Below are 118,481 nucleotides of genomic sequence, written 5' to 3'. Positions count from 1 at the left end.
ATTTCCTAATCACACCTGCAAAATCTACACAAAATCCTACCACTATTGAGGATGTCCAAGAGTATATTATATTTACTCAAAAATATTTTAAATGTTTACTTATTTTAAAAATTTCTTGCTTACACAGTTACACCAAGCACTTTTTTTTTTTTTTTTTTAACCACTAGTTACCACAGGTGCATTGTGCAAATAGACCAATGCTTAATGTGTATTTTTAAATTAGTATTTCAGAATTAATAATTATAGACCATTCGAATTTTGATGGTAGAGTTTAGATTCTTTTGGGTCGACATTGCTTAAGAGCATCCACATCAATTTAGTTTTTGCACAATTTTTAAGAGCCAAATAGGAGAGAGAGGAAGTAAAGAGAAAATGAGAAAATAAAAATAAAAATTTGTCAAGCAAAAAAAAAAAGTGAAAAAAAGATATTTAGCGGTACACGCGCCATCTGGGCGCGTAGTGTACGCTCAATGCGTAGAGCTGCAATGTTTAAAACAATTTCTCTCTTCCCTGGGTCCCACAAAAAATCAATTCCTCCCACAAATTAAATTTCTTATCTCTCATTTCTCCTCTCTCTTTCAAATCATCATCTCTCATGTTCAAGTCGTCCAAAAAACCAAGAAAAATCTACTACTATGAATGCTCTAAGTGTTAATTAGCATTATGGCAGTGTACCATCATCAAATCCCCAAAATTTTGCATTCTTTACATCCTCGTGGGTCATCAACTATGAAATTAAAATTCTTCATGATCATATTTTAAAGTGGTTTTTTTTTTTTTTTTCATGACCTCCATACTATCTTTTGATTATTTGGATACACGAACTTTATCTTCTGGAATGTTTTTGGATCCACAAAGTACTTTACAACTGTTGCGATGATTTGTGTGGTTTGTGTCTATGTTTGTGAAATATTCCACTAATGAGGGTGGAACCTCCAGAAAAGAAATATAGAGGGGGAGCAGAGTATTAAGAATTCAGACAGAGAAGATTGCAAAATTCAGGGTGATGCCCTTACTTTTATTAACGACAATATATATAGTGATTCTCATACAACTGATCCCTTAAAAGTCTACTATTTATTTGGCACTTCCTATACTAACTACAACAGAAATAAAATGGCAAAGAATTAGTTTGCATGGCCTGAAAATTAGGAGACTTAGCTGCACACATAGTCACGAAGTTTAACTGGAATTGAGACTTGTCTCTTGGCCCTCTCGCCACCTGTAGCATGTTGCGTAACATTACCCGCCCCATCGAAAGAAGCCTTGTCCTCAAGGCGAAAGGTCGGGAAGGATGCATGGAAGATGTCCCAAAATTCCCAAGTGGCTTCCGCAGGCGACGTACGATCCCACTGAACAAGAACTTGTAGCCGCTTCTTTTTATCCTCCTTAACAACCCGTTGATCCAGTATGCGTAGCGGAACAGGAAACTGATCCGCAGATGGTGGGGGAAGCGCTGGTGTGACTATAGATGGATTTGGACAGAACTTTAACAATGAGACATGGAACACTGGATGGATACGTGAGGTTGCCGGTAATGATAATTTGTAAGCGACCTTCCCGATGCGTGCAATGATGGGAAAAGGACCATAATAACGCTTAGCAAGTTTGTGACTATGGCATTGGGCTGCAGACCCCTGTCTGTAGGGTTGTAATTTGACATAAACCCAATCGTCAACATTAAACTCCTTGTCACGACGGTGCCGATTAGCTTGAACCTGCATTCTTTCCTGAGCTCGTTGTAGATTTGTCTTGAGCGTAGCCATAAGATCAGTACGAGCCAAAAGCGCATCGTCTAGTCGTGCAACAGCGGTGGCACCTTCGGAGTAGCCCACTAATGGAGGAGGTGGTCTGCCATACACAACTTGAAAAGGGGAGAATCCGGTCGAGGTGTGAACACTAGTATTGTACCAGAATTCAGCCCATGGGAGCGCTCGTGACCACTTGGTTGGGTAATCTCCAGAAAAGGCTCTGAGATACATCTCGAGGCTACGATTTACCACCTCTGATTGCCCATCCGTTTGCGGATGATATGCAATGCTAGGCTTGAGTTCGGTCCCCTGTAAGCGAAAAAGTTCCTTCCAAAATGAACTCATGAATAGGGGATCCCGATCAGACACGATGGACCGAGGGAAACCATGGAGTCTCACATACTCCTGAACAAAATACTCAGCCAATTTTGGAGCAGTCAATCCGTCAGGAAGAGCACAAAAATGACTATATTTAGACAGTCGATCAACGATAACCCAGATCACCGTTTTACCATTTGATTGAGGTAAAGCCGTGATGAAATCCATTGTGATATGCTCCCACACCTGCGTAGGAATCGGCAAGGGTTGTAATAAGCCTTTGGGGGCAGAATTTTCTGGCTTAATTTGCTGACAAATGGAGCATTCACGAATGTATAACTTAGTGTCCTTATGCATCCCCGGCCAGTAGAAGGATGCAACCAATCGAGCATACGTTTTCTGTTCGCCTGAGTGTCCCCCGAGTTTGGAGCAATGGAATAGGGCCAACAAACGTCGCCGTAAATCCTTCCCCTCTGGAACATATATTTTCCCGTTGAAATATAGTACGTCATTTGTCCATGCAAAACCATTATCTGTCGGGTTGCCAAGTTTGATAGCAGCAATGAGACGTTTAGCTGTGGGGTCCTCAAATAATGACGCCTTAATTTCGGAGAGTAAACTAGTTGTGGCGACTGAGAGGGCCAAATAACCCCCTTGAGCCTCACTAGTCCATCGAGATAAAGCATCTGGCCCCTTATTCTCCAAACCAGCTTTATGTTCGATAATAAAGTCAAAGCCCAAAAGTTTAGTTAGCCACCTCTGTTGTTCCGGAGTCTGTATGGTCTAAGAAAGCAGCTGCTTGAGGCTTTTATGATCTGTAATGATTGTGAATGGGCGGCCTAACAAATAAGGACGCCAACGCCGAACTGCGGCCGTAATGGCATACATTTCTCTACTATATGCTAAGGCATTTTTGTAGTGGGGTGGAAGTTTCTTACTGAAATAAGAGATCGGGTGTTTATTTTGGGATAAAATGGCTCCTATGGCACAACCTGAAGCATCTGTTTCAACAGTAAAGGATAATTGAAAATTAGGAAAATGAAGTACCGGAGTGGTTGTCATAGCTGCCTTCAAGTCAGCGAAAGACTGGTCTGCATCAACATTCCAAGTGAACCCATTCTTCTTGAGGAGCTCTGTTAAAGGGCCGGCTATCCTGGCGTACCCTTGAACAAACCGGCAATAATATCCAATTAGGCCGAGGAAACCTCGCACCTCAGTCACCGTTTTGGGTTTAGGCCATTCTAATACTGCCTGTATCTTTGCCGGATCAACACTCACGCCATATGCTGAAACTAGGTGCCCCAAATACTCCAGTTTTTGTTGTGCAAAACTACATTTGGAGAATTTTGCATATAGCTCATGTTGCAAGAGCAACTCCAAAACAGTTTGAAGGTGACGAACATGGTCAGATGTGGAGCGACTATAAACAAGGATATCGTCAATAAAAACCAATACAAACCGTCGTAGGCAAGGCTTGAAAACCGCATGCATGGTCGCTTGAAATGTAGATGGGGCATTAGAGAGCCCGAAAGGCATTACCAAAAACTCGTAGTGACCCTCATGTGTCCGGAACGCAGTCTTGTGAACGTCTGGTGGATGAACCCGAATCTGGAAATACCCACTTCGCAAATCAAGTTTGGAAAATATGGTGGCGCCATGTAACTCATCAAGAAGTTCGTCGACGGTTGGAATAAGAAAATGGTCCTTGATGGTGATTGCATTTAGGGCCCTATAATCAACGCAAAATCTCCATGTTCCATCTTTTTTCCGTACTAAGAGCACTGGGGATGAAAACGGGCTAGTGGAGGGTCGAATAATTTGATTTTGAAGCATTTCCTGGACTTGGCGTTCGATCTCATTTTTTTGGAAATGAGGATATCGATACGGTTTAACATTCACGGGACTCGATTGTGGCAGGAGATTGATATGGTGGTTCAGATTCCTACTTGGAGGTAGGCCCTTTGGAGTGTCAAAAACTTTGGAATATTTGGTTAGCAGACTCTGGACGGCTAGTTGGACTTGTGCAGTTGGAGAAGGATGAGGTTGTAACATCAACAGGAAACATTCAGATACTTCATCAACTTGCTGCAGCCGCATTAGTTGATGGTGAGTCATAGGTTGGATGGATGCCGATTGGTTCCCTGTAAGCACAATTGGCTGACCTTTGTGTTCAAACTCCATTGTCAACTTTTTATGATCTGTCACGATTTTCCCTAGTCCTTCCAACCATTGTACTCCCAAAACAGCGTCTGCTCCAGAAAATTCTAAAATATGGAAATCTGCTTCGAAGTGTGCTCCCTGCATATCAAAAGAGATATTCCTGCACGTACCCTCACTTTGGATTTTCTCGCCATTTCCTACCGCAACTGTGAAACGAGTAGTTTGATCAATTGGGAGGTGAAGGAAGTTTGCGACCCGCGGTTGGAGGTAGTTGTGAGAACTACCGGTATCTATGAGCACTGTGAAAGGCTGGTGGTGGATGCTAGCAGGCAAACGGAAACAGCGGGGCCCTGTAGACCCAACCAAGGCATGGAACGATATCTCGGGTTCTGGCTCCTCGATTAAATTAGTAGCAACAGTTGCTGACGTCTCATTTATATCCTCTTTGTTTCCTACTTCGTCAGGTTCGCCCAAGGGATCATCCGTCAAGAGGATTAAAAATTGTTTCGTGCGACACCGATGCCCAAGCCTGTATCGCTCATCGCAATTGTAACATAACCCTTGGGCTCTTCGCTCTTGAGCTTCAGCCGCCGTGAGGCGCCTAATTGGCAATTGTGTTTTATGGTTCGTGGGCGCAGGAAGTGGTAACAAGGGTGGTAGAGTGTTTGGCGATGGGTTCGGTTGATTTCCCATGGTGACACCGGAAGGCCGCCAAGGTGCTGAGAATTTAGACTGCATCGGTCGAGTGTCCCGAAGCTTGTCCTCGACTAGCTTAGCCAACGCGATTGCATCTGATAAAGTGTTGGGTTTCAGAATAGCCATTTCAGCTTGTATGTCTGATTTCAGCCCAGAAACAAAACAGTCCAATATTGCGCCTGGGGGTAAGTCTTGGACCCGGTTGCTAACAGCCTCAAATTCGGTCTGGTATGCAGCGACCGTTGTTTTCTGGGTCAGCTTGAAGAGGGCTGCCCGGTGGTTCACGTATGAGGAAGGTCCGAATCGTTGTTCAAGTGCGACAGTGAATGCCCGCTAAGACGACAACTGTTGGTTTTTGTGCATCCATTGGAACCAAGACAAAGCTTGCCCCACCATGTAGAAGCTGGCAATGTCAATTTTCTGCTCTTCCATAGTCTCCCACAAACTGAAATATTTCTCAGCTTGGAAGATCCAATCCAACGGGTTGCTGCCGTCGAAAGTGGTCATGTCACACCGAATATGACGTGGTTGAGGCGTTGAGTGCAATGGGGAATTTGGATGGCTTGTAACGGCTTGTAATGAAGAGGTAGTGGCTGGGACGACGTTGAGGGAGGTGATTCTCACGGAAAGCTCTGTTATGGCATTGTTGAGGGCTTCATTAAAAGCTTGATTCTGGGTTGCCAAAGCTTGTCGGAGTTCCTCTGTGGTTTTCCGCTGGGCTTCTCGCATTTGTTGTAGTTGTTCTTCGAGAGCCCGTTGACGGGTTTGTACGCCTTCATTTGCCATTTGTTCTCAACAAGAGCACCAGATGTTGCGATGATTTGTGTGGTTTGTGTCTATGTTTGTGAAATATTCCACTAATGAGGGTGGAACCTCCAGAAAAGAAATATAGAGGAGGAGCAGAGTATTAAGAATTCAGACAGAGAAGATTGCAAAATTTAGGGTGATGCCCTTACTTTTATTAACGACAATATATATAGTGATTCTCATACAACTGATCCCTTAAAAGTCTACTATTTATTTGGCACTTCCTATACTAACTACAACAGAAATAAAATGGCAAAGAATTAGTCTGCATGGCCTGAAAATTAAGAGACTTAGCTGCACACATAGTCACGAAGTTTAACTGGAATTGAGACTTGTCTCTTGGCCCTCTCGCCACCTGTAGCATGTTGCGTAACAACAACCTACAGAAATGAATGTAAAATCATTTGTCAATGAATTTGGCACAGTACCAAAACTGGGATAGCACAATTGACCAAAGCAGTACTTTAATTACTTATTTTAATTTATTATCAGTTTTCTATCCTCCCAAATGCTGTCGAGTCGGGGTGTGGGGAGCCCTTAGGGTTGGGGTTCAGCCTTTTGGAAGAATTTATTATCAGTTTTCTGTAAAGTGGGTGCCGCGGATACAATTAATTAAAAAATAAAAAAAAAATGATTTCCGCGGCATCCACCTGTACGTGGGTGTCGCGGATAGTATTTAATAATAAAATATTAAATGACTTTATGAGGCACCTGTGACGCAACAGATGTCTCGAAAAGTCTCTATTATAAAAATAAAAAATCCTTATTCAGTTTTCCGCAACACTATACGGGTGTCTCGAAAAACTAAACACTTTCAGAGTTATTGGGATCCGAGTCACTTGTACAATTCAAAAGTGTTTTATAAATCATTCTGAAAGTGTTTTTTGTACTAGTGGACACTAGAAGACGAGCACTACCTTCTGCAGATAATGATGTGTTAGGATCTGTCCCAAACATGCGAACAACATAAATAAAAGTAAAGAAAAAGTCTACATCGACTGATCGACACTAGTGTTTTTGGGTCGTTGTATTTGTGTGTTGTGGGGACAAAAGTTAACAATACTTAATACAACCTTAAAAGCACATATGATTATACTTAGTGAGTTAGTGAAATAGGCACGTAATAATGTTGATGAACATTTTAAAATTTGTCTCCCTAAGATAGATGTGCACTTACTTCCCTAGCCTCATTATCCGTTCGTTGACTAAAAATCTTTTATCATTTAAATGGTAAATTGTACTAAAAAAATCTCGTACAATGAACATAAATTAAATTCGTAATTTTTAAATATAAGAATCATGCTTCACATACTTGCCACCTAATTCAGAAATTTGACTTTAACTTTGACTAATTACTACTTTAGTCCTTAATTTATTTTTTCTTAACATATACTGAGTATATAACATTATCTCTACCATTGCGGCACACAGACACTTACAATTATTTATTCATTTTTCTTTTCCTTTCACCTAATTGATACATATCATGTGATAAAGTAAAATTGATTACTCCTTATCATTTATTTTAAAACTTTTAGGGTAATTTACTTTTAAAACTTTTAATTGTATTAATGGATGTTATATTTAGTATTTAAAATGTTGTATTCGCTTTCAAAAATTAATTTCTTCCGTAGACGATTTCGAATGTGAATTTTAATTTATGAAATTATATTTTGATTAATTAGTTAATAAAATTATATTTTATAATTAAAAATTTATTTTATTTTATTATTTAAATTTAAAGTTATTTAAAATTATAATTATAACGTTGATATTATTAATAATTATATAAAAGCGAATAAAATAATAGATTATGTATATGATGTAAGACCCACAAAAAGGGAAGGAAAATGAAGAAAGATTGGAGAAGAGATTATATAGTGAAGTGAAAGAGATAGACTCACAAAATTAAGTGATAAGGGGAGAAGGGTTGGAGATGAGTCATTATATTATTGTGTAGACTATGGTTTACACATACATGTGGACCATAAATAAAATATATATATATATATATATATATATATATATTATTTGTGTACATAAAATACATTATTTGAAAGTACATTATTTGAGTACTGAAAATATATTATTTTTTATATTATTAAATAATGTACATTCAATACACAAATAATGTAATTTTAGTATATTTAAAATGTACATTGTATTTAAGGGAAGTACATTATATTATTTGAGTACTAAAAGTACATTATTTTGTATAATATACATTTTTTTTTTTGAACATAAACTGGAAAGCTTCATTAAACACGTAATAAACCGGAAATACAACTAGGCGGGATTTGACTCCACACCTCCGAGTCAGCTGAAGAACCTGTCGCCCGAGCAAGCTCGTGAGCTACACGATTCGCTGATCTCCTGACATGGGCTATACAACATTCCCAATGTCACTAGCAAACACCCGACATTGCTTTACAATCAGACCAACATAAGAAAAATCAACAGACTGGGAATTAAAAGCGTTACAGAAATTTAAACAATCAGATTCTAGGATTAAATTATTCAATCTTTGTTCCTTCAACCAAGATAGTGCTTCTCTAACCGCAAGAGCTTCAGCCACATATGGGTCACGTTCATCGACCAAGCGGCCCTTCTTCGCCGCCACGAAACAACCCAGGTGGTCGCGGATAATCAGGCCAAAGCTAGCCCCACCCTCGACCATGGCTGCGTCTACGTTGCACTTCAACATCCCTGCTGGTGGTGGCGTCCATTGCGCACGAGTCTTGGCTCTCTCCAGTGCGTTCCCCGTCTGACAATACGCTGTTCTCCAAGAGTCCCGAAGCTGGTTCATCATATGTTGCGATGTGGTGATAGATAGCTTCGTGTCATGCCAAACAACGTCGTTGCGTGCTCGCCATATCGTCCATAAAACCGAGGCCATCTTCATCGCTGCATCCGCCCCTTGAGTGCCCAAGACGTGATCCATGAATGCAATGAATCCCCTGCCCTGTAGCACATCATTGGTCTCCCAAAGCTGCTTCGCAAAATCGCACTCACAGAAAAGATGATCCATAGATTCCGTAGCAAAGCCACAGATTGGGCAACCTCCTCCAATCCACACCCTTTTCAAGCGCAAGTTGTCACGCACCGGGAGCACGTCGCGAGCACAGCGCCACAGGAAATTTCGCACTTTGGGTGGAGCCGGAGCAGCCCATAATGCCTTCCATGCATGAAAGACCACCTCCACTGTTGGTTGCATTCTTTCGCGAGCCAGGAGACAATAGCCACTCTGCACAGTGTACTGACCCCGTAAATCACCAGGCCATCTCCAGCAATCCTTAACATGAACACTCACTGGGGTAGCAAGAATCCTGGGGATGTCATCAAAATGAAAAATATCTCGTAAGATGTGTTCATCCCATCGCCCATGCTCATCAAGCAGCCCATGAACCATTGCATGTCTCAGCTCGTCCACACACGGCGTTATAAGGGGTGTGTTTGATGCATCAGCGAGCCAATTCCACCCCCAAACCCTTGTCTCCGTTCCATCACCAATTCTTCTGGCCAAACCCTGTTCAAGAATAGCCCTCCCGGCCATTATGCTCCGCCAAGTAAAGCTGGGATTCCCTCCTATCTGAGCCTCCATGAAACCCACTGTTGCAAAGTATCTAGCCTTCAAGAGGCGGCTTACCAAAGAATCAGGTTGAGTCAATAAGCGCCACCCCTATTTGGCCAATAAAGCAATGTTAAAGTCATGTAGTTTCTTGAATCCTAACCCACCCATAGTTTTTGGCTTGCAAAGCCTGTCCCAGGATAACCAATGTATCCCCCGACCCCCATTACCACCACCCCCCCACCAAAAGCGGTTGAACATCATCTCCAACGTGTCACAGACACGCAACGGCAACACAAACATAGACATAGTAAAAATTGGGAGAGATTGTGCAATACTTTTCAGCAGTACCTCCTTGCCTGCGCGGGATAGAAATCTATGTTGCCACAACCCGATATGCGCCCGGGTATTCTCTTCAATATACTTGAAAACTGCCGTTTTATTTCGCCCAAGGACCGATGGCAGGCCAAGATAGCGACCCAAATCCGGGGCTTCTTGAACCCCCACTATTCCCGTGACTAGGATCCGGGTAGGTCCAGGTGTATTATGGCTATAAACTGCATTGGACTTATCAAAGTTGATAAGTTGTCCCGATGCCGAGCTGTATAGGTCCAAGCAAAGTTTGATATTTACCGCTTCTTGTTGGTTGGCCCTGAAAAAGAGTAAACTATCGTCAGCGAAGAATAGGTGAGAGATGGCCGGTGCACCCCGGGCCACCCTCACCCCATGTATATCACCCCGGGCCTCTGCTTGTTGCAAGAGAATCGACAGGCCCTCAGCACATAGGATGAAAAGGTAAGGTGACAGCGGGTCGCCTTGCCTGATTCCCCGGGTAGGACGAACTTGCCCCGCAGCCACACCGTTAACCAAAATAGAGTAATTAACAGTGGTGACACAGAGCATTACAAGAGCAATCCAATTGCTATCAAAACCGAGGGCTCGTAGCATACCCTCCAGATAGGGCCATTCCATCCTATCATACGCTTTAGCCATATCAAGCTTCAGCGCAGTCCATCCTACTCTTCCTCCTGTTTTCCTACGTAGGAAGTGCCCGATTTCACTGGCTATAATAATATTATCGGTTAGGAGCCGATCCGGCACAAAGGCACTCTGAGATTGGGAAACAACTTGACCCAAACAGACCTTTAACCGGTTAGCAATCATTTTAGCTAGCACTTTGTACACTATGTTACAAAGGTCTATGGGCCGCAAGTCCGATACTCGAATAGGTGTAGACTTCTTTGGAATCAACACGATGTTCGCATCGTTTAACCCCGGGGGAAAGGTTCTGGTTTCTACACACTTGAACAGGAACATGGACATGTCGTGCCCCAGCACAAGCCAAAAGTGTTGGAAGAACGCCGGCGACATGCCGTCTGGCCCGGGCGCCTTATCAGGGGCCATGCCAAACAAAGCCTCTTTCACTTCCAGAATTGTGAAGGGCTATGATAGAGATGTTCTCATCTCATCAGTGACCCTTTCCCGGACATGGTGAAAAAGATCAGCATTACTTGCACCGGAGCAAAAGATAGCTTCACAATACCTGAGAATTTCCGTATTTAGAGCCGTGCCTTCCTGCCAATTGCCCTCCGGATCTTTTAGCCGCGATAGTAGGTTACGTTTGCGCCTAGCCGTTGCAGATTTATGGAAGTACTTTGTGTTTGCGTCCCCGTGCTTAAGCCATAACTGCTTAGACCTCTGCTTCCAGAAGACTTCTTCTGCTGTGAGTAAATTTTCCAACTCAGCCTCCGCATGCATGAACTGCTCCACGCCCTGGACACTGCGATCCTCCTTCAATCGAGCCAGGGTTCGGCGCAATGTTTGGATACGGTTGCCAAACCTCCGGTGATGCTCACCCCCCCATTTCCAGAGACGCTCGCCACACATAGCCAACCGCTCCTGGAAGCCTAATCCCGCCGATAAACGCCAAGCTTCGTCGACAACCCTTGCACAGCCATCTTCCAAGAGCCAAGCAGCTTCAAATTTAAAAGAACGGGAGTTTGCTCGGGCAGTTTCCGGGTCAAAGTTGACCGACAGCGCACAATGATCCGAACATACAGTGTAAACACTTTGAACCACCACTTCTTCATGCATCTCCAACCACTCCGCCGTGGCTACCACCCTATCCAGACGCTCCTCCACCCACGACGCGGTGCCTCGGCTCTTCTCCCATGTGTACCTACCGCCTTCCATTCCTAAATCAATAAGCTGACAGTCACCTAATGCATCATTAAACCCTTCAATAAGCGAGGATGGATGGGAATGTGATCCTCTCTTCTCGGAAAACATGCAATGTCGTTGAAATCGCCCACGACGACCCACGGCAGGGGCGACCTATCCTTGAGTTGCCGTAACAAGTCCCACGTGATGTGACGTCGGGACCGATCCGATTCGCCGTAGAAACCAGTAAGTCTCCAAGCCGGGCGCCCAGGCAAAGATATCTCCATGTCGATGTGATTATTGGAGTAACTCATGAGCGATGCCGTATCCGCGTTCCTCCAGAAGAAAGCAAGACCCCCACCTAATCCCTTACGCTCCACACCAATCTTACAGTCGAAACCCATCTTCACACGCGCCTCCTCCACCTGTACATCAGTAGCCTTCGTTTCCATTAAGAAAACGAACATGGGTCGCTTTTTGGACATGATGCCCAATAATTCGCGAACTGTCCGGGAGCCACCCATTCCCCGGCAGTTCCAGCTCAAACAACTCATTTGTCTTGGCGAGCCTGGTCCTCCAAGCCCGCCTTCTCAAGATTTCTTGGTGTGTCGGTCATTTGCACATCACTACCTGTCGCATTGTCCTCCTCATCGCCCCGTCTACGCTTCAAATCTCCTTGCAAACCCCCAGCCTCCTCCGCAACCACCAATACTGCCGGCGTTGGGCCTGCCGAAGGAATATTGGACACAGTCGACGTGATAGACAAAGCCGGTAGGAGCCACTTTGCACCGACTGGCTTTACCTGCCTCCTTGGACCGGCGCGCAGCCAAGCTCCAAACGGAAACGCTTCCGGTAGAATCCCTTCCTCGTACATCGTTTTACAGAACTTATCCGAATGGCCCAGTATCCCGCAGCAATAACAGAAGGTACCCAAGCGCTCGTATTTGAATGTGATCCATTGCACAGAACCATCACGCCTTGTAAGCTTCATCCACCGTTTCAAAGGGGTGGTTAGATTCATCTTCACCCTGATCCGGTAATAGCTTTTCCAAGTCCCTCCAAAATTGAACGGATCTGCCGTGATGAATTCACCATCGTGATCCCCTATTTTGGCAATGAATTCTTGGGAGGCAAACATGGATGGCAGCCCATGAATCTGGACCCAGAACAGGACAAAAACCAATTCGACATCTTCTGGCCTGATGCCCAACGGAACCTGATCGCATATAAGAAGGTTATTCTCAAAAGACCACGGCCCGTCGTCGAGAACCCGCTGGAGATCCTTCGGATGTGGAAACTAGAACAGAAAAAGATCATCTGCTAATGAAACCGCATACATGCCCATGACTGGACGCCACACAGACGCCATGACCTGTTGCATGTGCTCAAAACGTACCGGTCGATCCGTGAGAAGCCTCCCAACCAGGTTATGATGGATCGTGACATCCGGGATCGGCTGCAAATCAGGAGCCTTCAGACCGCCAGATTCTTCTTCGGCTAGGGATAGGACAGCACACTGCTTCTCGATTTGTTGAATATCCATCGTAGCGTACTGCATCGGAATCAATGATAACAAGAGAATCGTATACCAGGAGAACACAATTGCGAAATCCATCTGACAAAAACCAGCTATAAAAAGAACCCTAGAACACTAGGGAGATCACCCTCTCGACGCACGTTCGAGAGAGAGGGCCACAACACGCCGATGATCGGCGATCACGTACGGGGAGCGATCACGATCGAAAGGCGAACGACTATTGCGGAGCGTTTTTTCTTCTCCTGTCGACGAGAATTCATAAGTATTATATTGTTTAATTGATGTGCGCGTATAATATACATTCCAATACACAAATAATATACTTTTAAAATATTAAAATGTATTTTTTTTATAATCAATACAGCATTGTGTAAATCATGATTTACACAATAATTAGCCTTTACCAAGGTTGCAAAACTCGGCCGCCTAGCCGCCCGCCTAGGCGCTAGGCGGCCCCAAGCCTTGGAGTTTTGGCCAAAACTCGGCCGGCCGCCTAGGCGGCCTGGGCGGCCAAACTCGGCCAACTCGGCCGAGTCGACCGATTTAGTCCGATTTTGACCGTTTTTGACCAATTTTGACTGATTTTGTTCGATTTTGACCGATGTCGTCTTTCATTAATTATTGATTTTAATATTATTATGACATTATGACTTATAAATTATCATTATTTCATTTATTTAGATGTGTTATTTGAGTGAACGTTGAAAACAACCTCATTAAAATTGTCGAACTACAAGTCTGTTACTATTTTTTTAAATTTTTTTGGTGCCCGCCTAGCGCCGCCTAGAATCCTCCTAGGCGCCGCCTAGACCGCCTAGGCGCTAGGCGCTGCCCGGCCACCCGACTAGCGCCTAGCGCCTACTGCAACCATGGCCTTTACAGATACAATAAGGATAAGTGTTAATAAATTTTGGTCAATTTGTAATATTATATTCCAGTAAATCACCCACTGTACATTATCATTTGCGTGCTCAACAATTGACATTGTCATGTACTTCTTCTAGATGAAGAGTGATGATGTGAAACAAGTCTGCATCTACCATATATACATACTTCTTTCACTTACTTTTTAGATTAAGGTGCAGTCTGTTTATGAGTTTTTTGCATTTTTAATCCCATGACTATAGTGGTACTATCAGAATTGATTCACGACTTTCAAACTTTGCAATTTTAGTCTACAACTATTGTTTTTGGTAAAAATGGTTCTTCCGGTCACTTTTTCGTCAAAATTCCACCGGAAGAAAATTTCTTCATTTTTAAGAGGGCTAAATTTGACATTTCGCTAGCAATAACAACATCAATACTCCAGGTTTGCAATACAATTTATATAAAATCATATTCTGCACTTTTCGTACTAGGCAAATTTAGCCATTTTAGCCTTCTTAAAAATGAAAAATTTTTCCTCCGGTGGAATTTTGACGGAAAAGTGACCGGAAGGACCATTTTTGCCAAAAAAACAATAGTCATGAACTAAAATTGCAAGGTTTGAAAGTAGTGGATCAATTCTGATCATGGGACCAAAAGTGCAAAAAACTCGTTTGTTTATTGCCCCCAAAGTTTTGAATATCTTTTAAATAGTTTTTAGTTATTTAACTAAGTGAAATAACTCAAGTCAATGCTTGGTAATTAGTTTTCAATATTTGAATTCAAAAAGTTATTTCTAGCTAGAAGCATTTTGGATTGGCTTTTTTATTAATATATTATTTAGTTTTAATTGATTATAATTATTATTTTTAATAAAAGATAATAATTATAAGTATATTATATTAAAATTATTATAATTTACATAAAAGGATTCAATTAAAATTGGCTTTACAATTTAATGAGATGACACTTCTAGTTCATCACTGTTGTATTGCACCTCTACAACGACGGCGTATCAAATATTTTCTCTAATATTAATTTCATAATTTGGGTTGCATCTCAACCGCTATTCCTTTCAAACCTCAAACTCACTTCATTATACAATACTGCTGCCACCACATCAAATTTCATAATTGCATAATTTTGTTTTTTTTGGTTTTGTTTTATACCTTATGTTTTTGTTTATGCTAAACTAATCCTAAATCCTTAGAATTCCTACCTAAGGGCGCTAAAAGAGTTAAATAACTTAAATCGTGAGTCGTTCAGTCACATACTATTGCTCAATTTATAGGATTTTGTATTGTATTTTTAAATTGTGTTGTAAATTGAAATTAATTGATATTTTTGTTGTTATACTATTATTTAGCCACTTGAATGATTTGCATTTCTTAATAAGCAATTATAATTATTATAACATTCTATATAAAACAAAAAAATAATAATTAAAATACATTAACATCCTTACAAGTTACTCTTTTTACATGTTAACCATTGATCATGAACAATTAATTTTACGAGATAAAATGGCTAACATAATCTTCTCTCAAAAGGTTGACTCTCAAGGGCTAACATAATCTTCTCTCAAAAGGTTGAATTCTCAAGAGCCCCACAGAGCATTTAGGAGGATATTGAATTCTCAAACGCAAACATAATCTTCTCTCAAAAGGCTGAACTTGCATTTGGGAGGATATAAATTAGGGTGAATCAATGTTTCAACAGACACTTACTGAACCATTCAGCTAAACTCGCGCAGGCAAATTGCTAACATATAATCCGCTAACTCTAACGGTGACAAACAAAGTCAATATAATTAATACCACTAATATATGCACAAAAGAGAAATATATATATATATATATATATATATATATATGTTAGGTATTTTACTGAGAAAATTAAAGAACATGCATGTACAGGCAGTAGAGTATTAGCTTCAATTCTCACCCAACTTACAGATCTTCCAGACCATCCAAGAAAACCGATTTTGGCATAGTAGAAAGATCATGAAAAATGCTTACTTATTCGTTTGGGAAGAAAATTAAAGACTGAAAACTTGCTAAGAATGAATCAAAATCATGCACTGGAAATTATATTATTCTTAGCAATGAGAGGTCTGGTAAAGGCAGAGCTCCCTGCAAATAGAGCACAGCCTGCCGCATACTGGGCCGACACTTTGGCTCGTATTGACAGCAAAGAAGACCAAGCTTCAAAACTAGCTCCACTCCTCCTACAACATAATCCGCCCAAATTTGAATCCACAATTTTCAGAATTTCACCTCTACACCAGTAAGAAAACACGCGATCAACGAGGATGAGATCATTGTCTTCTTCGAGTTGGGTATCGAGTGGCCTTCTCCCGCACACAACTTCAAGCAAGAATGCCCCGAAAGCATACACATCCGTGCACGTTGTGGCCTTGCCGGCCCTTGTTTGCTCCGGGGCAAGATACCCTATCGTCCCGACTAAATGAGTGGTTTGAGGGTCGGTTCCATGATCATACAGTCTTGCCAGACCAAAATCGCCTAGTCTCCCATTAAGTTCCCCATCTAGCAACACATTGCTGGCCTTAACGTCTCTGTGGATCACGAGCTTCTCCCACTCCTCGTGGAGGTAGAGCAGCCCCGACGCCACGCCTTTGATCACACCAAACCTTTGGTTCCAACCAAGGGTGACGGGTTTCGGGTTGCAGGCCCGGATTATGGACTGTGCAAGCTGGGCTACCGCACAGGGCCCCAAATTTTAGAGAGACCCCAAATTTTAGAAGCTCAATATTTTATTTTTACCTAGTTAGTTTAGAAATAAAAATTAAAAGTTTTTAATTGAACTTAAAAGGTTTTATAAAGAAATGGTAGGAACATATATTTATTGTATTTTAACTTTGAGGTCTAAGGTTCAAAACTTGTGTACACTATTATTATTATTCCATAATATGTCTATTTTTATCTGTGCGTTGCACGGAAAAGATTTGTTATAATCTTAAAATTATAACAACGAATATTATATAGTGCAATTGATGAAATGAGTTGTATCGATTATGTTTTTTTTTTTTTTTTTTTTTTTAAATGTTATCCGTTCTTGAATTCGAGCAAATAATTGTCCAATTATCCGTGCGATGTGCGTGCAGTGTGCATGCGATGCACGAATAATTTTTTTTGTTATATATTTAGATAATAAAATTACGGTATTAGTTTTATAGATTTTAATTTTGGTAGGGCCTTATTTATTTATCCGAACAGGGCCACAAAAATCTAAAAACCGACCCTGTGGGTTGTCGAACATAACCTTGTCTAGGCTTCCATAAGGCATATACTCGTACACCAAGATGAGCTCACCTTTGCGCCTGCAATACCCTAAAAGTGGCACTAAGTTTCTATGGCGCAATCGGCCAATGCTTACGATCTCCGCCACGAATTCCCTCATCCCCTGCCTGGATCCATGAGACACCTTCTTCACTACGATTTCCACATTAGAAGACTTCAACACCCCTCGGTACACCATCCCAAATCCCACTGATCCCAATAACTCCTTCTCTGAAAACCCCTTGGTAGCATAGTACAAATCCTTGTACTTAAACCTGTGAGGTCCGTGTTAGATCTAAATTATCTAACTATAATAAACCATAGTATACGAGAAACCTGACCTCGTATGATAGCGAAAGCGAAGCAATGTAGATCTCCAGCCATAGTTGATGTTCCTGTTGTATTGCCTCTTAACGGTAGACCGTTAGCCATGTTTTGCCTCAGACCTGACTCAGAACCTTAGATGGTGTATTGGTATCTACTGAGCAGTCTGAGTACCGTCACTGAATGTGCTAACATCAATCATCATGTATCCCATCAATCCAGGATTATATTAGGCACAGAGTTTGGTTGACTAACAACTACTAGTTATTAAGTCGAACCAGACCACTTAATAAGCCTAGTCAACTTGCACCACTTAATTAAGGCCCTAATATATAATATATAATATATATTATTAGAGAAAATCTTACATTCTCCCACTTGGTGCAAGTACTAGCACAACCTTCATCAAAGAACAAAACACACGAATCATAGTGATATGTCCTCTATTTAATCAGAGTAGTATCCATTATGCATGGTCACATGTATTTAAGTATTTTAATTCTCCAACTTAGGTCCTTTATGAACAAACCTTATGTTTATTCTCGGTACCTTAAGGGATGTTTCTCAAAATACATTATGTGCACAACTGAAGGAGAAAACACATCCAAATTGTACAAAAGAGTACACTGTATGATCTCTAAAACTTTATAAGCATGCCTTAAGTAGAGATCTCTTAATGTTAGCATAATGCTAACTATATTCCATGACTTCTTTATAAGTTAACTTTAAGTACTATCTCTAACAGCTAAGAGCTTGGAGTTGACACGTCTGTCACTCCCACTCATCAAAAATAGCCAAAAGATAGTCAAGTCACAGAAGCATTCCAATAACTTAGACAATAAACCAAAGGTCTAAGTCCATAAATTTGGAATCTTAAACATACACCATAACTTCCCAAATAACTTCAATGTTCACTTTAAATGAACTGAACATAACGAGTCTTACTTATATGTCCCACAAAATTGTTTTGAGCCCTACAAACCAAAATGGCCCAGGATTAATTTTGAAGAAACTAAAGACTCTATTAATCACTGAAGCATTTATTAAATTATAGTGCACCACAAGTTAAATGCTTTTGTTCTAATAAATTCCTTAATATTGTTGCAACATTTTCATAAATATGTTGTACAACCAAATGTTCAATAATTTGAACTTATGAATTTATATGAACGAATACAAGATTAATACTTGTAGAATATTTTGGACTTACTGTCTGACATACAATCAAATTTAGGATGTATGAAGCCATTTAAATCCATAAACTTTAGTGGAGTATCTTAATGATCTTTTTCTAAATGATCACTCCCACTGATTAAAACATTCTTCAGCGAAATTAATAAAATGAACTTAATAACATACATATATACTCATAGTTGATTTATTGACCAACTAACAAATGAAGACATAATTCCCCACCATTAGTTTGACATACTAAATAATCAATTTTTGGTTCCAATTAAAGTCCAACTAAATAATGAAGATATAATTCCCCACCATAGTTGGACATACTAAAAAAAAAAACAAAATACATTTTCCAAAACCAAGTTAGAATTTGGCTCAAAAGATACATTTTATTATTAATGGAATCCAAAAGATGTATGTCAATTAATAAAAGTGACTAAATTTTGGGAGTGACTGAAAAATATGTTTTGCCAATGGAAACCATGAAACTTAGAATTATAATTAAGCTAAAGAGTAAATACCACCTATGGTCCCTCGAGTTTGGTGGCATCGCCATCAATGGTCCCTAACTTCCGTAATTACCATCCGTCATCCTCCGAGTTGTGAAAAGTTACCTTCTAGCGTCCTTCCGTTACTTCCTCCCGTCTTAGCCGTCAAAATGGAGGGTAATATTGTCATTTGACTTATACGAAAAGAGTTAATACCAGCCAAGGTCCCTTGAGTTCGGTGGTTTGGCCATCTTTAGTCCCAAACTTGGCCAAACAATATTAAAGAAAGTTGGTGGTTTCTCAACTTCCAACTCGAACTCCCTCTTCTCCTATACAATATTAAAGAAAATTTACAAATGTATAGGGGTCGTTTACTTCATTTATCTGTTTTTCCATTTTCAGTTTTCCATTTCTCCATTTCTCCAGTTTTCTTTCTCCATTTTTCCAGTTTTCCTTCTCCATTTTTTCAATTTTCCATTTTTCCATTCCTCCAGATTTTTATTTCTCTAATTTTATGATTTTATTAAATACACTCATCCTATATAGCATTTGCACATTTCTACAACAACAACAACAACAATAACAACAATAATAATAATTTAATAATTTAATAATAATAATAATAACAATAAATAATAGTAATAATAATAAGAATTTAATAACAATAACAATAACAATAATAATAATAATAATAATAATAATAATTTAAAAAATAATAATAACAATAAATAATAATAATAATAATAATAATAATAATTTAATAATAACAATAACAATAATAATAATAATCTTAATTATAATAAAGTCATATGGTCTTGTGACAATTAAATGTTGATATTAATGGTTAAATGTTGGTATTAACAACATTTAATTTTCACAAGACCATATATATATATATATATATATATATATATATATATATATATATATATATATATATATATATATATATATATATATATATATATATGAATATGAATTGCAACTATGTTGATATTAGGTTATGTATTTTTTAATAAATAATATTATTATAATGTTGTCCAATATTCATTTCGTGCATCACATGGGTAGCATACTAGGAGTAGACATACTCAAGATCAAATATGTATACCGCTAGCTGCGATTAATAATAGTAACTTTTTGTATCATACTATTTTCAATTATTAAATTAAATATTATAAATACAATATCATAATTATTTTGTCATATACCTAATAAAAATGTAATTTTAAAAAATTAAATTATGGTTTATGTTTTCTTCTTCTGTACTTCAAATACCATTATTAAAAACATTTTTTTTACCTATTCTAACATTACAAACAAATCTTTAATATTTAGTCCGTGCATCGCACAGGACAATACTAGTATAATAATAATAACAATAATAATAATAATAATAATAATAATAATAATAATAATAATAATAATTTAATGCTAATAATATAATAATAACAATAACAATAATAATAATAATTTAATAATAACAATAATAACTTTAAATAATAGTAATAATAATAAGAATTTAATAATAACTATAAATAATAGTAATAATAATACATTTGAAGAAGAGAATATGAAAGAAGGAAAATAATGGAATATGATGCAGTGAAACTTGGGACTAAATATGGCCAAATCACCAAACTCGAGGGACCTTGGCTGGTATTAACTCTTTTCATATAAGTCAAATGACAATATTACCCTCCATTTTGACGGCTAAGACGGGAGGAAGTAACGGAAGGACGCTAGAAGGTAACTTTTGACAACTCGGAGGATGACGGATGGTAATTACGGAAGTTAGGGACCATTGATGGCGATGCCACCAAACTCGAGGGACCATAGGTGGTATTTACTCTTAAGCTAAATTTATAATTTCTAAGAATTGTGATAAAATTATTATCTAATGGGTTGAGGGATTTATTGACATAAAACTTGCCTATGGGCTAAAGTTTTAATTCTATTAAATCCAATTAAGAAACCCTTATGATAATATTTTTCACAATTACTAAAGAGCCAGAAGAATCTAGTGACATAAAACTTGCCTGTGGGCTAAAGTTTTACTCAATTAGATCCAACTGAAAAATTTATTTATGATGAAACCATTATCAAATGAGTTGAAGAATCAAATGACCTAAAACTTGCCAGTAGGCTAAAATTTTAGTCAATAAGATTCATTGCTATCATTATGATAACAAACTTAAGAGATCATGTTCCTTTTCTTAATCCCTGTGGGCAAATTAAGAAATATGATCTAAAGTTTACATCATAAAATTAAACTTCATGATAGAACTGAAAATTATTTACAAATAACCATAAAGTAAATAAATAAATTTATTTCTATCATCATTGATAAAACTACTAAACTACATTCCGATACATAATTGCCTGTGAGCTAAATTATGACCGTAGTCCAGTATTTCATCATGATTAATCATACAAATATAACGAAATTGCCTGTGGGCTAAATTTCATCATATTACATACAATTAATCACAAATGATATGTCCAAAACTTTATGTGATCAAAATAAACCGCTTAATATATAATTTTAACAGATTGAGGATGTTGTGGCTACTCCAAAACAAAATTAAAATTATAAGATCACTAGACAATAATCAAATTCTTGCCTAAACTTTATGTGATTAAAACTTAATAATCTTAGGTAGTTGAATATGCTGTAGCTATTCCTTAATTAATCAAGATTGAAAACTTAAAAGACTTCAGTAAATTAAGGATGCTTTGGCTATTCTTTAATGAACCGAAATCAAATCACATTGGCTAGGGGTGTTATTCGGTTAACCGTTCGGTTAACCGAACCGAATTAACCGAAATTATTTTTTGCCTTAACCATTAACCGAACCGAAATGCGCTCTACCGAATTAACCGAACCGAACTTTTTTTCGGTTAATCGGTCGGTTAACCGATTAACCGAAATTTTTAACCCTAAAATTGAAAATCCTAAAAATAACTCCTAAAATAATAAATTCAATTAAAATAAAATACATATCATAATAAATTCATATCAAAACATACAAAAATAATACCATAAGTCCATAATCCATTTGACTATTTGGGATTTTAGTACATATTATATATTTATATTTAATATTTAATATATTATATATATATTCCAAAATTTGGTTAACCGTTCGGTTAATTCGGTTAACCGACACTTTCGAACCGAATTAACCGTTAACCGAATTTTGGGAAAACCTTTAACCATTCTCCGAACCGAAATATTTCGGTTAAAAAATGGTTAACCGAATCATGTCGGTTCGGTCGGTTAATCGAAATTTCTCCGAAATTTGCACACCCCTAACATTGGCAAGAAATACTTCAAATTTTAACAAACAGATTATACCAGATTGTGATGGGAAAATCTAAATATACTCCAAGGAAAGGTGGTTAGAGACTAAGTCTCACTGAAAACCAATTCCTTAAATAGAGTATCAATTTAAGGAGACTAGTGGCTCAAGATGTTCTTAACTCATGGCCATTAAAACTAGTATGTCTCCCCGATTCATATATACTTAATGTATAACTGTTTGGGGATATGAACCTAAAACTGTAGGGTATACACCAGAAAACTGTAGGGTTCACCTATGATCATAGTTGCAATAGGCGCTAGGCGCTAGTCGGGCGGTAGAGTAGCGCCTAGCGCCTAGATGGCCTAGGCGGCTAACTGAAAAAATGGAAAACAATGCACGTGTGTAGGTGCATATATGTCATATTATACATACATACATACATACATACATATATATATATATATATATATATATATATATATATATATATATATATATATATATATATATATATATATATATGTATATATATATATGTATATATATATGTGTATATATATATGTATATATATATATATATGTATATATATGTATCTACATGTATGTATATATATATACATGTATATATGTATATATATACATACATACATCTACATGTATGTATATATATATATACATGTATATATATATATATATATATATATATATATATATATATATGTATATATATATATATATATATATATGTATATATATATATATATATATATATATATATATATATGTCATATAAATGAAAAAAATTAGCAAGGTCGAGTCGGCCGGGTTGACTCGGCTAACTCGATAGAAATTAACGAGTTAACTCGGCGTAATCGGCCGAGTTAGGCGCTAGGCGGGCGCCTAGGCGGCCGGTCTCCTAGGCGGGAGCCTAGGGGGGAAATCGCCTCGGCCAAGGGGCGCCTAGCGCCTAGGCGCCGATTACTCGATGCCTAGGCTGGATTTTTGCAATCCTGCCAATGATTAAAGCTTAAATGGTGAACTAAAAATAGAGGACTAAACGTGCTTAAATTCAGACACTACCGCGACTAAAGTTTATGCATAAGTCCAACTTAAATAGGAACTAATATAATTCCATCCTAAATTTATGCATTGCTAAAGGCATAATAAAATTACATAATTTAAAACAGAATATTATGCTTAGGACAAATATGCATAAAATTAAACATTAAACTCATATATTCCAAATAAATTGCATAACTTAAAGCAAATTTAAAATATGAGATTTCAAAGTATAAACTTAATATTCAAACACCAATGAGTCCAAACCAAAAGAGACCCAACATTTTGAATAATAATGTACTGAATATATACTTTAAAATTTTTTAAACTGTAACTCCATGGTAAAATGTTTTAATGCATAAAGATCAAATTTATGAGAAATAACTGTATTTACAAATTCAAACAATATCAAACCAAAAGGATATGCTAGCATTTGTAAATTAAAATCTCATAAACCCAATTACATAATTAAACTTAATATTATGTACTTAATGTGATCGAATGCATAAAACAATCTAAAGAGTATGAACCAACTAAAAAATATGAATTTAAACCAAATATTCATTTATTCATACTTAACCAAATATGGACAGTCATAATTCAAAGAACTAAATGAATTATGGAATTAATGGCAAAAGTCAATTGCCTAGAAAATATGTTTTTCCAAAATTACTAAATTGATTCAAAATCACTCTCCATAACTCAGTTAATAATAATATTATTATTATTAATGGCAAAATTGCAAACAATCAAAATAGCAATAAATAGCCATAATAATATTATCACATTAAGTAGGAGACTAAATATGGAAAAATAATGGTTAAAACCGCTAACATTTATAACCGTTTCCGGATAAAATTTTGAAAACTTAATAAAATTTGAAGTCCGAAAAATATTAATGTCCAGAAAATTATTTTTTGAACTGGAGTATTGTCACATAAATTTATTTGGAAACAGTTCAAGGTGCATAATTGAATACCATAACAATATTATATTAATGTCATCATTAATTAACTAATTATTAATAGCAATAAGTAACATTATAATCACTATTAACATTAGTAATGACAAACTAAAGTATGGTAATGCACTTTTAATGTTTTCATTTTTCTAAAGATAAAATATGTGACTAGTCCAAATTAGCGGTTAACTGTAACTGTAGCACTAATTATCAATAATAATTATAAAAGATAATTAATGGCTAACCTTAATGATGCAAATTGCATCTCTCCATTGCGCTAACAACGATGATGATCCGAAGAAAAACTCCAGAATTCTCTCATCTTCACTGTCGGTGTCAACAAACTCGATGCAACGTCCAATGGTACGTTAGCAAAGTTATTGGTAGGGCTTAATTACCAACATTCATAGTCATTAAAATGAAGCAGGTAATCATACCAATATACCAAATATAGTAGATTACCATGAAATAATAATTATTATGAAGAGGTAATAAACGGGATTAGCCCCTAAACTTAATAACAGAAATTAATACTGCCAAATTTAACTTAATAAATGGTAAAACTGTAATCAAGGGATGCCAAATACTAATCTCAATTTTACCACATAATAATTAACCATGACTATTATGATACTTAGGGAGACTGAAGTTAAGGTAATAACCAAATTACCATTAAACAAACAATATACCAACTATATTGCTTTTGCCATAAAATTAAAGAGTTAATATTATTATTAAGGCCCCGAAAAACTATTGATAGATTAAAAAATTAATCAACTTAAACAATAGTTTGTAATTCTTAATGGCCAAAATAACAATTAAATCCTTAATCCTTAATGTCTCAAAACAGACCAATACAATAATTATAGCACTTAATAACTCAAATTAGACTCATAGACCTCAATGGCCCAAGTGAATTATAACATGGATGAAAATTGGTCTAATACTGAAGTAGATCCAAAATTTAATATTATTACCAACGATGAATACCAAAATATGGTAGTTAGTAATAATTAAAACTTAATAAACATGTTATAAGGAGCTATAATTATTATTAAAATATCAATCAAAATGGTGGGATCCATACTTTAATGACCCAAGATAGGTCCCAAATAGCTTGTTCAAAATAGGTTGTAAAGTCCCAGAGACACATAAAACTAAAATGAGCTCAAAATTAAGTGGAAACCAAAACAAGCTACCTTAATAGGCCATAATGCTTCAAATTGACCTAAGGATCCAAAATTGAGTGATATTTTAATAATGAATTTATGAGTAAATAATATGCTAAATCCAACTTTAATGCATGCTATTATAGATGTATAATTATAATAATAATTTATGAATATACGTAGCATGCTTGGATTTGCATATTAATATATTATTATTAAGTCATAAATTCTTAATAAATTGCAACACTTGAGGCAATTTAAAATAAACCTCAAAATTAAATTAAAATTCAAACAACAAATTTAAAACTTAATATTTGCCCAAAATTGAATGATAATTTAATAATAAATTAATGAGGAATTAAATTGAACAATTAAGCTAGAAGAAGTCTAAATATGATGATGGAGAAACTGAAGCAAGCCCAATGAAACAAAGCAGGCCGAAGATTTATTTTTTTTAATAGATCCATCGGCTAGACCCGACCCATACAATATAACACATCATCATCATCATCTTTAATCATCCATAAACCCTACTGCGCATCAACATCACCGCCTGATGCTCGAGGAACGGCGACAGACCAGAATTTGCTCGACCTGAAGGAGGGAAGATAGCAGCGAAGGCACCGGCTGAGAATCCAAAACAACAGTGCCGCCACCGCCATCTCTCCTCGTCACAACGCAGGTCCGCCATTCGCGACGCCTCCGCCGGCCGACGACCTTAACAGCAGCACGGAGATGGAGCAGCGGCAGCCCGTTGCCGGCATCCCCTGAAGAAGAAGAACAAGCAGGGACGTCGCCGGGAAAAACCCAGCCTCGTCTCCACCGCCCCTCCTCTGCGCAACGCCAACAACCGCCACCTGCAATTCCAACTCGCGCCGCCGTCGTCGTCACCAGAAGAACTAGCGCCGTCCACCGCCGTTGACAGAGGCCGTCGACACGTCGACGACAACCAAAAGGCACCGACGACTCAATCCGGTGATTTTTCCGGCGAACAAGTAGCAAGGTAGTAGTCAATAGGTGTATTCTTTATTTTTCGAAATTATCTCCTTCATATTTCGAAAAACAATTTATAATATTTTCCAAAATTATTTCATTATTTCTGGAAAAACTGACATGTATATATATACATATATGAAATCCGAATATATATGTACATACATACTGAAAAATCAAAGCACAAATATATGTATGCCTTTAATAGAATAAATATATTCAGGTTGCATACATATTCAAATTAACCAAAAGTATTCATAATTTCGGCATAATCAGTAATTAATTCACCCCAAAACATACACGATAAATTACATAATTATATCCGGACTGAATAGATATATTTTTACGTGTAGAGTTTAACTAATTAAAACATATACGAAAGCTCAATGTATATGAAAAACCTAATGTTGATTCTAGGCAATACAATCAACCAGGCAGAGATTATAATGACTCTGATACCAAATGTTAGATCTAAATAATCTAACTATAATAAACCATAGTATACGAGAAACCTGACCTCGTATGATAGCGGAAGCGTAGCCATGTAGATCTCCAGCCATAGTTGATGTTCCTGTTGTATTGCTTCTTAACGGTAGACCGTTAGCCATGTTTTGCCTCAGACCTGACTCAGAACCCTAGATGGTGTATTGGTATCTACTGAGCAGTCTGAGTACCGTAACTGAATGTGCTAACATCAATCATCATGTATCCCATCAATCCAGGATTATATTAGGCACAGAGTTTGGTTGACTAACAACTACTAGTTATTAAGTCCAACCAGACCACTTAATAAGCCTAGTCAACTAATCCAGTTCCCAATCCTCAAGCAACTCTGCAAACTTCCTCTTCCTTCCGATGTAATAAACAATTCCCAAGAAGATCACCACAAACGAAACCGTTGAAACTATTGGCACCCCAATAACCAAGATTCTTGGTCTCCCCTTAGGCCAGATTCTAGGGAGCTTTGCGAGTTTAGAGGGATCGAGGTCTAAAGCCACACCGTTCATTTTAAAGCTCCAACCAAGAACATATTGGGTTGATACCACTGCACCGGTGGCGGCTGTGAAGCCCACAGACATGGTTTCATGGAAAACCATCGAAAGATCATAGGACAAAGACAAGATGTGCTTTACAGGCCTGCGAGAAACCATCAAGGGAGCCATTGTAACATTCATTTGCTTAACTTTTCCATCATATTCTACCCACACCCGGATCGCCTTGCTTCTAGCAAGTCTCAAGCTACGAAAGGTATTATTATCATCATAATACCCTGCTGATTTTGACACATTAGATATCATCCCGTTGATGTCAATTCCAACGTGGTTGCCATCGATATCACGAAAATCATTGGTCTGCATAGTGTCAAGCTCCACCGCCACGACGAGGTTGGTGGATCTGCCATTGTTGGAGCCATTGAAGAGGCCTAGATATGGGGCATCAAGCGTTCCCGGAAGGCCGCCTACTCGCGAAATAGCAAAGGTCATTCCATGGCCATCCAAAACCGAGAGCCCAGGCACGATAGCGAACACAAAGGTTGTGGAGAAAGAGAAAGATGAACCATTTGATGCCGTACCCTTGAAATTGACAGGCAGAGAGTACAAGGCTCGGCTTGTTTGAGACGTAGTCTCATTTGTTAGCCTCAGGATGCCATTGGGCATCACCCCAGCCGCCCCATTGAGGCTCAGATTGGCCGAATTGAATCCATGATAGGTGAATCCGACATCCTCTGAGCCCACAAAGTCTACCAGTGCTGAAGAAATAACTACCCATATTACAAGCTTGAAAATCATGACTAAGGTTGCTTCCCAAGATTATCTTCTCAGTACTCAGTAAGGAGTAGTGTAATTACTAATGTGTATTGGTAGGGAATATTCCGACCGACATAGCTTTACCCCGACCGAGGTGCCTTCGTCCTTTTCTCTTTGTCTTTGCAGGTAACAAGTCGGGTTTCATGTGAAGAACCCGGTCGGGGTCCGACCGGGAGTTACCCGAGCGGCTATGTCAACCACCAAGCGGTAGCCCTTTGGCGAGAGAGCTGACAAAGAACACGTGGCAGCTCTTTACGACGACAGACAGGGCACCCGGGAGGATGACACGTGTTGGCTACGTGGAGAGCATGCCGGACGACCGGATTTGTGTCTTCGGCGCAGCGGCTATAAATACCCACAGTAGCTACAGTGTAGGGGACTTTTGGACGATCGATAGGTTGTTATTAGAGAATCCCGACCGCAGTCAGTCGGCACTCAGAGCAACTAAGTAGATTGTACTTAGGGCCTTTACCGTGATCAATAAAGATATTTACTTGCTTTAATTGGTCTCGGGTTTATTTAATTATTGCTACGTAGAATTAGCAGTATCATTTTGGCGCCGTCTGTGGGGACCCGTGCAAGAAAGCAACGTCTTGACGAGCACCCGGTCTCTTTGCAACGATGTATCCGTGGGCATACAACAACTTCACTGACGACCAGGCGGATGCAGCGAGCTCATCCGATCACCACGCCACCCAATAGCAAGGTCAGACGGTGGATTTGAATCTAAATCTCTCACCACCGCATTCATCCAACACATACCCGGCCGCCCAACAGCCGGTGAACTACATTCAACCGGGATGCCCAACACCCGGTCAGCCGTATCCGCAGTAGCCGATGATGTATCCCGGCCAATATCCATACCCGGTCCCACCTCCGCCGTATGGGTACTGGCCTGGCCAACCGATGTACTACACTCCCCCGGTTGGCTATCCACCATATACGCCTGCGTACACGGCTCCAGCCGCCGCCCCTCCAGTTTACCCGGCCGCACAGGTAGAGCCGCAGCATCAGTCCGCTTCCCGGGCTTGACGCTCGGCTCATTCACGGTTGGGGTCGGGGGGTGCTGATGCGATGGAGGCGCCATGGCAGGCCCAGCAAGCAGCCGAGGTTCCCGCCCCAGCGGAGGACCCCGAAGAAGTTGCCCGAGCGGCAGCTTTTGATCGTCTTCGACCGGAGATGCGGCAACGTTTGGGGCCCCAAGACCGGAACCGCCAACAGGAAGACGTACAGATGCAGGAAGCCAGCCAGGAGGCTTCATCCGGGCATAGCGGGTCGAGATCTCACCGACGACGACGCGCTCGAGACGCAGCCCAAGCTGCCCAAGCCGCCGAGCTCAACGAGACCCGAGGATTGCTCTACAACCTCCGGGCGGAGTTTGCGCAATTCAGAAACGCGCATCCTGCAACACCCCAGGTCGACCAATCGACCTTGCACCAAACGCCTTTTACAGCGGCGGTGATGGCTCAGCCTTACCTGCTTGATTTAAAGGTCTCTGGAGAGAAAAGTTATGATGGCCGGACGGACCCCGAGGTCCATGTTAATGACTTCTACAGCAATATGATGCTGAAGGGCGTATCAGACGCCGTAATGTGTAGGGCTTTTTATTCCAAGCTTACCGGTCGAGCGGCGGAATGGTTCCAAACCTTGCAGCCGGGCTCGATCGACAAGTTTGACACCTTGGCGATCAAGTTTGTGAGGAAGTTCATCACTTCCAAGGTGGTGAGGAAGCCCTATATGTATCTGGAGAAGGCCAAGCAGCTTGAAGGGGAGAGCTTGACCGACTTCCTCGTCAAGTGGAAGGCGGCGGTCGGGGAGGTCGAGCCCATGGACGATGCGACCGCCACCCATATGCTTCACATCTCCCTCCGGGCGGGTTATTTGTATCAAGACTTCATTCTACACCCCCCGGCCACGTATGAGGAGGCCCTTCGAAGGGTCACAGATTATGCCAACGCCGGTGAAGCGAATGCCGTAAAGCGCTCGCAGGAGGTCGGGTCTTCGTCCCGTAAACCGGCCGGCCGGGCAGAACATCGATCGGGTGATGACCATCCCCGATCCCGCACCAGGCCTGGTGAGTTTACGGCCCTGAACCGATCCGCAGCGGAGGCCATGCAGTACGCCCAGTCCTGCAATCTCATCAAACTCCCCCATCCCGATCGAGACGGCCCCGACAAGAGTAAGCATTGCGCTTACCATCGATGTGCCGGGCATGACACTGAAGAGTGTACCCACTTGCGCCAACTGTTGGAGGATTTGCTCAATCTTCGGAAGTTGGACAAGTGTGTGGGGAGGAGGGAAGACCCTAAGAGGAACACCGATCGGAGAGATCACCGGCATTCCCATCATCGTTCCGATCGCTCTGATCGTGATGGACGCTCCGATCGGTCAGGTTAGGACCGAAGAGACGATCGAAGAGATGATCGTCGCGATGACCGACGGAACCCTGACCCTCCGTCTAGCAGCCGACCAGCAGGAAAGCCGACCATCCACGTCATTTTTGGTGGATTGGAAGACGCTTCCCGACCGAGGAGTAATTGCCCGGTCGCCATAGTGGATTCCCGGGAGACCGGGAAGAGGCAAAAGATGGAGCCCATAACCTTCACCCTCGAAGATCAGCCCAACAGCGGTGACCATGGCATGGAGGCGCTCGTGGTCACGATTGATGTGAAAGGGACGGACGTCCAGAGGGTTATGGTGGACACTGGCAGCAGTGTGAACGTCCTTTATTTGGACGTGTTCGAGAAGCTGGGACTTGACAGGAAGGAGCTGACTCCGGTCGGTGTACCACTGTCTGGTTTTACCAGGGCTCTAGTGTACCCCGAGGGAAAAATAACGCTCCCGGTTGAGATCGGCACATCCCCAAAGTCGATCAAGACGGAGCTAGAGTTTGTTGTGGTCAACCTTCATTGCGTCCACAACATTATCTTAGGCCGACCCGCCATTATGAAGATCGGTGGGATAATTTCTATGCCCCGCCTGTGCATGAAATTCCCCACCCCAAACGGGGTCGGCGTAGTCCGCGGCGACGTCCAATCCGCCCGGAAGTGTTACACCCGAGCGGTCAATAGACGTGACTCCGGTCAGTCTTCCCGGGTGAATACCATAGCCAAAGAGGAGGCTAAGGATCGGAAGGAGCAACCTGAGCCTTCCGAGGAGATAGAAGACGTTCCCCTATCCGAGGACCGACCGGATAGGAAGATTAAGATTGGCCGGGCCCTCACCCCCGATCTCCGAGCGGAAATCTTGGCCATACTCCGGGAGTATGCCGATATCTTTGCATGGGGGCCCGAAGACATGCTCGGGATCGATCGATCGGTAATTTGTCACAAGCTAGCCGTCGATCCCGCAGCAAAGCCGGTCGTGCAAAAAACCCGGCACCTTTCTTCCGATCGCCGCGAGTTTGTTAGAGAAGAAGTCAAGAAGATGGCGACGATCGAGCACATCCGACCGGTGATCTATCCCGAGTGGGTGGCCAACATTGTCCTTGTTCCTAAGCCCCCAGCTTGGAGGATGTGCATTGATTTTACCGACCTCAATAAGGCCTGTCCGCTCGACCCGTATCCTCTACCGAGTATCCACCAGATGGTTGACGAGACGGCCGGGGCCGAGTTAATGAGTTTCATGGATGCATTCAAGGGTTATCATCAAATCATGATGCACCATGAAGATGAGAGCAAGACAGCCTTCGTGACCCCGGACGGGCTGTATTACTACCGAGTGATGCCGTTCGGCCTCCGAAATGCGGGAGCGACCTACCAGAGAATGGTCAATATGCTCTTCGCCGATCTGCTGGGCTGAACGATGGAAGCTTACATTGATGATATGCTGGTCAAGAGTCGGGACCGATCCGACCACACTCGGGACCTTCGGGAGTGTTTCCAGATCATGAGGAAGTACCAGTTGCGGCTGAACCCAACCAAGTGCACATTTGCGGTTCAGACCGGCAAGTTCCTCGGCTACATGATGACCAAGAGAGGAATTGAGCCCAACCCGGCCAAAGTAAAAGCGATTCTGGACATGCAACCACCTTCTACCGTTTGGGAAGTCCAGCAATTGACCGGTCGATTGGCAGCCCTCAGCCGGTTCCTCTCTAAGTTAGCCGAGCGCGCTCTACCTTTCTTCAAGGTATTGCGAAAAGTTAATGGATTCGTCTGGGACGAAGAATGCCGAGCGGCTTTTAATGAGCTGAAGGAGTATCTCATGTCACCAATCGTTCTCTTAAAGCCCGAGCTCAGAGAAGAGCTAGACGTGTACCTCGCCGTCTCCGATCGTGCAGTGAGCGCAGTATTGTGCCGAACCGATCCGGAAGGGGTCCAGCGACCAGTGTATTATGTAAGCCACGCGCTACATGGTCCCGAGCTCCGGTACTCCCGGATAGAGAAGGTCGTCTACGCTTTATACATTGCCGCGAAGAAGTTGGCTCCCTACTTCCAGGGACGAGCAATTCGCGTGTTGACCGATCAGCCGATCGGGCCAGTCCTCCGCACTGCTTCATCATCCGGTCGCCTAGTCAAGTGGGCGTTAACGCTGACCCAGTACGCGATCGAATACCGACCGAGACCAGCTATCAAAGGTCAAGCCCTTGCTGATTTCTTGGTCGAGCGCACCGCCCGGGATACCCGACCCCCTGAGGTTGCGGACCCTGAGGCTGAGTGGTGGTCGTTGGCTACTGACGGGTCGAGTAGCAAGAAAGGAGCAGGAGGAGGAGTGGTGGTCACAAGCCCGGAAGGATTCAAAGTCTATTTTGCTCTTATGTATCAGTTCCATCCGACCAATAATGAAGCTGAGTACGAAGCCTTTGTGAATGGCTTACAATGTGCTCGGGATTTGGGGGCTGAACACATTCGAGCTCAAACAGATTCCGCGCTCGTGGTCGGGCAGGTTCATGAAGTCAAAGGAGAACGTCTGCAGCTATACCGAGACCTGGCCAAGGAGAAGCTCGCTCAGTTCCGGGGTTATACCGTCCGGCATATACCCCGATTGGATAATGCCGACGTGGACATCTTGTCTAAATTGGCTCAAGACGCCCCGGAACATATGTCGAAGATAGCTCGGATTTTGGTGATCCCGAGACATAGCATCTATCGCCTACCGGTCAATCCAATCCAGCCGGTAGAAGACAATTGGATCACCGATCTGAAGGAGTTCCTCGAGCACGGTCGACTTCCGGACGACCCCCAGCGTGCTCGGAAGGCCAAGCTTAGAGCCTCGAGGTTCCAAGTCTTGGATGGTCGTCTCTACAGGCGATTGTACGGAGGCCTTCTTATGCGTTGCTTGACCGCATTTGAGGCCGATTTGGTCATGAAGGAATTGCATTTGGGGATATGTTCTTCACATCAAGGAGGCCGATCGTTAGCCTGTCGTATCATGCTGATCGGGTACTATTGGCCGTCCCTCCAGCTAGACTGTGAAAAGTTAGCTCGGGAATGTGAGACGTGCCAACTGTTTGCCCGGATGCCTGGACGACCGGCAACCTTCTATCAGCCGGTCACGACTGCAATTCCCTTTGCTAGGTGGGGGGTAGATATCCTGGGCCCCTTCCCTTAGCTCTCCGGTCGGAGAAAATTCGTGATTGTCGCCATCGATTACTTCTCCAAGTGGATAGAAGCCGAGCCCTTGGCCACGATCACTTCTCAGCAGTGTGCTCGTTTCCTTTGGCGCAATGTGATTTCCCGCTTTGGTGTGCCCGTGCATCTCATCAGCGACAACGGCCGCCAATTCGTAAGCCAGTATTTCCAAAACTTCTTGGCCACGATCGGGACGACCCACGTCCAGTCGTCGGTGGCTTACCCACAGGGGAATGGACAAGTGGAGAACGCTAACCGGACGATTTTGGAAGGTCTAAAAAAGAAGTTACACTCAGCTGGTCGTAGTTGGGCCGATGAGTTGCCATATGTGTTGTGGACTTATCGGATGACCCCGAGGGAAGCTACTTTGGAGACCCCTTTCGCCCTGGTTTATGGAGCAGAAGCCCGACTCCCGATCGAGGCTTGGATCCCGACCGATCGAGAAAGAACTTACAATGCGGAGGAGAACGAACACGCGATGGTCGTGGATCTCGATGGGGTCGAGGAAAAAATAGAGCTAGCCGCTCGGCGTATGGCCGAGTATCAGAAGCGAGTCAAGAGTTCAAAGGACGTCCGGGTCAACCCTCGTTATTTTCAGGTGGGAGATTACGTTCTACGACGAAGGGAGGCCAGTCAACCTTTGGAGGGCGGAAAGCTAGCTCAAAATTGGGAAGGGCCGTACATCATCAGCGCTATTATACGGCCGGGTACATACCGACTGGAGACGACAACTGGTCGGGCGATCGAGGGGACTTGGAATTCCGAGCACCTCGTTATGTTTAGGCATTAGCCTATTTTTTGTAATCTTTGGACGAAGTGGGGGCTCAACCTGCGAGTTAGTCCCGGTCGTCGTTTGTAATTAAATTTATCATTGCAAATATTTATTTAACCGCTTGCGAGCGGGAAGGTTTAATGTATATACGATCGGTGATTGCTCGACCGTTTGCATACGGCGGCCCGGTCTGTTATTTTCTTTACCTTCATTGCGCGCAGATCGATTCATCGTCAAATTCCATCGACCGGACGAGTCTATCGACCGGTCAAATGCGCTCCTCTTCGGCGGACACTTGGGTCACGCCATTGATCGGGAAATCTAGGAGCTCTCAGCAATTCCCCGATCCGTCAAACTTCTTTCCACTATCGCACTCACTCGTGCCTCGAGAGCACAATACTGTGGGGGCTGGGATGAAGGAAGTGTTTATAGGCCCGTCGCTCGGGAAAAACCCGACCGTGGAGGCTTACCCATTTTCAAAATTTTGACAAGGCCTGAAGATCGGGTAAACACGTTCGGGTAGGCCAGTTTGACGTCGAAATTTTAGATGCACGATCGGGCCTTAAGGCCACAAGGTCGGGTGTCGAACGAACTCGACTAGTGCATGACCGGGCCAAAAGGCCATGAGGTCGAGCATTTAGAATCAGTGCATGCATGTTGAAAATAAAGAATTTAAAGCAAGAAAACGAATGGCACAAGATTGGCAAAAAATAAGTTTCATTTATCAGAAAACGTGCCCGCTACAATTCGGGTCGGGACCGGGCTCCCGATTCTGTGCTTACAAAAGGGGAAAACAAAAGCAGCAGGCTTCATTTCTTCACGGCTTCAGCATCGGCCGGATCGGCAGTTTCGATCCCGGGTGGCTTCTCAACGGCAGCCCCGCTCGGGCCGACGACCTCAATCTCAGGGTCGTATGGATTCAGCCCGGGGTCGGAGACTTCAGTCGGGAGGGTGGTCAAGACTAGCTCGAGGTCTTCGCCGTCGAGCGCCTCCCTCATATTTGCCTCTGTCCTTTCCCTCATGTCCCTTTTACCGCTGTTGTAAGCCCAATGGCCGAAGGACCAGAAGAGCTCGTCCGCAACTGCGTTTTTCCGCATTTGCCGAACGAAGGCCATGCCGGGCTCAACCTCCCGGAAGAAGTAGTCGATCGCTGCGGCCGGGTCTGTGCTTCTCTTGACCGCTTCTTCCCGAGCCTCCTTCTCCTTCTGCAACGCCTTCGACAAGGCACTCCGGTCGGTCCGAGCTTTCTTCAGCGCCTCCTCGGCCTTTTTTAGCTCGGCAGACATCTCCTCCAGCTCCTTAAATCGCCGTTCGGCGACCTTTTTAAGCCTTATGGCCTCAGTGGCCAACAGCGCTTGGCCGTGAAGGGCTGCCCCGACTCGCGATGCCTGCAGAGTTAAGCATGTTAGCCCGGTTGAGGGTCCATTATACAAAAGTGAAAGAAAGAAGAGTTCTTACCTCGGCCAGCTCACGACCGAGCCGTTCAGCCAGTTGGGTCGGGCTTAGTTTGGTCAAGTCTATCTCGACCGACGTCAGATTGCCGATCCGAGATAGTATGGAGGCATCAGCCATGACAGACCCGACCGCCGGGGTCGGGCTCTTCTCTGTTCTCTGCCTCTTGCTCCCGGTCGCTTCCTCGACCGCTTTCTCCACCGCTTGCCCCTTCGACTTGCTGGTCACTCGGGTGACCAATGTGTCCGAGGTATCCAGGACCCCGCCCTCGTCGGTGATGACCAGGGCGGAGCCTAAGGGTCGGGCAACCGGGATGGAGTCCCCTCCCGAAGACCCAGCGGTCGCCTTCTTTCTCCCCAGAGTTATCTTCGTTCGGGGAGGAGATTTTGGAGCTGTGCTGTTGAAGCGTTTCGGCGCCATATCTGCAAAACAGAACAAGTTCGTTAGCTCGGGAATAAGTTCGTTGTTCGGGAAGTTAGGATCGGGAGAGTTAGTTAGGGTTAGACCTTGCTTCTTCCGTTTACCCTCGGACCGGAGAACTCGCCCACTTGTGGAGGTCTCCTCGCTATCACGGCCCGAGCTTCCTGAATCGCTCGAGCCCGATCCTGAAGAGTCGCTTGTGCTCGAGGATTCCTGCTGCACGGGGGCTCGCTCGGGAGCCTTCCCCGGTCGTTGAACGACCTCAGGAGAATAAGACATAATTTCTATCTCCTCTTCGCTGATCTGCTCAAATCCGTGGTCGTAGTCTGCGACCGAGACATTCTGGCTATCCGAATCCGACATGTTTTTCTACCTAAAGGTCGGTCGGGGTTAGTACAGGGTTCGGGAAGTTAGATCGGAGTTAGTTCTACCCTACTCCTACGCAAAGCTAAAAATAAAGCAAAAGATAAGGAGTAGAGAGCTTACCGATTGGAGGTACTTTGGGAAAAGCTTGAAGCCTGGTTTGCTCGACTGGTTCGCTGAACTGCTGCTCGGGACTCTTTGAGGGTACCGATCGCTTCAATGGATTGAGGAAAGTTCAAATGAAGGCCTCAAGGGCGTATTTATAGGAGAGCATTTAGGCGGAAAACGAGTCCACTTGCATGACACGACCCGCGCTGATTCCGAGGCGACCGTTGCAGTCGCAGAGGCCGGCAGTGGCCGACAGGTGGCGAGGGGAGGAATGACAGCTGGCTGGTCGGTTTGATGGCCGACGGTTGGGCTTCTTCATCCCGTCCCGTTTTTTCCCGGACAGTAAAAAAGGCCCGGGCTGGGGGGCTCTTGGTAGGGAATATTCCGACCGACATAGCTTTACCCCGACCGAGGTGCCTTCGTCCTTTTCTCTTTGTCTTTGCAGGTAACAGGTCGGGTTTCATGTGAAGAACCCGGTCGGGGTCCGACCGGGAGTTACCCGAGCGGCTATGTCAACCACCAAGCGGTAGCCCTTTGGCGAGAGAGCTGACAAAGTACACGTGGCGGCTCTTTACGACGACAGACAGGGCACCCGGGAGGATGACACGTGTTGGCTACGTGGAGAGCATGCTGGACGACCGGATTTGTGTCTTCGGCGCAGCGGCTATAAATACCCACAGTAGCTACAGTGTAGGGGACTTTTGGACGATCGATAGGTTGTTATTAGAGAATCCCAACCGCAGTCAGTCGGCACTCAGAGCAACCAAGTAGATTGTACTTAGGGCCTTTACCGTGATCAATAAAGATATTTACTTGCTTTAATTGGTCTCGGGTTTATTTAATTATTGCTACGTAGAATTAGCAGTATCATGTATGTTGTTAAAATGAAATATTCAGAATAGTGAATAGTGAGATGAGGGAGAAAAGATGATTGCTTCTTCATTCATCAGTTGTAAGAATATATATACAAGGTAACGTAACGGAAGCAATAATGGAAATAATTACATAATCCTTACAAACGTTACAATACTATATAATAATGTCCATAATAAGTATAATATTTATAACACTCCCCTTGGACATTATTTGACAACAATCTGTCTCGTCAAAAACTTGCTAGGAAAACCTTGTGGGAAAAAACTAGACAAGAAAAGAGTACAATAGAAAATATATTCATGCCTCATTAAAAACTTCACTAGGAAAACCACATGGGAAAAATCCTAGTTGAAGAAAAGAGTACATGATATATGTAAAAACATATATTGTATTGGTCACCTCATTAAAAACCTTTAACTTAAGAAAACTCTGTGGGAAAAACTTAGTTAAGGGAAAAAGAGTACAACCATAAGCCTTCAGGGCACAATCTGCATAATCTTCGGGATTTTGGAGTTTGTCTAATTAAGCAATTATTTTGCAACTTTTCATCATTGTTATTACTATATCATACTCATGCCTTGTTAAAAACCACACTAGAAAACCCAATGGGAGAAAAACTAGTGAAGAAAAGAACACATGATATTTATGTATTTATGTGTTGCAAATAGTGCGTAACTGTTAGTCTTTTATGACTTAATCTTCAGGATTTTACGTCAAATCTTCCGGATTGATTCGAGTAAATGTACTTCACGTCTCCCCCTGAAGATAACAATCTTCAAGTTCTACATGATAAAATATATATCCAAAATTGTATAAATGGATTAGTCAAATCTTCTAGATTGTCACTAGAGTGAATATCTTGCACAATAATTTTGAGACTCTTCTGGAGCCCGTATTGGTTGAATTGTGACGCTTTATATGCTTTGTCAAATATTCTTTTAACATACTCATATATTATTTGTGCAACTCAGTGTTATTATCCTCATTTGGGACATTGGGGGTAAATATAGTACAACCAGTTTTTGGGACTTGGCATTATGGGGATACAAAAATAATAGCCAGTACCCAAGTAGCCCATTATATATTGATTTGTATAAGTATCTAATCAAAATCAAGTATTGGCTAACTGGTGTATATAAAAAAAAATTTCAAGGAAAAACTCGATCTTCAAGGGGAGATAATACTTATAGCTTACACAAGCTTTTTATTTCAAAAATCTCAATTTTTAAACATGAACTGACATCATCATGCTCTTTATATATTTCATTGATGTTCACACCATCAATATTGACTGAGATAATAATAATAAATAAATCCATTATCAACTCTTTATTGAGCACATAATGGTACATATTATTCCTTCTATATGAGGATAATACTTATAGCTTTCACTATTATTTAGTTTAAATTGATTATAATAATAAGTATTATTTTTAATAAAAGAAAATAATTATAAGTATACTATATTAAAATTATTATAATTTACATAAAAGGGTTCAATCAAAGTTGACTTTTCAATTTAATGAGATGGCGCTTTTGGTTTATAGTTATTGTATTGCACCTATACAACGACGGCGCATTAAATATTTTCTCTAATATTAATTTCATAATTTGGGTTGCATCTCAACCGCTATTCCTTTCAAACCTCAAACTCACTTCAATATACAATACTGCTACCACCACATCAAATTTCATAATTGCATATTTTTTTTTTGGTTTTGTTTTATACCTTAGATTTCCGTTTATGCTAAATTAATCTTAAATCCTTAGAATCCCTACCTAAGTGCACTGAAAGAGTTAAATGACTTAAATCTTGAGTTGTTCAGTCACATACTATTGCTCAACTTATAGGATTTTGTATTTTATTTTAAAATTGTGTTGTAAGTAAATTGAAATTAATTGATATTTTTGTTGTTATACTAATATACTATTATTTAGCCACTTGAATGATTTGCAGTTTTTAATAAGCAATTATAATTATTACGGAGTATAACATTCTATAAAAACCAAAAAAAAATAATAATTAAAATACATTAATATCCTTACAAGTTAATCTTTTTACATGGTAACCATTGATAAATGATCATGAACAATTAATTTTACCAGATAAAATGGCTAATACTCTTCTCTCAAAAAGTTAAATCCTCTCCAAGGTGGGCGCTATATCTGCAAAATTCAATGCCAAAGCAGTAAAAATGAAAATGTTCACTATCCAATTTGGAACGCCAAACCGCTATAACTCCAAACATTTTGGCGTTAATGAACAGTGTAGCGCCATATTTGGCGCTGCACTGTTCATCCGCGGCAAATGAAAAATGAGATGAAAATGACCCTTTTGCCCTTATTATTATTATTTTTTAAATTTCAAATATATCCTTTATTTGTTTTTATATGTAATTTTTTTATTTTGTTAAATACTTATATTTAAAGTTTGTATTATTAAATAAAAATTATATCATTTTAAAGATCTCATTGAGACGATCGAAACAAGACTAATATTGAATATATATTAATTAAAATTTCAAAGACTTGTTTGTACTAGATGTTGTATGCTATATTATTATTGTGGAATAAATTAAATTTTAAAGAATATTGTTAAATTCGATTTTTTAAAATAATTAATTTTATAAAAAAATTAATGTTAATAAAAATTATTATTTACATCACAAGTTATATTTTATATTAAACTAAGTAAGTTCGAATTAAATTATATTAAACTAATTAAATTCGAAATAATAATTGAAAAATAAAATTATTTTAGTGTAAAAGTTTGGTGTTTTGGTGTAAATGGGTTGAGAATGAATAAAATTTGGTTGAGAATATACTGAAAATATTCATTCTGATGTGACATTTGGTGGAAAAATTTAGTGTTTTGGAGTTGGGTGGGTTGGAGATGGTCTAAGGTGCATTTGAGAGGGTGTAAATTAAGGTGATTAAATGATTCAGCAGACATGACCAAATACCGCATAAGGAATTTGTCCACTTTAGATATAAACCCCACACTATAGCTGCCGAGATTCGAAGCTTGGCCTCTCTTCCTAAATACGGCCTACTGATTTCAACTAAGCCCGTGCGGGCAAATGACTAACATAATCTGCTAACTCTAACGGTGACAAACAAAGTCAATAGAACATGCATGTACAGGCTGTATAGTATTAGCTTCAATTCTCACCCAACTTATTACAGATCTTCCAAGACCATCCAAGAAAACCGATTTTGGCATAGTAGAAAGACCATGAAAAATGCTTATAGCTTATTCGTTTGGGAAGAAAATTAAAGACTGAAAACTTGCTAAGACTGCAAATTATATTATTCTTAGCAGTGAGAAGTCTGGTAAAGGCAGAGCTCCCTGCAAATAGAGCACAACCTGCCGCATACTGGGCCGACACTTTGGCTCGTATTGACAGCAAAGAAGACCAAGCTTCAAAACTAGCTCCACTTCTCCTACAACATAATCCGCCCCCAAATTTGAATCCACAGTTTTCACAATTTCACCTCTACACCAATACGAAAACACGCGATCAACGAGGATGAGATCGTTGTCTTCTTCGAATTGTGTATCGAGAGGCCTTCTCCCGCACACAACTTCAAGCAAGAATGCCCCGAAAGCATACACATCCGTGCACGTTGTGGCCTTCCCGGCCCTAGTTTGCTCCGGGGCAAGATACCCTATCGTCCCGACTAAATGAGTGGTCTGAGGGTCGGTCCCATGATCGTATAGTCTTGCCAGACCAAAATCGCCTAGTCTCCCATTAAGTTCCCCGTCTAGCAACACATTGCTGGCCTTAACGTCTCTGTGGATCACGAGCTTCTCCCACTCTTCGTGGAGGTAGAGCAGCCCCGACGCCACGCCTTTGATCACACCAAACCTCTGGCTCCAACCGAGGGTGATGGGTTTCGGGTTGTCGAACAAAACCTTGTCTAGACTTCCATAAGGCATGTACTCGTACACCAACAGGAGCTCACCTTTTCGCCTGCAATACCCTAAAAGTGGCACTAAGTTTCTATGGCGCAATCGGCCAATGCTTACGATCTCCGCCACGAATTCCCTCATTCCCTGCCTGGATCCATGAGAGACCTTCTTCACTGCGATTTCCACATTACAAGACCTCAACACCCCTCGGTACACCATCCCAAATCCCCCTGATCCCAATAACTCCTTCTCTGAAAACCCCTTGGTAGCATAGTACAAATCCTTGTACTTAAACCTATGAGGTCCGAACTCAAGTTCCCAATCCTCAAGCAACTCCGCAAACTTCCTTTTCCTTCCAATATAATAAACAATTCCCAAGAAGATCACCACAAACGTTGAAATTATCGGCACCCCAATAACCAAGATTTTTGGCCTCCCCTTAGGCAAGATTCTAGGGAGCTTTGGGAGTTTAGAGGGATCGAGCTCTAAAGCCACACCGTTCATTTTAAAGCTCCAACCCAGAACGTATTGGGTTGATACAACCGCACCGGTGGCGGCTGTGAAGCCCACAGACATGGTTTCTTGAAAAACCGTTGAAAGATCATAGGACAAAGACAAGATGGGCTTTTTAGGCTTGCGAGAAACCATCAAGGGAGCCATTGTAACATTCATTTGCTTAGCTTTTCCATCATATTCTACCCACACCCGGATCGCCTTGCTCCCAGCAAGTCTCAAGCTACGAAAGGTATCATTATCATCATAATACCCTGCGGATTTTGACACATTAGATATCATCCCGTTGATGTCAATTCCAACGTGGTTGCCATCGATATCACGAAACTCTTTGGTCTGCATAGTGTCAAGCTCCACCGCCACGACGTGGTTGGTGGATTTGCCATTGTTGGAGCCATTGAATAGGCCTAGATACGGGGCATCAAGCCCGCCCAGAAGGCCTCCTACTGGGGAAATAGCAAAGGTCATTCCATGGCCATCCAAAACCGAGAGCCCAGGCACAATAGCGAACACAAAGGTTGTTGAGAAAGAGAAAGATGAACCATTTGGACCCTTGAAATTGACAGGCACAGAATACAAGGCTCGGCTTGTTTGAAACGTAGTCTCATTTGTTAGTCTCAGGATGCCATTGGGCATGACCCCGGCCGCTCCATCGAGGCTCAGATTGGCCGAATTGAATCCATGATAGGTGAATCCGACATCCTCTGAGCCCACAAAGTCTACCAGTGGTGAAGAAATAACTACCCATATTACAAGCTTGAAAATCATGACTAAGCTAAGGTTGCTTCCCAAGATTATCTTCTCAGTACTCAGTATGGAGTAGTGTAATTACTAATGTGTATGTGAATTTCTCCGAGGCTTCTAGTTTTTTCTTGGATGGTTTAATTAGCATTTATGGTAGTGCCAATGGGAAGTTTGATTTTTTGCAGGAAAATTAAATGAGTTGGGAGGGTGCTGGTTTTGACTAGTAAACGGTGCAGAGTCCTGAAAGGGAAATGGGGTGTTCATAGTCAAGATGCAACTGCTTTACAACATGCTTCTTAATTGTGTTGGTCACGGCTAGACAAAATGGCTTGTAAAAGACTCCGTGTTCAAATTGTACAAGTCTATGATCCAATCATTCATCTTTAACATATATGGCGTTTGGCTGAAATATAATGGGATTGTTATGCCGTAGAATAAGGTGGACACGATTCTATGTTCATAATTACTGAACTCTATGTTCATAATTATAAAACTTTATGTTCATAATTTTTGAACTTCATATTCACAATTACAGAACCCTATATTCATAATTACTAAATTCTATGTTCATAATTTTTAAACTTAATATTTACAATTATTGAACTCTATATTCATAATATTGAATTCTATATTCATAATTATAAAACTCTATGTTCATAATTATGAACAGTTTTGAAACCGTGTTCATTTTGCAAGGTGGACACGGGTCCACGGCATAATTTGCCAATATAATGAGGGTGAGGATGGGGATTCGTGTTTAATTACACTTATTTCTAATACCCAATTTATTATCTAAAATGATTTTGCTTCTACCTTGTTTTGTTGGATGGAATATGATGTTTCATTATTAATGAATATTTGACTTTCAAGCATTTTTAAGTAAAATTGACAAAACAAGCACTTTGTGACATGTTAAAAATATTGTAGGGTCTTATATCTCTTATACGAAGTACAATTGAAGTGGTTAAGTATTCATAGAAAGTTAAGGCAAATGGAGCAAATCATTTGGCCAATCTCCTACCACTTAGTGTGTTGACAGTAGGGACGAGGAATTAGTCTTCTGGCTATCGATCAGAGAGATACCTTTGGACTACCAAAAAAAAAAATTTGTTTTCAAAGATTCGAGATGAATAAGGGAAATGTGGACAGATTTCGACAAGTCTAGGGATACGACTTTGCAACATACTGAAGGCATTTTGGCTATATCTCATTCATTTGAAGCCCAATTGAGGTGATTCAAGTTTTCATAGAATGATAAGATGATCCTCTACAACTTTCATGTTCAAAATTTTGAGAGATTTTGACTAAAGCATCGATATCAACCCAGGTATATATCGACACGTCTAGCAAGACAACAGCGTCACAAAAGCGTGTCGTCTGGGCGGTGACTGATTTCGATATCCCTGCGATATGGCTGTATCGCAGAGAATGTCAACAAATCTATTTAAGTAGCATTTTTAACACTTTTGGGACACTTTTCAACCCAAGACCCGAGAGAAACAATCCAAAAGGGACTTCAACCACTCTCTAGAAGGTAACTTTATATCGCAGGAAGGCTTGGAATCAAGATTTTTTCATGGATTAAAGGGATTCTTCTATGCTCTTGATATCCTTTACAATATATTTGATTTCTTTCATTTTTTCTTCCATGTTTGGAGGCTAAAATCTGAGTACTTGAATTTATAATGAAGCCTAGCTAGGATGAGACCTTGTTCTTAATTGTTTTCTTGCTTTAATATAATACATTATTATATCCTTTGATTCAATCGCTTTTTTTAATCATCTTTTAGTCACACAATTGAAAAGAGTGGCATGCAATCTTAGAGATAAGATGACATCGATCTTCTACATTTGAGCTAAATTGTTTAGTGGAATTAAAAAATCTTTAATGCAAGAATATTTAAAAAAAAAAAAAATTGGTTTAGGATTTAGTTCTTTTTTTTTTTTTTTAATTTCTTTTTTATATAGTTTTGTTTAGAAGTTCATTTTTGTTTTTAGTATTTATGGTTTACCTTTAGGGGGCGTTTGGTTCAAGAAATCTTAAATTACCTAGGTAATCTGAGTCTGATAATGTTATATTACCTTATTTGATTCAAGTTATGAGATTACCTTGTAATGTTATATTACCTGAAAGCTGATGTGGCGGTAATGTTTCAAGGTAATGTGATTACCCCATTTTCTTAGGTAATCTTAGATTACCTTGAATTATTCCAACTTTGCCCTTGTTAACTAATCCTTACTTAATAATAATAATAATAATAATAATAATAATAATAATAATAATAATAATAATAATAATAATAATAATGAAATTTACGCTCACTTAACCAACAATTGACGGAAGGACCTCAATTGGAAAAAATTTAATAGACGGGGGGGTTAAATTGTTCAAATTAAAAGTCTAGGACAAAATTTAGAAAATCATCATACTCGGAGGACTATTGCTGAAATTAACTCTATTTTTGATAGAGATATCCTCCATATATTTTGATTGTCACATGATTGAAAGGAGTAACATGCAACCTTAGAGGATGACATCAATCCTCTACCTTTGAGCTAAATTGTTTAGTGGAATTTTTTTTAAAAAAATCTTTAACGCAGGATTTTTTTTTTAAATGGTTTAGGATTTAGTTTTATTTATTTATTTATTTATTTATTTTTATATATAGTTTTGTTTAATATTATTGAATATATTAGAACAACCTTGTTACCTCAAGACGGTGGATCCTTTAATTTATTGAGCGCACATATGTCTCCATACAAAACTAAATTAGGCCACCAAGTATACTTATAGCCCCATAATGGAACAAAAGACATATACTGGCAAACAGTAGTCCAACATATGTACAAGACAATAATGTCGTCTCTAATCAAAGGACTATTGCATACTTGTAATATACAACATTTCGATGACGCGTAGGTAAACACTATGCGGTACGTTGTAGTCAGTCATTGTTTAATGGCTTGTTATCTAACAAGCACCCATATGTTCACTATTTGTATCTCATACGCAATGGCATGAGACTCACCATAAGTAGGACAATGTTCTACTCTTATCAAAATTCTAATGCCAAATTAGAATTCTTATGACTAAGAACATTTTTACAATACTTAATTAACTTCGTCACTCAAATTCTTAACTCTTAAGAATGAAGAATTATGAATATTGTATGGAATAATATCAAATATTAATGAAGCCAAAATAAAATAAATTGTTAAGAACTATTGCATTTTGATTTTGATGATGTTAATATTGCAAAAGGAATTTAGATACCCCAAACTTTTAAGCTATTGTATTAAGCTATGTATCTATTGTATAGGCCAAAAACTTAAGAATTCTTTGTATTTCAGGTTGAGGTTGTTCAAGCTGATCAAGTTTAATGTACTAGTTGGATGTTGGCAAAGAATTAGCTATAGTAAATAAGATGAACTAAAGACAACAGACCAGCAGATTCGATTAGAAGAATGGACCAGTAGAGCGGACTAACATAGCATATCAACAGAAACTCATCAGCTATGCAACTTTAAGCCACTTCATTAGCAGGAGAATATTAGGAAATCATCATCAAGAAAGCTGATTGCATTCTTCATCAAAGGTCTCAATCTTGCCACTTGTCAGCATCCAAGCAAAGGAGCTCAGCAAGTCTGTTATGTTTAGTTGTAACCTACTGTTAGTTAGCCTAGCAGTTTTAGCCTAGCAGTTTCATCTTCTTTTCCCTCCATTGTTTTGTATATAAACAGAGCTTGTATCTCTTTGATCACTAGATGAACAATAAACCTTTTTCTTCCTATCAAAACTCTCTCAATCCTTTTCTGCAATATGGTATCAGAGCCCTCAAGGTAGGAGCTTGATCCATTCGTTTACAATGGAGGCTTGGCCCCCAGTTAATGTCAATCATACGACAAGTACTTCAGGAGCAAATCATACAGGGATTGCAGCTGGACCAGCAAGGAATATGGCCGGACAAGCAACTCCCTCAGCAACACCAACGAACGGATCAAATCTGCCAGAGGTAACCTATGATCCCAACTCACAGTCCAATCCCTATTATCCACACATCAACGAGAATCCAGCTTTGGACCTCGTTTCCATCCCTTTGGATGGATCAAACTACCGCACATGGTCTAGGGCTATGACCATGGCGTTATCTTGTAAGAACAAGGTAGCCTTTGTCAATGGAACCATCAAAAAGCCCTCTCAAGACAATTTGGAAAGGTATTACAATTGGGAAAGGTGCAACAACATTGTGTGCACCTGGATTATCCGGACTTTATCCCCAACAATTGGGCGTAGTGTTCTATGGATAGATACAACATATGGGATATGGGATGATCTAAAGAGAAGATTCAGCCAACAGGACTTGTTTAGGATCTCAGAGATTTTGTGTGAGATCTACCAGACAAAGCAAGGTGATGATTCCTTGAATGAGTATTTCACAAAGCAAAAGTTACTATGGGATGAGTTGTCTATACTCAGACCACCTAAGAGTTGCACCTGTGCTGAGAAATGTGAATGTGGAAAGAAGCTAGATGAGATAACAGAACAAGCAGAAAAGGACAAGTTGTCCATTTTCTTGATTGGTTTACATGAAAGGTATACTGCTGCCAGAAACGAGATCATGATAATGAGACCCTTACCTGATGCTAATGAAGCCTACTCTATGATTTCCCAACAAGAGAGGCAATTTCAGATGGCTGGAGTTAGCTTTTGAAATCAGCTACATCAGGCAGGAGAAAACAGTAGTGTTGCAGGGAACACAGGGACTGTTTTCTTTACCAAGGCAGATGGAGGCTTCCAGCAAGGCTACAAGAAGCAACAATCATTAAACAAGAAGCCTGTGTGCACCTATTGTGGCTATACTGTCCATACTCAAGACAAGTGTTATAAAAAACATGGATATCCTCCTGGTTGGAAGCCAAGGCCAAGAAACCAAAGCTCAGTAAATCAGGTCCAAGGAGCATCCTCATTACAACTATCTAATGAGGATCAAGGGTCATATTTCACTCAGAATGATTTCAAAAGGTTTATGGAGTTCATGCAAATGCAGAAGACTAGTTGCAATACACCCCTTGATCAAGCCCCACAAGTTTCTGCCAATACTGTGGCAATTGAACTCCAAAGTGAAGGTATGGTTTCACTCAACTCTGTTAAGTCTGATAAGACTGAGTGGATTATAGATAGTGGTGCTACTCACCATGTCGTGAGTAATCTGAACTTGTTAAGCAATCAGAAGAAAGTTCAGAATTTGCATGTGACTATGCCTAATGGCCAGCAGGCTGCCATCACACTCACTGGGACTGTTTACATATCTGATGAGTTCATCCTTCATAATGTGCTATATGTGCCTGGCTTCTTATATAACCTGATCTCTGTAGGAGCCTTCATTAAGGACTCCAAAGGTGCTATAGAAATACACTCTAACCAATGCATTATACAGGATGCTATCCATGGGAAAGTGATTGGAAAAGCTGAGCTGCAAGAAGGGTTGTACTATCCGTTTTTTCCTAATATTCCTATATGTAATTCTGTTTCTGTGTATGACAACTGTATTCTGTGGCACAATAGACTAGGACATGCTTCATGTTTTAAGATTCAGTCTCTGAGACAGTTGGAACCTACCATTCAAATCAATAAAAGCTTGGTCTGTGATTGTTGCCACTTTGCTAAACACAAAAGGTTGCCATTCCAGAATATCACTTCTATTGCTGCTAATTGCTTTGATTTACTACACATGGATATTTGGGGACCTTACAAGGTGGCCACCATCCATGGACATCATTTTTTTCTCCCCATAGTAGATGATCACAGCAGATCAGTATGGGTTTACATGATGAAATTGAAGTCTGAAACCAGAAGTCTGATTACTAACTTCTGCAATCTAGTTGAAAACCAGTTTGGGGCTAGAATAAAGTGTATAAGGTCTGACAATGGCCTAGAATTTGACATGAAGGGCTTATTTGCTCAGAAAGGAATCTTACATCAGACTTCCTGCACATATACCCCACAACAGAACAGCAGGGTTGAAAGGAAACATGGCCATCTCTTAGCAACAGCTAGGGCACTCAGATTCCAGGCCAGCTTGCCTGAATGTTTTTGGGGTGAGTGTATACTGCATGCAGCATACTTAATTAATAGACTGCCCTCTATTGCCATTGGTGGTCCGATTCCTTACCAAGTCTTGCTTAAAAAGGCCCCCCAATATCAAGATTTGAAAGTCCTTGGTTGCCTAGCTTATGCAGCTACAATGGGACCTAAAGCAAAGTTTGATACTAGAGCAAGGAAATGTGTGTTTCTTGGTTATGCTTGTGGCACAAAAGGCTATAAACTTTATGATCTAACAACAAAGGAGTTCTTCCTGTCTAGAGATGTAACATTCCATGAGAATGTTTTCCCTTTCCAACAAAACATCAGTCAGATAAGGGAGATTCAACAAATAATATTGCCAACCATGAAAGGTGATACATTACAGATGCTTGAAGTCCCAGCTCCTCCTGTCATTCAAGATGATGCAATACAGATGCCTTCAGATGATTGCCAACAAAATTCCTTTCAGAATGTTCACAATCAGATTCAGGATGATGCTTACTCTCTGAATCATTCTCCTAGTCAGTCACCTGAAAACATACAGGATCTCAATCATCCTCCTCTGAATGTTCAGCAACAAGCTACTAGGAGATCATCTAGACAGAAGCATGCTCCCACTTACCTGAAGGACTATGAGTGCCATAACATTGCAGCAAAAACCTCACCTCACATTATGGATAAAGTCATGGATTACAATAGACTTGGTCCATCCTTTCAGGCCTTTATCATGAACATTTCAAGCCACACTGAACCTAAAACCTACAAGGAAGCAGTGCAGCATGATTGTTGGAAAACAGCTATGGAGGAAGAAATTAAGGCTCTAGAAAGGAATAATACCTGGTAGCTAGTTGACCTGCCACCCTCAAAAAGACCCATTGGATGCAAATGGGTATACAAATTCAAGCACAAAGCTGATGGCACTATCGAAAGGTACAAGGCAAGATTAGTAGCTAAGGGTTACAATCAAACTCTTGGCATAGATTATCTTGACACCTTTAGCCCTGTTGCCAAAATGACAACAATCAGAACTCTTCTGGTTATTGCAGCAGCCAAGAATTGACATCTTCATCAAATGGATGTTAATAATGCTTTTCTTCATGGAGATTTGAAGGAAGAAGTATACATGCAATTGCCACTTGGTTTCACAAAAGGGAAGGCTGGGCAGGTATGCAAACTCATCAAATCTCTATATGGTTTGAAACAGGCTAGTAGACAATGGAATAGCAAGTTGAGCATTGCCCTACAAAACCTGGGATTTAAGCAATCCATACCTGACAACTCTTTGTTCACTAAAGGAGAAGGTGCCTCATTTGTAGCCCTATTGGTGTATGTAGATGACATAGTGGTTACTAGTCCTGATTTGGGAAGCATCACTGAAATAAAGAGACAGCTGAATGCACAGTTCAAAATAAAAGACTTGGGATCTCTAAGGTATTTCCTTGGACTGGAAGTTGCTAGACAGGAAAGTGGTATAGCAGTGTGTCAAAGAAAATATGCTTTGGAATTACTTGCTAACACAGGGTTCACAAATTCCAAACCTGTATATAGCCCTACTGTTCCATCTCATAAGCTGAGCAAAGATAGAGGGAAACCCTTGGAAGACAACACTCAGTACAGGAGAATTGTGGGCAAACTCTTGTATCTAACAATAACAAGACCTGACATCAGCTTTGCTACACAACAACTTTCCCAGTTTTTGGATAAGCCCACTGATCTCCACTTACAGGCTGCTCATAGAGTCCTAAGGTATATAAAAGCTGCTCCAAGCCAAGGGTTGTTGTTTCCATCATCCTCTGATTTACAATTAAAAGCCTTTTCAGATTCTGACTGGGGTGCATGCATTGATACAAGAAGATCTGTCACAGGTTTTTGTGTATTCTTAGGTAATGTTCTTATATCTTGGAAGTCCAAAAAGCAGCCTACCATATCCAAATCATCCTCAGAAGCTGAGTACAGGGCCTTAGCATCAACCTCATGTGAAATACAGTGGCTGATATATCTACTCAAAGATCTTGGAATCACTCATAACTACACTGCTGCAGTCTATTGTGATAGCAAATCAGCTATTGCTATCGCTGAGAACCCAGTCTTTCATGAAAGGACTAAACACATTGAGTTAGATTGTCATCTAATCAGAGAAAAGCTAAGCAAATGAGTCATCAAACTGCTTCATGTTCCCTCTGATATTCAGCTTGCAGACACCTTCACAAAAGCTCATTGTCTTGCCTCTTTCAACTCCTACATATCCAAGCTTGGATTGATCAACTTGTACAGTCCAGCTTGAGGGGGGATATTAGGATATCATCATCAAGAAAGCTGATTGCATTCTTCATCAAAGGTCTCAATCTTGCCACTTGTCAGCATCCAAGCAAAGCAGCTCAGCAAGTCTGTTATGTTTAGTTGTAACCTACTGTTAGTTAGCCTAGAAGTTTTAGCCTAGCAGTTTCATCTTCTTTTCCCTCCATTGTTTTGTATATAAACAGAGATTGTATCTCTTTGATCACTAGATGAACAATAAACCTTTTTCTTCCTATCAAAACTCTCTCAATCCTTTTCTGCAATAGAGAACCAAAGCAAACCTGCTATTTGGCACAAAATCATCAAAGCCACCTGGATTTATCTTAGCCGTTAGATGAAACAAGGACACTGCTGCACCACGTTCTTTTTCAAATTATATAGATTCAGGAAAAGGACAATGAAATGTTTAGAAGAAGACAATAGTACAATGTAGCATTATGGAGCTTGTGACAGATTTGGACACATGTCACATTGTGGGTAAAGGAATTATTCTAATTCATGAAGATTACAAGACTGCACTTATTTCTATTTACTTATAAATAGCTCTAAGCTCAAGAAAAGTTTTTTTTTTTCTTTTTTTCCGGAATTGAACAAGAGAATTATCTAAGTGTTGTGCATTCATATTCAAGAGAGTGATACACTAGAGCTATCAACATCTACAAATCACACTATTTTGGTTCAGGTTTGAAGATCATCTGCTCAATGCGACTTCGTGGCTGACAATTGAAAGTGAGATCAAGTGTTGAAGATCAGAGCGGATATTCAAGTAGAAGGAACACTACTAGAAATCAACAACGCTTTGTGGATACTTTCATGGTTGAAAACATCGCTTGGCGCTTCTCGGCACCCAGGGGGGTTAGCCCCTAGGCAGCGATTAATCAGCGCATAGGCGCCCGTGTAATAATTATAAACTATTTAATACTTTAATAGTTAATACTAAAATATTAAATATTAACTTAAAAAAAATATAGAGTTTGAACAATTTAGGGTTATTTTGCAGAAAACAATATCGTTTTGAGTGAAATAATCCATTTTTTTTTTAAAAAGAAAGAAAGAGAACAATAGCTAATTAGCCGACTAGGCGGCCTAGTCGGTGCCTAGGAGGCCTAGGCGGCTGCCTAACCAGCCGACCGCCTAGACCACTAATTATGGTGATACGCTAGGCGGAATTTTTGCAGCACTGGATACGTTTTGTGTGATCTGTTTCACGTCTATCTGAAATGTAATTTTGCATATTCTCTTAATCTAGGATTACTGGTTTAATTTCTTGCAAACTGAATAGCAGACTGATTAAGAAGACTCTCGATCAGACACTCATTCAGATAGATCAACAGATATAGCGTAATGCGGAAGACTAAGGCAGAAAGTAAATCAACACATAAGTTTGTTTACCTAGTTCGATACAGTGTGTATCTACATCTGGGGGACAATCACCGATGCATCCAATCAACTAATTCAGACCAATGTACAAATGTAGAGAAAAATGATCTCACCCAAGTGCTCCACACAAGGTCAGTACCCAGTCTACAAAGGTTTAGTGGATTGTTGAAGTCGGAGAGCCATGCATTTAGAAGTCCAATGAAATCCCTTCAATGGAGAGCTAACTCTGATGCAGTCCGCGTCACTGACGCAGTCCCACGTTGTTCCCACAACTGAGTGATCTGTGCGTCCAATTGTTTAAGCAGTGTTGATTCTTCTCAAGTTCATCTTCGTAATCACCATGAACTCTTTTTCTTGAGAAGATGCATAAAACCAGAGATGTGTATCTTTTTAGTATAGAGTGTTGCGGCTTTAATCAATGCAACCCTAACTTCCAAGAGTATATGTGCTTATATACTTCTTGATTTGGACACTCTCCAAAAATAACTCTGGTTGTAAAAGGTAGGACTTTGTGAAGTAAAAGATCTTGAATCTTCAAGAAGATTTAGTCCATACCTCAAGAGACGATTCGCTGATATTCTTTCCAAAATAATCATCTCATAAACGCGTCTGCCAACTTTTAGAAACTTCCCTTTATCAGACCTTCGGTGGCTTGATCCAGAGGTGGATCTGTTGACTTTACTGATCAATCAGTCTTCTTCAAGAACGGACAGATACCAAGCTAAACCCTATCTTAATTTGCCATAATAATATTGCCAATTACATGTTGGGTTTTTCTTTAAATAATAAAATACTAACATGAAACAATACTAGTGAAAAGCTCTTTGCGATTACAAGGAGAAGAGTGGAGTAGGCTATTGTCGAACCACTATACAAATCTCTCTCTCACACTGTCCTTATATTTAAGTCATTTACTTATCAGTTGATCAAATCTGAACACACACATTGCACTTATCAAGCTATTTTAACTATCAAAACTGCGCTACAAATTTTAAAAGACGTCCACTGTCTATCGCTTGTTATAAGCTAGTGATACGCTATGTTTGAAAAACGTGTTAAAGAAAAAGTTTATAAAAGTCTATTCAACCTCCCTCCCCCCCTCTTTTACCTCCCCGGGACTAACATACATAAGGGGCACGACATATACACGGTGAAACAAGGATATCAAAAGCTGGTGGATGATTACACTGTTGATTATGTTGGTGAATTTAGCCAATGGTCTCCTTTGTGGCGTTTACAGGTTCCTCACAAAAGTAGATTTTTTCTTTAGCGTTGTGTTAGATTAATTCTTCCTACAAAGGTTGCCTTGTGTGGTAAATGGGTTGATATTGATGTGTTTTGTCCTATGTGTGGTCTTGATGACGAGTCAGTGGACTATTTTTTTCGGTTTTACGGTCGGTTATTGATATTTCAAGAGAAAACCGATAACCAACCGAAAAACTGAAGATTAATTTAAAAGAAAATGTAAGATAGAGGTGAAGGTTGCACTGTGGGCGAGTTAGGAACTGAATTTGGATTACACGACCTACCTCCGTAAACCTCACATAGCTGTAGCATCGCTCCTCCACACTGCCACGGCCTATGAGCAGTGTTACCTTATGCTCCCAGGTATTGGTAGCGTCATTTTTGGCCTCCCAAATGGCTTATAACACAGCAGCAACACATCTAATTAACTTCTTGTTGATTCCAACCACCAAATATCCCCTCCAACCAATCAACAAATGTAGTGTCTCATGTCCAAGACATTCAAATTAAAAAGATTCCAAACTTCTCTTCCACATTAATGTCCATTTGCTATTCACCTTATTAAGCTATGATTAATTGGACCTTGTAATTTAGGCCTAAATAGTTGATAATGAAATAAATATAATAAAATAAATTTAGCAATTTTACTTTAAAAATTCGGTTATATTGAACCGACCGAAAACCGTCTATTTCGGTTATATTGGTTGTGAAGATTGGTCGGTCATGAAGGTTCGGTTAAAATTTCGATTATTAACCGAAAATCGACCGAAACCGACCAATGCTCACCCCTAGGTATTGTGCTTAGTGATTGTAAAGCTTTGGCTTCTTTGTTTATGTCGTGTGACTTTCGATTTATCCATTGCTAACTGAATACGGTGACAGATTTTCTAGCAGCTAGAAGCAGTTATGAGGCCTACTCATCTTGGGATGGGTCGGCTCTTGAGTTTATTGTAAACTTTTGTTCTCTTGTTGATTAATGAATGCTTTGGTCTGGATTTTTTTTTTTTTTTACATTATGCTTAAATTTATTTGTTTTTAACTATTAAAACATCTATCTATATAATTACCATTATACCACTACCTTTTCAACTGAATTTAACACCATTGATTATGATTTTTTTAGACAATTGTGATATGTCCACATGTACACACTTTAAGATGCATGCAATATTATTCTTTCTTTTTTTTTCTCTCTCTCTATTAAATTAGAATATGCGAATACAATTTTACTGTGAAAATGATGAGGATTGGTATTTCTGAATAGAATACATACAATAGTATATAGAGATAATAAAACAGATAAAATAAGAGTCCTAATACAATATAACTAGTCAACACATAATAGACTCCTAACACTCCCAATCAAGCACAAGGTGTATGAGAAAGAACATTGAGCTTGCCACGCAAATAAGTGAAGCGAGGACCCGGGATAGTCTTAGTGAAAATATCTACCAGTTGGCCATTCGTAGAAATAAAATGCACCTACAACTCCTTCTTCACCACCTTGTCACGAACAAAGTGATAGTTGATCTCACATGCTTTATGTGTGCATGAAACACCGGATTAGCACACAAGTATGTGGCGCCCAAATTATCACACCAAAGAGTAGGCGTCGACGGAGGACTTAAACCAAGCTCCTTCAACAGCGACACCAACCAAGTCACTTCTGCAGACACATCGGCAAGTGCCTTGTACTTAGCCTTAGTCGAGGAATGCGCTACAGTGCGTTGTTTACGACATGTCCATGACACCAAATTGCGACCCAAAAATACAGGAAAAACCACTGTAGACTTCCAGTCAGCCGGATCGCCAGCCCAATCCGAATCTGAAAAGTCATGAATGTTAACCGAAGAGGACTTACACACATGCAGACCATAATGAAGCGTACCTTTCACATAACGAAGCACACTCTTGAGCAGACCCCAGTGCGCCGTATTCGGAGCATGCATGTGCACGCACAACTTGTTCACCGCAAAGGATAAACCAGGCCTGGTCACAATGAGATATTTCAGAGCACCAGCCAGGCTACGGTAACACATGGGATCAACATAAGGAACGTTTGTGCCGTCATAAACCCTAGACAGAGATACCGGAGTAACAAGCGCCTTCTAGTCAACCATCCCAGCACGCTTTAAGATGTCGTTCTTATAGCCCTGCTGAGACAATAGCAGACCGCCATGCAAGAAAATAGTCTCAATACTTAGAAAGAAAGACGGGGCACCCATGTCACAAATCTTGAACTCAATCCCCATCTTATGAACAAGAGTAGACACCTGAGTCGAGTCAGACCTCATCACTAGGATATTGTCTACATAAACAAGTAGATATAACCGCATAGAGCCACGAGAATAAATAAATAAAGAGACATTTTTTTAGACGGAGTGAAACCAACCGAAACCAAAAAGGTGTGCAGACGATTAAACCAGGCCCGAGGAGCCTGTTTGGGACTGTACAGCGACCACTGCAACAAACACACATTATCCGACATAGATTTATCTTCGTACCCCGGTGGCTGCCTCATGTAAACTGTTTCAGCAAGATTACTATTGAGAAATGCATTATGAACATCTAATTGTCTAATAGTCTAATCACACGAAACTGCCAAGGCAAGTAGAAGCCGCAAAGTGGTCGGTTTGACTACCAGACGTCTCAAAGAAATCTCGCCCGGCCACTTTATTAAAGCCCTTAGCCACCAGACGGGCCTTATAATGCTCCTTTGTACCCGAAACACCCATTTACACCCGATGACATTCATCCCAAGCGTAAAGGGAACCAACCGCCACGTCTGATTCTGCAGCAATGCATTAAACTCGGCGTCCATCGCTTCACACCACTCAGAGTGCACCAAGGCCTGAGAGTAACACGTCGAGTCCGGAGCACCAACCTGCGCCACCAAGGCAGCAAACTAATCACCAGACCGCGACGTGCTACGAGTATTCATCGTGTGCTTGCGCACTGTCGACCTGCCGCGACACACATGCCCGGAGGCAGCTACCCGTGACTCAACAGCGCCAACACCCTCAAGAGCCGCGTCATAAATAGTTTGTGAGCTAGACACCTACTGGTCAGAGGCACGCACGACTCCGGATGAGGAACTGGACGGGCAGTCAACACCAACACCTTGCATGCATGGAGATGGAGTCGAAACAGTTACACTGCCCATGACCCAAGGAGCAGCTGCAACAGTACCTGAATCCTGTGCATTCACAATAGTAGCAAATAGATACACGGCTTCATCAAACCCCACATTGCGACAAACGAAAACCTTGATATTAGTAAGGTCCAAACACCGATAGCCACGATAAGAAGGCGGATAACCAAAGAAAACACATGGAGTGGACATGTATTGCAACTTCTTACGGTTATATGGATGTAATAGAAGATAGAAAAGACACCCAAATACACACAAGAAAGAATAAGTATGACGAGACTTATGGAGACGGAAGTGCGGACTATCATTATGCAACACACGGGTAGGAGCGCTTGCGTTAATTAAATACATCGCGGTTTCAAATGCATAGTCCAAAATACGAGTGGGAACTGAAGCCTGAAAGCAAGCCCGTTTTTAACAATGTGGCGGTGCCTGCGTTCTACCCGACCATTTTGTTCGTGGGTATAAGCGCAGGACTGCCTATGATTAATACCCAGAGAGGAGAAAGTTTTATATAAATGCTTGTACTCTCCCCCTAAATCAGACTGAACAGAAAGAATCTTACAACCAAAAGAACACTCAACAAGCAAATGAAATTGATCAAAAATTACATATAAATCAGTCTTGGCACGCATAAAAAAGAACCAAATATAGCGAGTGAAATCATCAACGAACAAGAACAAGTATTTGTAACCATTAACTGAAAGCATTGGCGCTGGGCTCCATATATCAGTATACATGCAAAGTAGTGGACACAACACGAGGTAAAGGAAACCGAGACGATTTCCCTAATTGACAAACCTGACACAACGAAACAGCACTAAGACTAGAAGTATTAAACGAACAAGAATCTAAAATTTGCCGTAGAACTCGAAGATGCGGGTGACCCAGCTGATTATGCTGTTGAGTTTGTCTCATATATGGATTAGGAATAAGTGTTTGTCTCATACTAAGAGTAGGAGTGAAACGGGTAGACCTATTGTATAGGGATTAGATGCCTATAAATATATTGGTTGTATCCCTAAGGGGTAGTGTCACCATATACACCATCACAAATAATAAGAGAATACTTTCACTCCCGTGGATGTAGGCACATTGCCGAACCACGTAAATCTTGTCTTCTTTATCTTTTACTGCCATTATTATTTTTCTTGTTCTTATTAATCTCAACAAATTGGTATCAGAGCATAGTTGAGATGGCTAGTTCAAGTACAAAATTCGAGGTATCAAAGTTTGATGGTATAGGGAATTTTGGGTTATAGCGGTCCAGGGTAAAGGATATATCAGGGCCTTCTGAAAACCTTGAGGGTGGAAAATCCAGCAAATATGGAAAAAGCTGATTGGAAGGAGTTGAAGAAGCAGGAAGCTACGGACGTGGTACATGCTGATGAATCTTATTATAGTGAAGGTGATGTTCTAGCGGTAACCTAGTAACAAGTTCGAACATTGTTTGGACTTGTTGGGAGTTTCTAGATGCTAGATGAGAAGTTGGTGAGGGGCGCTGTAGTGTTGGGCAACGCGGATACCAGGAGGGGTCGTGGACCTGGTATTGATATGGGTCAATATTGGCTCGGTATGAGTCGGGCTTGTCATTAGTCTCGGCTGGTATTGGTATGGGCCAGTATGGCACTAGCATGGGTCGGGCTTGGCATAAGTCACGGCTGGTATGGGAGGACTTCTCGGGACGACGAAGAAGTTCGTGAACATGCACTGGGAAATGTTTGATGCTGTGTTGTGCGTGTTGCTGGCCAGTGGTAATTGCTGGTTAGTGGAGCATTGGGCAAGGCACACGTGTTTAGTGTGACTTTGCAGGGGCGCTGTTGTGTTGGGGCAGCGTGGATACCAAGAGGGGATATGGACCTGGTATGGGCCGGATGCAGGAAGTCAACTGAACAGGGCAGTTAGCATGAGTCGCGGCGGTATAACAGGTCGACGGCTGAGGGGCGAACGGCTTGGAACAAAGCTGTTCGTGTACATGTACTGGGTAATGTTTGATGCTGCGTATGCATGTGGCTAGCTAGTTGGGATGAGCATGGTTGTTCCTACCCATGTGTATATGTGAGATAAGTTTTTTCTCCTAAGGGGCATAATTGTGAAGGTGAAGATGGTGAGATAAGTCTTTTCTCCTAAGGGACATATTTGCTAAGGTGGAGATTTGTTGAGTTATTTTTTCTCCTAAAGGACATATTTGCGAAGGTGGAGAAGTCTTTTCTCCTAAATGGCATATATGTGAAGGTGGAGAAGGTGAGATAAGTCTTTTCTCCTAAAGAGCATATTCGTCAAGGTGGAGAATTGTTGAGTTATCTTTTCTCCTAAAGAACATATTCGCCAAGGTGGAGATTGTTGAGTTTGTCTCATATATGGATTAGGAATAAGTGTTTGTCTCATACTAGGAGTAGGAGTGAAACGGGTAGACCTATTGTATAGGGATTAGATGCCTATAAATATATTGGTTGTATCCCTAAGGGGTAGTGTCACCATGTACACCATCACAAATAATAAGAGAATACTTTCACTCCCGTGGATGTAGGCACATTGCCGAACCACGTAAATCTTGTCTTCTTTATCTTTTACTGCCATTATTATTTTTCTTGTTCTTATTAATCTCAACATATGCCAAACAGAAGAAGAGGCACGAACAGCCACAAACACAGCAGGACTCTGACGCGAGACAGGCCAAGAATAGAGACCGCCCGAAGCATGACCCTTAAATAGGACTACCCTGGTTGAAAGGTCCTTCATAAAGAAGCAAGTATGGTGAAACTCAAAAAATACAGAATTATCTTTAGCAAACCGTTGGACAGATAATAAAGACGCAGATAACCCAGGAACATGTAAAACATCAGACAACCTAAAAAACCTATCAGAAGCAGCTACCGAAGTAGAACCAATACTAATAATAGGTAAACCCTTACCGTTGCCAACCCAGAGAGTATCCGAAGTAGTATAACCGGCAGCCGAGGACATCACCGATGAGTCAGGAGTAGCATGGTTAGACGCACCGGTGTCCGGGAACCACTAACGAGACCCAACTGAACTGGCATCATCCACCTGATAGGCCATGTGTGTCTGTGGCCCCGGGGCTTCACTATACTGCATGTAGCACGTCAAAGGCCGAGTGACCACTCCCGGCTCAAATTTGACACCGCACACCAGAGCGGTTTCGACCACGATCGCGACTGCGATTGCGCCCACGACCGCCACCACCTTGCTGTGACTGCTGCCCTCGACCATTGCCGCGCTGAGCCGCCATCGCCACTGGACCTCCAGCCTCAGTGCCATCATCTGCACATATAAATTCCCGTGAGAGGATAAAATCCGAGAGCTCACTCAAAGTCACCGGAGCACCCCTCGTCAATGCCAAATACGACTGGAATTCAGGACGGAGATCACTGAAGACATAGGTTCTAGTCATCCAGCGCCACGTCCTTGTCGGCCAACGCCAAATTTTCCATTATCATCTGCGCACGGCCGAGGTAATCCGAGATCGAAGCTTCACCTTGCCGCAATAACTGGAGCTGCCCTAAGAGACGCGGGGCACGAGCACGGGTGGCCGACCCCAGCGACAACTCAATCGCCCCCCATAATTGACGCGAGGACGACTTCCCAATAGCCAACGACATCATCTTCTCCGACAGCGAGGAGATCAGCAGAGAGATGATCGCCTGATCCTAACGCAACCAAGCAGTCCAAGTCGGTAACGGAGCCACCGCGTCGCCGCCAGCCTGAGCCGCCACCGGCGCCGCATCCTCTGAATAAGACAATGTGTCGTCGACAAAACCGAGCAGTCCTTGGCCGAGAATAAACGGAACCATCTGTGTACGCCAAAAAAGATAATTCCGAGAGGTCAATTTGATTGAAACAAAATGATGGGCGGAGGAGAGGGAATTACTGGGTTGCAATGGGGCAGACACGGCCGCCTCGGAGACGGTCCGTTCAGAAGAGAGTCTGACAGAGCCGTCATCATTAGCACCGATCGTTGCCATGCCAATAACCGTGAAACAACTGCTACCAGATGAGGATTGGTATTTTTGAATAGAATATGTACAATAGTATACAGAGATAATAAAACAGATACAGAGTCCTAATATAATATAACTACTCAACACATAATAAACTCCTAGCAAAAACTACATATTTTATTATCTTTATGCGAAGAAAATTTTACTGTGAAAACCACACATTTTATTGTCTTTATTTATGTATCCCTTGGAACTTTATGCCTACTTGTCATCATTAGTGAATAAGTTAATTTCATGTGAACGCAAATTACGGTAGAAAATTTTGTCTTCAATATTTGAACAAAAGATAACTAAGGTTATATTTGTTTGGGAATATATGATTCTTGTTTGGTTCAGATTATATAATTTTCTTAGAGAATGTCACATAACTTTCACATTAAGTTTTTAATTATTGGAAGAGAATGTGAAATACTCTTCAATTTATTAGATAATCTCACATTACTTTGTCTTATTACTAATTTTGAACTTTTGACATTTTAATTAATTTATTTTATTTACATACCTTAGTTTTAAACCAAACACAAAAATTTAACATTCTCATAAATTAATATTCCCTAAGATAATTTAACATTTCGTGAACCAAACGTTCCATAAAGACGTTCACTTGAACCCTTACCTTACGCAACTTTTCATAATTAAATTCAGCATTCAAATTCCACAATTTTTTTTGAAAAGACAAATAAGAAACATAATGCATGTGCTGTGGAATTCTAGAGTGTCTGCGGCAAGTCTTTTATGCATTACCATTACAAAACTAATTATGAAAAATAAATATTTAACTTCTAATCAGGTTAATTTTGAAGACAATGGAACATTTTAATTAGGGGTGGATAATCCGAACTAACACCCAAAATCCAAACCCAATTTTAAATTTCTGGTGGATGCGAACAGTTATCCGTTCAGACATTTTAAATTTTGGTATTTCTAAATATAAATTCAGTTTGGATATTGGGTTTTAAAATTTTATTCATATTCGACCCGAAACCTGAACTAACCGTAATTTTATTATAAATATAATAATATAAATTTTATATTTAGTTTTAAAATAATTAATAATATATTAATTTTCTAAAGTATCTTAATTTTTTTTTTTTTTTGAATGCTACTAGCTCTATTACATTGTAGTATCTGTTCATATACTTTCTCAACCTACTGAAACACAAAGAGCCAATAACGCCTCCACTGAGGCTCGAAATCACAACCTTCCACTTGGAAGTCCACCCCGGATACCATTAGACCACATAGTCCTAAAGTATTTTAATTAATTATTAGTATTTGTCTTATTTTTAGTTTGATACTATATGAAAAAATATAAATACAAAATAATAAAATCATTTTTTAAAAAATTCAAAATTGATAAAATAAAATTTTGGGTATATCCAAACTAAATCGAAATAAATCTGAAAACATTTCACCCGATTCGAATATCTGGCGTCAAAAACATCACTCAAAATTTGGGAATATTCGAAATAAAATTCGGGTATCACCCGAACTGAACCGACGTTCACCCATAATTTTAAGTAGTTTGAATGTAACACTTTTTGTCTTTTTCTTTTTTTTTTTTAAATACTTATGAGGCACAATTATACTATCTGTTTTGTTATTTAGAGGCCAAATTTTAGCTCTTTTTCCAATCTCTTTTATTATAAAGTTATTTTATAATTTTTTAAAACTTTTAATAGACAATATTTTACTTACTTTTTTTTTGGAATGCTACTATCTCTATTACAATGTAGTATCTGTTCATAACTACTTCTACTTTCTCAACCTACTGAAGCACAATTCAATAACGCCTCCACTAAGACTTAAACTCACAATTTCTCATATGGGAGTCCAACCCGAGTGTCAATACTTTTATTTACTTTGTAGAGAGATCAATATCAATTTAATTTGCTACAAACACAACAATCGGTCAATCAGTATGTCACTTAATATTTCAATCAATCAAATTTAAATATTGATTTTTAAAGAAAAATGATTTATTGACTAAAATGAATATTCACTACTGGAAATTATGGAATTTTCGACCACCTAAAAATGATTTTAAATTAAGTTAATACTAAAAAGTCCAAAAAGTGGTCGGAAATAGCAACAAAGGTTTTTCCGGATACCAAAAGTGGTCGGAACAAGGCTTTCAACTTGATTTAAGATCACTTTCAGGGAGTCGGAAATTCCATAATTTCCAGTAGTGATTAAATGAAAAAAGGAAAAGTTAATATTCATTTTAATTATTAAAAGAATTAAATTTAATTGTTTGAAATATCTAGTGACATAACATTTCGAAAACATATAATCAACCAGGGGACCAGTTATGTTGGTCAACATTGTGCAACTATTCTTGTCCTAAATATTCAATTATTCCAAAGGGGCTCATCATGACTAAGACTTGATGTTTTGTAAGTATTTCAAGTGAATCGCATTATTAATTGAAATGACTTGGGAAAAAGAAAACAATTATGTCAGCCATATAACCAAACAGCATGACGCAACAAATACATGATAAATTATTAACTAATAATAGTTTGTGATTTTATATAAAACTAAAACAGAAAATGAAGTTGAGAAAATTTGAGAATTAATTCTTTTAAAGAAGCTTTTCTTCTTCTCCCAAAAGATTGAATCCCCAACCTCAAGGGCTCACACTTTGGTCTGACAGAATATTTGGGAGAATGTAAATCACGATGACTCAATGACTGAGCAGACAGGGTCAAATGCCAGTGCGTACAAAGAATATGCTAACTTTAGACATAATCCCATATAACCACATTGTTACCACTAAAATTTAAATCTTAGTCTATTCTCTTAAATACTACATACTGAATCATTAAGCTAAACATGTGCGAATTAAATGAAACTTTCCTTATTGTTCAATGAGGAGCGCTAGCGTAACAAGATGCACTTATCACATGCAATGTGGCTAACTGCAACTCGCTGAAATATCAAATCGACACCTATGCACCTTTGATCAATTTTATTTATTTATTTTGAAATTTTTAATAATTTAATTGATTGTAGTCAATTAAATATTTACTTGACTATCATTTTTACTAGTGTTTTACACCGAAAATTAAAGATGACTAGGTGCCAATACAAGTTCTCTTTTATAGAAGGACCCAATGTAACATGGATCTTTGGTTCCAACGCCAAGAGAGAATAGCACCATTAAAATATAACATATATATGTAATTGAAAAATTAATTAAAAAAACATGCACACACACTTGTAGTTATCAATATAAAGTAAATTAGTAAAACTTTTTTAATTAAAAAATATTAAATTTTTATTGAAAAATATTAGTTTTCTTTTTGGGACATAGTAATTTTTATTTAATATATAACACTTTCATTAAAAATATTACATTTTTGCTAAATAAAAAAATATCTTTTTTAAGTATTACATTTTTATTATAAAGTATTTTCTTTTCTTGAAGAGTATTTCATGTTCATTGAAAGCTATGATATTTTCACTGAAAATTTAAATTATCACTTAAAAACATTACTTTTTCCTTCAAAAGTATTAATCTTTGATTCAAAATTATTATATTTTCATAAAAAAAAATATCACATGTTCGGTTAAAAGAATTATATTCTGTTAAAAAGTAATACATTCTTAATTAAAGTACTATTTTTCTATAAAAAGCATTACATTTTTACTTAAAAGTATTAGTCTTATATTAAAAATAGTGTATTTTTACAAATATATATATATATATATATATATATATATATATATATATATATATATATATATATATATATATATATATATATATATATATAGTAGTGTTTGATTGAAAAATATTAATTTTTACTTAAAGTAATACATTTCTCATTTAAAATATTGCATTTTAATAGAAAAATATAATGTATTCTCCCTAAAAAAAATTAGTTTTTTTTTTTTTTAAATAAAAGTATTTCATTTTTATTAAAAAAATATTTTTTTTTTCTTGAGAAGTATTACATTTTCGTTTAAACATTTCACATTTTTACTTAAAAGAATTACTTTTTTCTTCAAAGGTACTAGTCTTTGATTCAAAAGTATCATATTTTCATTAAAAAAATATTACATTTCCGGTTAAAAGTATTATATTACAATTTTATTGAAAGTATTACCTATTTTCCCTATGAAATGTATTGCATTGTGGCTCAAAAGTATTAGTTTTAATTTTGATTAAAAAGTATTATTGATGGATAGTATACTAGGGTCTGAGCCATATGCACCGGTCGAAGAAAGTAACTGGGTCAAAGAAGCCCCCGAAGGATACATAGTACGGAGCAAATTAAGAGTTTAATAAGGATTGACTTAGTACTCATAATGTAGTCGGATTAGGGCTTATTCTTCCTAACAAGTATTTTTTTTTATGCGCGATATACAAAAAATAGGTGCCCAATTTAGTACTTTATATTAAAATTTTTATTTATTTAGATTTTAGATTTTTAAATTATTGTAAATAATAATAATAATATTAATAATAATGTAAAACATTTTTATAAATTTGATATTTATATTTTAGCTAATAATTAACATATAACTCCAATATGTATATATTATTATTAATGAAGAAGATAAGAAAATATATGGTGGATGCATGTGCATGGTAACAATAGTGGAAAAGATAACGGGAGTTATAACTATACGGGTATGTTTGTCCAAAATGTTGTACAGTACAACTTTTATAGCATAATGTATATATATAAAAAAAAAACTTAACAGAAAAAACAAACATAAATGAAGGGTATAACCTTCATTCGCACTTATTATGTTTTTAGATTAGATGTAACAATAACTTCCAATATGAGGCAGTATAGAATTCTTATTCCTTGTAGGGCTCTAGGTCTCTATTGTTAGCCAGCCCATTCTCTGTGGATATCCAAGAATATTGCGCACCAAGAGACATTAAATGCCCAATGATGCCTACATATGATGAGACTGATGATCCCAGTGACCACTTGGTCAGCTTTCAGGCAAAGATGATGGTGATGGGAGCAGATGATCTCATGTACTATCGCACCTTCTTCTCGACACTAGGGAGCAACGCAGTGATGGTTCCTGTCATTGCCACCCTGATCTATCAGCTACTTCGAGACCTTGGCCGAAAAAATCTTGATACACTTCGCGGGAAGCATGAAGGCCAAAAGGCACTTTACGACCTTAGCTACCGTACAACAAGGGGAAACTGAACGTTAAAAGAATTTTGAAGAGATGGCAGAAAGAGGTGTAAACGGTAGAATACATGGATGACCAAACGGCTATGACGTTGTTCATGGAAACTTTAAGATCTGGAGACCGATTCACCAATCTGCGTAGGGAAACTCCCGAGATATACGCCCAAGCCATCCAGCGGGCCAATAAATATGTAGAGACGAAATAAGCCTTACGGCAAAAGCAAAAGCGGGAAACAAAGCGACCACATGATGAGACAGGTCGCGTCCAACGGACCGACCGTCTAAAGGGGAAAGCATAACAAGTACCCACGGATGACCGACCAGCCTCCGTTACGGAGTGGTCCTTATACCTGTGTCTTGGTAAGTGTACGACATACAGCCTCACTAGTGGACTGACCATCCCACTACTCGGTGGTCGACTCATCTTCCCACCACTTAGTGGTCGACTGACCCTCCCACCACTCGGTGGTCGACTCGTCTTCCCACCACTCAGTGGTCGACTAATCCTCCAACCACTCGGTGGTCGACTCGTCTTCCCACCACTCGGTGATCGACTAGTCCTCTCACCACTCGGTGGTCGACTGACCAGCCCACCACTCGATGGTCAACTCGTATTCCCACCACTCGGAGGTCGATTGACTTTTCAACTACTCGGGGTGGTCGACTCGTCGTCCACCACTCGGTGATCGACTGACCAGCCACCACTCGGTGGTCATCTAGCAACTAAGGATCTTCAAGACTCTCGTTTGACAGTTCACACCCGAACATCTACGAGGTAGTAATCAAGTTATGGTGGGACAAATGGAGACGAGTGCTGGAAGTAAAACATGAGAAAGTCAGGTGTTGAGGAGTCCAGAGACGACATGGAGTTATGGGTGAGGGGTCTAGTGTAGAGTCTAAGAGTTATAGGAGAGATGTCTAGTCGGTAAAGGGTTTAGGGCATAGTCTAAGAGTCATTAGAGCAAAGTATGGTCATCATAAAGAGTTTATACTAGTAATTAGGAAGCTACCGGATTGGAGTATTGGATGGATAAATTGAGAACTCAAACGCTCTCAAAATTTTAGCGGAGAGGAGTACTGGATGGGTGAATGGAGGGTTGGATGAAGTATCAGATGATTAATTCGAGAGCTCGAAAGTTCTCAAAAATTTTGTGGGTGAATGGCTAATCTCATAACATGGCAAGCTCCGCGCCGCTACCTATACTACATGACAAGCTCTGCCCTGTCACTTACATTACATGACAAGCTCTGCGCTGTCACTTACATTACGTGACAAAAATCACACTGGAGACATAAAGGAGGCACCACTAGGACCGTAGTGGTTGGCCTAAGGCACCCCCCTTTCCGCGAGGTGACTGACCTTAATTGGAGTACGGGTAGGAGATTCGACCTTTACGGTCGAAGTGGGTGTGCAGGCGTCTTGGTCTGCGTGCAAGGCGATCATGCCGCTCTAAATAATCACTTGGCATATAATAGGGTCAAGAGCCGAATTTTTTGAGATTTCGTGAAGTCGATGTCAAAGCAAAGTCTAATATGTAGATTCATTAAGACAGGACAATATATGAGAATATACCCTGTAAACATCCTAATTATTCTGATATGTAAATTCCAGAGGGGAAGTTAAATGAAGAACTCAAAGACATTATGGTTAAGCGGCATATTCGAACTGCAGTGTGGGGTATCGACTCTTTGTGCTTCATTGGCAGATATTACATTGTAATAGAGTCAATAGTTCTAAAAAAATAAAATTGCCAACACACTAACATTAAGTGTCTACTTTAAAATAGTTGATAAATATATGCTTAACTGAAAATGTCAATTTTACTAAACAATTTTTTTTATTACCTTCAAAATAAACTTATGAAAATAAGAAAAAAGTTTAGATACGAAATCTATTAAAAAAAAAAGGGGAAAAAGGCCCACATTATATATTTGATATGTTCAAATGAGTAATTACATTCCAAAAGCGTCTGTAGCTCAGTGGATAGAGCATCTGTTTCCTAAGCAGAAAGTCGAAGGTTCGACCTTCCTGACGCGAAGTTTGATTTATGGTCTCCAGCTCCTATTGTTATAGGCTTTATGAGATATTAAACTCAGGAAGCGTCTGTAGCTCAGTGGATAGAGCGTCTGTTTCCTAAGCAGAAAGTCGAAGGTTCGACCCCTTCCTGACGCGAAGTTTTATTTACAGTCTCCAGCTCCTATCGTTGTTGGTTTTATGAGATATAACAAAGGTTCGACCCTTTCCTTCACTATTTAACTGAAGCATTTATGTACATTAATGTTTTGTATCAAGGTTTACTATGTAAAGTACCATGATTCTTTTTGTTGGTTGAAAAAGTTGATTTTACACAAAAAATAATATATATATATATATATATATAGATTTTGGATCAGGTGCACACCCCCTTGGCAGATGAGCTCGTGAACCTCTTTTTAGACCATTAATTAGTTTAGATGAATGGTCCAGATCAATAGGGAAAATTCACACGTGTATCAGCTAATTTGTAACATAAGGGTTTTTTTTTGTAAATTCACATTAGCTTTTTATTATACGCTGTATTTAATTCGCCTTGGAATCTGCAATGAGATTTAAACCATTTGTATTCTATGTCTGTCTCTTCCATCTGCTAGAGTACTACTCCCAGCGCATATCTTTTTTCTTAGAGTTACATCAATAGGTGACCTCTATCCTCTCTCCCTCTCCATCCAAAAATCTCGGCGGTGAAGCTCGTCATGGTGGCGTCAATTGTACATCGATCGAAGAGGCAACGACGGGGTAATGGTGGTTCCATCGAAGGTAATCGCAATCCCCTGTAATTTTGTGTTTTTTTTTTTCGTCGGATGTTTGCTCCAATGGCGGTCGAACTGGTTCGCCGTTTTTTTGCCTGGAGTTTGGGGGTTTTTCGTGGGTGCGTGGCTACTGGCCGGACGCTGCATGTCCGGCGTCTGGTCGGCGGCAGACCCGGTATCGCCCTGGGAGGCGGGGTATGGCAAGCTACTTGTTAGGGTTTGGGTTTAGATTTAGGGTTTTTTGTGGTTAATCGTAAGTTATTACAACATTGGGGGTTTTGGAGTTCTGAAGTCAAGTATGGGGTGTCTTGCATGTCTATGGTTGTCTTCTTGTTTTTCCTCGCAGGTTTGTGCTCCAATGGTTGCCACTCTGTGCCCCCGTGTTTTTCTATGGGTTGTGGTTTTTTTTTTTTTTGGTTTGGGGCTCTGGTGTTTGCTGCATTATTTTTTTTTTTTATCCTGTTTCAGAATTTTTTTGGTTGGGCTTATTTTTGTAAATGTGTTAGGGGGATAGGTTTAATTGCCTGCGATTTTGGAATGAAGGAAGATGCATATTAGTGATATAGTCTGTGCGTCAAATATAAATTCTGTGGGATATAGTATGTGCATATAGGGTATATTGTAATTGCGTTAAGTTTGGTCAAACATATTTGTGTAGTTTTAGTAGTTTGGTTTTGTAATTTTAATTTTTGAGCATTTTAAAAATGAATACTATGGGTGGGGTATGGGCGCAGTAGTGACTATGCGTGTGCATTCCATGTTAGCGTAAGTTATGTTCATTGCACCCATGTTACCATCTTTTACAAGCACATTTCGTGCATTTTGCCTTTTTTTTTTTTTTTGGTCTTTTTTATCTGTATATTTGCTTGGGCTTTTTTTGCTATTGTTTTAGGGGGATAGGCAGAATTGCCTGCGATTTGGAATGAAGGTAAATGCATCTTTCGGAGGTGACGCACGTGCCTTGAGTGCCTTACGCACACGATATATATGTATGATATCCTGCTGTTTCAAAACAACACCCATCGCCGAATGAATTTCAACTCTGCCATGAGGACAACTGACTCGTCTCGTTGAACACCTTTATTATATTTAGTATTATTATTCTATCCCCAACTCTACGTTTTTGTTTGTATTTATGTATTGCTTCGGGCTTGGACCAGATGTCATTTCGAGTTTTCTTATTAACAGTGCGATAAAACTTAAATATGAAATATTATTCGTCCATTTTACACTGCCTTTCGCACATGATATCAAGTGCGCAACTATGCACGTACCTTTCGTCTACAACGCATTCCATACATGCACTTTTTTTTAGGTGTACTAATGCATATATTATTATAATTTGTTGTCTATGCATTGGTCCACAACGGTTTGTGCGTATATACATATATATAATATATATAAGTGAATTTGTCCCCGCGATGACCAATTTGGTATTACGCATTATTTCTATGGTCAATTTGCTATTACCGTTCATTACCCAGCTTTTTGGTTAATGCATGGTTATTTAAATTTTGAAATTTGCATAAGTAGATGGAAATGTGCATAACACACATATGTAGTCCGTGCATTTACACTATGTAGTATATTATGTAGTCCGTGCATTTTAAATTATTGTATGTGCATAGGCCCCAAGGTTTGTGCATTTTTACATGTATAATATATATATATATATATATATATATATATATATATATATATATATATATATATATATATATATATATATATATATATATATATATATATATATATATAAAAGATTGAATTATGTACAGACCCGTTTCTTAAAATGCTAACTCCTGTTAATAAAAAAAAAAAACGCAGCGTTCCAATCTCGGACACCCCCCTTCATCGTCCAGTTGATAAGCAATATTCAAAACAACCATACGCACAGACTCGAACCGTTCAAGCACTTATTGGTACAAACCAAAAGAATACCAAAATCACGGACACAGAGCAGGTTTTTTGTAAGGTAGAATGGCGTATATGTTATAAGCATTATACAAAAACCAACATATACACCGACACGAAGTATGTACGGACGAAAACAAAAAACAACCTAATATGCACAGACAAAAAAGTACACATGCACTGAGCAGTACAAGGCAAAGCAAAAACAACACATAAACATCTCGATGGAAGTATATATGTACGCACAGGCAGGTGTACCCAGACGCACACGGGGTGTGAACGCATGCTAATGACCACCCCTAGACCCTTTTCACATCTCAACCATTACCAGAAAAACCAGAAAACGCACAGACTATGCTGTGTATATGCACTTATCGTGACTGCCAATGTCCATTTGTTGAAAGTCCTAACTTGCTGCTCCTACTATCACCAGCTTATTCACGTTAAATATGTTATCTAATCTTTTTATTAATAGAATCTATTAATTTCCATCCTCAAAAGCATCAAAAGATGAATCATATTCCTTTTAAATTAATTCATTAATTAAATCAGCTAACCAAATTACTAATCTAACCTTACCATAGATAATAACTGAAAATATTTCTTTTAATCTCAACCATAGATGGGAATCTAATCAATGGGTATTATTAGGCCTCATGAGCTCATCTAATTAGAGGGGTGCACCAGATCCAAAGCCTATATATATATATATATATATATATACATATAGTTACACTCCCATGTGAATGAAGCGCCTAAGTACGAAATAGGAATGCTTGATATCCGTTCACGTGTCCAGATTTAATAGATGAGAAACACTGATTTTTTTATTAAACAAAAACGTGGTGGCATATTCGTAAATAATTGAACATCGCAATGCAAGTAAAATGTATTATAGGTGCAAGTAAAAATTTACACTGAGCATCAATACAAAGTGCACTTATAGTTATAAGTAGTTGCACCTGTAGCTATAAGAAGTTGCACCCATAGCTATAAGTAGTTGCACCTATAGCTATAAGTAGTTACACTTAGGTTCATGAATGTTTGCGGGTGGTTTTCAGGGGTATTACTACCCGCTGAACTCATATCAATAAATGTTAACAAGGCAAAATTACATGCACTTGCAGGTGAAAGTGGGTGCACTTGTAGGTGAAAGTAGGTGCACCCGATCAATGAATGCAGGCAAAAACTAAATGCACTTGCAGGCGAAAGTAGGTACACTTGTAGGTGAAAGTATGTACACTTGTAGGTGAAAGTATGTACACTTGTAGGTGAAAGTATGTGCACCCGATCAATGAATGCGGACACGTGACACGCGCTGACTGGTTCGCATTTCTTTCCTGGGCACTTATTCGCATCTGAACGCGACCCTATATATATATATATATATATATATATATATATATATATATATATATATATATATATATATATATAATTTTATATTTTCAAAAACTATATATGTATTAATATATAATTTGAACCGCTATATATATATAACGAAAATAATGAAATTTATAATCTTGAAAATTATAATTCCAACCAGCATATATATAAATATATAAACAAGGAATTTAATTTTAGAATAATAATCCCACGTCCCAGAAAAATAGATAATAAACGAAGGATCCAAGTCGAGCGAAACACTCTTTCCTTAAAATCGATTCCTCATCTTCCGGAGGTGTTAGGAGCGTTGTGATGTTAGCCTCCCAGGATAAAATGGATCAACGATAATATGTTCGATCACTCAAACAATAGTACCTTCGGCGAACTAGAATAACAGGCTTGAACACAAGCTATTTTACGGAAGAATGGGTAGAGTTTCGGGAAGAGATATGACAACTTTGGAAGAGAGAAAACTATGTTTTTCTTGCTTCTTGTTTCGTGTTCTTGTAAAATCACTGCCCAGACTATAAGATTATATAGGGGAATGCACATAAATGATAGCATTCATGGCACATAAATCCGAATTAAATAATTGGATTATAACGTTTGAAACGGCCATATTTATTATTACAAAATTGATTATTACTAATGATAAATATTGTAATATTTATAATTGAAATTGTAATACTTATCCACGTCAATTTATATCATGGACCAGAGTTCACATAACATTATGGACCCTGAATAAAAATGATGAGGTACATAATTTCATAATACAAGACAAAAATCACAAAACAAGACATATACACATGTTATATATTTACTTATTTTTCAAATCTGATTTAGGTACATAATTTATATTCATATGCACAAAATTTCACAACACAAGACGCAAAAATTCATAACATAAGACACAATTACTAATATGTTTCAGATACATAATTCATACACTTAAGGCACAAAATTTCATAATACAAGTAATGTTCAAGAATGCGCTAAGCACTTGTCGGGCGCCCAGGGGGCGACTAGCGCCTAGGCGGTCAAGTAATTCAAGTATATTGTCTTCACTTTTCTCACTTAGGGCTAGGAGTTGTTAGATTGTTATAATCCACAAACTAGTCAAGTGCATATGTTAGATGGTTAGTTGAGTATGTACATGGCTGGAAAAATGTAGAAGAGGAGTAGCTGAACATGCAAAAAAAAAAAAAAAAAAAAAAAAAACCACTTGGCCGAATAGGCACTGACTCGGTCGAGCTGGACGTCTGACTCGGCTGAGTTAGGCGCTCAACTCGGCCGAGTTAGGCGCCCGGCCAACTCGGCGCCTAGTCGGTTGGCCGACTAAAACCGCATAAGGTTGACATCGCCTTGGACTTGGGGCACTTAGCGCCTAGTCGGTGCCTAGGCAGCCGCCTAAGCTGATTTTTACAACATTGAATACAAGACACAAAAACTCACCGCATAAGACATATTCATATGCATGCACTAGGATCATTTGTGGTATTAACTCAAATAATAATAAGACCCTATTCTATTTGGGCCTCCCTTTATTATGAGTGTGAAACCAGAAATCTAGGGCAATTTATATTCTGCACCACGACGCGCGTTGCATTGTGCGCCCAGATGCAAAACGATGTCGTTTCAATTTGTTTTTTTTTTGAAACGCTACCCAGCGTTTGGCAGTTAATTTTCCTTAAAAAAAAATCTCATGTTCAAAAATGTACAAAATGTCATATTAGAATACACATAATTGTATACATGAATGTACATAATTATATAACAAAATACACACTCTTTTTTAAAAGATAATACACATAATCTAACATAATGCATAATAAACATAAAGTTTTAACATAATACACATCAACTCTTAACATAATACACAAAAATTTCCTGATTCGGATGTACATAATTGTATAAAAAAAAATGTACATAATTGTATAAAAAATGTACATAATAAAAAATATACATAATTGTATAAACAAATATACATAATCATGTCAACTTCGTACCGTGCTTCCCAAAACGACGTCGTTTTGGGAGGCGCGGGACGCACAGTGCACTGTGCGCTGTGGTGCAGGTATAACTATTGGAAATCTAGAATACAACTTTTAGCCAAAATCTTTAACCTAACCTTCGGACGGTTGGTGTGAAATGTGGACTCCAAGCTTCAGGACAAAAGCAATATGCCGACCACAAAATTCAACAGATAAGCAGAGACTCAGAGAGTTACGTTTTTTCTTACAGAAACGTCTATCCCTAAAATTCCCAAATTCATTGGATTTTTAAGCCCCTTTACCCTGCCATTCACATTCAACAAATTAGACAATCAATGCCGTATAAAGACTCCATTTGTTCAAAATAAGTTGGAAGTCTTGGAAGCATATTCCTATATATAGCGTTTAATAAGAGGTTTTTCTTTCTGGTATAGTGCAATAATGCAATGATGTGCCTCAAGCTTATAGTGCTAGTAGCCATCTTTGCTGCTCAGCTATGCTCTGGAGACCTGGAGTTCACATTCAACGGATTCAGGTCGGCCAATCTGAGCCTCGACGGAATAGCTGAGATCACACCCAATGGCTTACTCAGGCTAACAAATGAAACCATGTTGCAGAAAGGCCGTGCCTTTTACCCCATGCCTATCAATTTCAAGAATTCCCCCAACGCCTCTGCTTTCTCCTTCTCCACCACCTTTGTCTGTGCTATGGTGCCCCAGAATCCTAGTTTGTTCACCCACGGCCTCACCTTCGCCCTCACACCCCCGGGAGGCCTTCCGGGGGCACTTCCCTACCCGTATTTCGGCCTTTTCAACGACACCTCGGATGGCAATTCTTCCAACCATGTGGTGGCAGTAGAGCTTGATACCCTGCAGAATCGAGAATTTGATGATATTGATAACAACCATGTTGGAATCGATATCAACGGGTTGAGATCAGCTTTGGCAAAATCAGCAGGGTACTACAGGGCAACCAGGTTCATAACTTTAGCCTGGGAAGCGGCAAGCCAATTCAGGTTTGGGTGGAATATGATGGCAGGGCTAAGCGAATGAGTGTCACTGTGGCTCCTCTCGGTGTGGGTAAACCAAGTAAGCCTCTCTTGTCTTTTCCCCATGATATTTCACTAGACATACTAGAAACCGTCTCTCTCGGCTTCACATCCGCCACGGGTTCAACAGTGTCAACCCAATATGTTCTTGGGTGGAGCTTCAAACTGAATGGTGTTGCTCAAGAACTGGACCCCTCTAAACTCCCAAAGCTTCCACGAGTTGGGCCTAAGAGAAAATCTAGATTTCTAGTCATTGGTGTGCCTTTGATTTCAATAGTTTCTCTGGTTATTGTCTTGTCTGGAGTGGGTTATTATGTGTTGAGGAAGAGGAAGTTTGCAGAGTTGCTTGAGGACTGGGAACTCGAATATGGACCTCACAGGTTCCATTACAAAGAATTGTACTTAGCAACCAAGGGGTTTTCAGAGAAACAACTATTGGGTGCTGGGGGATTTGGCAGAGTTTATAGAGGTGTGTTGCCCAACTCGCAAGGTGAGATTGCTGTGAAGAAAATTTACCATCAATCAACACAAGGAATGAAAGCCTTCATAGCTGAAGTTGTTAGTATGGGTCGGTTGTGTCATAGGAATTTAGTTCCTCTTCTTGGCTATTGTAGGCGTAAAAGAGAATTGTTCTTGGTTTATGACTACATGCCTAATGGAAGTCTTGACAAATATTTGTTTGAGAAACCAGTAGACACCCTCAGTTGGAACCAAAGGTTTCAAGTAATCAAAGGAGTCGCATCGGCTTTGTTCTATCTACATGAAGGGTGGGAGCAGGTCGTGGTTCATAGAGATATAAAGGCTAGTAATATATTACTGGATAGTGAAGGAAATGGACGAATAGGAGATTTTGGCCTAGCTCGATTGTATGATCATGGCACTGATCCTCAAACTACACATATAGTCGGAACTCTTGGCTATCTTGCACCGGAGTACATCAGAACAGGCAAGGCCACAACAAGCTCCGATGTGTTTGCTTTCGGAGCATTTTTGCTTGAAGTTGCTTGTGGTAGAAGGCCTATAGAGCCAAAAGCGTCAAATGAGGATCTTGTTTTGGTGGAGTGGGTGTTTTCATGGTGGAGTAGAGGTGAACTATTAAAGGCCGTTGATCCTAAACTTGGCAAAGATTACATTATTGAGGAAGTAGATACTGTCTTGAAGCTTGGGTTGTTGTGTTCTCTACTAGATGTAGAATTCAGGCCTAGCATTCGACAAGTTGTTCGGTACTTGGAGGGCTCTGTAGCTCTACCAGAACTATCATTACTTACCCTCTCCACGGCTGGCTTAATTGTTTCTCGAAGTGAAGGCTTTGATGATTTTGTTTTGTCACTTTCCAATTTTGAAGGTAATATAGGCTCGCGTTGTTCTTCCGTCACAGACTCCACTATTTCTGAAGGTCGTTGATTACAAAAATGGGACAACTTAATAGTTACATAGAAGCAATTGAGGAGGATTAATTACAGCCAATAAAATATTTTATTGTAAAAACATATTATTTAGTAATAGTACATACTCATTATAGAGGTGTACTCATTGTAATCTCATCTTAGTTAGTTTCATTACAAAGAATAGTAGGTTTTCTCAATAATATATCATTATGTAAATTTAGTGGTCAAAGTATCATCAATGCTTTTATACTTCAAGATTTTTTAAAAATTTGTTCCTTTATTTAAATTTCAAGTAATTTTGTTTTTATACTTTCAAATTTAACAAAACTAAACAATAAAATAAAATATACTAACCACATGCACCCTAGAGAGTTGTGGTCAATGTTAATATAGCATTGACATGTTTGACTATGATGACTTGGCAGTATAGATATGTCAAATTGATGACTTGGCAGTATAGTCATGTTAATATAGCATTGACATGTTTGACTACCACCACTGCTACCGCAACCACCACCACCACTAACACTCTGCCACCATCACCACCACCACTTATTATTATTATTATTATTATTATTATTATTATTATTATTATTATATAACAAATAACACCACAAACAACATCATAACACCACCGCCATCGCACCACCATACTACCACCACACTACCACCACACTGTCACCACCACCTTCACCTCCACCACCACTACCACTACCACCACTTATATTATTATTATAAATGTCTTTATATTCTAAAAAAACAATTAAAATGTTTAATTTACAATTATGCTCATTTCTGAAAAATGAACCAAACATACCAAGACAGTTTTCTGAAATGCAACCAAACACGGGAAATGAAAATGTTTTCTAGAAGGTATTTAGCTACGGATTTGATTATGAATCAAAATATAACCAATTAATTATGAATCATTTTTATTCATTACATTTTTATGTAAAAGTATTACATTTTTCATCAAAAGTATTACATTTTTCTTTATAAGTGTAACATTACTTATAAGGGAAAATATAATACTTTTGATGAAAAAAATAATACTTTACATCAAAATATAAATGTATTATATTTGTCCTCAAAATTATTATGCTTTTCCTTATAAGTAACAAACATTTTATTCATAATTTAATATTACATTTATTAGTATAAGTATTACATACATTTGTATAATGACCCTACTCGACTCGACTCAACACATCTCATGAACAAGGATCCGTGATTCTTACGCAAGTGTGACTCTCGGCAAAATTGATTATGTTGTGTTAGTATATTACGGAGTATAAAGTTAATATACAGTCCACAGTTGGAAGCATTATTCAAAATTGGATGAGCGTGGAACGGAGTATTTTAAGCGTCACAAATAATAACAACAACAAAAAATAAAAGTAACAATCCGACGCCTGAGAGATTCAAACTCTCACAGGGAAACCCCATGTACTTAGCAGGCACACGCCTTAACCACTCGGCCAAAGCGTCCTATTGACATTTCATTCGTGAATAAAATTACTTAATAGATGCAATATCATTTGATTATTTGAAAAATAAAGGTCAAAGTACCTATGAGGTCCATGTACTATAATGTTTTGTTCAATTTAGTCCTGTACTTTAAAAAGTAAAACAATTAAGGACAATAGCTAATGTAGCGTTGAAATCATATCTGTCGCGTGATCATACTTCAATGCCAACTCATATATTATTTTATAATTATTTAAAATTAATTATATTTACCATCAATATATTACATTAATATATCAAAAATAAATACATAAAGCGCCAGATCCAACCATCCCCTGGTTTACGGGGAGCGGTTGGAGGTTTGTTGCCTATATAAACCCCTCACCTTGTCCTAACAAGGGACACTTGATTTCTATCTTCTACTTTCTATCTATAATTGTATTGTTATTACACGTCCCGAACCCCTGTAAAAGCGTTACACATTTCTATCTCAACCGACCTCTCGAAAATGAGAGGTCTCGGTCGACCTTTCGAGGAGGTCTCGGCCGACATCTCGGGGAAGTCTCAACTGACTTCTCGGGGAGGTCTCGGCCGACCTCTCGAGGAGTTCTCGGCCGACCTCTTGAGGAGGTCTCGATCGACCACTCGAGGAGGTCTCGGCCGACCTCTCGAGGAGGTCCCAATCGCCCTCTTGTTTAACACCACGGAGTCCTTGTAGCTCAACACGGCTGCCTTCAAACCACCTCGAAGTCCTTGTAGCTCGATACGGCTGCCTTCAAAGCCTCCTCAAGCGCCCGACGCTTCCGCGCACAGCTGGAAATCAACTCGGCATACTTTCCCTCCAACGCCGCATGCTTGCTCCCCATGGCCTTGTGCGCCGCCTCCGGCTCTTTGCGACCCCTCATCTCGGCCCCCCTGCTTAGCCCGATGGGTCCCCAACACACTCTCTATGGACGCCGCTCATGCGACAGCTTGCACAACACAAGCATAGGCGAAGAACAAAGCGTTAAAACACGAGGGGGGTCCGTAATTATCAAGCGGCTTTGGTACTCTCTTGGGCTGACGACTTCTCGCAGCCCCGAGAGTGGGGGGACTGATGATGGAATAATTACGGAGCGGACCTGGAGCGAAGAAATATGGAGCAGATCACACCCGGCACCGAGTGGACTACGCACGCGGCCGAACAGGCCATGGAGGGGTCTACCTCCTCGGGGTCCTCGACTACTACCACGGGGTACTCGGCTACTACCACGGGGTCCCCGGCTACTGTGCACACGGAGTGACGAACCACCCCGGGGTCGGCCAACATGGGTTCGGCACCCCGGGGTCGGCCAACATGGGCTCGGCACCCTAGGGTCGGCCTACGTAGGCCCGACCACCACGGGGTCAACCTGCGCACCCCGAGTCGGCCTACGCGGGGTCGGACACCCTTTGGGGTCGGCCCGGCCGAGCTCCGGGCTTGGCCGGGACTGGGTCCCCGTGTTGTCCGAGTCGTGCGGCAGCAGTTGCGACTCCTCCTGCGTACCCCGGGCCGCGCTTTGGACCCGGTCCCGAGCTAGGACGCGGTCAAAGCGCCAGATCCAACCATCCCCCGGTTTAGGAGGAGCGGTTGGAGGTTTTTTACCTATATAAACCCCTCACCTTGTCCTAACAAGGGACACTTGATTTCTATCTTCTACTTTCTATCTACAATTGTATTGTTATTACTCGTCCCGAACCCCTGTAATAGCGTTACACATTTAATTAATATAATATCATTTTCATACACACCCCAATTGTTATCATTTTGTTATTCGTTTATCACGTTCGACATATATTCGGGTTGTATAATCCGGACCCCCGGGTTCATATAATCCATCACTATGTAACCCAATTAAATGAAAGGCTAACAACGTACAGATAAGAAGAATGCATTCAAAGGATAAAATACTATTTGCAACAATGGTCAAAAGGTTACATAAATTGTGTAGTAATGAGACAATATGTTTAAACAACACAAAAGAATAACTATTTGTACACCTCATGTACTAGAATGATTTGCATTAATCTAGGCACCTCCCCACGGGCAAGCAGTTGCAAGGGTCTTGACTGGCAGTGGTTTTTACCAATCCGATCTCCCTAACTCAAGTTGGCCTGCTTTTGTCGATCACGAGGCCGGCGTTGCATTTTCTCTTTCCCGCCACAGGTTAAGTCGGATCCGCTCATTGTCACTACAAACAAAAAAAAGAAAAGAAATAGCGACGAAAAATTCCGTTGCTAAAAAGGAAAAAATTCATCGCTAATCATAGTGACGGAATTCGTCTGTCGCTAAAACTGGTTTCGCTAAATGGTTACGACGAATTTCAAGTTGATCGCTAAATTTAGCGACGAAAATATCTGTCGCTAAACTAAAAAAATCTATCGCTATTTTCATCCCCGCGACGATGTGGAGGACAAAACTTGCAAGGGAATAGTGACGGAATTTCTGTCGGATATTTCCGTCGCTATTTCATTGCCATTCTTTATTGTTGGAAGGTATTTACCTACGAATTTGCTACGATTTTTGTCCATCGCTAATTTTAAAATTTTTGTTTTTAAAATATACCACTAATTATTAAACCTATAATATATTACTTCAATATTATAATTAAAAATATATTATATTAAAAAATTCAAACTAAATAACAATAACAAAAATATAGCAGTTACATTTCTTTGGCGATTGAGTTCATATTGTTCAAGGGCATTAGGGTTAAGACAAAGGCACCTGGAAAGCATTATATAGAAAACATTAAAGTGATAATTGAACATTCAACACACTTAAAACTACTAAATAAATAACACAGTATAAGGACCACACTGCTTGGAAAATCATACTAAACAAGAGTTTGTTGATTATTCCAACTTCAAATATCATCTGGAAAGGTATTACACAATGCCATAATCGGGTTATAAAACTAATAGCATCCAGTGCCAGAAACATGAAATGTTGAATATCCTTACCAATCACTGTCATAAAGTCACAATACTGTCAGTTGCCAGATTGATTCCGAGACCCCCAACCCTAGTTGATAACAAGAAAGCAAATTTCTCACTTAATGAAAAAACTCATCTAAGATGCCAGCTTTCTCCAATGCAACAACTATCTAAAATAAAAGGATATATTCAAGTAATAAACCAACATTTTAATTCATTAGGAAAGTATAGCACAAGGTTATTGTAGTAAGAAAGTTATAAATATGTTTTAAACAAAACCCCCCACCTAAAAAAAAACATAATAAATAAAAGCTACAGACATGGACACTGGATGAATAAATAATCGCGAATTGCATATATGTGAAGTGTAAAAGTAGAGAGCCCAACAATGAAAAATACTTCTTCTGCTAGCTTCTTTATGACCCTAGCCTTGGGATCATAACATGATGTCCAAAGTCAAACATTTTACGCTTCCTAAGGATTAATTATCATGAATCAACAAAAACGAATTCAACAATTAATAAATAACACAGAATAATACTAAATTGTCTAGCTAAACAGCCAAATTGATGGATCTATAAAGTGGCTAGTTTTTACATTTTAGACCTTCGAGTTTTTTTTTTTTTTTTTTTTTTTTTTTTTTTTTTTTGGTTGAAAACTAGACCTTCGAGTTTGATAAGTCGTGACCATGACGGACAAAGAAACGTATGCAAGGGAGTGAAAATATCTGTATTATTTCATATGAACCAAACTTATAACTGGGGAAGAAGAATACAGTATATATATGGAAGAAGACTTAGGCTAAGACAGTTATAACGGACAAGATATGTGCAATGCCTATAATGCCCATTTAGGTAGCTAAGTCTTTTCATCCTTTGTTACCTCCGTAAGCTGGAGCATGCAAATCTTGTATGCCCAGCTTAGAGATGAACAGCTTGAATGGAGCAGTCGGGAGAGGCTTTGTGAAGTCGTCGGCTATTTGATTCGAAGAGGAGATCGACATCAACTTAATCAAACCACGTGACACTTTTACCCAAACAAGGTGGTAGTCTATCTCGATATGTTTGGTTCTTTCAAGGAAAACGTGGTTTTCGGCTATGGAACAGCAAACTTGTTGTCGCATAGGCATAACACGACTGTCAGCTTTCTCAGAGTACTCTGCAAGTCTTTAAGGAGGAAGGTGATCCACTGTACTTCACACATCGTGGCGGCTAGGGCTCGGTATTCCTCTTGGGAAGAGGATCTGGAAACCGTGGCCTGTTTCTTAGACTTCCAAGAGATGAGGGCAGACCCCAGGAAAACACGGTAGCCGGTTATAGATCTTCGTGTTTCCATGCATGAAGCCCAGTCAGAGTCCGAGAAATTATTAAGTTGCAAGTTATCACCTTTGTGGTAGAACAAGTCTTGTCCAGGAACACTCTTAATGTACCGGAGAACTCTGTGAGCAGCGCTTAGATGTTTGTCAGATGGAGCATCAACGAACTGATCACTTAATTGTTGAACGACAATCAGTTCATCGATGGTCGGCAAGTATGATGGTCCTAATGATGATCTTGCATGTATTTCGTGTGTATCTCACCGGCGGATTTAAAAATCCTTGTGAATTGACTTGGGTTACAGGTGTGGTTCTGGCTGTATTGACCGCATCTTTTGGAGTAACTGGTTATTCCTTACCTCGGGACCAAATTGGTTATTGGGCAGTATGTGTTGGGAAACATTTACAAGGCAAAGGCTTTTGGGTGACTTTTGTCCTTATTCATGTGTCCCACATTGGCAAGCTAACCCACTTTTTACCCCCTTTTATTCACCAACCCCTTTGAGAAGGTTTGAAGTGTTATGGAGGGAAATAGGGGAAAACTATGCGTGCGCCGTTGCCTGCCCTGGCTCGCGCGGTGTGGTTAACATTTTGCGCTCCACTACACATTTCTACCCCTATTTTTGTGGGTTTTAGATCACCTTGTCCGCACTTCACTATGAACAAAGGAACGTGCGTGCACTTGGCGTTGGTCTTTCCCACTCCCCATTTTTTCGCTATGTCTTCAAGGTTGAGATGGGACGGGCGGTTTTAACTTTCAGTATATAAATCGCTCGTCCCCAACCCTGCAGAATACAATGAGAAATCACGGTGAATAGAGGTTGCCAGCGTTATATTTTCTGTGTTTGCGAAAGCCTTGTTCGTTAAATGCTTTTAAGGTAGTGTTTAGACAGGACACAAAATCCTTTCTACTCTTAAATCACACAACCAAACAGACTACATCCTGCGCGACATTGTTGTTTTTCTGCGAATTCTCCAACAATTAAAAACATTTAAGTTCGCATTCAGCAATGTATCAGGGATCAGCTACGGGGCCAGATGTCGCTCCGATTCAACCACTGACAGGTGGACTCAATTACAGAAGGTGGTCTGCGAAGGTGGTCATGTTACTAGAGTCGAAAGATGTCGACTATGTTATAGTCGAGGACCCTGCGAAATATATTGTGGCGAATTCGCAGTCACCTGCTTCGTCTGCTCAAAATGACTCTCCAGCCACGCCTTCGGTGGACTCTACGGATCCAAAGGACACATCAGCATCCAAGGATCCCAAGTCGACATCAACACAACCTTCCTCAGTGTCCCAGGCAGCTCGTGCGAAGTATGAGAAGGATAACAAGACTGCTCGCACTGCCATCCTCCAACGTGTTTTAGATCCTTTGTTTGACATGTTTTCCTCATATAAGTCAGCAAAGGTAATCTGGGACTTACTCAAGGAAAAATATGGTGCTGACGATGCTGGAAGAAGGAAATATGCAGTTGGGAGGTGGTTGCACTCATGATGAATGGCACTAAACCAATTGTAGAACAGGTACACGAGTTCGAAAACCTTGTTGCAGACATGAAGGCAGGAGGTGCTGAGATTAACGAGGTTGTACTCTGTGATTCACTGGTTGACAAACTGCCCGATTCATGGGTGGACTTCAAGAACAAGATGAAGCACGATCGACGCACCTACACCTTTCAACAGTTGATCAACAGCCTTAACATTGAGGAAGAAAACCGTCTGGTTCATAGGTCTGTTGTTCCTACTAGTTCTATTAAAGCAAATGTTGTTGAGGCTAATGCAGGCTTTAATAAGCCAAAGCCAGGTAAAAATAATAAAAACTAAGGAAAAAATTATAAACACAACAACAACAACCATGTCAAAAGTGGGCAAATTCAGAAAAAGGGAAAGAATTCTGGTGAGTGTTATGTTTGTGGCAAATGTGGCCACCGTGCTGCCCAATGCTACCACCGCAAAGGGAACACAAACCAGAATGGTCAAAAGACAGATTCTGAAGGTCCAAAAGGCCAAGCACACATAGTGGAAGACATGGAGAACTCTGACATTGTGGCAGCGGTGATAACTGAGGCAAATACAGTTGAAGATTCAAACGAGTGGGTTGTAGACACTAGTGCCTCCCGTCACTTCTGTAATTGCAAGTATCTGTTCAAAGAATTTGAGCCAATCACTGGAGAAGAACAAGTGTTCATGGGGAACTCCAGCGTATCCAAGGTAAGTGGTAGGGGAAAAGTACAAATAATGTTTGGGTTTGAGAAACAGTTAATTTTACAAAATGTGCTCTTTGTTCCCTCCCTCCGTAGAAACTTGATTTCTGCAGGCCTACTTAATAAGGCCGGAATTAAAATGGTTCTTGAGTCTGACCGAATGGTCATGACTCGACGTGGGATGTTTTTGGGAAAGGGATACCTGCATGGAGGGTTTTCTGTGTTAGATGTCACAGTAGTTAGAAAGCATTCTGATGTAGTTGGTACTGAAAACCACACCCCAGCTTGGCATGTTCAAACCAATAATAAAAATGCTTCTTCTTCTGCTTACATTACTGTTTCTTTAGATATCTGGCATGATAGATTAGGACATATTGGCACAAAATGTTTAAATAGAATGAAAAGCATGAATTTGTTGCCAAATCTGTCTAATGATGCATGCACACAATGTGAAATCTGCGCTGAAGCAAAATTTGCTAGAAAATCGTTTTCAACTGTGAATTTGTGTACTACATCTGTATTAGAACTGATTCACATCGATTTAGCTGATTTTAAAACTACTGAAAGTAGAGGTGGAAAACGCTACTATATTACATTCATTGACGATTTCTCCTGGTTTTCTAAAGTGTACTTACTAAGAACAAAAGATGAAGCTGAACAAAAATTTGTGGCTTTTAAAACTGAGGTAGAAAATCAGTTAGACAAAAAGATTAAACGTCTTCGCTCCGATAGAGGGGGAGAATATGAATCAAATACACTGAAAACTCTGATCTGTGTGAATCTTCGGGCATTATTCATGAATTAACTTCCCCTTATACTCCTCAACAGAACGGCATTGCCGAGAGGAAAAATAAAACGTTCAAGGAAATGATCAATGCTATGTTAATCAGTTTGTGCTCTGGATTCCTTGTGGGGGGAAGCTATTTTGTCAGCAAACCAGATCTTAAATAGAGTCCCGCACAAAGGGTTTGAAAAAACCCCCTATGAGCTATGGAAAGGGCATGCCCCAAATCTCAAGTACCTAAAGGTATGGGGCTGCCTGGCTAAGGTAGGACTACCATCTTTCAAAAGGCCCAATTTGGGACCTAAAACCGTAGATGCCGTATTTGTTGGGTATGCCGAAAACAGCGTAGCATACATATTTATGTGTTTGGAAAACCGTGTAATGTGTGAATCTAGAGATGCTATATTCTTTGAACACATTTTTCCATTAAATAATGCTTGTGATACACATGTTGATAGACTTCAACAAAATTCGCATGATGTTTTTCCCAGTTTTCCAATCAACTCTAGAGTTGAAAAGAACTTTGGTTCTGATTTTTTAACATATGCAACTGAGTTGAAAGATTTGAATGAACTTTGTGATCAACTCATATGTCAACTAGTCCTAGAAGAGGAACCAAAAAGCTTCGAAGAAGCCATGCGCTCAGTAGATTCCATTTTGTGGAAAGAAGCAGTCAAAAGTGAGTTAGACTCAATACAGTCTAACCACACTTGGGAATTGGTCAACAGACCAAAGGGTTGCAAACCAATCGGCTGTAAATGGATCTTCAAAAGGAAATTGAGGCCAGATGGGTCAATTGAAAGATTCAAGGCCAGACTAGTAGCCAAAGGCTACACACAAAAATTCGGTGAGGACTATTTTTATACCTATTCACCGGTAACAAAAATTGCAACCATTCGTGTTTTGTTTGCACTGGCTTCTTCACACAGGTTGATAGTTCACCAAATGGATGTAAAGACAGCATTTTTAAATGGTGAACTAGAAGAAGAAATCTACATGGAGCAACCTCCCGGATGTGTTGATCCAGGGCAGGAAGGAAAAATATGCAGACTCAAGAGGTCTCTGTATGGCTTGAAACAAGCCCCTAAACAATGGTACTAACCGATCAGATGCATGCTTGTACACAAAAGAGATAGAGTCTAGCATTGTGATCATATGTCTCTATGTAGATGACATGTTGATTTTTAGCTCAAACCTTGAGGCTATAAATAAAACTAAAAAGACTCTATGTGACAAGTTTGAAATGAAGAACCTAGGGGAAGCCGATTTAATACTGGGAATAAAAGTCACAAAGCCTGATTGTGGCTACCTGTTGTCACAAAGCCACTATACAGAGAAACTTCTAAAGAAGTTTGACAGTTATGAGGTGACTCCGGCTAAAACCCCTTTGATCCAAGTATCAAATTGTCAAAAAACGTAGAAGCTAGTGTGTCTCAAGAAGAGTATGCAAAGATAATTGGAAGTCTAATGTTTTTGATGAATTACACTAGACCTGATATCGCATTTGCAGTGAATAAGCTCAGTCGCTATACTCACAACCCTAGCTCCCTGCATTGGGATGCGTTAAGAAGAGTATTGTGATACCTTAGAGGCACCGTGGACTGGGGTCTTAATTACAAAGGACACCCAGCACTGCTAGAAGGGTTTTGTGATGCGAACTGGGTAAATGACAATCAAGATGTAAGCTCGACTAGTGGATACGTGTTCACTATGTGCGGAGCTGCTATCTCGTAGAAATCAACAAAACAATCGTGTATTGCTAGATCAACTATGGAAGCTGAGTTCATAGAGCTTGATCTGGCAAGTCAGGAAGCCGAGTGGCTGAGAAACCTACTGGCAGACGTGCCATTGTGGGGGTGTCCAGCCCCGGCTGTTCCTATGAATTGTGATTCACAAACTGCCATCTGTGTAGCACAAAATAGTGTCTATAATGGGAAAAGAAGACACATAAGAATCAGACATGAGTCTGTAAGGCAGCTAATATTAAATGGGGTGATCACAATGGAGTTTGTGAGGTCTGAAAGGAATATTGCAGATCCTTTCACAAAAGTCCTAAACCGAAAGGCCGTCCTTGATACATCAAGGGAGATGGGTCTGAAACCCAATGAGGTAAGAAATTCGTGATGGATACCACTTCGGGGTCAAATGAAATCGCGGAAAGACTTACACTAAAGAAAACTGTAATAACAGTGCCTTCTCTGTAACCCGTCATGGGTGGTCTATATTGAGATAGACTTGACAGAGTTGATGTCTAGACTGAGCTAGACTATACAGAGATTCTTAAAGAGTTAATAAAGGGCATTCAAGTTCAAAACTCAATAAACCGATGAGTTCAAGATTCAATTCACTCTCGGGGAACAAGTTACTTGATGTTTTCATGACAATTCAAGTTCCGTACACTGACATGGAAGTTAGCTCTTGTACTGGCTCAGGTAAACTTGGGTATAGCCTTTGTCCCTTTAAATGTGTGGGGGATTGTTGGGAAACATTTACAAGGCAAAGGCTTTTGGGTGACTTTTGTCCTTATTCATGTGTCCCACATTGGCAAGCTAACCCACTTTTTACCCCCTTTATTCACCAACCCCTTTGAGAAGGTTTGAAGTGTTATGGAGGGAAATAGGGGAAAACAACGCGCGCGCCGCCGCCGCCGCCCGCCCGTCGCGGTGTGGTGTGGTCAACGTTTTGCGCTCCACTACACATTTCTACCCCTATTTTTGTGGGTTTTAGATCACATTGTCCACACTTCATTATGAACAAAGGAACGTGCGCGCACTTGGTGTTGGTCTTTCCCACTCCCCATCTTTTTCGCTATGTCTTCAAGGCTGAGATGGGACGGGCGGTTTTAACTTTCAGTATATAAATCGCTCGTCCCCAACCCTGCAAAATACACTGAGAAATCACGGTGAATAGAGGTTGCCAGCGTTATATTTTCTGTGTTAACCTGTCGAAAGCTTGCGAAAGCCCTGTTCGTTAAATGCTTTTAAGGTAGTGTTTAGACACGACACAGAATCCTTTCTACTCTTAAATCACACAGCCAAACAAACTACATCCTGCGCGACATTGTTGTTCTTCTGCAAATTCTCCAACAGTATGCAATGTCCGGCCTTGTGGCTGTTAGATACAATAGGCGCCCAACCAATCCTCTGTAATTGCTAACATCGTTGAGAGCCGTACCATCATTATGTTGTAGTTGATAACCTGGCACCATTGGAGTATTCATGGGTTTGCTTTCAACGAATCCTTCTTCAGCTAGAATATCCAGAGCATATTTCCTCTGGCAAAGATTTAATCCCGAGTCATCCATTTTTGCCTCAATTCCTAGGAAATAGTCAAGCTTATCCAAGCTAAGTCTTTGATTTTAAAGGCATCATCTATAAATATTTTGAGGTCTTTAATCAAAGACATGTCAGGGCTGGTGACTAGAATATGTCTACATAGACAAGCACTGATATGAATTTATCATCCCTCACTCCGGTGAACAATGACGGATCAGACTTTATTGATCAAAGCCTATGTTGAACAAGGCAGTGCTGAGCTTGGCATTCCACTGGCGGTTGGCCTGTTTGAGACCGTAGAGGGAACGAAGCAACCGACAGACATGATTTGGCTATTCAGTTTGAAATCCAGGGGCAAAATCATATACACCTCTTCTGTTAAATCACCGTGCAAGAAAGCATTGTTTATGTCCAGTTGATGAATGTGTCAGGCTTGAGAAGAGGCAACCGCCAAGAATGTCCGGATTGTGGTTATTCTTGCAACCGGTGAGAATGTCTCAATATAATCAATGCCAACTGTTGAGTGTATCCCTTTGTTACGAGACGGGCTTTGTATCTTTTTATGGAGTCATCTGCTTTCAACTTGAGTTTGTACACCCATTTACATCCTATGGGTGTCTTTCTTGCAGGCAAATCTGGCCATTCTCAGGTTTGGTTGTCCTGCAAAGCTTGTATTTCTGTCCACCACCACTACTACCACCACTTATATTATTATTATTATTATTATTATTATTATTATTATTATTATTATTATTATTATTATTATTATTATTATTATTATTATTATTATTATAAATGTCTTTATATTTTAAACAAAATAATTAAAATGTTTAATTATACAATTCTGTTCATTTTCTGGAAAATGAACCAAACATACCAAGACAGTTTTCTGAAATGCAATCAAACACGGAAAATGAAAATCTTTTCTGAAAAATGACTCATTTTGCAAAACATTTTCCATAAGTCATTTTCTAATTTCCAAGCACACCCTTTATAAGAAAAATTAATTACTCAATAAATAATAATGCGGTGTTAAAATTAGAGTTGAATTGAAATTAGTGTTCATCATTTTTAAGGAATGTAACATTAACATTCCTATATTCATTCTTCCCAAACTTCAATCCTATGACCAATTGAGTTGCCCATGCGAGCAACATTCCTACCTTCATTAAAACATGACTGATGTGACTAGATAGGGGGCTTCACATATAATTAACTTAGGGATAGTGTTTAGTTTCTCTAATTATGTGCCATGTACCAAGCTGAGACTTATTAGTTCAGGGCATCCCAATTGAATTGACTGGGATGACAGTTTCTCATTCTGAATTTGTAAAATCAAAATTTCGATCAAATCACACATCGCAGTATACTAAGCCTCTAATTCTTTAAGAGGTTTATCTAAAAGATTCGCAATATAACTAGGAAGACGTTTTAAATACCACACATGGGTTACTGGGCATACGAGTTTGATATAGCCGATTTGATACCTTCGTATCCGAGAATCAATAAATTCGACTCCGCATTGTTCACAAAATTTGGGTTCTTCTTTTTCATCTCCGATTACTCGATAATTTCCAAAAGCGCAAATAGTGCTTGAATAGAGTCTATTGTTGGTGAATTTGGAGAGCAATTATCTTGTACATGATGTCAGTAAGGCGGGAATATGTGAGATCAGACCATATTCCTCATCCTCTTTTATTTAACCCTCATCACTTCTAAAATATGTTTTCTTTTATAAATTTTATACTAATTGTCCCCCAGTGGAGGTATTATTGGTTCTTTGTGTTTCAGTAGGTTGAGAAAGTATATGAACAAATACTACATTGTAATAGAGCCAATAGCATTCAAAAAAATACTAATTGTCCCAACATGTTTCAAGATCCTTTTTTTATTATTACTAGTATTTGTGCCCGTGCGTTGCACGGAATGAATTTGTTAAAATATTTTAAAAATATTTAGATTGATATACAATTGTATAAATTATAACATCGAATATTATATAATATAATTGAAGAATTGAGTTGCACCGATTATGTTTTCTGATGTTATCAATGCTTGAATTCGAGTAAATAATTTCCTAATTAATAGCTAGCGTGTAGATATACGCATTCATTGTTACCACTCTAGAGATTTTATATATCAGTGTTTAGAATTTGTATTAATTGGGCTAATTAGCTCGTTGTCTAGCAACTCGGTTATATAAATTATTTATACGGAAGTTATATTTTATATGTAGATATATATAGCAATTTTGTCATTTTTGTATATATATATATATATATATATATATATATATATATATATATATATATATATATAAACATGATATCAATTGCTTGAATTATACATTATTGAAAATCTCTTTGTAGACAACATTGGTAGTAGTAACGAAATTTTATCCATCATCGTCTAGAGTTAAAACAATTAGACCATCAGGATGGGTGACTCGGAAAAAAGTCACATACAATTAACCGTGATTAAAGATAATTTTTCAATAATAACTCAACTTGAGTTAGTGTTTGACCCTGACTTTTGTTGATAGTCATGGCATATGCGAACATCAACGTGAATTGTTTTTGTTAGAACTTGAAGGGCGATCTCATATCAGAAGGGTGAAAGACATTTTAATTGAAGATTTTACTTTTATTAATACTATAGATATAAATTGGTGTAAATAATAATTAATAAAGTATTATTTCTTCATAAAATTACATAGAATTTCAAATGGATTTTCTCATTTATTACGCAGAATTTGTTTATGTTATTCTCACAATTATAATGGTTTAATTATTCTCAGAATTTGATAACTATTTTCCATTTTTAAGTACACATTAACTTTAATTTGTGATAAAAAATCATTAGATATTAGTTAATTTTTATATAAAATTTTGTTACCAATTAAGCTTTATTGATTTTTTTTTACAAATTAATTAAAACTCATATTAATTTGGGCGGGAATGTTGAAGATGAGGATTTTACTTTTATTAATAGTATAAATTGATGTAAATAATAATTAATAAATTATTATTTCTCTATAAAATTACGTAGAATTTCAAACGAATTTTCTCATTTGTTACGCAGAATTTGTATTCATTATTTTCACAATTATAATAATTTAATTATTCTCAAAATTTGGTAACCATTTTCCATTTTTATGTACATAGTGACTTTAATCTTTGGTAACAATTCATTATATATTAGTTAATTTTCATATAAATTTTTTATGTGTTATTTGTTTAAACTTATTCGTCTCTCCAATATTATTGTTCATGCAACTGATTTAGTAACTTTCACAATAAATTTCACATTGGTATTTAATTGGTATTTAATACCTTAAATTGATGTAATTTCATTTAGGCGGGAAACTGATGTGGCAAAAAACATTTTGCTATTATATAGAGTAATAAGATAAGATAAGATTTGAAATAAAAATAGAAAAAATAAAAAGATGTTAAAAATGTACAATATAATAATATAGTTAGACTTTTATATATTTGGTCAAGTATCTATTTTCATAACATACAAAATTAAAATTAAAATTTTGTATGGTTAATATAATATCTAATCATTTATATATTTAGATAAATTTATAGAAAAAATTCATATAATTAAGTTGATTTATTCCAAATTGTATTTCATATATATTATAATTCTAAAAATATGAATAATAATAACTAAGACAATTGTACTTAGAAATTAATAAAAAATATAAATTCTAAATTTTGTATGAATAAATAAAAACTCTAATCGAATGCATATCCTTATATGATTGTATAATACATTGTATATACACATAATATTTATTAATATGTATATAGGAAAATTCATAATTATATATAATTTCATTAATTATAATTTATATTGATAGATTTATACTTTAAAAATTTATATTTAGAAATTTAAAAAGTGTATGTATGTATGTATGTAGAAATTTATATTTTTTGGCACAATATATATATTTCGTGTTTATATAGTATATTTTTTGGTATCAAACATTTGAATGACATTTTGTAATTTGAATGGTAATATACAGTGGGGAAATGGTAATATACGGGGGAAAATGTCAACATACAAATGGTAATTCTTTAATTACTATACTAATTTTAATGGTAATTTATTAATTAATTACTATATTTCTCGATGAGTCAACCTGGTCATGCCCATCCTTTTTCTAGAAACATACAAATGAAATAGTCAATTATTAAAATTGTTTTTTGATTTCATTTTTAATTTTTGTCTAAATTTAAAGATATATATTTTCGGGGATTATAACATTTTTTGTATTAATTGAAAATTTGAAAGTTTTACCTTTCTTGAGATCTCTTACCATTTTATAATTTCAATATTGTGCCATTTTGAACTCATCCATGGTGTATAAATACACTCTATATGACCATACACAATCCATTGAGGAGACATTTGTATTCAAGAGTAAACTTATCCTTAAACTAAACTCGGTTGTCAAGAAAATCACCATTTTCATTCATAATGATATTCCTATTTATGAGTCTCTCATCACCGTTCGATACATCAATGATGTCTGGATTTCTGGGTCTTCCATTGTTCCCTTTGATCCTTATGATTGTGCCATTGTTAACATTTTTTTATTTGGGTTCAGTACAACGTGGATTTTTTGGGAGGTTTCTTTAATTAAATATATTTTGAATGGCTCCCACACACATCATTTATTTACACAACCTGAAATGGCCCCCAAGGAGAAGTGGACCGCTATGAAACTGCATTACATTCAGAAGGAGCAAGTGCATTTTGGGGTTCAATTACTTTGTGACTAAAAGTAATTTTTGGTTAAAATTTTTTATTTCCTTTGTATTTTATTTTATTACTTTTTTATTTTATTTATACTAATATGTGAATGGAGTAACACAAAATCTAAAATTGTACTTGTTATTTGATTCTTCTTTTAAAAAAATCATTATTTTTTTTTTATTTATTTATACTAATAGCTTCACATTATGTACAAATTTGATCTTGATATACGAAATAACTTCTCGGTAATACACAAAGGAATTAAAATCCAAAAAAAAAATGAAATTTAACCACCATATGTGCTAAACAACGTAGTATTGGCCATGACTCTATGACTTTATTATATAGAAGGATTTTATAATAAGAATAGTAGATAAGTTCACAATAATCATACTGTGAGACTAAACTGTTTTTAATTACTGTATACAGATAGATTTTAGTATCATATCAATACTAAAGCTTCATTACACATTATTTCGTACTAAAGAGCATTACAGGTATGTGATAAAACACCTCAACTCCTTTATGTGTTGACATTTGATTGTCAGTTAGATTATATTCATTGTTTGTAAGTATTTAAGTTGTTTTAATACAATGTAGAAAAATTAAGAGTGGAAAGCTAGGTGAACCGTGCATTAAAAAAATATAATAAGTGTTACAATCAGAATACAAATATCAGTTTACACAAAAAAAAAAATAAAAAAATACAAACATTAGTTCATGGTAAGTGAACTGTGTGCATGCTATGAATTAAAAATAAATATTAAAAACAACACCTAACAAACACAAAATATAAAATGATTCATTAAGTATCTTATGTTTTGGTTCAATAAATTATAAAAATTTGTGTCCTGTACACAGTAGAGAAGGTAATTCATTAAGGGAGATTCTGATAATTTCTTAGTGCTTTCATATCGTCTGAGTGGCTATAAAAAACCACTTTTGCATGCAATTCCCTGCAACAATAATCACACGTATTAATCACAACTGATTGAACAAACAGGTTAGTTTGAAACTATATATATATATATATATATATATATATATATATATATATATATATATATATATATATAAATTATCATTGGTTTGACAATCCTGTTATACTTGAGCGTGGATAAATTCAAAGAACCAATCTATGAAAACAGTTCCTGCATGCACAAAACCAGATTATCTGTATGAATAAATTTGAAATAAGAATTGAAAAAAAAAAAATACATGTGAGAGAATATACAAAGATATCTTTGTTCGAAACTTCATCACCCAAGTTGGATACATAAGCTTTGTCCAACGTTCTAGTGCAGTTTCTATTCGGATTTCAAATTTTTGCACAGGGAAGACGCATTGATAAGAATACACGTGCAGGTGGAAAACTCAAAAATTGAAAAGAAAACTGGAAGAGAATACAGACCAAAGGAAATGTTAACGGCCACCGAGACGCTCTGATCTCTTCAAGATTGGGAACTGCGATCCGTCATTCTTGAGAAAACCTTAAAGAGAGAATATGATTCTTGAATCTCTCGAGTAGTGCGCAGGGTAAGGCAAGCCCAAATTCGGCTATCATTTTATAGTACTGGCGTTGGGATCCTAATGGCTTACACCGAATAGCAATGATATTCATAAATGACGCGGAGCACTCTAATTTAATATTATTATACCATACTAATACAATATTACCATAAGTTAATTATGCAATGCAATCTTCTAATACGAATTGTTTTTCTTATTCTACCGTACTAATGCAATATTACGGTAAGTTAATTATGCCATCTTCTGCTACGAATTGTGTTCTAATTTGACCAAAAATATGGAGATACCATATCATAATTATGTAATATTACCAATTAATAAATTTTACTTAATTTTCATTACACATTTACTTACCAAATAAGATTTATTATTAATTTGACCAATAAGTGTGGGCGGGAAAAACCTATAGGAGGATTTTATTTTTATATATATATAGATTATTTTTTAATAAAAAAGTAAGGAATAAGGAAACATGTTTGATTTTCAAATTTCAAGCTAGGGCCTAATTACAATATTTTTGGAATTTTTTCGCCAACCAATCTTTGGATGAATGGATCTAGAATTCATGTTCTCTGATGCAGATGTTAATGAAATATTGGACAATTAGAAATTACAAACATATTTGTATTTTTTTAAAATATTTATACGTTCCTCAAATTTTTTTATATGTTGTTAAAAATTGTAATTTTATTGTACTTTTGCTTTTCTTTTTTCATTTTCGTACCTGTATAGTTAAGTTTGGAAGACAAGGGTCACCAGCATTGATAATCTTAATCTAAGAGCCAATGCATTATTGTAAGTCAAATTATAGCATGGACTAGGATTTACATTGTATTGCGGACCTGGTTTGTAGCTTTAAATAAATTGATGACTCTAGCATGTACATGTAAATAAATTGAAGGTATATAATATATTAATTATAATATGTACATAATTTATTAATTGAATGTAAATAAAATGTAAACTACATATACATAATACCTTAATTATAATATGTACATAATTCATTAAATACATATATATAATATGTTAAATGTATATTATAGGTTAACTAAATTTCATAATTTGAATAGGGTCTATCATGGGCACGATGGATCGTGATCCACAATATAACAATTGTTATTTTTGTGTAAGCATGGAGCACGTCAATTAAGTGGCCTAGCTACCTAATTGAAGCATGTGCTCAATTATCTCAATTAAAAGCCTAAGCTAAGCATGTGCTAAGCTAATAGTTGACCTTTGGCATAGCTCTGATACCAAGTTGAAGCATGTGCTCCATCTTAACTAAAAACCTAAGTTGATAGTTGGATTGCACATTAATGGCTATATGCTCAACATACTTAAGGAGGGCAAATTACGGTCCACACAGCTGTGTGCTATGTGGACCATAGTCCAAAATATCGTCTTGAATATTATGAGTAAAATAATGTACATTATGTATTAGAATAATGTACACTATATTTTAGAATAATGTACATTACGTGTTAGAATAATGTATATTATGTGTTAAAATAATGTACATTACGTGTTAGAATAATAAAACATCTGGGATATAATATAATATACATTATGTTTTAAAATAATGTACATTATGCTTTAGAATAATGTGCATTTTGTTTTAGAATAATGTACATTATGAGTTATAAAAATATATATTGCAGTTAGGCTCGCGAAAAAAATAAAATTGAGCAAAACCGATAGCTTTTGGACCGTGGTTCACACAGCCCAATAACTATTGCCTTAGGACTTAGTCAGGTTGCAGTCAATTGTCATGATTCATCAATTAATTCCGAATTTAATCTCTCATATATATACAATTCACTGGTTGGTAGAAATCGTATTGGTAATAATGTCAAACATAAATGCTGGGACAGTATGTAGTACGGTTTCTAGCAATTAATGTTATTGGTAGCCAAAGAACACTAGCATTTGTATAGTGTTTGATCGAGAAGTTTTTCTTTGATACTGCAACGTAAAGAAACGATGTTCCTCAAGCTTGTAATGCTGGTAGCCATCGCTGCTGCTCAACTATGCTATGCAACTTCTGGGGAGAACGAATTCACATACAATGGATTTAGGACGGCCAATCTAAGCCTCGACGGTGTAGCCCAGATCACTTCCAATGGCTTACTCAGGTTAACAAATGAAACCAAATTGGTGAAAGGCCGTGCCTTTTACCCCATGCCAATCAATTTCAAGAATTCACCCAACGGCTCAGCTTTCTCCTTCTCCACCACCTTTGTCTATGCTATGGTGCCCCAGTTTCCCACTTTGTACACCCATGGCCTTACCTTTGCGATTACACAACCAGGAGGTCTTCCTGGAGCATTTTCGTACCCTTATTTTGACCTTTTCAATGAAACCAACTCTTATGGCAATGCTACCAACCATGTGGTGGCAGTGGAGTTTGATACCTTCCAGAATCCTCAGTTCGATGATATCAATGACAACCATGTCGGAATTGATATCAACGGCTTGAGATCAGCTTTAGCAAAACCAGCAGGGTACTATCAGGGCAACCAATTTAATAACGTTAGTCTTGGAAGCGGCAAGCCAATACAAGTTTGGGTAGAATATGATGGCAGAGCTAAGCAAATGAATGTCACTGTGGCTCCTCTCAGTGTGGGTAAACCAAGTAAGCCTCTTTTGTCTTTTCGCCATGATATTTCTGTGGACGTACTAGAAACCGTGTCGGTTGGCTTCACATCGGCCACTGGTTCAGCTGTATCATCCCAATATGTTCTAGGGTGGAGCTTCAAAATGAATGGCATTGCTCAAGAACTAGATCCCTCTAAACTTCCAAGGCTTCCACGAGTGGGGCCAAAGAGAAAATCAAAGTTTCAAGAGTTTGGCGTGCCTGTGATTGTAATATTTTTTCTTGTTGGTATTGTGTCTGGAGTGGGCTATTATGTATACAGGAAGAGGAAGTTTGCAGAGTTGGTTGAGGACTGGGAACTCGACTATGGACCTCACAGGTTCACGTACAAAGAATTGTACTTTGCTACCAAGGGGTTTTCAGAGAAAGAAATATTGGGGGCAGGCGGTTTTGGGAGTGTTTATAGAGGCGTGTTGCCTAAGTCCCAAGGTGAGATTGCTGTGAAGAAAATTTACCATCAATCAACCCAAGGAATGAAAGCCTTCATAGCTGAAGTTGTTAGTATGGGTCGGTTGTGTCACAGGAATTTAGTTCCTCTTCTCGGGTATTGCAGACGTAAAAGAGAGTTGCTTTTGGTTTATGAGTACATGCCTAATGGAAGTCTTGACAGATATTTGTTTGACAAACCAATACGCACCCTCAGTTGGGACCAAAGATTTCAAGTAATCAAAGGAGTGGCATCAGCTCTATTCTATATACATGAAGAATGGGAGCAAGTAGTGGTTCACAGAGATATAAAGTCTAGTAATGTTTTACTAGATAGTGAGTGGAATGCAAGACTAGGAGATTTTGGTCTAGCTAGATTGTATGATCATGGAACTGATCCTCAAACTACACATGTAGTAGGAACTCATGGCTACCTTGCCCCGGAACATATTAGAACAGGCAAGGCTACACCAAGTTCTGATATGTTTGCTTTTGGAGCATTCTTACTTGAAGTTGCATGTGGCAGAAGGCCGATAGAGCAAAAAGTTCCAAATGAGGTTTTTATTTTGGTGGAGTGGGTGTTTTCGTCGTGGAGTAGAGGTGAAATATTGCAGACTGTTGATCCTAAACTTGGAGAAGATTATGTTGCTGAAGAAGTAGATATTGTTTTAAAGCTTGGATTGTTGTGTTCTCTGCTAGATACAGAATTCAGGCCAACCATTCGACAAGTTGTTCGATACCTGGAGGGCTCTGTTGCTCTACCAGAGTTGTCAATACTCACTCTCTCCCTAGCTGGCCTCACTATTTCTCGAAGTGAAGGTTTTGATGATTTTGTTTCGTCACTTTCATTTTCCGGAGGGAAGATAGGCTCACGTCGTACTTCAGTTATGAACCCCATTATCTCTGAAGGTCGTTGAATTGATTACAAGATGGGAGTTTAGTACTTACTTTGAATCAATTGAGGATCAATTATATGTGGTCAACAAATATATTTAATTTTCTAATAGTTGTACTTATTATATAGGATGTAGTCTCGTATTCTATTTGATATTATGTAATGCTATTTGCATTTTTGCAATATTATCTCATTTTTAAAAGTGATCTCACTACTATATTATCACGTTTGTAATTCATTGCTATTTTCTCTATACCTTTGCAATTCGAACTTACTATGTTCATTGCTATGTTCTACTTTTCCGGGTGTTTGGACACAAGAAATTAAAGTCTACATTTGGATATTTATTTCTTTGGGGCGAGGGAGCTATCTCTTGGAAAAGTGCGAAGCAGACTGTCATTGTTGCGTCCACTATGGAAGTTGAGTTTTGTGGCATGTTTTGTGGCCACAAATCATGGATTATGGCTGCGAAATTTTATTTTGGGACTTGAAATTGTCGACAGTATTGTCAAGCCACAGAAAATTTATTCTGATAATGTTTCAACCGTCTTCTTTTCTAAGAACAACAAGTATACAAGTGGTGCTAAACATATTGATTTGAAGTATCTTGCCATTAAAGAAGATGTTCAGGAACGAAGAGTATCAATTGAACACATTAGCACTAGATTAATGATTGCAGACCCATTAACTAAAGTCTTGCCACCAAAGGCATTTCATGAGCATGTTGAAATATAATGGCATTATTGAAAACTGTTAACATTATGTTAAGATTTGTGTTCTTGATATATTTGATACTCAGGCTCAATTTAATTTCGTTTTTGTATTAAGTATTATGTTTAGTTTTTGAACTATATATATACATGAATGTTTATGTCAATATAAATAGGATTTGTCTTTGACAAAGACATTATCGTGGACGATCATGGAAAATATCATTATGAATCATATTGAGTTTGAAACTAATAATATTGTGATACATGGAATGGACTATGCTAAATTAGTGACATATTACCGCCATGATTCTTATTAGTTTCTAACTTAATGATGACTTATACTTTGACCAATATAATGGAGGAATTAACTTATACTATGCATATTATGTTTTATGTTTATTGTTAAATTTATGACCATAAACCAAGTCGGAGAATGTTAGAATATTTATTTGGTGGGGCTCATTAATTAATTATGAGTCCCCAATTCCCCATTAAGATAAATATTTTAATATGTAATTTTGCATTTTCTCTCTTTAGACAGATTAACAGGAATAATCAACTGTCAGAGATTACTGATTGATTCAGTTACGAAGTCAGTCAGTAATAATAAATCATGGAGAACATAAACGAGAAAGATAACAACACAAACTCAATGACACAGAATATTTACCCAGTTCGATACAGTGTGTATCTACGTCTGGGGGACGATCACATAGGCGTCCAATCCACTAAATCATAATCCAATGTACAAAGGTAGATATACAACAATCTTACCCAAGTGCCTCACACAAGGTACATACCCAGTCTACACAGGTTTAGTGGATTGTTGAAGATGGAGAGCCATGCATACAGAAGTCCAATGAAATCCCTTCACTTGGAGAGCCCACTCTGATGCAGTCCACTTCAATGACGCTCTTTGCAGTTGTTCCCACAACAGTGTGATCACAGTGTCCTTTCGTTTAAGCAGCAGTGATTCTTCTCAAGTTCATTATCTTAATCACCATGAACATATTTTGTTGAGAAGATGAATGACAATCAAAGATCTCGTCTCACATAGCGTATATGGAGTATTTCTTCTTACTGTTTGGCGTAACCCTAATTCTCTTCGAATAAGAGTACTTATAGATTCTTCAATAAACACTCTTCATAGATGGCTTTGACTGTAGAAGGTAGGACTATATAAGAGGAATGTAATCTCAGAAGATTAGGTCCATACCTTTCTTGAAAGAATACGCTGATATTCTTTCCAAACTGGTCTGATAATACCGTGTACAGACTTTTAGACATCAGCTTCCTAAAACAGATCTTCAGTGTCAGTCCTTCTGTTGTTGCTTCTGATTGATCAGTCATCTGTAGGGCTGGACGGACAAACTCTAAACCTATCTTAGTATGCCATAATAATATTGCCAATTATAATATGGGGTTTTTGTACATTTAAAAACACTAACAAACTCCCCCTTTGGCTATTATTTGGCAAAACAACTCGACTATATAAATAGACAAAACATAAAGAACTAAGATAGGTTATTATAAAGAAGCAACCCATGAGTCCAAATAGATTACATAGAACCTAAACAAAAGCAAAAGATCCAAAACAGTCTAAAACAGAACAAGTAGTGGTTCCATCAAAAACAACGCCCAGCCAGGGCCAGAAGGTACACAAACACAAAAAAAACTCCCCCTGAGTTTATACTACTCCCCCTTTTTGCCAATGATAGCCAAAGGTCAAGCATTGGAGGGAGTGTCACTGTCAGACTTCACAGTATCAACAGCAGCAGCAGACTCAGATAGGCTTAAACGAAGAAGAACGGTTGCCAGCTCAGTACGGGCCCCTGTCAGTTGCTTTGCAACAATGCTGTGAACAGTCTCAAGATCAGCGACCCTTGCCTTCAACTGAATGGAAAGTTGAACATCCTTAGCATGAGGAGAGTCGTTAGGCACAGCATCAGGTTCAGAATTGGATGGGGCAGTCACCGGAACAACATCCCGAATGTGATCTCCAGTCAGCAGACGTTTATCAACAGTATAGAGCAGCGTTGGACTGATCACTTCACTGGGCATAGGCTCAAGTCCCTGAGTTGTAAGAATTCCATAAATCAGATTTGGGAAGGGTAGTCTTACCTTCTGCTCCCGTGGATGAGTTAATGTAAGGATATGATAGTAAATCCATTTTCCCGGATCAATTTGCATCTTCGTTCCAATTCGAAATAAGAAGCCTGCCAGAAGCTTGCCAACCGTGTGGAAATGGGCTGATGGGAGCCAGTTGTGAAGGGCCAGGCGATGTAAAATCACATATCTGGATGTGAGTTGCGAGCTCTGCAGATAGTCCTTGTCACCTGTAGGCCAAGTTTCTGTCTGTCCACCAGTAAGAGTTTTGGCCACCAAGTTCCAGTCAGTGACAGCCTTTTCTTGTACAGCAGCCGAATCATAGTATTCATTGATCATGTCCGGCCCAAAAACGTACCACCTTCCTCTGATGAAGATCTGCATCGGTCGAGGTCCGGTTAAGTTGTCAATCTCGTCATTGAGATTGCAATAGAATTCATACGTGAGAAGCTTAGAGTATGGGCAGATGTCCGTAACAGTCTTCAGCAATCCGACTTCATTCAGCAGAGGTAGAATGTCACATACAGAGTTCAGCTGGTTCTCATCCACAGATCGTTGAACAATAAGGTCCCTTCTGACCATAGTAGACCATTTGGCCTGAGCAGCAGAAGATACAAACTGAGGCCTGTAAACAGATGGGTCAGTTTCTTCAACAGGTTGAACCTCAGGAGTAATGCTTCGACCTCTTGATCGTGTGGATGGCTTCCCTTTTCTGGCAGATGGTGCAGGTACAGAAGTAGCTTGAACAGCAGTAGGGCCCTTTTGCTTAACAGACGATCGTAGTGTCTTGAACACTTGCTGAATAGGCGGATTTCCTTCAGACTTGACAGTCTCACTTGACTTCCTTCTTTTCTCAGGCTAATCCACATCAGCACTGTCATCACCGGTCTCAACAACTACCTTTACTGGAACATTCTTCCTTTTAGACCGTCTTGTTTCTTTGGTTGGGATTGAACAGGAGTCAAAGAGTGACTGGAATCAGAGACATTGGCAGAAGAGTTCCCAATAATATTCGAGATTTCTCGAATTTTGAAGGTCGTGGAGTCAGGATGGGCAGTGGACTCAACAGTTGGAATTTCAGATGGTAGTTCTTGAGATCCATACACTTCAGCCAGAATTTTATCATCTTCGCTGGAGGATTCAAATGGATGAATCACTCGATACGGTTGAGGAATTGAAGCAGATGGTAGGCCAGCAAAGTGTTGCACCTGTTCCAGACTTTCACCTAACGATGTGGCAGTGTAGACTGGGATTCCACCAGTTTTCTCAGACTTATGGGGGCTTGATAGATCGACAGTTTCAAGATTAGCAGGTAGAACAGGAGTGTCATCAGCAGAGCAAACTTTTTTAGGATCATCAGCAATCTTAGCAGGAGGCAGAGCAAGATTATTAGGAGAGTAAACAACTAAACTTAGTTTATTTGGCTCATCAGAGGATTTTTCTTTCTCATCAGACACATCATTTTTCACATCAACAGACTCACTCAACGGCAAGGATGTAGGATCAACATTCACAGGGGGTTTCTCAGAATCCAAAGCAGATAAATTATCAGTATTAACAGGCATACAAGATGGGGTAGCAAAAATATCAGGTTTATCCGGTGAAATTTCAATAGGAGTATCAGAATTGTTTGACCTTTTTCGGAGGATCTCCTGTCTGTGTCTTGCCTCTTTTTGAGCAGCTTCGAGATACAAAGGCTGGGACTCCGCTCGCCGTCGAGAGACCTCAACAGATTCTAGGGCTCGTTGTGCAAAGTATCGAAGGAATGCCCCGGCCCGATTTCCATCCGAGGGTTCTGGAATAGATACTGGAGAAACTTCATCACTGGCTTCGGAAACCATCATCAGCAGTTCAGTCGCATCATCTTCAGACCATTCAGCATAAAATTCTGGGTAGTTCGTCATAACAGTCACAAAAATCTCGCCGCGAAGCAGAGGATCAAGCTTGAGTTTCTTCTTCATAGCAAACTGCAATAATGTCTGAATATGCTTAAGAGCCACCTCTGGAGAATGTGTCTTGCTTCCGAGTTTGATGATGATATTTCTTACAGGGTCCGCCATTGAAAAAAAAATTTTGTGGGAGGAGAAGAACAAATCACGGAAGGCAGGTGTGCTGAGAGAGAGAAGGGTTGAGTGCTGAGATGCTTGAAGAAATTTCTTCTTGGCCCGGTATTAAATAGACTTAAGGGTGATGAACCCTAATCAATGTGGCTTGTCAAATATCATGCAGACGCGATTGATTGATACAACGGTACGGCTTCTTTTTAGGAAGGAAACGGAACCCAAGGAAATTTGAATTTCAAAAAAAAATTAAGATCTTTGAAGATATCTTTAAGATACAGAAGGTTAAATAAACCACATAACAAAAATAGAGAGGAGTCTTTAAAGAAGGTCAAACCATAATACTGACCCGTATAAACCAACATTTGCTCCTCTCTGACTGACCAACTGCTTTAATTAGTCAATTCTGCAAATTCCCAAGGCAGACTTGAGAATTTCAAAACGATTAGCATCCAGTGGCTTAGTCAGAATATCCGCCAGTTGTTTGTCAGTTTGAATGTATTCCAATTCAATTTCCTTGGATTCAACCAGCTCTCTGATGTAATGATGCCTGATGTCAATATGCTTCGTTCTGGAATGTTGAACTGGATTCTTGGAGATATTAATAGCACTGACATTGTCACAATAGAGTGTCATTATCCTCTGAGTAAGACCATAATCCAGAAACATCTGTTTCATCCATACCAACTGAGTACAACATCCACCTGCAGCTATGTATTCTGCCTCTGCGGTGCTTAGTGAGATTGAATTCTGTTTCTTGCTTAGCCATGATAATAAGTTCTTACCAACAAAGAAACATCCTCCAGAAGTACTCTTTCGATCATCAATATTTCCTGCCCAATCAGCATCACAGTATGCAACAAGACTCAGTTCACTGTCCTTGGAGTACCAGAGGTCATACTGCATCGTTCCTTTAACATATTTCAGAATGCGTTTTGCAGCTATCAGGTGTGATTCCTTTGGGTCAGATTGATACCTTGCACAGATTCCAACACTGAACATTATGTCTGGTCGACTGGCTGTTAGATACAACAGACTACCTATCAAGCTGCGATAGACTGTGTTATCCACTGATACACCAGTTTCATCTTTCATTACTTTTGTGGAGGTGGAGATTGGTGTCCTGGATGATTTACATGATTCCAGATCGAACTTTTTAACTAGATTTTTAGCATACTTCTCTTGTGAAATAAAGTATCCTTCAGGACTTTGCTTGACCTGTAGACCTAGGAAATATGTCAGTTGACCAACCATGAACATTTCAAATTCTTCCTTCATCACTTTTACTAACTCGTCAGTGTATTTCTGTAAAGTTGATCCAAACACAATGTCATCCACATAGATTTGGGCTATGGTTATATGACTTCCAGTAGTTTTTACAAACAGGGTTTTGTCAACACTTCCCCGTTTATACCCATGCTGGAGCAGATACTGTGTCAGTCGTTCATACCATGCCCGTGGGGCCTGTTTGAGACCATAGAGAGCTTTTCGAAGCTTATAGACATACGATGGATGATCTGGATCTTCGAAACCTTTAGGTTGAGCCACATAGATATCTTCGTGGAGATAGCCATTCAGGAATGCTGTCTTGACATCCATCTGAAACAGTGTGAATCCCAAAATGCATGCGACAGCCAACAAAATCCTGATTGACTCGAGTCTAGCTACAGGAGCAAAAGTCTCATCATAATCAATCCCTTCAATCTGAGTATACCCTTGATCCACTAACCGAGCTTTGTTCTTTGCTATATTTCCAGCTTCATCAGTTTTATTTTTAAAAATCCACTTAGTTCCAATTACGTTGACACCATTAGGTCTTGAAACTAGATCCCAGATATGATTTCGCTCAAACTGATGTAACTCCTCCTGTATAGCCTTGATCCACAGATAATCCTATAAAGCTTCTTTAACATTCCTGGGTTATATCTTAGAGGTATAGCAAGCAGACCCAGATATTTCTGTCAGATTAATTTTCATTCTACTCCTGGTCTTCATCCCATCTAATGGATCTCCAATGATGTTATCTGATGGATGGTTTTTCTGAGTTCTGGTGGGTTTGTCTTTTCCTGTATCATAAATGAGGTTTGACTCCTGTTCCGAACTTTCTTGATCTTCATCTGACGATTCTTGTGGTTTGGACTGACTGTTGCTATTAGTGGCAGTTGGGTCGCTGAGAGGAAGCTCTGTCACTGAATCTGACACTGTTGTGTCGACCGATTCTTCTGGACTGTCATCTATAACTACATTTACTGACTCCATCACAGATTGAGTCCTCTTGTTGTAGACTCTGTAAGCACGAATGTTTGGAGAGTATCCAAGGAAGATGCTCTCATCACTCTTAGGTTCGAACTTCCCTCTTTGTTCTGTATCAGCCAGCACATAACACTTTGTCCCAAACACATGAAAATACTTCAGATTTGGCTTCTTTCCCTTCCAGATCTCATATGGTGTTTTGGTTGTTCTTGGCCTAAGATAGACCCTATTTATAGTATGACAGGCTGTGTGTACTGCTTCAGCCCAAAAACGCTGCGGAAGATGTGAGGCATGTAGCATAACTCTTGCCATTTCTTGTATGGTTCGATTCTTTCTTTCCACTACTCCATTCTGTTGTGCAGTTCTAGGGGCTGAGAACTCATGTGATATACCGTGCTCGGAGCAGAAATCTGAATATAGTGAGTTCTCAAATTCTTTTCCATGATCACTCCTCAATCTCTGAACTTTTATTATAGACTCATTCTTTTCCTTCTGAACCCTTATACATAGAGTTTTAAAAGCCTTGAAAGCTTCTGTTTTTTCTCTTATAAAGAATACCCAGCTGTATCGAGAGAAATCATCCACACACACAAATATGTATTTCTTTCCCCCAATGCTTTCAGTCTGTGTTGGCCCCATGAGATCTATGTGGACAAGATCTAGGCACTTTTCTGTGATGATGCCTCTTACTGCTTTGTGTGGAGTTCTGATTTGTTTCCCAATTGCATATGCGCCACAGATTTTTTCTGGATCTATTATGATCTTAGGTACACCTTTCACAGCTTCCAGTTTTATCAGTTTATCCATATCTCTGAAGTTTACGTGACCTAGTCGTCTATGCCAGAGTTTTGATTCATCAGATTTGGATAGGCGACAAGCAGTTTCATTTGTCAAAACATAACAATTATCTGAGGACCGGGTTCCTTCCATGACAAGTTGATTTGCTTTGTCACTAACTCTGCAGCAGTTACGATCGAAGCACACATTCCAATTTTGATCACACAACTGACTGATGCTGATCAGATTCGCTTTCAACCCACTGACTAGCAGGACTTCTTCTAATTGAGGTAAACCTGGTACATTCAGGATACCTTTCCCAACTATTTTCCCTTTTTGTCCATCTCCATATGTTACAGCTCCACTGCTAGGTTGAACAGCCATCAGACACTTGACATTTCCTGTCATATGTCTGGAACACCCACTGTCGAAGTACCATCTAGCTTCAGTTGTAGATGCAGTCAGAACTATGGTGGGGTAGCAGATAACTTCTGACTTCCTGACCCAAACTTGTCTAGTGAATGGTGTAATGGTCTTATTCTGATATTTTTCCTTCCTTTGATCTTTGTAGAAAAAATAACACTCAGGCCGAGTATGACCTTTTGTTTGACAGTAGTGACAAATAGGGGTGTAATATTTGACTTTGACAATCTTATTTTTAAACCTTGAATAATGAGATTGATGAGTTATTTTGGCCAGACCAGTATCAGCAGTCTGGTCGTACCTCATCCCCTTGTTCTGCACTGATTGAGATGACTGTCCTTGTTTATAGCTTTGAACCGTTGTGGTCTTAGACATACCTTCTTTGATGAAGATAAGTGCGTTATTCGAAGATTCACCTCATTCAAATCCCAGATCCTTTTTATCATTAGGGTTCCTGCCAGAGTCTAGAATCTTATCTAAGGTTGATGTGGTGTCCATCATCTGGATATTTTTCTTCAAACTCTCCAATTCCTTGATCAGTTTTCCTTCTCTGGATCTTATCTGAGTGATGAGATCTTCTTTTATGACCAGGTCAGTATTTAGTTTCTTTAGAAGATCATCTCTTTACTTCAGCTCATCATTCAGATTTTTATTTACTTTTACAAGTTGTTCCCAGCTAGCAACAAGTTTTGCAAATTCTGTTTCAAGTTGAGTATGTCTCTCTTCAAAATCATCAGTTGATATGTAAGATTCTTCATCTGAGCGGTCTCCGTCTGACTGAATGTCTGTAGCAGTAAAGAAGGCTACAAAGTTTCCCACATTATCATCTGACTGATCATTTGAAGTTTCCTCCTCATCATCGCTTAGAGTAGCTACAGACATAGCCTTTTTCCTCTTGAGATACGTTGCACATTCAGCCTGTATGTGACCATATCCTTCACATTCCCTACACTGTACTGACCGGTTGAGGGATTTACCTGTGTCTGTGGAACTGTTTCTATTTTGTCTTGTTCGACCAGTCTGAGATTGATTGTTCTGTGAGAAAGGTGTTGTTTCAGCCTTTTGATATGTGGAGTTGTTGCCTTTGTATTGTGTCCTGGTAGGCTGACCTTGATCCTTTCTGTTAAACCCTTTTAAGATTTTCTTGAAATTCTTGGTTAAAAGTGACAATGTTTCGTCATCTATGTCGTCTGTGTCAGATTCTCGATCAGCCTCAGCCACAAAGGCCACTGACTTTCCTTTTCTGTTGCTTCCAAGATCATCATCAGCAAGAACTTCTAGTTCATATGTGTGTAAGCTTCCCATAAGTTCTCCGACAGTCTTCTTTTCCCAACCTGTGTGTTCCTGAATAGCAGTTACTTTCATTCGAAAGCGTTTAGGTAAAGATCGAAGGATCTTTTTGACCACTCTCTCATTAGTGAATGGTTCACCAAGAATTGAGGCTCGGTTCATAAGATTCTGAACCCTACTGTGGAAGGTTGAAATGGTTTCTTCTTCATTCATTCTTAGGGCTTCGAATTCTGACAGAACCATTTGTAGTTTTGACTGCTTGACATCACTAGTTCCTTCAAATCTGGTTTCAAGAATGTCTCATACACGTTTAGCCTCTTTTACTCCGGTGACCAAAGTAAACACAGATTCATGTTGAGATCCAACAATTGAATTCAATGCTTTGTTGTTTAGATCTGAGGCATTCATTTCATCTTCTATCCAAGTTTCTATGGGCTTATCTCCAGTAACCCCTTCTGCACTCTGAATAGTTGGACAACTCCACCCAGTTAGGACAGTACGATAAACCCTGGTACCCTGAGCTCGAAGATATATCTCCATGCGAGCTTTCCAGAAGGAGTAATTGTGACCATCTAGTTCTGGTGGTTTCATACTTGCATCCATCCTGAATACAAACAACCAGCCAACGAACACACAGGAAAACTTCCAAAAGACAGAGAGTAATGCAAAACAAAAAACAACCCGTCGGATCAAGTCATTGTGTAGACTTAAAAGCTTTGATACCACATGTAATTTTGCATTTTCTCTCTTTAGACAGATTAGCAGGAATAATCAACTGTCAGAGATTACTGATTCATTCAGTTACGAAGTCAGTCAGTAATAATAAATCATGGAGAACATAAACGAGAAAGATAACAACACAAACTCAATGACACAGAATATTTACCCAGTTCGATACAGTGTGTATCTACGTCTGGGGGACGATCACATAGGCGTCCAATCCACTAAATCATAATCCAATGTACAAAGGTATATATACAATAATCTTACCCAAGTGCCCCACACAAGGTACATACCCAGTCTACACAGGTTTAGTGGATTGTTGAAGATGGAGAGTCATGCATACAGAAGTCCAATGAAATCCCTTCACTTGGAGAGCCCACTCTGATGCAGTCCACTTCAATGACGCTCTTTGCAGTTGTTCCCACAACAGTGTGATCACAGTGTCCTTTCGTTTAAGCAGCAGTGATTCTTCTCAAGTTCATCATCTTAATCACCATGAACATATTTTGTTGAGAAGATGCATGACAATCAAAGATCTCGTTTCACATAGCGTATAGGGAGTATTTCTTCTTACTGTTTGGCGTAACCCTAATTCTCTTCGAATAAGAGTACTTATAGATTCTTCAATAAACACTCTCCATAGATGGCTTTGACTGTAGAAGGTAGGACTATATAAGAGGAATATAATCTCAGAAGATTAGGTCCATACCTTTCTTGAAAGAATACGCTGATCTTCTTTCCAAACTGGTCTGATAATACCGTGTACAGACTTTTAGACATCAGCTTCCTAAAACAGATCTTCAGTGTTAGTCCTTCTGTTGTTGCTTCTGATTGATCAGTCATCTGTAGGGCTGGACGGACAAACTCTAAACCTATCTTAGTATGCCATAATAATATTGCCAATTATAATATGGGGTTTTTGAACATTTAAAAACACTAACATAATATTTAATAATGTGCTAATTTCCTATTGGTCAAGTAGGGAAAATAACTGGCAGTTAACTTCTTGATGGAATGTGATTATAAAAGTCATTATCAGGATTGGTTCTCTCTTCACTTTCTGCAGAAAAAATCTGAAACTGTAATCTGATCTCCAACTCTCCATCCATGCTTTACATTAAGGAACTGCAAGGGTCAGGAGGAAGAAATTCGAGTCTTTGGTGTAAGATTTTCCCTAATAATATATATTATATATTATATGTTAGGGCCTTAATTAAACGGTGCAAGTTGACTAGACTTATTAAGTGGTCTGGTTGGACTGAATAACTAGAAGTTGTTAGTCAACCAGACTCTGTGCGTAATATAATCCTGGATTGATGGGATACAGGATGATTGATGTTAGCACATTCAATTACGGTACTCAGACTGCTCAGTAGATACCAATACACCATCTAGGGTTCTGAGTTAGGTCTGAGGCAAAACATGGCCAACGGTCTACCGTTGAGAGGCAACACAACAGGAACATCAACTATGGCTGGAGATCAACACAACTACGCTTCCGCTATCATACGAGGTCAGGTTTCTCGTATACTATGGTTTATTATAGTTAGATTATTTTATATCTAACATTTGGTATCAGAGCTTTTATAATCTCTGCCTGGTTGATTAATTAGCAACAAATATATATTTTGAAAATATATTTGTTTTTTAATTGTTTCTTGGAAAACAACGAGAGTTATATGTTTAATTTGTTTCATGCTTCTCGAAGCATATTAGAGTGCATATTTCTTTTGGAAGAAAAATATTACATACTATGTATATTTTTTGGGACATACGCACTGCTCTGCTGTTTTTCATTTTTGTTTTACGAGCGAGCCTTAGCGTCGGGATAGCAGCACCGTGGGGTGGCTGCGGAACTAAGTACAGCGCCATGGGGCATTATGGTTCTGGCTGGCGATAGAGGGTGACATCGGTCGCCGGTTGCCATGAGCAACGACGGCGAGCTTTCCGTGGTCGACGGCGGTGACCTCCTATTGCTCCTCATGCGATGAAGACGACGGCGGCCTCCTGCTTCTCTGTCGGCAGTGGCGATGGTTTTCCGGTGATGCATTGGTAAGCTGGTTGGTGCGCTGCTGGAAGAAGACGGACGGCTGGCTCCGATTGCTGCTCCTCAAGCTTCGGGCGATGTTTTCCGTGGAAGTCGACGGAACAGAGCTACGAAGATGATTGCAATCTCCCTGGTACTCTTAATTTCCTATTCAAATGCAATTACCTTTATTTTACCATATATTAATATTTGCCTAATTTAATAATTATATATTTATATATATTAATTTTGATAAATGGTGATTATTTGGTTTAATATTGCCATATTAATATTACCTTAATTAATATTGTAAATTATTTTGACAAATGGTAAATATTAGTAATTGCTTAATTTGGAATATTATTGCCCTTTAGTTTTCTCTTCATTTTTAAATTATTATTCAATTATGGGCAAATATTAAGTTTTAAATTTGCTATTTGAATTTTAATTTAATATTAATGTGCATATTAAGTATTGCAATTTATTTAGTATTTATGGGTTAATAATATATTAATATGCAAAATCCAAGCATGCTATGTATATTCATAAATTATTTTATTATAATTATACATTTAGAAAAGCATGTTTTAAGAATGGATTTAACATTTTATTAACTCATAGATTATGTATTAAATGTCATTCAACTTTGAATCCTTAGGTCAATTTTAGTCATTATGGCCTATTAAGGTAGCTTGTTTTGGTTTCCCCTTAATTATGAGCACATTTTAGTTTTATGTGTCTCTGGGACTTTAGAACCTATTTTGAATAAGCTATTTGGGATCTATCTTGGGTCATATTAAAGTATATGGATCCCATCATTTTGATTAATATTTTAATAATAATTATAGCCACTTATAACATGTTTATTAAGTTTTAATTATTACTAACTACCATATTTTGGTATTCATCGTTGGTAATAATATTAAGTTTTGGGTCTATTTCAGTACTTAGACCATTTTTTGTTCATGTTATAATTCACTTGGGTCATTGAGGTTTATGAGCCTAATTTGAGTGGTTAAGTGCTATAATTATTGTCTCGGCCTGTTTAGAGACATTAAAGATTTGAGGATTTAATTGTTATTTTGGCCATTAAGAGTAATTACAAACTATTATTTAAGTTGATTAATTTTTTAATCTATCAATAGTTTTTCAAGGCCTTAATAATATTAGTAAGTCTTTAATTTTATGGCAAAAACAATATAGTTGGTATATTGTCTACATAATGGTAATTTGGTTATTACCTTAACTTTAGTCTCCCTAAGTATTATAATAGTTATGGTAATTATTATGTGGTAAATTGGGATTAGTATTTGGCATCCCTTAATTACAGTTTTGCCTTTATTGTAATTATTATTAATTAGCATTATTAATTACTGTTATTAAGTTTAGGGGCTAATCTCATTTTATTACTTTTCATAATAATTATCATTTCATGGTAATCTGCTATATTTGGTACATTGGCATGATTACCACTTCATTTTACATGACTATTAATGTTGGTAATTAAGTCCTACCAATAAATTTTTTAAATGTACCATTGGACGCTGCATCGAGTTTGTTGACACCGACAGTAAAGATTGGGAGAATTCTGGATCGTTGGTAGCGCAATGGGCATATGCGGTTTGCATCGTTAAGGTTAGCCATTAATTATTTTTTATGGTTATTATTGATAATTAGTGCTACAGTTACAGTTAACCGCTAATTTGGACTAGTCACATATTTTACCTTTATAAAAATAGAAACATTTAAAGGTGCATTACCATACTTTAGTTTGTCGTTATTATTAATGTTAATAGCGATTATAATGTTACTTATTGCTATTAACCATAATGGATACTACTCTGATTAAATAGAGGACATATCACTATGATTCGTGTGTTTTGTTCTTTGGTGAAGGTTGTGCTAGTACTTGCACCAAGTGGGAGAATGTAAGATTTTCCCTAATAATATATATTATATATTATATGTTAGGGCCTTAATTAAATGGTGCAAGTTGACTAGGCTTATTAAGTGGTCTGGTTGGACTGAATAACTATAAGTTGTTAGTCAATCAGACTCTGTGCGTAATATAATCCTGGATTGATGGGATACAGGATGATTGATGTTAGCACATTCAATTACGGTACTCAGCTCAGTAGATACCAATACACCATCTAGGGTTCTGAGTTAGGTCTGAGGCAAAACATGGCTAACGGTCTACCGTTGAGAGGCAACACAACAGGAACATCAACTATGGCTGGAGATCAACACAGCTACGCTTCCGCTATCATACGAGGTCAGGTTTCTCGTATACTATGGTTTATTATAGTTAGATTATTTTATATCTAACATTTGGTTCAAGCAATCATTCAAGTATGGATTCAGGTATGTTTCAACTTTCAAGTTATCGTTTATACGTATATTATACGTGAGAATCATTGTGTTATGAAGATACTGTGCATATCATTCTGTTTTGAAGATCTTGTGCACATAGGATTTTCTTACCGTTCAAACTCAGTGTTTAGCAGTTGTAATGTTGATTGTTTGACATCATTTATGCTCTCGTATCTTGTTTGGAAAATATCCCAAGTTTACTTGGCTTTGGTGCATCTGGCAATGAGTGGAAATACATTAAAGTTTTGATTTATTTAAAGTTATATATTTTTTTTTTATGTATCCCAAGATAAATTACTAGTTTTCTAATATAATTAGTTACCTAATCATCAAAATCTCATAATTACAACTATTTCAATCATCTAATTTTCTTTTTCATTATGAATGTATGACTATAACAAAATTCTTACCCTTAATTTGGTATCACCACTAGCTAGTTCATATTGATTCACATCAAATGCAGCAGAGCCCACAAAATTGTAAATGAAATGAAACTCCAAAATATCCCTTCAGGACTTTCAGCTTCAATTCATGCATGAGAGATAGCATGAAGGACTTGGACAATGGAGTACAATTTACGTTTAGAAGACAAGGGTGACCCGCGCTGATAACCTTAATCTAAGAATGGACGAAATTTATCTTTTTTCCAAGGTAGGTGCGCATAATAATTAGTAAACAAGGACCACAGCAACTGGTGGCTAAAGTCTAGTCACGTCACTGGTCCTGATTCATCAATTTATTTTAGAATTAGTGAGTCACTTGACATTTCTTTTTCATTTTTTTTTTTTTTTTTTTTTGAAGAAATCACTTGACATTTCTAATAGTAGAACATATGTATACCATTGGGCGGAGGTCGATAAGGGTCAAATCCAATACCATGTGGTTAGAAGATTATTGGACGGAGGCTTGGTAAAGGTTCAACTCCAGCACCTGGCTCTCAAAAATGTGTGATTGCGCCTAATTTGCTACTAGCTAACTATAACCAGAGTCTGGTTTTGAATTTTTGTGGCCCTGTTCTTATAAATAAATGAGGCCCTACCAAAAGTATAAGCGCAATACTTAAAATCAATACCGTAAAAGATATGATTTTTTACTTCAAATAAGTATGGACGGTGTAACAACAGTTGAATGCAAAAATCACACTTCCTAATTCAATTTACTTCCAATTTAAATTAAAGCTAAGGCAACTAAAAGTAGCATATGTACCAATAACCCCGAGAAACAGAATGGTTTTTCAATGTTCAATTAATTAGATCCTAATTATTAGGAAAAAGAAGTGATTTGAGATAAAATTGATGAGTTTAGGATTAACTTTAGATTATTATTTTTTATTTCTTTTAAGTAGCTAGGTCAAAAATAAATATTGGACCCTCTAAAAATTGAGACCCTGTGATGTTGCCTATCTTGCACGGCCAAAAATCCGGCCATGCTATAACTTATAGGGTAGTAGTAACTGGTATCAACCCAAGTCCGACAATTTATATCGTGGATCAGGGTCCATAGTGCACTGTGGACCTTGGTCCAATACACATAATTTGACTTCATAATGTACAGAATTCGTGTTCATAATGTAGAGAATTTATGTTCATAAACACATACACATAAACACAATATAATGAAGACACATAAACACTTAACATAATACACAGAATTCATATTCATAATGTACAGAATTCATGTTCATAATGTACATAATTCATGTTCGTAATGTACATAATTCATGTTCATTATATTATGTTTGTGTATGTGTATTATGAACGTAAATTATGTGCCATTATTAACATGAATTCTGTAAATTATGAAGTCAAATTATGTGTATGGACCAAGGTCCACAGTGCACTGTGGACCAGGTATAACGAGTGCCCGTCAAATTATGTTGTGGAACTGTGTCCACCTTGCAAGGTGGACACGATTCCAAAACTATTCATAATTTTATATACATACATACATATATATATATATATATATATATATATATATATATATATATATATATATATATATATATATATATATATATATATATATATTTCAAAAATTATGAACATATAGTTCTATAATTATGAACATAGAGTTGTGAACATAATTATGAACGTATAGTTCTGTAATTATGAATATAGAGATTCAATAATTGTGAATATGAAGTTCAAAAATTATGAATATATAGCTTTAAAATTATGAACATATAGTTCAGTAATTATGAACATAGAGTTCTGTAATTGTGAATATAGAGTTCAATAATTATGAATATGAAGTTCAAAAATTATGAATATATAACTTTATAATTATGAACATAGAGTTCAGTAATTGCAAGGTGGACACGGTTCCCCAACATAACGATTGCGATTGCCCAAGTCCTAACAAGAGCAATTAAGACTGGCTGGTAGGGGAAATGTGTGGCGCTTGATCCTAACATTTCTTCTCCCAAAAGGTTGAGTCCCCAACCCCAAGGGCCCCCCATACTCCGACCCGACAGAGCATTGTGGGAAGCTGTAAATCACGGTGACTCAATGGTTCAGCAGACATGGCCAAATGTTGATCCTAACATTTCTGCTGGGATGCAATGATGCCCCTCAAGCTTTTAGTGATGGTAGTCATCTCTACTGCTCAACTATGCTTGTAACACCCCGTGTTACGGCCTTTAACCCGGACTAATTATGTAATTGATTACCATTAATAATAATTAGAAAAGATTTGATTGGGTTAGGATCCCCTTAATTAATTAAGGTGGTCCACCATGGATCATGGGCCCTCACCCTTAAACTAATCCCTTAATCCTATAAGGAATAGAATAAGTGAATCCTTACCATTCAGACCCTAGTTAGGACTCCTAAATATATATAAGGACTTAGGAAGCACTTAGAAATCCCACCACAATTGATTCTACCACACAAGATATTTCCAGGAATTCCCCTGTCACCAAACGTAGGAGAACCCATGGGAAGAAGATCTTAGAGAAAGAACCTTAGTAGCCAGGGATATTGATTAAGGCTAAGAGGTAACCCATGTCTCAACAAAACCTATTTTCCTCGCTATATCTTATTCATTGGCTCCTTTGATATACGATTCTGTGCTTGAGTCTTGATAGAGCTTTGCCTAGGATTTATATTGTGTTTATATGATAATCTTGATGATTATGTGATAATCTTGATGTTTATGTGATAATCTTGATGTTCTTGATGCTATGATTAATTATATGAATGATCTCGTATTTCGATTGTGTCTAGAGCCCTAGGGTTATATCGTGAAATTCGTATTATGATGTTCTTGGTTTATTTGCGTGGGATTATGCATGATCGGGTGTTGAGTCTAGCCTAGGACTTGTGTTTAGGACTTGCATATAGACTTCTTGATGTTCTTGTGGTTCCGGATGCTCCTGAACCGTTATATGATTCGTGTTAGGTCTTGACATGATTAGGAATCGTGTCTGAACGTATCGGTTGTGATTCTTGGTTTAAATTCGTTAATTGAATACGTGGTGTTGTCGTTATGTGTTTTAATGTGTTTGGACATGGTTTCGGGTTCCACAAAGGATCCCGGGACCATAAAGTTGCTTGGGTATCAATGGGGGGTAGGTGGGGGACTGACCTCCCGCCACCTACCCGCTGCCCGGTTCTACTGTTCCAGCGGGCAGCCGGCGGGCGGTGGTTTGCCCGCCGGCCACCCGCTGGTATAGTAACCCGCCGCCGGCGGGTGGTCCTCCACCCGCCACCTACCCGCTGGAATTCCGGCGTGGTTCGTAGTATTTTTCCCCGTTTTATGTTTCCCCGTGTCCCGTTGTACCCTGTTTGTCGTGTGTGAGTCTAGTTTGATGTTTCAGGTGCCGTTCTTAGGATAAAAGAGTCTTGTGTATTGCATGCTAGTTGAATTGGTATCCCGTTGGCCTAGGAGGAAGGTGTTTGATCCCGTAGGAGTGTCATGAGTGGTTTAACATGGTTTGTTACGTATGAGTTATATTAAGACAAGTGTTCCCCGATGATTCCCCCTCGTATGTGTTAATATGGGTTGCATGTTGTATGGCTTCTATGTTGATTGTGCATGATACCCCAATTGGTTGCGATCAATTAGCTATAATGACTATCTGGTGAGAGAACCACCGGGTATTAACCCGGCCGGTTGCGATCGGTCGGCCGGCTATACAGGCATTTGGATTTGTTAGGAATATAGCGGAATAATGCGGAAGCGAAGAATCGAAAATTGAGAATTATAGAAGTTAAATAATATAAATAGGGAAAATATATAAATGACAAATTATGAAATTATGAATTGGGAAAATATAAAAAATATATATATTAATCTCTCAAAAGAGAATTACACAAGAAAATATATATATATATATATATATATATATATATATATATATATATATATATATATATATATACTCTTCGTGAGAAATAAAAAGAGAAGGAA

The 118,481-nt window shown here is 38.7% G+C and overlaps 5 protein-coding genes, 1 long non-coding RNA gene, 3 other non-coding genes and 1 pseudogene across 9 annotated transcripts; 4 read left to right on the top strand and 6 right to left on the bottom strand.

Moving 5' to 3' along the window:
• Positions 1 to 8,115: 8,115 nt before the first annotated feature.
• LOC109158014 lies at positions 8,116 to 10,704 on the bottom strand. The gene is made up of 2 exons (XM_019305833.1): positions 9,652 to 10,704; positions 8,116 to 9,411 (listed from the first exon to the last, which is right to left on the bottom strand). Exons 1-2 carry the CDS (start codon positions 10,702 to 10,704, stop codon positions 8,116 to 8,118), a joined length of 2,349 nt encoding a protein of 782 aa, XP_019161378.1.
• A 39-nt stretch (positions 10,705 to 10,743) lies between these two features.
• Positions 10,744 to 11,493, bottom strand: LOC109158013. The gene has a single exon (XM_019305832.1). It carries the CDS (start codon positions 11,491 to 11,493, stop codon positions 10,744 to 10,746), a length of 750 nt encoding a protein of 249 aa, XP_019161377.1.
• Positions 11,494 to 15,843: 4,350 nt separating this feature from the next.
• LOC109158309 (L-type lectin-domain containing receptor kinase IV.1-like) lies at positions 15,844 to 28,086 on the bottom strand. Its single transcript, XM_019306235.1, has 4 exons — positions 27,449 to 28,086; positions 17,493 to 17,496; positions 17,126 to 17,446; positions 15,844 to 16,540 (listed from the first exon to the last, which is right to left on the bottom strand). The coding sequence occupies exons 1-4, from the start codon at positions 27,997 to 27,999 to the stop codon at positions 15,935 to 15,937; spliced, it is 1,482 nt and encodes a 493-aa protein (XP_019161780.1). The 5' UTR covers positions 28,000 to 28,086; the 3' UTR covers positions 15,844 to 15,934.
• A 13,057-nt stretch (positions 28,087 to 41,143) lies between these two features.
• Positions 41,144 to 59,056, bottom strand: LOC109158310. The gene is made up of 3 exons (XR_002050363.1): positions 59,045 to 59,056; positions 53,742 to 53,752; positions 41,144 to 41,307 (listed from the first exon to the last, which is right to left on the bottom strand). It is a non-coding gene; the product is annotated as an uncharacterized LOC109158310 (long non-coding RNA).
• Positions 41,247 to 43,323, bottom strand: LOC109158307 (L-type lectin-domain containing receptor kinase IV.1-like). The gene has a single exon (XM_019306234.1). The coding sequence runs from the start codon at positions 43,202 to 43,204 to the stop codon at positions 41,315 to 41,317; it is 1,890 nt and encodes a 629-aa protein (XP_019161779.1). The 5' UTR covers positions 43,205 to 43,323; the 3' UTR covers positions 41,247 to 41,314.
• A 9,436-nt stretch (positions 59,057 to 68,492) lies between the features above and the next one.
• On the top strand, positions 68,493 to 68,563 carry TRNAR-CCU. Its single transcript has one exon. It is a non-coding gene; the product is annotated as a tRNA-Arg (tRNA).
• Positions 68,564 to 68,626: 63 nt separating this feature from the next.
• Positions 68,627 to 68,699, top strand: TRNAR-CCU. Its single transcript has one exon. It is a non-coding gene; the product is annotated as a tRNA-Arg (tRNA).
• A 6,141-nt stretch (positions 68,700 to 74,840) lies between these two features.
• On the top strand, positions 74,841 to 77,262 carry LOC109158321 (annotated as a pseudogene).
• A 1,190-nt stretch (positions 77,263 to 78,452) lies between these two features.
• Positions 78,453 to 78,534, bottom strand: TRNAS-GCU. The gene has a single exon. It is a non-coding gene; the product is annotated as a tRNA-Ser (tRNA).
• An 18,754-nt stretch (positions 78,535 to 97,288) lies between these two features.
• Positions 97,289 to 99,526, top strand: LOC109158320 (L-type lectin-domain containing receptor kinase IV.1-like). Its single transcript, XM_019306244.1, has one exon. The coding sequence runs from the start codon at positions 97,331 to 97,333 to the stop codon at positions 99,344 to 99,346; it is 2,016 nt and encodes a 671-aa protein (XP_019161789.1). The 5' UTR covers positions 97,289 to 97,330; the 3' UTR covers positions 99,347 to 99,526.
• The last annotated feature ends 18,955 nt before the right edge of the window (positions 99,527 to 118,481 follow it).

Source organism: Ipomoea nil, unplaced genomic scaffold (assembly GCF_001879475.1).
Source record: "Ipomoea nil cultivar Tokyo-kokei standard unplaced genomic scaffold, Asagao_1.1 scaffold2805, whole genome shotgun sequence".
NCBI classification, from domain to species: domain Eukaryota; kingdom Viridiplantae; phylum Streptophyta; class Magnoliopsida; order Solanales; family Convolvulaceae; genus Ipomoea; species Ipomoea nil.
The sequence above is the reverse complement of the archived record's forward strand: the minus strand, read 5'-3'. Positions and strand labels throughout refer to the sequence as shown.

Coding starts and splice junctions, on each gene's coding strand:
- LOC109158014 (XM_019305833.1), bottom strand. CDS start 10,704: ATGGCCCCTGATAAGGCGCCCGGGCCAGACGGCATGTCGCCGGCGTTC. Junction 9,412..9,651: donor TATCCCGCGCAGGCAAGGAG/GTACTGCTGAAA, acceptor TTGGCCAAATAG/GGGTGGCGCTTATTGACTCA.
- LOC109158013 (XM_019305832.1), bottom strand. CDS start 11,493: ATGGAAGGCGGTAGGTACACATGGGAGAAGAGCCGAGGCACCGCGTCG.
- LOC109158309 (XM_019306235.1), bottom strand. CDS start 27,999: ATGCAGACCAATGATTTTCGTGATATCGATGGCAACCACGTTGGAATT. Junction 16,541..17,125: donor AGGTTATGTTCGACAACCCA/CAGGGTCGGTTT, acceptor GCCTGCAACCCG/AAACCCGTCACCCTTGGTTG.
- LOC109158307 (XM_019306234.1), bottom strand. CDS start 43,204: ATGATTTTCAAGCTTGTAATATGGGTAGTTATTTCTTCACCACTGGTA.
- LOC109158320 (XM_019306244.1), top strand. CDS start 97,331: ATGTTCCTCAAGCTTGTAATGCTGGTAGCCATCGCTGCTGCTCAACTA.